This window comes from Aricia agestis, chromosome Z, assembly GCF_905147365.1.
Source record: "Aricia agestis chromosome Z, ilAriAges1.1, whole genome shotgun sequence".
Taxonomy (NCBI): domain Eukaryota; kingdom Metazoa; phylum Arthropoda; class Insecta; order Lepidoptera; family Lycaenidae; genus Aricia; species Aricia agestis.
The window spans coordinates 28,473,509-28,589,549 of record NC_056428.1 but is presented as its reverse complement, the minus strand read 5'-3'; the positions used below and the strand labels follow the sequence as shown (position 1 = coordinate 28,589,549).

Genomic DNA, 116,041 nt, shown 5'->3' with positions numbered 1-116,041 from the left:
TTTTCGAGTTTTTCAGTAGAAAATTATGGCGCCGTTTAGAAGCCTATGTGGTCTACTTAGGCGAAGGTAAAATCCACATGCGCCCTGGGCACTTACGGCCTAATACTTACTATACAAAAAATAATTGTAGACGGGAGTGGATCAAGGGGATAACTAACAATTGTAAATTTGTTTTTAAGGTTCCGTACCCAAAGGGTAAAAACTATTTTTGCTCAATGACGGTACGGAACCCTTCGTGCGCGAGTTCGACTCGCACTTGGCCGATTTTATTTTAGGCTTTAGGGCCGGTAAAATTATTCGAAATCCAAAAATGTGGAGTCTATGTTTAGCTAGATATACATTCAACTAGATGATGAAGTAGGTCAAAGTTACTACATTTGTTCAGTCAAAAAGTCAAATTTTAAGGGGAATTGCTCTTATAATAAACTAGCGACCCGCCCCGGCTTCGCATCGGGTATAAAATATATAGCCACTGAAAAAATGATTAAAATCGATTCAGCAGTTTTGACTTGTATTCATTACTACTCGTGGCCCGCATTACCGGTACCAGTACCGCCACAAAAGCTACTTCCCGCAATTTTTAAATCTGTAATATCTTCGAAAATATTCATTTAAATCATATGCTGTAATTTGTAAAGGGCCACATAGGTCTACATTAAATCAACAATGTATTTAAGTTTCTTAATTGGATAAGGATTAATGCTGTATTTATTAAAATTGCTTCGAAAATTAGCCATTAGTCTTAAAAAGAAAATGACTAAAAATGTTATTGTGGGATATCCATAAGAGATAGACTTTTCTGTAGAGATAGGAGTTTTCTGTAAACCTTTTCAATGTGTACAATACTTGGTAGTTGGTACACTATTTTGATAAATCTCGCCTACGAGATTTATCAAAGTTGTTCAGCCTGCGTTTTGAAATGTAAGCGGAAAAAATGTAATTATATTAGAAACAACAATAACAGTATTTCTCCACTATTTAATGAATGTTATTATAGCTATAACCTTTCTTTTGAATCACTCTATATATTAACGAGAACCGCAAAAAAATCCGTTGCGTAGTTTTAAAGATTAAAGGGAACCTTTGTTCCTTGACATGTTCCGGACATGACGGAAAAAGCGACTTTGTTTTATAATACGTATAGAATAATATAATGTTGTAAAATGTAAGTTACCCGCCTATCCACTCATGTCTTCAATTTAGACAACTCATTATGACAAAATGTACGGTGTCAAGGGAAATGGTACCCAGGAACACAATAATTGTGAGAGCGAGAGTTTATCGGTCACATGCTGCTGGCTACGCGCGTTAAATGGAAAGATTACAGTATATGCCCATTGTCACCTCATAATGGGAGAAATTTAACAACTCTTCCCCTTCCCGTTTCAATATTATAAATAACACCGACGCCATTATTATATTCCAAATTTGAATTTATATCCCACGTAACATGTTGAAATTGTTAATATTCGCCATCTTGTTTTATTTCTCGTTATGTGAGGATAGCGTTAATTTCGTTAAAAGACGGTACTCTAGTCGGGGAGTACTTAATGGAATTTCCTTTCCGAGGAACAGGAGTATCGCCAAAAATGATCAGGAGGTGCAAAAGGCCCGTCGCTTCTGGCCAGCACAAAAGGAAAGCAGAAGTAAGTATTGACATACCTAAAAATAATGTAGAGAAGTTGATTCGCAGTTGGCGGACCAACTTCATTTGGTCGGATTTTGTCAATTCAATATTAAGTCGTGAGCTGTCGGTTCGCCATATAATTCTGCTTCAACTCTCTCTCTCTGATTATTACCATCAATCGAAGAAATTGATTTATAGGCAGCTGACAGACCAACGTCATTTGGTCGAATTATGTCAATTCAATGCTAGCTGCTGTGATCTGTCGGATGGGTTTGACGTAGCGCGACCAAATTACGTAGACCACCATCTTGACTATGAATCAAATTCCCTAATAGTACAATGTACCTACATAATAATAATAATTATTATTTTTATTAAGAGGTGAGAAAAAAAGAAAATATTATTTTATTGTCTGTCAGAAATGCCATTGAGGAAATGCATGCGAGCTTTGCGAAAATTTTTGATTCTTATAATTATTTGGGATGTTGTATTTCATTTCCTTGAATCAATTCAACTTTTCATGGCGTTTTCGAAATTTTTACAAAATGTTAAAGATACCCATTATTACTGCAGCATCATAAACATAATAACTTTTAATTACATATTGTGTCATCTGACCCAACAAGTAGAAATGTTGAGATGATAGTTTTTTAAAGTTTGTATTTTGTTGACTCTTGAAGCGATACTTTATAACAAGCATTAAATTCGTTATCGAAGGCTCAAGGTGCGCCCTTTGCACTAACGATGTAACCTTAATCCTTTTAGCTACGAGGATTATACGGAGATTATCTTGTATAACACTGTTGCTGTTGGATAGCAAATATTTTGGGAACCGTACATTTAGCGGTGATGATAGCATATTTATGCCTGTTTTCACCAACCGCCTCCTAACACTAAGTGGTCCCCTAGCGACCATTAAGGGTACATATCCTTCAAGATTTCACGAATTTTTGTATGTCACGTTCGTCCTTAGGGCGTAAGAACTTTTGCAAAACATTACTTTTTTTTAATGTGTTTATTTTAAGAGATATTTGACCCACAAAGATCGCTAGGGAACACTCAGCGTTAGGAAACCGTTGGTGAAAACTGGCATTAGTCATTCTAAAATATGGAGCTTGTTAAGTACTTGTGTGTTAACCCACATTTTTTTGAGTTATGCAGACTAGTTCTAAATGATCTAGACACGCAGTAGCGTGTCAAGCGTGTGTAAATAATAATAATCCATACTAATATTATAAATGCGAAAGTATCTCTGTCTGTCTGTCTGTCTGTCTGTCTGTCTGTCTTGCTTTCACGCCAAAACTACTGAACCGATTGCAATGAAATTTTGTATACAGTTATTCTAGAGTCTGAGAAAGGACATAGGCTACATTTTGATGTGGGAAAATATCTTATTTCCATAAAAATATCGATGAAAATGAATTCGCATTGCGCGTGGCCAGCGCTCATCCCGGGGGTCCTGGGTTCGAGTCCCGCAGGCGGAACAAAAAGTTTTCAATGTTCCTGGGTCTTGGATGTGTATTAAAATAAAATTTCAAAAATCTTAAACATATTTTGTGTATAATATTATAAAAAATCCAGAAATATATCGATGGAATGAACATTTTAGTTCTAATACGATTCAACAGATGGCGTTTTATTTTTTACTTTATTGTAACATACTCGTAGAACTAATCATACTTATTAGTTAGTATGTTTTTGTTTATAGTTTTTAATACGTTAGAATATTATCCATACTAATATTATAAATGCGAAAGTATCTCTGTCTGTCTGTCTGTCTCGCTTTCACGCCAAAACTACTGAACCGATTGCAATGAAATTTTGTACACAGTTATTCTAGAGCCTGAGAAAGGACATAGGCTACTTTTTAACTGGAAAAGGGGGTTGTAAGGGGGTGAAAATGCGTAAATTTGGTCAAATTAAGTTAGTTCCAAAAACTCAAAATAGATGGCGCCAAGAGTCCCCTAGATCGCGCTATTGCTTGCTCATGCGTATTTCTATAAGAGGTGGTACCATGTTAATCTTGACATTTTAGATTCTTTCGATTGTTATATACGTTTTATGCTAATATTATAAATGCGAAAGTATATCTGTCTGTCTGTCTCGCTTTCACGCCAAAACTACTGAACCGATTGTAATGAAATTTTGTACACAGATAGTCTAAAGCCTGAGAAAGGACATAGGCTACTTCTTACTGGAAAAAGGGGTTGTAAGGGGGTGTTTATGCGTAAATTTGTTCAAATTAAGTTAGTTCCAAAAACTGGAACAGATGGCGCCAAGAGTCATATGTATTTTCATAAGAGGTGGTACCATGTTGAGTTAATATTAGGATTCTTTCGATTGTTATACATGTTATTAAATAACTCACGTACCAACATAGAAATCAGAAACAACAGTCTACCAATAATAAATACTAAATAGTTTATGGCCTATGGGTATTGGCTATTGGGCAAAGCTAAAGTTGTGTAATGCATTATGCAGCTAAGTTGTGTACCTACCGCTAAATAAGCTTTAAAAGGTAGAAAAAAGTTTAATTAAAAAAAAATCATATTATGTGCACACTACACGGCTGTTTTGGGTATTTTGATTTAAGGGGTACCAGGGTTTTAAAAAGCTTTTGACACCAATTTTATTGACACCGCGCGCTATAAACTGAAGTCCACGCGGACGAAGTCGCGGGCAACAGCTAGTAAATAAATAAATGTAAGCCGGAAAAATCAAACAACAAAAAAAATCGGTCAAGTGCGAGTCGGACAAACGAAACTAAGCAAAAATTGTGTTTTTTGTACGGAATTAAAAATTTAAAAATATTTATTTTATTTTACTTTTATTATAAATTATGAAAGTAAAATCATGATTAAAGATTTTGTGAATATTTCCAGTGCCTATCCCTTATTTTTTTTTTTATTAAATAAGGGGGCAAACGAGCAAACGGGTCACCTGATGGTAAGCAACTACCGTCGCCCATGGACACTCGCAACATCAGAAGAGCTGCAGGTGCGTTGCCGGCCTTTTAAGAGGGAATACGCTCTTTCCTTAAAGGTTTGCAGGTCGTAAAGGTCCGGAAATACTGCTGGTGACAGTTCGTTCCAGAGTTTTACAGTGCGCGGCAGAAAGTTACGCGAAAAACGCACTGTGGAAGACTGCCACTCATCAAGGTGATGAGGATGGTATGTTTTTCTTGTGGGACGATACCGAAAAGTTGCAGGTGGTATGATTCCGAACAATTCCTCAGAACACTCCCCGTGATACAACCGATAGAGGATGCAGAGTGAAGCTACATCTCGGCGTAATTCCAAGGGGTCCAAGCTGTTTGAAACACTATGGCAGTCAACAATTCGGCGGTCCTTCGTTGGATACGATCCAGAGGGAGCAGTTAGTATTTTGGCGCCCCTGCCCAGAGATGAGAACAATATTCCATATGAGGCCGAACCTGCGCCTTGTAAAGTTGTAGGCGTTGTTCCGGACTGAAGTACTTTCTCGCTCTGTTAAGAACACCAAGCTTCTTCGAGGCTAATTTGGCTTTACCCTCTAGATGATATCGGAACTGGACTTCGCTCGATATGTTGACGCCAAGAATCTCAATGCTAGGGGAGATGGTTAAAGATGTGCCCTCGAAACGAGGATATACGACCATTGGTGACTTTTTAGTGGTGAACGCGCAGACTTGTGTCTTGGCGGGGTCTCCAATGAATTCTCCACCTTAGACACAAGTTCATTTCGACTCTCAGTGACATTTTGCTGAGACATATTAGGGGAGCCGGTATATACAGCATCACCTGTACTATCATCTGCATAGCAATGAATGCCGTTGGTTTGTAACATGTCATTGATATGCAGTATGAATAGTCCATACAAAAGTAAAAAAAATACTCTATTTTTTTTTTTACTTTTGTATATTATACGTGAGAGAGCCATGCTTCGGCACGAATGGGCCGGCTCGACCGGATAAATACCACGTTCTCACAGAAAACCGGCGTGAAACAGCGCTTGCGCTGTGTTTCGCCGAGTGAGTGAGTTTACCGGAGGCCCAATCCCCTTACCCCTACCCTGTTCCCTTCCCTACCCTCAACTATTCCCTTCCCTTCCCTTCCCTACCCTCCCCTATTACCCTATTCCCTCTTAAAAGGCCGGCAACGCACTTGCAGCTCTTCTAATGCTGCGAGTGTCCATGGGCGACGGAAGTTGCTTTCCATCAGATGACCCGTTTGCTCGTTTGCCCCCTTATTTCATTTAAAAAAAAAATCTAAAAGTAAATTCTAAAAGTGATAACTTTGTTAACCTATTTAGAAATAAATACTTTGATTTTGATTTTCTATACTACTATTCGATACTAATAAACACAACCTAAAGTATTATCACTTAGTTTTGTGACACCCTGTATAATGTAAGTGTGAGTAAAGGTTCACCCTCAGTTCACCTAATAGAATACCTATCTTTATATTGTGTTACTGACTGCCGTGATATTAAAGGCGCTGTGGTTGTTGCAACTACGTAAAATGGGTTTTTTAAAACACGTTTTTAGTAAAGAAAATGTCATTATTTAAGTATAAAATAAGTACCGTTTTAAAATTGAGAAAATTTCCTATACACAAAGGTATATCAGTACACAATTTGAAAAATTCTGCTCGATAGAAAAAAATCTCAAAGATGACTGTTATAACGCTGTTTTTCATAATTAAATCATTTTATGGCTAAATTACACACTTTCTAGAAAAAACAAAAATGTAGTATATGTGTTGTAACCTAACGTAAACGATTTGATATAATATTTGATTTGTGTAATACTAAAAACAAAAGGTTTTTACTCCTATTTTCTATTATCAAGGCAACAGCCACTGTACAAGGCGCGCTGATATTCAGAATGTTATTTTAATGTCCTTAACGTCGATATTCGTACTGACAGACATCGACCTGCTTATTTTAGGGACTACTGGGCCTAAAGGTCTATGTTTTTGGTCGTCAGTGGCCTCAGTACTAAAATAGAGCTGATGTTAAACGCGGCTATTTTCAGTACAATATGCAAATTGATTGCCATGCGTCGAGCTGAAATTGAGTCAGGGCGTGATACTGCCTCCATTATAGATGTAAATCCGTGATACGTGACGTTCAACTCCGTACTAATTGACGTCGATTGTTTGCCTTTACTTTATACACTATTTTGCATGTGCAAAGGTCATGAGGCTTTATAAAATATAGCTGGGGAAGCTTAATATTAAGTAAAAAAACAGTTGAGACGAAATAATTAAATTTTATTTCGCGTTGTCTCTCCGCCATGATTAATAGACTGACCGTTTAGTCAGACTTATGGTAACATCACACATATCAATTATTCGAAAACTAATCTCTATTTGTCGTCGATCAAGCATCAACTCAGCTCCGCATCACAGTAATTTTTAAGGTGGCTTTCTGATCTTTTCCACAAGCGACCGACAAAAATTAAATATAATGCTACTTTGTATTATTCTAGGTTTTCTAGGTTTAGGTCCTAGGCAATAGATAGGTTCCATTTTGATCTACGCCATTACAAACCAGCGGGGGCTTGAATCGCTAGACATATGTCACAGTAGACAATTACACCTATATCCTAGGTCGTAAAATGGTCTGCGGTCGTGTATCACGCGTTTCCCGTAGTCCAACCTTCAGAAGCAGGAACACCGTTTGGGTTTTGGTGCGTAGTCCCGGGTGCGTCTTCCGTCCGCCCCGGGGAGTGCCACATCCCGGTGGTCCTCCCCAGGCCCCGGGGATACATAAACGCATTCCCCCAACACAAAAAAAGGTCATAAAATGTCTTTTTGTTTGAATTTTTGTCGGCGCGATCACTTGCGGCAAAGGTCGGAAAGCCACACTGTTTTATACTCACTCGATATTGGACTATTTCAAAGTTATTTCCTTTATTGTTTTTCTCAGTTCTCTCTCTGTTCACTGTGATAACGTTTCCAAACGGCGGCTGCGCGGGCGCATCGGGAGACAACGGCACTTGTATGACTGCGCGAGAGTGTTCCGCTAGAGGTGGCGCGGCCAACGGATACTGCGCCAACGGATTCGGTATCTGCTGCATTTGTAAGTATAATGATGCACACAGCAGTTATATAACGTTATAAAACATTGTGTAACACGATAACATTTTATAATAGCATGTAACATGTACGCTACAACATGTCAAGAAATAAACGTGTCTTTTTCTTAGAGATGTGCCGACTAGTCGCTAAAGCCGACTATCCGGCCACTTTTGTAGTCGGCGACTAGTCGGCGAATAGTCAGCAAAAAGCGCCGACTAATCGGCTTCTTACATTTTTGATATTACTGAAATTATATTAAAGAAAAATCTTGATTATTATTTAAGTATAATGTGTTCAGATCACACTCAAACAATGTTACACATTTTAAAATTAAATGAAGTGTTTCTGAAATTACTTGCTAGTATCTAAAGAAATTATTTTTATGAATATAATTTTAACAACAAATTGAGTATGTATTATTAAATCGAAATTTCATGTACATGAAATATTTAATGAGAACCATCAATTGTAGGTAAACAAAATAAAGTAACGTACGCGAAGTAAACATACTTATCACGATTCGACACGTTTGCAGGCGGAGTGTGCGACGCGAAACAGCAGTAAAAAAGCGTTACGGAAACTTCCGTAACCATGATCGGCTTGTCGACTAGTCTGTCGATTAGTCGGCTTCTTTGCAGCCGACTAATCGGCTAGTCGTCTAGTCGGCCAAAGTCATGATCGGCACATCTCTAGTTATAAGTTATAACTTATAACTTGTAACACTTGACGGACTGGCGAGAGCGGACAGCCACCGGCTAAATGATATTTACTTATAATTATTTCCTTTGAACAAGGTGCAAAATGCAAGTGCATTATTTTGGGCTCTTACGTTTCGTGTGTTTTCGTGATTACGACCATTAGCGAAGATTTCCATGCGCATTATTAGTTTGGGAGTACCTATGCTGTAGGTCCGTCAACTGCCTATGAATCAATTTCTTATTTTTATGTATCCCCGGGGCCTGGGGAGGACCACCGGGATGTGGCACTCCCCGGGGCGGACGGAAGACGCACCCGGGACTACGCACCAAAACCCAAACGGTGTTCCTGCTTCTGAAGGTTGGACTACGGGAAACGCGTGATACACGACCGCAGACCATTTTACGACCTAGGATATAGGTGTAATTGTCTACTGTGACATATGTCTAGCGATTCAAGCCCCCGCTGGTTTGTAATGGCGTAGATCAAAATGGAACCTATCTATTGCCTAGGACCTAAACCTAGAAAACCTAGAATAATACAAAGTAGCATTATATTTAATTTTTGTCGGTCGCTTGTGGAAAAGATCAGAAAGCCACCTTAAAAATTACTGTGATGCGGAGCTGAGTTGATGCTTGATCGACGACAAATAGAGATTAGTTTTCGAATGTCTAAACGGTTGCTTCTGGAAACATGAAAAAATTCACGGGAGTATAAAATATGCTGAATTTAAAAGGAAAACTATCACGGCTAAAAAGTCTTCATAAGTTATTGAGTAATAGTCGGTCAACTAAAAAAATGTTTCAGCGAAGTATGATGGAACATTTCGTTCAAATTCTTTGAAAGTCTGAGATGATGTTATTAGTAGTGTAAAACACGTTATAAATGTACATTCATTGACCATACAAAAATTAAAAAAAACTAGCGATACCTACTACGAAACGCTATATTGCGCGTGGCCTGACACGCACTTGGACGGGTTTTTTTTTTTAATTAACCAGAAAATATAACACTAAAAATACTAAATATTACAACAGTAGGTATCACCAAGCCCACCCTTATCATCAGATCGCATGGCTGAGTACACCGAACAGGTTTAAAAACTGTAAAAAAAAAACTAAATTAATTAACAAAACAAAAAATTTAACAAACCATTTAGACAGAACTACAATAAAAAAATAAAACATTTCGTACAGTTCATACTACTTCATACACATTTGAAGTAAACTGCAGCACTTCAAAAATATTCTATCTCTTTCTGCTGCACACTGAATTCTTACAGAATATATTTTTCGTCTATGGATCATAGATCTACATGTAGCGTTCTTCCATCGAGTTTCAATTTATGATGATACTATAAAGTTTACTCTTCAACAAATGAATTTTATAATAAAAAGTGGCGGATCATGTAGAAATACGATGGTACTTTAATGTAAAACATATAACGTCCTTTTCTACATGTCCTATTTATTGCTTATAACATGCAATAATTGTATAGCTCAGCCACATAATAAGTAAAATTTGGCTATTGTCAGATAGCTAAATTTATCTTTTTTCACAGCTATGTGTGATAATAGGTCAATTATATTCGCGTGTATATGTATGAAAGAGACAAGTAAATATAGGTCAATAACAATTTTGACATGTTCGGCGACCAGGCTTTGGCCATAGTTCATTATGACGTAATCTACGGAGAACTTATTATAAACCCTAACGGTAACTGTAAGCGTGTTCCCAGATGCATTTAAGTTTAAAATAACTATAATGTTTACAGCTTAAGCCCTTGCAGACTAACAGCTACTTCAAGCTAATACGCTTGTGTATAAGCCTGTGAATTAACCACGGGCGTTTACATAATATTATGTGTATAAAGTTGTGTAAGGGCCTGTTCGTATAGATACGGGATGCGACGCAGTGTGAATAAAATAATAAAAACTGTTTCACAAAATATATTTTTAATAAGAGTTTTAATTTTAGTTACATTTGATTTAATTTAAATGTTTTTTTTTTAATGAATCTTTATGTATTTAAACAGTGCATTATAAATGTAGTAGACACAGTTAAATTTAAGAGGTTGCTAAACTGATGTTGATGAAGAGCATGCAGAGTTGACTAACTACGAGCACCAGCGTTTGTACTTTGTCCTCTCGACATACGCTAGAGACAGACAGACAGACGGATATCGAAGTCTCAGTAATGGGTTTCCGTTTTTACCCTTTGGGAACAGAACCCTAATAATTAACGACAAATTCGCACGAGTGCAGGTTTGAACGGCTTACTGCGTTTAAAACTCCCGCGTCGCCTCGAAACCTTTATATCAGAGCAACAGAATTCCAAAAGCCAAAATGAAGCCCCTAAGCGATATAACTGTTACTTGTTACGTATAGCACTTTATATAAATAAGGCTTTATTTCCGTAATTGAAGACATGAGTGGATGAAACGGGTAAAATGTAACAATTTGAAATTGCTTTTTTTTGCATAAACGGAGGCTTTTGGACCGGGAAAATAATTTGAAATAAAAAAAATTGGTTTCTGTGCATATTAGACGAGCTTTTGCCCGCGGCTTCGCTCGCGTTAAGAAGTATTATTATATACAAACTTTCATCCCTTATTTGAACCCCTTGGGGTTGGAATTTATCAAAATCCTTTCTTAGCTGATGCCTACGTCATAACATCTACCTGCATGCCAAATTTCAGCCCGATCCGTCCAGTGGTTTGGGCTGTGCGTTGATAGATCACTATGTCAATCAGTCAGTCACCTTTGAGTTTTATATATATAAATATTAGCCAGATGAGGAAGTACAAGTTACAAGGTTTGTTCAAATAAAAAGGGGAAATATGTAGTATGTTCGCTATAATTTCTCCTAAATAACATTTTTAGGTAATCGACTTTATGATCAATATCTCTTAATTGGCTTTACAAGAATACGTGATCTTTAAATCGTAATTCAAAAAGTAACATAATGTATTTTTGTAATGATTTCATTAGATATTATAATTACGATTAAGATTTACTATAGAGAATAGGTACTCCCCCTTAAACTTATATTCCTATAATTAAAGGAAAATTATGTGAATAAAGCCTAAAAAATCATTTCTTCTTTCTCCTGTAAAATAAGTACAATACAGTCAGGAGTTATTGGTACTTTAACGCCGTTATAATATTATAATACCAAGTATAGTACAAGCGCTATATACACATACAGATACTAGGAGATCTGGGTAACCGGGTTACAAGTGCACGACGTAAATCCCTTAAGTACAATAAATCGACTATTACTAGAGTAACTACCGCGTTTATACCCTTGGCATTTTAATGGCACGTTCTTGGGTCCAAGTGATTAAGTTGTGATTGTATCTAATTCTCTTGAGCTAATATAAAAAGTACACGGTAATAATATTGTATTCTTTATACGTGGGAAAGCCATGCTTCGGCACGAATGGGAAGGCTCGGCGTGAAACAGCGCTTGCGCTGTGTTTCGCCGAGTGAGTGAGTTTACCGGAGGCCCAATCCCCCTATTCCCTTCCCTACCCTCCCCTATTACCCTATTCCCTCTTAAAAAGCCGGCAACGCACTTGCAGCTCTTCTGATGATGCGAGTGTCCATGGGCGACGGAAGTTGCTTTCCATCAGGTGACCCGTTTGCTCGTTTGCCCCCTTATGTCATAAAAAAATCTGTTTAACTATAAGATTTTTAAGCTATTGCATAGCTAACCTAACCTCTTTGCCGGTCGGTGCGGCGCTGCCAGACTTCGGCACGGTGTTTGTGTGCGTGCAACTAGACGTATGTGAATTGTAATTGCATAGGTTGGTAAAAAATGCTATGCAATAGCTTTACCCCGGCAGGCCCCGAGTGCCACACGTATTTTTTTAAATATAATATTATTAATATTAATATGTCCCAAAGATGGTCCTCTGGGCCAAAGGTACCCACAACATTCAGTGTTTTAATTTTTTCCTACCCTTCAGATTTGCTTCCACGCCCTATAGATAGAGCGTGGAAGCAAATCTGAAATTATTTCTAAATAATTATATTTTGCAGTTATGACGTCATGCGGCAGCACTACGTCTGAGAACGGAACCTACTTCGTGAATGCCGGCTACCCCTCCGCCTATGATGGGTCCGGCTCATGCGATCTCACCGTTATTAAGGCTCATTCGGACGTGTGCCAAATAAGGTACAATATTCTTTTAAATCTGTCCCCTTTTTGATATAGGTATTTTCTGATCTGTGAGGTACCCTCTCCACGTTTGCTATTAATGGTAAAGAAATAATTGCCACCATGATTAAACAACTTTCTATGGAACAACATCGACAACGACTACGATGGACGACCGACGTTGATAAAAGGCTATATATATTGCAATCTCGGAATCAGCTCCAACGATTTTCATGAAATTTAGTATATAGGGGTTTAGGGGGCGATAAATCGATCCAGCTAGGATTTATTTTTAGATTTTCTATTCGTGTTTTATCGATAATCGATAAACTAAAAAATATGACTCTTCCTGACATGTATTGGCGAATAAAAATACTATTTTGTGAGTGAGAGAGATTGCTTTAACGACACAACAACAGCTAAAGTTAATCCAGCAGATGGCGTTGTTAAGTAACACGAAGTCAATGAGTGTTTGCTATACCGAGCAAAGCTCGGTCATCCAGGTACTAAAGTGGTTATATGAGGAAATACATAGCATTCATTAAAATAAAAATTCTTGATGTAAGCACAAAATTACGCAATAAGTACTTCATTAAAATAATGAAGGTTTGTTTTAAATATCAGATTACCAATTTATTGCGCACGTTTAAACTCTAACTTTTATAAAACTATCCTACGTAAATTCATTATAAATGTAGGGTGGGAAATCTAGCTTAGTGACGTAGTTGAGTAACTTACGTAAGCACGACCTACATAATATCTACACGTTGTACAAAACTAAGTTTCACAGCGAACTCGATATAGGGAACCCATACACGCCCTAAAGTATTATCACTTAGTTTTTTACACCTTGTATAAAACTTTACGAGCTGTAGCACTTGGATGACATTTTGGGATGTAAAAGAACCATTATAATTACACCAGCAATAAAATCCTAATTTGGCTACATGTAGAATACTAGGATCAGTTCTTTTACTCTGTTAGGATGACTTTGGCAGGAACGTTACTGTATCTTAAATTACACTTTACAAAATGTCTGTAACGGATTTGTACCATAATATAATATAGTTGGTCAAACATGGTGGCATTCATTTGTTAACCATTAGTAGCAAACCTGTAGCTCTAGCACGGCCGCCAGTAGAAATTCGAAAGTATAGACAAACTGTGGACATAAACTAAAGGTGCCGTTCCGATCGTTTGTCCATACATTCGTATTTCTACTGGTGGCCGTGCTAGGGCTACTGGAAAGGGTACCTCACAGATCAGAAACTAAATTGTTTAGCCACAATGTTTCACAATGTGGATAAATACGCTTAAAATATGCTGTCCGTTCTTTCCGCTTTCAAAATACTTAAAAAGTTTTACATTATTGTTTGCACGTACAAATACTTACTTACTTACTACAATGGCTCAGCGACCCAAAGTGGATCTTGCCCTGCGACACGAGTTTGCGCCACTTGTCGCGGTCTTGCGCAGTTTCTTGCCACTCTGTGACTTGAAGATCGCGCAGGTCCGACTCCACGACATCTAGCCACCGGTACCGTGGACGGCCGACAGGTCGTCGCCCAATCGGACGTCCAAGAAATGCCATTTTAGCGGCGCGATCCTCCCCCATTCTTGCAACGTGACCGAGCCATCGAAGTCGCTGGGCTTTTGTTACGCCAATAATATTGGGCTCGGCCATGAGGTCTTCAACTTCGGCGTTGGTTCGGATTCTAGTTCCTCCATCTTCTGTCTTCACCGGGCCCAAGATCTTGCGGAGGATTTTTCTTTCAGCTACCAGTAATTTATTCTCTTCATCGAGTGTAAGCGTCCAGGTCTCGCATCCGTACATAAGTATTGGCCTTATTACAGACTTGTAAATGGCGATCTTACTTTTTCTACTTAGGAGATTGGACACTAACACTCCATGAAGTGCCGCGCTGCATCGTAAGGTGTTTTGGATGCGGGTGTTTATTTCCTCCTGCCTCGTGTTGGTGTCGGTAATGGTGCAGCCTAAGTATTTAAATTTGTCCGTCCCTTTATAAGAAATCCCTCTCACATTCAGGTCTTTTCGTTTTGTGCGCGTGTTTTTATAGGGTTTAATGTGGAGGTATTCTGTTTTCTTGCGGTTTATACTTAGGCCTACCTTAAGGGCTTCGTTTTCTAAGACTTCGATCGCGCTAGCCACTTCCTCTGGAGTTTCACCCAGTAATGCCAGGTCGTCGGCATACCCTATCAACCTATGTTTCCCATTCAGTTGTAGCCCTACATCTAGTGCAATCATTTCTTTGAGGACATATTCCAGAACTAAATTGAAAAGCACAGGTGACAGCGCATCTCACACATGGCCCCACAAGAAATAGTCCAAAGGCGTTAAATCACACGATCTTGGCGGCCAATTAACGACCTCAAAACGTGAGATAAACTGTTCACCGAAGACGGCTCTCAATTGGGCTCTCAATTGTTAAGGCTCATGTCTACAGGGATAAACCAGCAACGATTGACGCACTGGCAGCCAATATTGAAGCATTTGTTCGTGAAATACGGGTCGATATGTTGGAGAGAGAGTGCCAAAATTGGACCTTGCGCATGGACCATCTAAAGCCGGCTCCGCTTTTGCGTGAAATAATCTTTAAACGTTAAATTATATTGATCGTACTATCTATTCCAATTTCCAATAAAGATTTCATATTTTTTTTTTATTTTTTTGTTTTTTTTTTTTGGAAATCCTATACTTACCTCTTAAAAGTCACCCCTTATAATATTTTTAAACACACATATTTTAAGATTTTTATTATATCGTACACGTCATATTTAATACACATCCATTATTATTATTAATTGATGAATTATTATTAAAATATTTATTTTAGGTTCGCTGTTATCAAAGAAATAGTCATCACGTCTTTTCAGATTAGACTTCGACCGGTTCAGCATCGCTGGTCCCGAGAGGATCAACAACGTGTGCAGCCGGGACCAGTTCATCGTGTCCGGTGGTAACCCGGTACCAGCGATATGTGGTACCAACCAGGGCAGTCATAGTTGAGTAACTTGTTTATAGCATCATACTACGCATCCCTTTGCAGTGACCGTTTGGGGAACAACGGTCACTGCAAAGGGACGCGTACGCGTATTATAATGCTCTACGCTCATATTGAACTTCTTAACCGGCCCCTAGACGATCAATTGTAGTGTGCAATATCACGTTTTAATCACAATAGACATAACTACCAGTAGTTCGACTGCAAAGAAACGGACAGGTTTCAATATCTGTCAAATTCGTCGGGTTTCACTAGGATTATGAACGGAATGTGCCTCGCGCTGGCTGATATAATTTATTTCTAAATATTTAAAATAAAGATTTCAAAATTAAATTCTGACAATTTTAATCGCATGTGCCAAAACACAAACAACAATACGACCAAAGAGGAACACGTCCAGCGAATATGTCTTAGTTTTAAATTCGTAGTGACAAGTTAACAACCCTAGCGACGATTTTCGTCATAATACGTCAAATTTAAAAATTTCAACATCAGTTCTAAGTCTACTCTGCTTTAATTTTATTGAACAGTTTATTTGATAATTAGATTTAAGGCACGCGATGTCCAGCATCAACCCTAGACGGTCAATATATTATTGACCGTCTAGGTCTAACGCAATACGCAATACGGTCTAACGAAACACGTGACATTGCGCAAAAAAATTGCAAGTGAGCCCGCTCAGTAAAGAAATGAAACGAATATAATTCTCTTCTACACGTTTGCATCGCTTGTCCATCATTGGCCAACGTGAAGAGGCCGTATACCCAAACCTATCGCAAAACTCGATTAAATTAGAGTTGTCATTGTCAACTGTCCATCGATTCATTCGTTCCAATCATATATCTCTCGATGAAATGACAAGAATTGACGCTGTACTGTTACGTCCATAGTGTAACACTTTTCAATCTACACTAGATCTAAATTGGAAACTGTATTTTACAGAACTCCAGAACATTTTCAATTAACAAACGTTCTCGTCGGAGAAAATTAAAACGTCAAAAACGCGGTTTTTAAATTTTCGCATCCTGATTTTTAATTTCAAAGACTTATCGGTGTTTTTTAATTTTGTAACATCGAAACAATGACGTTTTATAAAGGGCTTTGTTCTAGTTTAATATTAGAAATGTTATGAACGGTGGCAAATAATTGTTGTAGGCAAGATTAATAGATATTGCTGCAACAAAGTCATGTAACATTAGCAGCTTTGAAGTGATGTTTGTTTTGATTATTTAAAAAAATATAAAAACATTATTTAAGTATATATATTATCTATATATTAATACGCGAGAGAAAAACTTTGTATCCCTTTTGACGAAAAATGGGGAAACGTAGGTGAATGAAATTTTGCATGTTTATAATTGTTTGCAAGCTAATATTATTTTGAAATTATGATTATATCATACATTATTTTAACAAATAAAACATTACACACACTGCAATACACACACTAGGAAAGATGACAGATTTTTGAGTGACAAGCCTATACATACACATTATAATTACTCTTTTATTTATGGTTGAAGTCTGTTGACAAATAGTTGACAACAAGTTGAGAAATTGAACATGGATTATAGTTTTTTTATTGAATCTGAGATACTGTTAGACAAGGCTTGTACACACGACCATCAGATCAGCTGAGCCCCAGAGACAAGAGTTGAAAAAAAATATGATAGTCAATATTTTTTTTGCAAAATATAGGTAGTATAGTAGTAGTCCTAATGTCGTTGAAACTAAGGTCAAATTTCGACCATTGGGCGATCTCTAGTAATGATAAAATTATTAACTGTGATAGTTATGTTAAACTTTATGTCTCTCTATAACATTTGTGCAAATATGATTTAAGTCCATAGTTAAAGTTGTTAAAGGTTCATTTGCAGACTCTTCGTGAAATGCCTGACTTATTCTAGTTACGAAAAAAACTTAAGCCCAAATCCTGAAATAAATTTTAACTTGAGGATTCATACTTTACACTTGCTACAGCCTTTATTATCTATATAAGTAAAAATATATTTATATAGGACTTATAGTAATTAGCAGATTTGGCTAATTTGTATAAGTCCAGGCAAGGTTCGTAAGATGGGAAAATATGGAAAATCTGCGGATAAAATTCTAAATACGAATTCTTTACGGAAGTTTACCGGGTAATCTAACTGTACAGACAATTTACCCCTGAATATAATACTCCCACACCGGTTTCGGTGACGGTGGCCAGTTTCATTGAAACCAGACCAGTTACGCAGGAGTAATTTTATAGTGCCCAAGTGTGTGCGCAGTACACAAGAGCACTCTCTATTCCTTTACTCTCATAACCCAGGGGGACGGACGACCGACACGACTGGCAAGAAATCAGGCGCAGGACCGACTTTTTACACGCCCATCCGATACATGGATCATCTTACTTGTCAGACAATCAGGTGATCAGCCTGCATTGTCCTAACCAAACTTGGAACTAACATGTTTCCAACCTCCGAGTCAAGAGCCACGTTCTTTAGCACTGGACCACGGAAGCGTCACCCCTGAATATACTCCTTATGTGAATTCTAAGAAATCGTACATTTTAGATAAAAAGAGAGTTTCTTGTCCGCTCCGAATATTAGTAATTATATTTTTGACAAAATATCAGTAGGTATCTATATATTAATACGCAAGCGAAAAATTTTGTAACCCTTTTTACGAAAAATGGGGAAACGTACGTGCATGTGCACAGTTAGAGTTAAATGGTGAAGGAGTGCATCGAACTAATATTATTTTGAAATTATGCTTTTATCATATATTTTTTTAACAAATAAAACATTACACAAACTACAACACATACACATGAGAAGTGACAGATTTTTGAGTGACAAGCCTATACATACGAATTATACTCTTTTATTTATGGTTGAAGTCTGTTGACAACAAGTTGACAAATTGAAAATGGATTATAGTTTATTTTTATTGAATCTGAGATACTATAAGACAATGCTTACACGGCCAGTCTGAGATCAGCTAAGTCCCAGAGACAAGTTGAAAAAAAAAATGATAAAGTCAATATTTTTTACAAAATTTAGGTAGTAGTCTGTTGTTGAAACCAAGGTCGAATTTCGACCATTGGGCGATCTCTAGTAAGATTTATTTTGCAGTGTACATCGACGCGGGCATAGGAACCACGAATCCAGTAAAACTGACCTTCGTGACCAGTGGAACTTCTTACGAGAGGATTTGGAAGGTGAAGGTAACCCAAATACCATGCAGCACTATCTACAAAGGTAAGACTACTTAACACCTTGAAAGACGTATTTTAACGACTACTTAACTTTAATTAAAAGACAGACACAAAATGTCAAAATATTCATTAAAGTGAATTAATATCTCCGGGTGAGGCCGAAAGACCAATATACGGGTAAATATTTTTTTAATATATTTCATACAAATCGGCTCAAAGTACGATTTTAATAAAAAATTGTATGTACCATCGAGGATTTTGATTCCTATGCAATTGACAGACCAACGTTATTTGGTCGAATATTATGTCAATTCAATGTTAATTGTGATCTGTCAGCTGGGTTTGACGTAACGCAACCAAACTACTTAGGTCCCCGATTGCATAGGAATCAACTTCTCTGATAGTACATTATTATTATTAAACGACAAATGGGAAAACCACTTTCTCACCTCCGGACGGAAAACGTCAACTTTCTTCCCGCTGCGCTTACCGATGTTGCCGTTTTCCCCCTTCGTCGATGAGAGAAATAGTATACGCACCATAGGCAGTAAATAAGAAAACCTCATGTGATCTGAGACATTTCTTATTTTCTTGCCCTAGGTGCCCAGTACGGCTAGCACGAACAATTGTAAGTTTCGTATCGCAAGCGTATCGAGTTGTCGATACGAAAACGTTAGACAACTTAAGTTGGAAGCACGAAGCACTTTCGAAATAGTATCGAGACCTCGACACGATAACGTTAGTGACGTCACACCAACGTAAATATGAGTGAGCGAAATAGAACGAATGGTCGTAAAATTGAATAAACATTTCATTCATAAAACTAGATACGTATTTAATCAATTAAAAACTTTGTGATTTTAGGGCACTTAAAACATAAACGCTGTTCAAATTATGACGCAATATGACGAAACTGCAGTACAAGTTAATATTATATTCATAAAGATAAATGGTATTTATAAATACAATTTTTCTTTTAATGAAATAAGGGATCAAACGAGCAAACGGGTGACATGATGGAAAGCAACTACCGTCGCCGATGGACACTCGCAGCATCAGAAGAGCTGCAGGTGCGTTGCCGACCTTTTAAGAGGGAATAGGGTAATAGGGGAGAGTAGGGAAGGGAAGGGATGGAAATAGGGGAGGGTAGGGAAGGGAATTGGGCCTCCGGTAATCTCACTCACTCGGCGAAACACAGCGCAAGCGCTGTTTCATGCCGCTTTTCTGTGAGAACGTGGTATTTCTCCGGTCGAGCCAGCCCATTCGTGCCGAAGCATGGTTCTCCCACGTCACAAATTAATTACTAAAACGGTGTTTGGTGAGACTGTATTCCTAAACGAAAGACGCGAAGCATCAAGTGCTTCGCGTCTTTCATTTTTGGTAACTCGAAGCTCATTCAAGGTTAACTTTGTTTTGAAGTGAACTTGTGTTGTGAATGTTGTGTGAAAGTTTTGGAATTATATAATTAACTTCTAAAACATTCTGCTGAAATGAGAACCAGCCACCCGCAATACACCATTATGGTAGAATTTATGGAAAATGATTTACATTTAATTTCATATTTTATTGTTTTAAGAATATTATATTAATTTTAATAATCTTTCAATAGGATATTTCGAACATATTTCTGTAAAGTTTTAAATTTTGGAAAGATAGTGTACCAAAATGCATCACTCACCTTGTTTCTCTTTGTACATTTCCACTTTCAACAATCAATCGCGCCGCAAGATAATAGTACAATGTACTACGTCGTGGGGTGCTCCGTCTTAATCTAAGCATTTTCTCACCAAATAAATCAACACAATCACTTAAATTACTATTTTATTCTCTAAATTTACTCTGACGAAAGTTTTCTCACTGAAATTTTTAAAGTGAATAAACATTCGTGAAACTCGCAAGCCAGCCTTCGACAATTACGATACTATACGTCATTTTATGCCTTCGTGCTAGCTATCTTCATACAAACGGCTCAAGTTACGTTGCGTATTCGATACGAAGACGATACGAAACTTACGTCTAAGTGTTCGTGCTTTGGAAATTAGTTTCATTTACGCACACCAGAGGCGCTGTTCAAGTTTTCATACAAAATGCTTACGTTAACGATACGAATGTTTTTTCGATAGTAGTTCGTGCTTACCCTACTGTACTATTACATCCAACTGTGTCTCAACTCTCCACAACGAATATTATAACTTCAGACACAAAGCCTCGAAACACAAAAACATTGTGGCCTGCAATATTAAAATTATTGATCCCCGATATTATAATAATATTAAATTCCGAATTTTGTCAACAATCATTTTCCCCATCCTACTATCCTACTATCCTACTAATATTATAAAGGCGAAAGTTTGTTTGGATGTATGGATGTGTGGATGTATGGATGTTTGTTACTCTTTCACGCAAAAACTACTGAACGGATTTTAATGAAACTTTACAATAATATAGCTTATACATCAGAATAACACATAGGCTACAATTTTTACCGACTTTCAAAATGGGGGAGGTGTTATGTTCGTTTTCTTATATTCAACGATTACTTCGCCGTTTGTTAACCGATTTTCAAAATTTTTCTTTTGGTATATAGGGTATCATCCCAATTTGGTACTATATTCACAAAAGTGGTGATCTGATGAAGGATCCATAAGTAATCGAGGGAACTCCTCAAAACTTATAGGGAAACATGTGGTGACTTCGGTCTCGTGAGAAGTATTCTAAGCATATGCTACCAACAAGTAAGATTTTGCACCGAGATATACCTGGTATACCGTGGTTCGGAAGGTGCTGAGGGGACTCCTGATTCTTTATAGATACAAGTTTGGGAGTTTCAGCGTTGTTTTAAGAACAGAAAGAATATGCTACTATGCAAATTACATTCATCGTCATCATCATCATCATCATCACTACCATATTATACCATTTCATAGTCTTTTAGATCGAGACTCGAGTTTGTCAAGCGATTATAAAAAAAAATCTATACTCTAATTAATATTATAAACTTGAAGAGTATGTTTGCTTGAACGCGTCAATCTCAGGAACTACAGGTCCGATTTAAAAACTTATCTCAGTGTTAGATAGATCATTTATCGAGTAAGACTATAGGCTATTATTATATTATCAGGCTAAGACTAATGCGACCGAAGAAACTCAGGAAAATGTGGGAAAAACGGGGGAAATATTTTTTATGGGAAAATGTACGGTTTCTGTAAAATTCCTAATTTACGCGGGCGAAGCCGGCGGGACATCTAGTAGTTAATATAAGTTAAGTTAGTTTGTATAAAATGTATTTAAAAAATCCAAAGGCGTGATGGACTTGAGAAATAAATGTAAACTTGGAACGTTAACAAATTATATGAAAAGTGGCAAACAAAGGATATGGGCGAAAAGCCCATAGACGACCCTAATTATTTTAATAAAAAAAAATCATTTTCCAGCCGACGAGGGCTGTCTTCAGTACTACACTGGTGTATCGGGCCAGCTGAAGTCTTTCAACTACGATCCAGCTTCGGGCCTGCAGCTCAGCAACCAGGACTACGGCATCTGCGTGAGGATGGAGAGGAACTTCTGCGGGATACAGTACTCCGCTTGTCCTGATCCAGGTTTAGTGATAAAAAGATTTACACTTTCTATACGATAAAGTTATTAGTTGTTATCAGAAATCCCACTCAAACAATATAATATATTTCCACGATAAAAAATAGCTTGCCATGATCCGTATATTTTTGTACAAACATCAACCCTGAACCGTAGTTTTGGCCAACTACACTAACGGCCGTTCCCAATATTTGATCTATCTCTGGTTTTGCCCTACTAGAGATAGGAATAGCTCTCATTAAACATTAGAGAGTAGAGACATAATATATTTCAAACCATATGTCAAACCAGAGATAGATTGAATATTGGGAACGGCCGTAAATTATATAATCAATCTTTTACCTAGTTAAATCTATTCAAATTGGCTGCAAGCACTGCAAGTCCAAGACAAAAAAGGGCGGCAACGCACCTGCAGCTCTTCTGATGTTGCGAGTGTCCATGGGCGACGGTAGTTGCTTATCATCAGGTGACCCGTTTGCTCGTTTGCCCCCTTATTTAATAAAAAAAAAACTTGTACATTTCCAGTAAACAACCGATCCAGAGCATTCACAATAAGCGGAAACAGCAACACTCCCGTAAATTCCATGATCGGGTCTGGCGCTGGGCCCACTAACTGTGCCAACGACTGGCTCCTCGTGCCGTGTGCCAGTAACGTCGGCAGAATACAGCCTGCGCAGGCCCTATGTACGGACAGAATATGCGGGGGCACCTTCTCAGCAGATTTGTCGATGCAGGCGTCGACGGTCATGAGTAAGTATATTTAGACAGAAATGAGTAAGGTTATGTCAGGTTCTACCATAAAGTTAATATACCTAGCGGAATAGAGAAACAAAGGCCTGAGTAAGCGAGATGTCACTATTAGTAACACTGCGTGGTAAATAGAGACGTGTGATACATGACAGCAGAACCACTTTTTTTTTTCATTTTTGGCACGTTGACAATTTCGTCTCTTAGAAAGATGCTTGTGTAAACAAATTTTTACACACAGACGTAAATCAATTTCGGTATGTAAACAAATTTTTACACATAGACGTAAATCAATTTCGGTATCGTATGACAGCTCGAGATTGTTGCTCTATTCTGCTAGGTATATTAACTTTATGGGTTCTACTCGCCGCTTGCCACAAAGTAGGCAGATATAGCCTACTTCTCGAGTGTCCTACAGTAAAGCCAGCAGAACCCTACCCAAATGACAGATAAAAGATCATGTATTAACATCAAAAAGATAATTGTAATAACAATGGGCATTGTCCAAAAAAATCACATGTACTTTTTATATATTTTTTTGTTAAACGCCACCTGATGGAAAGCAACTTCCGTCGCCCATGGACACTCGCAGCATCAGAAGAGCTGCAGGTGCGTTGCCGGCCTTTTAAGAGGGAATAGGGTAATAGGGGAGGGTAGGGATGGGAAGAGAAGGGAATAGGGGAGAGTAGGGAAGGGAATAGGGTAGGGGATTGGGCCTCCGGTAAACTCACTCACTCGGCGAAACACAGCGCAAGCGCTGTTTCAAATTTTTAAAGTTTCGCTCTGACGTCATCACCAGCAGCCAATTGACCTCTGCAGTATGTTTTAAATTTCCTTTCAATCTTATTTATAATGGCTGGTTTGTCAAATGCAAGTTCTCATTAAGTATGTGAAAGCTGATACGAGAAGCTTACCAAAAGTTCGAAACGAAATGTTGGTCGATATTATTGCTAATTTAACGCCATTGAAGGTCAAACAAAGGTTAAACATATTTGTTCAAAAATATAAGTAACTAATGGATATTTTTTTCGTTTATATAAGTACAGAAAAACGATCACTGACCTTATTCCTCGAAATGTTATTGTAATGAGCAAAATTAAAAAAAAATGGACAATCCCCATTCACGGCAAATTATTATGTAACAGTTTAATTTTATTTTAATATTTACTATTACCAGTTCGCGTGTGTAAGACTTAAGCGAGCCGTCTGGTCCCACGAGAAATATGTTAGTGCGTCTGTGCCATTTATATAATTAGGTTACGTTAATTGAAGCCTAGCCCTACAATGCCAATTAACAATAACTATATGATTATAATACCTATATTATTAATTAAACACACCGAAAACTGGATTAGGTAACATTTAGAAAATATAGCCTCAGTAATGTTATGACAAATCTTGTTTTAATACAGCCTTTCCCAAAGCTTTTACGAATGCATTGTCCATAAAAAAGGTTGGGGACCATTGATTTAAATGAATATCTTACCTAGGATATATCGCAGTTTAAAATGGCATCACAGCAAAATAATGTTCTTAATAGCGGTCATAGAAAAAGTAAAACACACATCAACGCGGACGAATTCGCAAGCAACAGCTAGTATAGAATAAGGCAAACCCTTGCTCTTGGTACCTTTGCAATTTAAGTACTAACTAGACAGTTTTAAAGTTAAGTTTTAATATTTTTACATATACCATAGAATGACAAAATATTTAAAACAGAATAAGACAATGCCTTCGTAAAATAACTGTATTATTTATTTAAAGCATAATATAAACGACGCAAAAGGGAGAGTCTAATTTTCTACAGCAGTGGGTGCGTGGAAATTCCTGCGTACACGTGGACTTTCGTCCGTAAATTCCCGGAGGCGACAAGTCTTAACTGACAAGTCAAACCTTTTCAGTTCTCACTTGAAGCCACGGGCTTTTGCCTTGCAAAGCGCCTGAACCAGACTGGAACATGATTCAGGAGGGCGGGATTCAGCGCAGCTCCGCCATGGCTATCTCCCTGTGTAGAAACGGGCTCTCCCCAGTCTAGCTCCCTACGGCTGTATATATACTCACCGTACGAAAACACTTCGATAGCGCGATTCAGCCGCAGGACCGTTTAAAATATGCCATATTCGTTACTTTTTTTCAAAAATAATATTATTATCATTTAGTTATTCAAATGCATTAAATTAATATCCAAAGTTTCTTTGTGAAAAAAAAATATTCATTGATAATATATTAATCAATGACAATGCAGAGCGGTGACCACTCCAACTCCATATAGCACAATATTAATTAAAGATGTAACTATTAATGTCTATTCTGTCGTGTTTCTGTCCACGAGTCGAGACTGTAATATACTTTATAGTTCAAAAAAATGCATTAAAATTTAAAATTTTATTATTCAACAAAGCAAAACATTATAAAACAATAATTGGAATTACATAAAAAATCTTTAAAAAAATAACCCGCTTGAACCCGCATCATGTAGAGATCGAGCATCTTACCTACTGGGCTAGGTAGCGAAGTGTTATTGCAACAATTTTCCACAGTAATTTCATAACTTCTCTCATAAACATAAATCTAGAATAATATTATTATTATCTATAGTATGGTTTCTCTATTTTGGTTTATAATCAAGGTATTAGTACAACGTGACATTTTAGTTTTTGTTTTCCCGCAGCAGAACGATTTACCTATAGTAGTACTATCAAATCATGCAAGTTATTTTTTTTTATAAAAAATATTTTGTATGACGTACGTGGCAACTATATGCCGATAGGCGCGAGCGGCTATGAGCCGGCGAATTTTATTTATGATATTTTGATTTAAAAAAAAAAACTTCACAAATCTATTGTACATGTATATAGATAGAATCATTTTACTGCGGGAAAACAACCACTAAAATGTCACGTAGTGTAAACGACTGCTGTTAATTTTGTTCTAAAATCAAAAACACTGTGTCAAAAACCGTTGAAATCGAAAATCGAAATCGATATCAGTTTCGGGAGTAAGGCCCCTGAATGCACCTCCTCACACCGTTCGCATGCGCGGTATTGGATTTTGCATTCGACCGTAAATTGATTGTTTGTGTAGGATGTAGCCTGTAGGCAATAATTAATATACAAGGTATTACAAAACTAAGTAATAATAATTTAGGGTGTGCATGTGTCCCTTACATAGAGTTCATTGTGAAAAAAGCAGCGCTGAACGAGCAAATTTTTTGTGATTTGTAATGGCGTTTTCAGCGTCATGAGTTTGCCTGGATACAAAAGTAGAAAAGGTTGTTCTTTCGGTGCTGTTACTTTCACAGTGATTTTATACAAGGTATATGTACACACCCGTAAAGTATCATCATTTCCGGCTCGACCGGAGAAATACCACGTTCTCACAGAAAACCGGCGTGAAACAGCGCTTGCGCTGTGTTTCGCTGAGTGAGTGAGTTTACCGGAAGCCCAATCCCTTATCCTATTTCCTTCCCTACCCTCCCCTATTCCCTTCCCTTCCCTACCCTCCCCTATTACCCTGTTCCCTCTTAAAGGGCCGGCAACACACCTGCAGCTCTTCTGATGCTGCGAGTGTCCATGGGCGACGGAAGTTGCTTTCCATCAGGTGACCTGTTTTCTCGTTTGCCCCCGCCCTTATTTCATTTAAAAAAACTTAGTTTTGTTACACCTTGTTTATGTTTAACTGTTGACTGAGCATCCGACTCAGTGAACAGCTGATATCGGCTTCCGCATCGTGCTAGTAATGACTATAAATATTACTAGCTATTTGACCGAGCTTTGCTCGGTATTCGATAAAACACGAATTAAATGACATTTTCTAAAAATGATTCCTAGCTAGATCGATTTATCGCCCCCGAAACCCCCTGTATACTAAATTGCATGAAAATCGTTGGAGCCGATTCCGAGATTCCAATTATATATTTATATACAAGAATTGCCCGTTTAAAGATATATTATTCAAAATTATTATTATTATTATTCATAATTACTTGACGATGACCGCAACTCTGTTGTGCCAAAATTCATTTATACTTCGGGAACCGTACATTTTCCCGGGATAAAAAGAATCCTATGTCCTTTCTCGGGACTCAAAATATCTCTATACCAAACAGCAAAATCGTTGTCAAATCAAATCGTTCAGCGAGTCAAGCGTGAAAAGGAGCGGCATAGTATGGATAGTATAGATGGTTTAATATAAGCCGTGTCCCGACCTGACTCCATAGTATCATGACTCCTGACACGCTAAATAGAGCTGCAGTTACAGCGAACCGTATATTTATTAGTAGACATCGAATTATAATATCATGCATTTGCATGTATTATATGCATTTGCATAATTGATTGTAATGCATATGTCGTAGGATGATTTGATAAATCCGTGTTTTCGCGAAATCCCTAGAATTTTCGCGAAAATTCGATTTATCAAATCATCCTACGATGTCGTAGGATGATTTGATAAATCGAATTTTCGCGAAAATTCTAGGGATTTCGCGAAAACACGGATTTTTCAAATCATCCTACGACACATATACAAGGTGTAACAAAACTAAGTGTTAATACTTTAGGGTGTGTATGTGTTCCTTGTAGAGGTCACTGTGAAAGTGGCAGCGCTGAAAGATCAAGCGTCCCAGTGTCACGGGTTTCCCCATACGAATGTGGCGCTGCTACTTTCACAGTGAACTCTCTACAAGGAACACATATTACACATCCTAAAGTTTTGTTACACTGTATATAATTCAAATTCAAATTCTTTATTAAGCATACAATAATATAATACAATAGTATAAAAGCTTGGTAGCGTACATTATATTTTTGTCTAATCCCATGCTAAGTAAAAACTTGTGTTACGGCAATCAGACAACGGATGCACGCCGAACAAGTTTATCCCAAAAAAATAAAAATAAAAATAATAAGTGACTTTTGATTGCGCATATTTTATGCATATTTAGGCAATAATATCATTACGTGCATAATGCATAATATACAATCCGATGTCTATTCACCATGGTAAGAGGGAGGAGAGGGATTAGGTTAATAGGTTTATATGATTTTTTTTGGGTTGGGCTACAGCTTTGAAATTTGGCTTAAATATTGTTAATTTAAAGTAATGAAATATGTGCACACCGGTTTTTGGGTATTTTGATTTCGAAGAATAAGAAGATTTCAAAGACATCAATTTTGTGTATTGGATGAATTTTGAGCAAACTTTGCAGTGATGTAGGCTACATTTTATTCCGGCATTTCTACGAAAACGGGAACGAGTAGATGAGAAAATTAAGGAATTCAAACCAAATAATTCTTGTAGTTTTGAAAGTTGGTACAGTTGTTCCTAAAGGTGTCCAGATGAATATACTAAAAGTCCCCGAGGGAGGGACACGAGCCGGCGATGGGGGAGGGGGGAAAGGTCTCTTTTTCAAGGTTTTTGTTTGTGACTCGAAAATTATTTATAATATCAGTTAAGCTCTTTAGTGACTTCTGCATTAATTATTTATTCCTATAAATTACGTCTAAACATTTTAACTGTACGAACATTACTTTCTGTATGATGTGTCTTTCTTTCTGATGGTTTTTTGTTCCCCAAAACCTTGCATACTACATTGCATAAAAATGCATCTTTGCCAAGAAAGAGATCATATCGAAATATGCTATATTGTAAAATTTTTTTCAGGTACAGTGAAACCCTTCCGTTTGTGGTTCCACACGGACGCCGTGGAGGCACCCACCGACGTCGACAACAGAGGGTTCTGCCTAAATTATATACAGCAACCGTGTACTAATAATGTTCTGTAAATTTGGTTTAAATAAACTTTGATATTTCTGACTGTTTTTGATGTGCAAGACTTTAGTGATGTAAGATTTTTTTGAAATGGGTAGAAAATATTATAGTCTGTCAAGAAAGTGAAGAAATTTAAAAGTAGCAACATCGTAGTGTCATTTTCCCTACTCTTTCAAATCAATCTAAGAAAAAGGGATGACACTGCGATGTCGCCACTTTTTAATTTCTTCACTTTCTTCATAGACTATAAATATTACGCACGGTGCTGCGCGCCAGTTCTGTTACACTTTAACTTGGCTTGACACGTTACCGCGTGTGTATGGCTGGTCTCTTAGTAGAAATTGGTAAGTTAAGTTAAGTTGGTTGGAGAGTAAGCCGCCGCATAAGAGTTATCCCCTGATCATAGTTCGATGTAAAAGTAGCAGCGCTAAAGGAGCAACTTTTGTTTTTATTATTGTACAAAAAGTTCATAACACTGGAGCACTTGTCCAAACAAATCACAAAAAATGTTCTTTCAGAGCTTCTACTTTATTTCTTTGCTGAAGAGTTTGACGAGAAAAGTATATTTAATCCTTACTAATATTATAAATGCGAAAGTGTCTATCTGTCAGTCTGTCCGTTACCTCTTCACGCCTAAGCCGCTGAACCGATTTTGCTATTTGGCGGAGAGATACTTTGAGTCCCGGGAAATGACATACGATAATTGATCACTGTTAAGCAATATTAGTGTTTAAATTTTGAATGCAGTCTTGTTTAAAATCATCTAAATAACATAGCTGCATTCATAACTCAATACGTATTTTTTGTGGGTTAGTACACGGATGCTTAACGGCGTCCATTATTTTTATCCCGGAAATATCTACGGTTGCCACGCAATAGACGAATTTTGGCGCAACCGAGTTGCGGTCTTCATCTGCTTAATGTACCTATACAGTATGTTTGTGTGAACACCGTTATCCTTGAAACCATCAAATGAGCCCGTCAAAAATGAACAACTTTTTCTATGAGAACAATGCTGGGAACTCAAAAAAATCCGTCTTCATACCCATACAAATTGCCGATCCGGGCATCCGTATGAAAACGGCATTTTTTTTTGAGTTCCCAGCATTGTTCTAATACAATAAAAATCTACAATATTTTAAATTTCACTGATCGCTAAATCTTTCTGAGTGCGGATTTAAGATTTACTTCAAAACTTATCCGCGACTAGTTAATTCCAAACTTTTAACATTTTGACAGTGAGAGCGGTGGGCGCAAGTGATAATAAAATCGGGCGCTTTCAGTGGACCGAATTTAATTAATAAATTCTGTATGTTGGGCTGGTGACAGCTCGATGTCAACATACTGGTTTGGAATAGGCTGTTGTTGAATAGCACTTATTAATACACTGAGCGGCCAAGCGCTTTTCAAGAGATAACTATATTATTTATAAGTAATTAACCGTTAACGGCGTGCGCGAATAACTTGTCTATTGGCAATTTAATTTGAGATTTTGAATTTTTTTAACGTGGGAGAGCCATGTTTCGGCACGAATGGGCCGGCTCGACCAGATAAATTACCACGTTCTCACAGAAAACCGGCGTGAAACAGCGCTTGCGCTGTGTTTCCCCGAGTGAGTGAGTTTACCGGAGGCCCAATCCCCTAACCCCTACCCTAGTCCCTTCCCTACCCTCAATTATTCCCTTCCCTTCTCTTCCCTACCCTCCCCTATTACCCTATTCCCTCTTAAAAGGCCGGCAACGCACTTGCAGCTCTTGATGCTGCGAGTGTCCATGGGCGACGGAAGTTGCTCTCCATCAGGTGACCCGTTTGCTCGTTTGCCCCTATATTTCATAAAAAATAAAAAAAAGATAAGTTTCATAATTTATGTTATCTGTCGGAGCCATAAAATTAATATACCTAGCGGAATAGAGAAACAAAGGCCTGAGCAAGAGAGATGTCATTATCAGTAACACTGCGTGGTAAAAAGAGACGTGTGATACATGACAGCAGCACTCTTTTTTTGACGTCCAGTCGGCACGTCCTGCACGTTGACAATTTAATCTCATAGAAAACCAATTTTGGTTACGTTTGACAGCTCGAGATTGTTGCTCTATTCCGCTCGACAGTATATATTATGTCTATGATTCCGCTAGGTATATTAACTTTATATTCGGAGCGGCCAGCACCGGATAAGGTTTTGAGTTACGCTGTCTGTCTAACTGACGATGGACATTTTGATAGGTGACAACCACAGATTTTAGATATTTTCCTGTTCTGAGGTGACAACCGTCATCTGAAAAATGCCTATATGAATGTCGGAAGGAACCACTGATCTCCATTATATACAAGATAATGGAGGTCAGTGGAAGGAACGGTATATGCTCCCAAACTCAGAACAGGAAAATACTCCCAAACCACAGTAACTAATATACGCCCACAATCATGGAGGATGAATGCAATATTATTCCATGGCTATTGAATCAGTTTCAACATACCGCTCGACGATCAGAAGTGGGATGTTGAAGCTATATTCGTTACGTATATTTATACATATTTTTGTATATCCATACAAATATTATAAATGCAAAAGTGTGTCTGTTTGCCTGTTACCTCTACAGTATACACGCTCAAGCCGCTGAAACTATTTTGCTGAAATTTGGCAAAGAGAGAGTCCCGGGAAAGGACATAGGATACTTTTTATCCAGGAAAACTTCAGGTTCACTCGCGATAAACTAATTTTGTCCCAATTTTATAACATTTTTATGCAAATTTCTTTTTATGAAATAAGGGAGCAAATGAGCAAACGGGTCACCTGATGGAAAGCAACATCAGTCGCCCATGGACACTCACAGCATCAGAAGAGGGAATAGTACCCTATTATAGGGAAGGGTAGGGAAGGGAAGGAAATAAGGGAAGGTAGGGAAGGGAAGGGAATAGGATTGGGCCTCCGGTAAACTAACTCACTCGGCGAAACACAGCGCAAGCGCTGTTTCTCCGGTCGAGCCGGACCATTCATGCCGAAGCATGGCACTCCCACGCATAAATTATAATTTATAAGGAAACTAGATGTCCCGCGCGGCTTCGCCCGCGTAAATTAGGAATTTTACAGAAACCGTACATTTTCCCATAAAAAATATTTTCCCCGTTTTTCCCGCATTTTCCTGAGTTTCTTCGGTCGTATTAGTCTTAGCGTGATAATATAATATAGCCTATAGTCTTACTCGATAAATGATCAATCTAACACTGAGATAAGTTTTTAAATCGGACCTGTAGTTCCTGAGATTGAGGCGTTCAAGCAAACATACTCTTCAATGTTATTATATTAGGTAGGTATAGATTTTTTTTATCTATGGACGCTTCACACCACGTCAGTCTGGCCCCGTGGTAAGTACCTGATGGACTTGTGTTACAGGTACCAGACAACGGAAATATATTTAATACTTTTATACTATACATATATTTAAGATTTTTATTATATGATACACATATTTAATACACATCCATGACCCAGGAACTTTGAAAACTTTTTGTTCTATCGGCGGGATTTGAACCCGCAACCTCCGGCTTGAGCTACCAACGCGCTCACCACTGAGCCACAGAGGTCGTCAAACTATTTTTAGAAATAATATAAAGATTTTTTTTAAATTATCGCTTGACAAACTCGAGTCTCGATATAAAAGACTATGAAATGGTATAATATGGTAGTGATGATGATGAATGTAATTTGCATAGTAGCATATGGTTCCTGTTCTTAAAACAACGCCGAAACTCCCAAACTTATATCTATAAAGAATCAGGAGTTCTCTCAGCACCTTCCGAACCACGGTATACCAGGTATATCTCGGTGCAAAATCTTACTTGTTGGTAGCATATGCTTAGAATACTTCTCACGAAACCGAAGTCACCACACCTTTCCCTATAAGTTTTGAGGAGTTCCCTCGATTACTTATGGATCCTTCATCAGATCACCACTTTTGTGAATATAAAAATCGGGTAACATACGGCGGAGTAATCGTTGAATATAAGAAAACGAACATAACACCTCCCCCATTTTGAAAGTCGGTTAAAATTGTAGCCTATGTGTTATTCTGATGTATAAGCTATATTATTGTAAAGTTTCATTAAAATCCGTTCAGTAGTTTTTGCGTGAAAGAGTAACAAACATCCATACATCCACACATCCATACATCCAAACAAACTTTCGCCTTTATAATATTAGTAGGATGTAGCCTATAATATATTATCACGCTAAGACCAATAGAAGCGGAGCACCAATGAAGAATGTTTCAAAATCGGGTGATTTTTCCTATTGTGCTGCGTAAACGATAAAAGTTTCGCAAAAATTGGCAGAATTTTCTTTATTTACCCATGAATTAGTTACTCTCTCGGGTCTGTGGCTGTTTGGTTGTTCGTTTTGTTCGGTGTTGCTATGTGTCTGTGCGGATGATTTTCTTGCTCTCTGTATTCGATGCCTATCCCTATCCTGGCTGAGGCGAGCCTCACGCTCTACAGATGATTCTCTTTCTCTCTGTATTCGATTTCTATCACTATTCTGGCTGAGGCGAGCCTCACGCTCTACAGACGATTCTCTTTCTCTCTGTATTCGATTTCTATCACTATTCTGGCTGAGGCGAGCCTCACGCTCTACAGACGATTCTCTTTCTCTCTGTATCCGAATTCTATCATTTTTCCGACTGAGGCGAGCCTCGTGCTCTACAGACGATTCTCTTTCTCTCTGTATCCGAATTCTATCATTTTTCCGACTGAGGCGAGCCTCACGCTCTACAGACGATTCTCTTTCTCTCTGTATCCGATTTCTATCACTATTCTGGCTGAGGCGAGTCTCACGTTCCGTTGACGATTCTTCATCTCTTGCTGAACGTGCTCTTTTGGCATTCACTGTACTACGACCTATGTTCGAACGACGACGTCTTCCAGGCATGATCGTATAGTAACCCACAAAGCAACAAATAACCCAATCGCAAAGCAAAAACAAAAGTCCGTTTTTCTAACCAAGTCAAATATATTTTTATCGACAATTCAGAAACCAAAGAACCAGAAACAATGAATATCTGAAAGAAAGCGCTGTGGTTGCTCCTCTGCGTTACCGTCTGCACAACCACACAATGACGAAATACACTATCTACTACAATAACATAAGCCCGAAGCTTATGAGAGCCCCCGGCCGGTTCTGGCGTAACCGCTATGTCCCTCGGCCGCCGCCGCGCGACATATTTTTTGATTCCGCGTAAGTTTATACGTTTGAAAACTTCTAAAGTATTGATCGAAATTGTATAGTGTAAAAGACAATTATAATCTACATTTAATGTCTTAGCTTCCAAACATGTTTATTTGGATAAGGGTTAATGTTGTAAATTGTTAAAATCGCTTCGTAAATAAGCCATTATTTTTCGTAAAAAGTAAATAACAAAAATGGCTATTGTGAGTTATCCCTAAGAAATAGACATATACCATCGCGGACTTTTTTGTTTACCTTATTAAGGTGTACAATACTGTAGTACATTATTTTGATCTATCTCGTAGGGTTTAGCCAGCGTTTGCAATATAAACGCAAAAAAATGAATTTATTTACGACATAACATTAGAAACCTCTAAAATTATCAGTGTTTCTCTACCATATTATGCATATGTTATACATATAAACCTTCCTCTTGAAACACTCAATCTATTAAAAAAAACCGCATCAAAATCCGTTGAGTAGTTTTAAAGATCTAAGCATACATACACACATACATACAGACAGCGGAAAGCGACTTTGTTTTATACTATTTAGAGATAAATAATTATATTTGGACGTTTTATTATATTTAATCCGCAAAGATTTGGCTTAATAATTATTCAAGTAAAGATTTTTATTCTGAACATACTTTTGAGTTTAACTCTCAAGAAGCCTAATACGTGGCTTTTCTTGTTTTCATAACCACCTAACGATCAACTTCCTTATAAAGCTATGCTAGTACGCTACAGCAAAATAATATGATTACCGATGTCCGTTCACAGGATTAATGGCAAACGGCTGCATGTAAACTAGAGATATATAGATGCGTTCAGCTTTTACTAAAGCTAGAAACCTTATGTGAAAATATTTCAACATACAAAACAAGTACGCTAAAATAAGATTACAAAATTTTTGGCAACTTTTATAAGGCATCCATTATACGATCACACAAACGACAGTAAATTCCGTCAATCATGAATTATGTTTGACTGATGGTGACTGATGGACTTATGAATCGTTATTAAACGGTCACTCAATTCTCTTAAGTTTTATGTCAGTCAAAGCCAAAATTTTCAAAGGTATGTAACGTTACTAAGTTTTTTCCTATTTTGTCAGATGTGACAACACTCATTCAAAATACGTGACTGATGGTTGCATGAAGCAAAAATCAAGATATCCAGATTTTCGTCAGTCAACTTCATGCAACCATCAGTCACTGCATTACACGACAGGTTATGCATCAGTTACAGTCATGACTGTTGTAAAACTGACAGCAAAACCTACCGTGTTATGTCTGCCTAACTATGCTTGTTAAACTGTGGATAGCGGTGTTGGTATCTCAAGATGTGATTCTGTTTGCTGTGCTAAATAAAATATATATTAAACGAAAGTGAAATAAACAGTAAGTCATTCTTACTGTTTATTTCACCTTCATTTATTTTAGACTTTTAGAGAGTTGAACCGATTTTGAAAGTGACAATTAATGTCAACGGCTTTATTTTGTGAGTTGCTATTGCCACAAAAAAAAGTGTACTAAAAGAAACCAAATTCAAAACGGTTGAAGTATGGGAGTTACGTTTCCTTAGTTTTTTATTATTCGTAGATCTAATATATAAAATGTTTGTGTCACAATGTATGTGCGCGAACTCCTCCAAAACGACTCAACCGATTTTAATGAAATTTTGTATGTACATTCGTTAGGCCCGAGAATATATTTTAATATACTTTTTATAATGATATACTAGAAATAATTTATCTGGCAAAACAACGTTTGCCGGATCGGCTAGTAGAAAATAATGGCATGTATTTAACGCGGCAACAAATTGAAACTATTTCGGGTCTTAAAAAAAACTGAAAATGGATAGTAAATAAACTACTTTGGCGACTAATTGGAGGTAGCATCTTAACTACAAAGCGGCGACTTTTTAACGAGTTTTGAGGTTGTATTTAAATTTTATATGGCAGTGATTATCTTTTGTGGCAATTGAATTTCTTCTAAGGTGAAAAATTATTGACGGATAAAAAGTTAAAATAGGCTTTCATAAATTCTAAAATGGGGTTGTCTATAAACTTGACCAAGGCCTAAAATAATCCATCTAAGTCTTTTGATCGCCTTTTTTAACGGCTGCTGCCGGTGGCCGACTTCAACCATTCGCTTGATAATAAATAATAATAAGAGTTAAAGAGTATGAACAAAGTTGACAGTACATTTATGTAAGGATTTAGAAGAGTATATAATATACTTACTACATTATATATTAAAAGGTCTTTTATGCCTATGATATTGCCGTTTTGTTTGAAAAATGTTCTTTTGAGGGTTCCGTACCCAAAAGGGTAAAAACGGGACCCTATTACTAAGACTTCAATGTCTGTCTGTCCGTCTGTCTGTCTCCAGGCTGTATCTCAAGAACGGCTACAGCTAGACTTCTGAAATTTTCACAGAATGTATGTATCTGTTGCCGCTATAACAAAAAATACTAAAAACAAAATAAAATAAATATTTAACGTACAACAAATATGATTTTTTGCTTGATATCATTTATCATAATTGCTATAGCTATAGGCACTTGAAATTTTTACAAAATCCTTAATTTTATTTGTACTTTAATAATGGATAGTAAAATTAATATTTAAGGGGGCTCCCATACAAAAGTTACAATTTTTGGGCTATTTTTAACTCTATAACGGTACGGAACCCTTCGTACGCAAGTCTGACTCACACTTGGCTGATTATTTCGAACTTACTTATTTCTGTTATTCAAAGTAATCACCTTTGCCAACGCAGTGGCAGTGTATGGATGCCCTTCTTGAAAATATCAGCTGCACGGCAGACTACACAAAATCTTTGACATTCCCGAACACGTGATTTTACTAGTATATCGAGATGAAATTTGAGCTGGGTTTTTATCAGCACCAGCATCAGAGACGATTTTAGTGATACCATGGCGGGTAACTCCGCCGTTAGTTGATGGATTTGCAAAATTCTTATGTTATTGTATAAGATGTAGTCCGAATTTCGTATACATGTTAACAAAAGTGGTGATCTGATGGAAACTAGCTGACTCGGAAAACATTGTTTTGCCAATTATTATTTTTTATAGTATCAATATAAAAAGTAAATAAAAACCTGTTGTCAGGCCTAACGAATGTACATAGCATTATAATCGGTTAAACCGTTTTGGATGAGTTCGCGCACAAACACTGTGACCCCAGAAGTTTCTATACATATTTGACTAAATGATCCGGCAAACATCAGTTTGCCACACAAATTATTTCTAGTATCAATAATTTATATTATATCAAAAAGGAGATAAAAATTATCCTCAAGCCTAACGAATGTATGTATGCAAAATTTCATTGAATCGGTTGAGCAGTTCGCTTACGAACATTGTGACATACAATACAATACAATACAATACAAAAATATTCTTTATTGTGCACAAAAGTTACAATTAAACTTAAAGATAATCAACAATATTATTCATAAATCAGACATGTACACAAAGGCGGCCTTATTACTTTGGAGCAATTTCTTCCAGTGTTAAATCCAGGAACACGGTGATGTGCAAAAGTATAATATTAATTATTTTAATTAAGAATCTAACAAAAGCACTAAATTAAACAAACTATGTATACAATACATTTAATTTTAAATAAAGTAATAATATTATATATTAAAATAAATAAATAATATAATATAAATATAGTAATAAATACAATACAATACATACTATAAATACAAACATACTATAAGATATATACGTTACAAAGGACAATAATTATTATCGTTGACAGATAAGTTAAAATAGTAATTAAATAGCAATGACTTAAAATTATTTAAAGTTTTCGCCTGCCTTATATGAGCGGGTAAAGAATCCCAGAGTAAAAAGGACGTAACGGTAAAGGAGGAGTTAAAATATTTCGTATGATGGATAGGGACGTTAAGGACAAGGTTTGAACAGGAACGGAGCTCTTTTTTATCATAATTGTGAAATACAAAACAGTTTTTTAAGTAACTTGGATAATGGGAGTCAAATAGAATCTTATAGAGTAGAGAGAGAATGCGAACATCGTGACGGTGACGGAGAGAGAATGCGAACATCGCGACGGTGACTGAGAGAGAATGCGAACATCGCGACGGTGACGGAGAGAGAATGCGAACATCGCGACGTTGACTGAGAGAGAATGCGAACATCGCGACGGTGACGGAGAGAGAATGCGAACATCGCGACGGTGACGGAGAGAGAATGCGAACATCGCGACGGTGACGGAGAGAGAATGCGAACATCGCGACGGTGACGGATTGGAAGCCACTCAAGCTTCAGACGGTATTCGGTAATATGGTCATATTTACGTAAACCAAAGATGAACATCAACGATAGATTTTGTAGGCGTTCAAGCTTATTTAGTTGTTCTTCAGTAATATTAGTGAAGCATGCGTCAGCGTAATCTAGTAAAGAAAGGAATAGAGATTATGCTGATACTACTTTTGTGCGTGTGGGAAGAACATACCGGAGACGTTTTAAAGAATGCCAAGTTGAGAACACTTTCCTATTAATTTCTTGAAGTTGTGGCTTCCAAGTTAAATTTTCATCGATTAACATGAGAATTTTGTATGTTTTAATCTGATAAATGTTAATATATTTTACGCAAATACACACAAAAACTAACCAAATTCGGACGTGGACGAAGACGTGGCTAGTAGATTATCTTATATATAAAAATGTATTTCCAAATGTGTTAGTCGCGCTGAAACTCGAAAACGACTGAACGGATTGGGCTGAATTTAGTCTTAAAATATTCGTAGAAGTCCAGGAAAGGTTTTAAAGTGACACGAAGTTCACCGAGACAGCTAGTCTTCTTATATATAAAAATGGATTTTCAAATGTGTTAGTCGCGCTAAAACTCGAAAGCGGCTAAACGGATTGAACTGATTTTAGTCTTAAAATATTCGTAGAAGTCCAGGAAAGGTTTTAAAGTGATACGAAGTACACCGGGACAGCTAGTATTAAATAAAGTTATAATATTTTTGTAACAACTACAGCAGAATCGATCCAGTAGTGTCAGAGCCTCTTCGATTTCGATAAATAAACATATCATAAACTATTACTAGTGTTTATGGCAAAATGTATTAATTTGATTCTCAAAGTACAGATAGAAAATGTGACTCGAACTTCTCAAAATTTTATCTGATATATTTAGTTATACTACGTTCGTACAAAAAGTGATAACGAAAATAATTACACAAAATAGCCGCGGTGATATTTTGAAAGCGTTGGGCGAGTGCGGGGCGTATGAAGTGCGCGGGTGAAAACCGATTTTTTTCTGTCATAGGTCGCCCCCTTAATAGAAAGTCACCTTAAAAGGATGTCAGTTGCCGTGTTAAATATTTGCCGAAAATAATAATATAAAGAACATTATCGTAGAAGTCGACGCACATAGCCGTCTACGAGCTACGCGCTACGCCGCGCCGTGCGCCGTAGCAGTTTCGTAGCGCTGCGCTACGCCGCTACGACGATTGCTACGAGAACTTTAGTATTTACAGGTTACAGGATAATGGCGCATATAAATTTTCGTAATTTTTCGGCAACGGTCGTATTTCCCGAGCGTCGGAAGACGTCGCTGCAAGCGCTGTTTTAAACTTAACTTTAAGAAAAGCAGCGCTTTGCAGCGACGTAGAGGCACCTGACGTTGCTTGGACGTTACCATGCTAAAGTCGCAATGGCTTCCTGGTGAGTTATACACTTATTGACGGACCGGTGACAGCGAACAGCCACCGGCTATATGATATTTACTTCTATTTCCTTTGAACAAGGTGCAAAATGCAAGTGCATTGTTTGGGGCTCTTGCGTTTCATAGATTCGGGTGTTTTTGTGATTACGACAATTAGCGAAGAAAGAAATTAAAGAAGAAACACCACGATACGAGAATTTCGTATAAGACTTTGACTCCATGAACTTTTTGTTCTAATCTTTTATTTTTGTTTTATGTTTTATGCAAAATTATAACCTTACATAATATATGAATACTAAGTACATCAACATGTACATTGTACAGTAATAGAATAATAAATTCTCATAAATTATTTGAGTACATTTTTCACTGTCCAATAAATTATTTAATAATTTTATTTCAATGAAATGTATTTATATTATACCTTGCATTACCAGGAAGGTGAAATAAAGTATCCATACTGATATTTTTAATACGAAAGTGTGTCTGTTTGTGTATCTATCTGTAATCTGTCTGTCTGTCTATTACATCTTGACACTTATTACCGATCAACCGATTTTGCTGAAATTTAGTGTGGTGATACTTTGAGTCGGGGGAAAGGATTAAGCATGCAATTTATTTCGAAAATGTACGGTTACGATAAACTGATAAGGACAAACGTAATTGTGGGCATCATCTAGTGTAAAATAAAGTAAAGTAAAAAAAAAACCTTTGTGCTGAAGTACAATTATTGTGAAAGTAGGTCAAAATAATAATTACAAGTGGTTGGGAATAAATTCAGAGTTCTGTTTCACGTCGAGGTGTGAAACTTATGATGCAGTTCGTTAGTATAATGATATTTAAATTTATCACCAAAAAATATGTATAATTATGTAGATAATTATCTTACGATTCGAAAAAATTAAAAGTAGAAAATTGCGGTAAAAGGTAATTTAGTGTATTTTGTAACAGTTTTATAATTTTATTTCAAAACTCCAACCTGCACAACTTTGTGCCCCTAAATATATTAGGTCAATAAAAAAACAATCGGTGCTGGCCAATTATAAAACAATTTTCGAATTCAAAAATGGAATTCGTAACTCCAATGCGCAGGGCAGGCGTATCCTTTATAACAGAAGTTTCAACGTGCCTCCACACAGTCCACTCGCAGCCTCCACTCAGAGCGCTGGCTTTCGACGGAAGCGGACGCAACCAGCAACCCTGGCTCGATACTCGGACTCCACTACAATGGTGGTTGTTGAGCCAACCGGTACGTTCCCACGTGAATTTTTAATGCCACCTCAGTGTGGATTACCCAGTCGGTATTACACGTTCCTTAGTGTTACATCGCGATGACGACGCTCATCGAAATGTCCAGCCGACAAAACTTGTACCCAACTATTGCGACCGGTGATTTACCTTTTCAAATTTGAAAACGGAGCTCAACGTCTTTCCACATTTGAAATTTTGTTTTTTTTTAATCAGACTTTAATTTGAGTAACGGAATATTTTTCTTTTTTACTTTTATTTATTTTGAAGTTTTTTCTTGCAATATTTAACCTTTTATTTTTTTTTAGCCAACAACGATGACGCTGATTCTGAGTCTAAAACATGCGGGAAGATCCTGGTAGTCCTGTCATGGATTCTTGTCATCGTGACCATGCCGTTTTCGCTTTTCATCTGCTTCAAGGTAAGTAAAATAAAAAAGCCATTAATTTAATAACGCTCGGCTCAAAAGTTCTGAAGTTTTGATAACTTTTGGTACGATTTCGGTAAATGCGTTCAGAAGCTTTTGCTTTGAAATTTTAAACTTTGTTATTTTTGTGAAGGTATTTCTGCATTTACTTTACTCATAAATATTAATGAGTGAAATGCTCCTACGTAATATTATTAGATTTAAATGCTACAAATTATACAAATTTCTTGAATTTTTCTCAGATTTTAAAATATTCCATTTTAAATACCTTCTTTTTAATGTTTTAAATGTAATTCAAAATATTGTAACGCCAACAAACGTATAAGGTATTTTACATTCAAGCTGTGCGTTGTAGAACACTATGTTTAATAACTTTTATTGGGTATTCATTTGAAAAGAGACAAAGCTCAAAAGAGGATAAACAGAGTTAATAACAGTTGTTTATTAAGGTTAGGTTGCTTTGGGCGAAATTCGCTATGGCACTAGCTGAAAGAGTTTCATACAATTTCATACAAAGGAAAGGTTCTTTCAAAATTTCACACTGAGCATCAAAGCGATATTTTTTGTCTTTGTTTTTGTATTTGAAAGCACTGTTATTAAGATGAAGAGTTACCAGAAATGAATGCAAGTCGCGGCATTTTTGGAAGAAGAATTTTCATAAGTGAAGAAAGAAGAAAGGATATGAGACCAGCACCATCATGAAGCTTTAACAGTTTAAGGAACTTTGAAAAAATTAAATTATTCTTTATTCTATCATATTACACTCCTTATTTTTATTATGTTCCGTTTTTATTTCTATTTAATTGAGTATTTTAACTTGTATAATGTATTTACTGCAATTTTAATAAAATTTCATCTATCTTATTGTGTGTTATTTACTATCTGTATACATTAAATCAACAACTTACAAGCCTTTGTCTTTTGGCCGCTCTCCAAATACTAAAAGGTAATTAAAGTCCAACTGTTCTAAGAGCAACTTAAGCCGTTATTTAAATGGTGAACCGTATGCAGATCCACGTTTCCTTATTATCCAAATGTAAGACCCATTTACCAAGAATGTGTTAGATAATTTAGACTGCGATTGAAATTAATAATATTGAAATTATACCTGGCATAGCGTTTCTAATTTTTACCGAAATAATTATCTAATGAATACAGAACTTCATAGTTCATACAAAGTTTAGAATGCTAATAACGTCAAAATTTCTCCTTCCTAGATATCTGTAAACCAAAATATAATATTCAAAAATACATAATTTACCATTATATAATCTTATTTTATGCTTATATTGTCTTTTGTAAAGATCTTAAGTAAATAGTAAAAATATTATAGCAATCAAATCAACTCAAATCATTTATTCACACAGTAACACTTATGAACGTCAAATTATTGTTATACAGGATGCAATTAACCATAGACTTAATATGCAATTAACCTACCGGCCAAATTTTTTTCGGGCTTAGGTATTACTAGAGTCCACTTAACCAGAAAAAATAGAGTGTTATTTTTTTACAACAACATAATATTTTATCTTATTTCAAATTGTTGCAATATTTTAAACGCTGCACATGAGTCGGTTATCTCAAATAGCTTTTAAAATGTGTATTTTATATAACAGTGTAAGTGTATTTTACGGGAATTTTCACACTAACAGCACTTTGTGTGAAAATTGAAAAATTTTCAAAGTAAATATATTCATGAACATATCTCGTAAAATTTGCCTTACAATCTTTAAAAAACTGCCGATATCAGTATGTTCGCATAAAATCTAGCTTAAGAGCAAGCTTAGAATGAGGCTGCATTTTGCGGCAAGGCATTTTAGCCTTACAAACCAATATGAGCATATAGCGCAGTGTGCGAAAATCGCAAAATTAATGGCCGTCGCTACAAGTCCGTAACGGCCACATAAAATTATCGCATAGGGTGACGGATATGCATTCGTGTTTAACTGAAACTCTCTACGTCAGAGTTGTAAAATCTTTTTTCAATCTCCCAAGGTAAATGATATTTTTTTTCGGATAAAGAAAATGGAATTTTAATTTTTTTTAATCTCGTAAAACTCGAGAACTATGGCAGATCTTAAAATATAAATAATTTTCCCGGTCCTAAAGCCTCAATTTATGCAAAAAAAGGACTTTTTCAAATTACCTTTTTCATCCACTAACGTCTTTGATTATGTTGTTTTTAAAAATATATAAATATTTACAAACAATGCTTTATGCTCCAAGATGCCGTGCGCCACCGGCTTAGAACTCCTGTTCTAGATAACACGAGACTAGAGCAGGTCGTAGATACAATACGCAAGCAGTCAGAGATAAAGCTAAACGCTGTACAGTCGAGAAATAATTTATAACAATAGAAACTCGAACTGAACTAGCAAAATATAAAAAAGTCGATGACGCCTGCAACTACGTTGCCCCTTAAACCTTTATCGTTGCGCAGAACTTCGTATATTGTGGGAACCGTACGTTTTTCCGAGATGAAAAGTATCGTACCTATGTCCTTTCCAGGGACTTAACTGCATACCAAATTTTATTGAAATCTGTTCAGTGACTTAAGCGTGAAGAGGTAACGGACGGACAGACATACAGACACACTTTCGCATTTCTAATATTAGTATGGATATTTAAGATATTTCGAGTCCCCGGAAAGTATTGGAGATTGTGGGCTCGATTCCCGCGTTGGAATCTTGTTATTTCCAAGTTTGGTTAGGACAATGCAGGCTGATCACCTGAATGTCTGACAAGTAAGATGAGCCATGCGTCGGATGGGCATGAAAAAGTCGGTCCTGCACCTGATCTCTCACCTATCGTGTCGGTTTTCCATCCTACTGGGTTATGAGAGAAAAAGGAATAGAGAGTGCTCATGTGTACTGCGCACACACTTGGGCACTATAAAATTACTCCTGCGTAACTGGCCTGGTTTCAATGAAACCGACCACCGTCACTGAAACCGGTGTGGGAGTTATTACTATTGAAAGCTGCAGGGAATGGGGTAGGGATTGTATTGACAGAACAAGTTACACTCGGTTTTTGCTGAGTAAAAACTGTTTGATTCGCAAATTCATGTTTGCTCCAGTTAAAACGTTTTCCGATGCATACGTTTCATGCATTTATCATGTAGCTATGTGTCTATGTGTTTGTACATAGACACATAGCTACATGATAAATGTTTAAAAATTATGCTTCGTAAGGAAACACTTTACGATAGTAAAAAGCCTACGATTCAATCCAGAGATCAAACAACCATAATATTATCTTTCTTATATAAAACCTTTATATTGTTTATTACATAAAAACGTTATAAACAAGCACGCTAATAATTATAAGTGAGTGCTTACTAAAGCATATAAATGCTCACTAAAGTATTATGTAAACGTAACGACGTTGCTAGAGCAGGACACGGCATTCTCGTTCGTTTTTTTTGAGTCTCAAAACGGTTTTGTAGTAGGCCCCTGTTGCGTAGAACTTCGTATATCGTACGGGAACCGTTAATTTTTTCGAAATAAAAAGTAGCCTTCGTGCTTTCCCGGGGCTTAGAGTATCTCCATACCAAAAATCAAAATCGGTTCAGTGGTTTAGACGTGAAGTGGTAACAGACAAACTTTCGAATTTATAATATAATATTATGTAAGGATAGACAGTATCGTCTCAGTCTTTTTACAAGTCCAACCGAAGTTCGTTGTAACTCGACTAACTAATTTTAAGTCTTATCAAACTGAAGTATTTGATCAAATTACTGAAAACACTAACCGAATCGGCTCTTTGTAGTTAGTCAATTGAAACTTTCCGACGATATCAACTGAATTATCTAAATCATCATTATCATTATCGGTACGTCCTTATAAAAATTTATTCACAGACAGTAATTGAATCAAATCATTAATTGTGTTTTCAAGAAGTTAATTGTTAATAAATTAATTGATTAGGTACTTAATAGTTACTCTAGTACTAAATAAGTAGTTCATAGACATAATAAGGCCTATGTTATTTGATCGACTTCTGTTTACAGAAGAGGCTTTAGCCAATGACCGTGATCAGTCGACTGGGCTTAACATTATGAAAGGAATATAGATTATTATCTCATTCGATTGATTAATCGACTTGCTCTGATAACTATGTCTATTGTCTGATTTCTCCACTAAATACTAACTTTCGGCTTCAGTTACTTTTAAGACAATCCATTTGAATAGCGAGATCGAGATAGTAAGATTTCAGAATTTAGTGAAAATATTGATATTTTCATATTTTGCAACATCCTACTACATATTGGCAAAACGGTATTTAACAATTTCAACTATAATAAAATGAAGAGCTGGCGAACAAAACCGGACAAGTCCACCAGAGTGCAAAAATATATTTTTTTTCGAATCGTCTTCTCTTGACCCATCTGCGTCAATTCCTGTTAATTCTTTCAATCAAAACCGGTAAAAAAAGGCTTTAAAAAGTCCATTTTCAAACAAAACTGGATTAGTTCACCACTGTGTAATTTTTTTCTCGCGGACTAATCCGGTTTTGTTCGTCAGCTCCTCAAATATCGAAAGAACATAAAACAAGCTTAGTTTATTCGCATTCTTCGAATGCCGCTTCGAGCGTAGGCTGAAACGCGCTGAATGATCGCGTGATGAAGCTGACTGCACTGGAAGTGAAATTCGAGGCGTCAGAATAGAGTCCCTGCACTCACTCGGTTTTTTTATTTCACACACATTTTCATACCGGTAATAAATACTGCACGAAGTTTTAACGCAATTCCAGCAGAACAGCTCTTGGTGCGAAGCCAAATTCGAGTCACGGTAGGGTTGATTTGTACCATTGACAATATATTTTTGTGTTTTGACCGCCCTGCCATATAAAATCTATTGATGACAATATGGTGAACCCGACTAAAGATATATATAGTATAAATACAAACAATAAAAAAAGTTACAAAGTAAAAATCTGAATATGAAAAAAGGAAAAAATAGTAATAAGTAATAACAAAAGATACAAAAGTTGAGCAGCAGGAACTTGAGTGAAAAAAAACAAAGCAAAGTATTCTCTCAAGTAATAAAACAAGCTACGATAACTTAACATTTTACTCTTAAATCCTTTTTTGTTCAATTCTAAATTGCCAATAAAATTGTTCGTGTCAAATTTTGTTATCAAAGATTTCTTTTGAAATTGACACGAACGTAACTGCAAAATAACTTTGTATTGGTATGAGAAGTTACAACAGTCTATTGTTACACTAGACACAAAAGATTTTCATAACTTTGCAAAATTATTATAATACGCTTGAAGAAGCATAGTCAAATTATAAACTACATAATATTCACCTCAACTTTGTTCGCACAGTAACCGCGTTTATTGCTCTGGAACTCTATACTCCTTTGCGGTAAAGGCTTTAGATCTTTAGGCATATTAGATCTATCTTTGGATATCTTTTGCTCCTCCCAAACTATCATTATACCACAAACGAGGTTGTGAGATGAAAATAAATCAACAGACTTCTCTAAAATAATGTAATAATGTAACGCAATAGTCAAATATTGATTTTACCGTGAAGATCTTAAACGTGATATATAAAATTAAAAGTTTAAAGTACTTTAAAAAAATAGCACATATAACAGTTTTAACAATAACAAGCAAATTGGAAGCTTTCAAGTTTGAGAGTAGTTTTACACAATTTTTCTATCACATTCGTTGTGTTCCTCATAGGCAGTGACAATTCAACGGGTTATGTAGTTATAATTACTAGAGATCGCCCAATTCACCTACCTTTCGTCAAAAGGTATCCAAAGTTTTTCGCTCGCGTATTACCTAATAATATGATAATATTTTAAATTAACTAATCTAATTCGAAAATAATTTTTCACTTATTGAGTTGCATCCATTTACTATAACGATAAGAAAATGTCAATACAACAGTCAACTAGCGAGTTGACTGTTGCTTTATCTGTCCGTCCACTCCGCATATGTTATTGACTAAACCCTCAGACTAAACCAGTCTTCATCATTCTAGCAAATCAAAACATCATTTTAGCAATGTTTAAAATGATGTCACATTTTTAGCCCCAATTTCACCAACGTCTGTTAGTGTTAACAGCTTGTTAAAATGTCATGTCTTCTCTTTCATTCATAAGAAAAACGAAGTGATACGAGCGTTAACTTTAACGGTCGTTGGTGAAATTGGGGCTTAACATAATAACCGTAACCGGTCAATTTGGGCCGGTTATCGTTAAAATTATTTTATTTAACACATTTCAAAGTTGTAGCCTACTCCAGTATTTCATCATATTTAGGTAAAAGATTTAAAGTTTATTAAAATATATTAATGTTAAATATTTACCCTAACTGTTACAATAGCTCTACCCCTTCGGTGCAATGTGTTAAAATTATGATTTATAAAATTTCAATGTGACAAATATTATGAGTCTGAATTATCCAATTAGTATGAATAAATAAAAACATAAGAAAATTCTATTCAGAAATTTTGATTACATTAAAACTTTCTCCACTTTCCAAATTTTGCCGCCCTAGGCACTAGCCCCGACTGCCCCTAGTAAATCCACCACTACGCAATGCCCATACGGTTATATAATTATATAAAATATACAAACCGTAAAAATATTGAAGATCATGTATCAACGTATATAATGCCAGTAGCTTGTCAATTATTTCAGAGCGTCGATTTTTCACAGCTGGGTTCCTAGGGTGGGTGGGAGGCTAATCACGAAGACAAAGCAGCTCATATAATCTTATATCTTTAAACGAGCAATTCTTGTATATATATATATATATGTCGTAGGATGATTCCGATGATAGAATCCGTGTTTTCGCGAAATCCCTAGAATTTTCGCGAAAATTCTAGGGATTTCGCGAAAACACGGATTTATCAAATCATCCTACGACATATATATAATTGGAATCTCGGAATCGGCTCCAACGATTTTCATGAAATTTAGTGTTTAGGGGGTTTCGGGGGCGATAAATCAATCTAGCTAGGAATTATTTTCAGAAAATGTCTTTTTACTCGTGTTTTATCGATAATCGATAAACTGAAAAATATGGCTCTTCCTGACATCTATTGGCGAATAATAATACTATTTGTGAGCAACTAATTGTTTTAACGACCAGCAGATGGCGTTATTAAGTAACACGAAGTAAAATGAGTGTTTGCTATACCGAGCAAAGCTCGGTCATCCAGGTACTAATAATTATCATGGACCTTCATGTACGGGTAGGTTCGTTTAATCATTGATTATACTCTCTGCTTTGTTGTCGAGATCAGCATTATGTACTTTTTTACACAATATGTAAACATTGAGAGACAACAATATTGTATATCTCTTTGTGTAAAAAAGTACTATCAGAGAAGTTGATTCCTATGCAAACCGGGGACCTAAGTAGTTTGGTTGCGTTACGTCAAACCCAGCTGACAGATCATAATTAACATTGAATTGACATATTCGACCAAATAACGTTGGTCTGTCAATTGCATAGGAATCAACTTCCTCGATGGTACATAATGCTAATCTGGACCACAAAGCAGAGAGTATAATCAATGATTAAACGAACTTACCTGTACGTGAAGGTCTTTTATCTCCTGTGAAAAATATTTTTATTAAACTATAATTACAACATAATGTAATATTAAATACATTTAATGATTATTGAAATGAAAAAGTTTATTTAATCAAGTAACATAACTGTTATCTTTACATTTTACAGTTTGTTATTGTTGGTAAATACATGAAGTAATAAAAAAGAACATTAAGAAGCTCTAATTTATTTATTGTCCCGACATTATTTTATTAGCTAAAACTAACGTGATCAAAATCATTTACAATTTATTTTTATTATTAAATTTATTAAAGGTCTGCTGTCTTACTAGTTAAGTCTAGATTCACACATTCAGAAAAATAAATAAAAATTAGCTTCTAGGCATTTGTCCCAGTGGGACGAAAACTTATGGGACGAAAGACTCAACTACTGATCTATAGAAGCATCCCTTGTAGTCATCATTTATTAATAAAAAATCGTCAAAATAAATGGTAGACATAAAGCCACAGAAACTAGGTAGTTTTATGGTAGTTTTACAAAGAAAATAATGAAACACAATTTCGTAAACACAAACCAAATTGTAACACATTAAATTCAAATTACAGTTTTCTGTTTTTCTTTGCATCTTTTGGCTACGAATTGGAGGAGCCTTCCAGTTTAAATTACTCCTTTGTGTAACGGACTAACGGGCACTTCGGACTTGCTTTGCTTGCAGGTGTTTCAGATGCCGGGGTTATTTTTAAATCCGCGCTTGACTTAGAAATTGTAAGTCATTTTCTAAGCACAACCATTTGTGTCAACGAAAATATATCAAATGGTTCCCTCACTCTTTGTGTTTACGTACTGAGACCAAATAGTAACATATTAAATTCAAACTGCTCTGTTTTTCTTTGGATCTTTTGCCTGCGAACTGGGTGAGGAGCCTTGAAAATTACTCCTTTGTGTTGCGGGCACTTGGGACTTTTTGCTTGCAGGTGTTTTAAAAGCCGGTGTGTGATTTGAAATCCGCGCTTGACCTAGAACTTGTAAGTCAATTTCTAAGAACAACCCTTTGTGTTTACGTACTGAGGCCAAATGGTAACACATTAAATTCAAATTACTGCGCTGTTTTCTTTGTATCTTTTGCCTGCGAACTGGGTGAGGAGCTTTCTAGCTTAAATTACTCCTTTGTAGCGAGCACTTGGTGCTTTTTGCTTGCAGGTGTTTTAGAAGCCGGGGTGTAATTTTTCAATCCGCCGTTGACCTAGAACTTGTAACTCATTTTCTAAGCAAAACCCTTTGTGTTTACGTACTGAAACCAAATGGTAACATTAATGTGTAGCGGGCACTTCGGGCTTGCTTGGTTTGCAGGTGTTTTAGAAGCCGGGATGATTTTTAAATACGCGCTTGACTTAGAAATTATTGTAAGTTACTTTCTAAGCTCCTTTGTGTTTAAGAAAATATACCAATGGGTGCTGATAAAAGATTTTCACAACCTTTGTGTTAACGTACTGAGACCATATGGTAACACATTAAAGTTTACTGTTTTTTTTTTCTTCCGCCGTCTAGTTTAGTACTCCTTTGTGTAGCGGGCACTTAGTGCTTTTTGCTTGCAGGTGTTTTAGAAGCCGGGTGATTTTTCCGAACTTGACTTAGAAATTGACTTAGCAATTTTTAAGATATAATCCAGATCCGACCCAAAGAGACAGTAGTCGATTTTTTTTTATTGCCATATATCATACCATAAAAGGCTCGGCCACTGGTGTCGGACATATTAGGTATTTGTATGTACCATGACATAATTTCAGGAAAAAAATTCATTATGTGCTTCCTACCAAACCTACGGTCATTCGCATCAGACCTACGTATAATAAAAACTATTTATTATTCGTAGCATCAGAAAAAAAATTAAAACTATTTCTTGTGATGTCAGTGGCGCTTCGGATGGCACCGATAATACTTTTTTTTAATGTACAACTAGTCAAAATTGCGATGGCTTTAACAACTCTACATTAAACTGATTACCCATAATATTTCATTTTTAGTATTTGTAGCCGTCAAAAAAACGCTTATTTTTTGTTTATAAGAATTTTATTATCGTGAGAATTTTCTGACTTCTCAATTTCTGATAAAAGATTTTCACACTCAAATGAATAATGTGATAACAAAAGGTACCCGAATGTCAAATGCCCAAAATATATCTATTATTTGCAAAATATAGAAATTTATTTGGCTGATTACATTTCTAACAATAAAATACGATGCTATTATCTCTCTTCTCACTTCATTTAACATTGTTATTCATGTGTTTTAGTTTTAAATAAGTAATATTACGAGTAGGTATAATAAGTTAATTATACTAGCTACAAGTTATATAACTTATTGTAATTTCAAACTCAGGAAAACAGCCCAAAAATTGAAAGACTGTCGTGTTGAAAAAAATCGAAGCTTATTTTTTTTAGTTTTGGCATAGCACAAAGCTATTTATATAGTTTAATTTTTAAACTGTGTTTTTACAAACTTTTTATAGGCCGCAAAAGTTGAGTTATTCATAAAATACACGCTCCTGTTTTTAAATTTAATTCCAAATTTTCTGTTTAAACAAATTATGATGCAAATAAAGCAAATAATTTTAATGACACTCCGCCTAAAACGTTTAAACTGGGTCGATGAAGACTTGCATTTGCGGTTAAAATATAGAGGAAAATAATACACGAGGTTAAAACTTCTCTCATTCAACTTAGTTACGATTTTATGCGTTCCAAAAAATTACGATTCGTTGATTACTTTGACATAATTGCGGGTTTTTTATGAATATGCCACGGCAAACTTATAATAATATTCATCTCTTTTCAACATAACGCATAAGAGCAAAATTTAATTTAAAAAATTCGAATGTTAATAAATTATTTTATTAATAAATACTGGTCTCGCACGTAAGTGTCGTACCAAGTACGTGATGAGTCATCGAGCATGTATAAACCATGCGGCCCACTCCGCAGCGCCCCGTTACAATGTGCGCGAAGCTGTGATGTTACGGTAAATGTCAAAGCAGTTTTCTAATATTACTTATAGCGATTAGTGACAAGCAGATAAACTTTCGAATTTATAATATTAGTATGGTACTGTGGAACGTTCTAGTAGTGTCCAGTGAACAATGAGTCTTAGTGGAAATACCAGACTCAGTTGTTTCTAGTTAGTTTATTGTACCTAAAGTTTGAGATAAGATGAAAACTTGCTTCCCTGAAGCCGTCGGACGCCTCGAGACGTGCTTGAGCTGAATAAACTTATTAATAACATTAAAATGTATAACAAGCTTGCTTTAATTAAAATAATTCATGTTGATATCCATATGCAGATTATTAATTGTCATATTGGTCATTCTATCTCGAACGCCGATTTCGATGGGTGTGAAGAAAATATTTGAAGTTCTGGAAAAGGACGAAGGACAGTTGTTACGGTGAAAAACTCACAAGTTACGGAAAACATATTTTTATTACAGGGTAAATTAAATAACAAGGCAAAGAATAAAACATTTTATTTTTAATTTAATAAATATGTCATGAAGTTTTTCCCTCGATTCACCGTTTGAACTTTAGTTACTAACAGTAAGTAAATTCAAAGTTTTAGTTCTTCATTTACTAACAAAAATTTAAGTCACTCATGAACCATCATATTTTTGCTGGGTTTAAGCTCATGATGAAATCAACCAACAATGTCAGTTTTTAAAGGGACGCGTTTTAGCCCAGATCTCGTCCTAGCTATAGAGTGCCTATCTGGAGGTCAAGTAGTATGTAGCGCAGTATCAGCATGTACGCGTTATCAGTGTTTGAGGCCCGCTCGTTTTTATTAAACCTTTTTTTTCAAACGCTTTTTCAAAGCGCTTAAAAATTAAAAGAAGGTTTTTTCAAGCTGTGATTTTCTACATAAATTTTAATGTTAAGTGTTTAAATATAAAGTAAAAAAGTATGCAAGCAAGCAGATATATTATTTATCTTACTAAAGTTTGTGAGCAGTAATTTTTGTTTCTAATGTAAAAAAATATTGAATATTTCGCATTGTATTTTGCAAATTTTCCATCACGAGTATTGGTACTTAGCAAAGCGATTTGCATAATCCCAATGCTCAAAGGCTTTGCGTCTGCTAGAAGTGATTTTATTAACCTTCTACTTTCCATTGCGGTTTTGTTACCAACTCCTTATTTGAGCTATCTGATAAAAAACGCATTGAGCTGTCGCTATCGTATCGCTGTGCGCTATTAACACTTGTACAAATCTACATCGAAATACCATCTTATACAACACTCATTTGGTTACCATTATTTTGATTAGTACCTAAGTAACCAGAACAATGAATATTGTTTGACCAACTTGAATATAGGTGCTCCCCACACAGCAGTTATATAACTTTACAAAACATTGTTGTTACACAATAACAACACGATGTCAAGAAACTTGCCTTTTGTTATAATTTGTGAAAACAACAAAATGTTATCTAACGCTACTGTGTAGAAGCACCTCATGACAACCAAATATTATATAGTTTTGACTTGACTGACTTTTCACATTCCTTGAAGAAAGAATGCAATTTTGTGGAACCTTTTTTTTTTTACTTGGTTACTTTTCAATAGTATGGTATTTCGATCTTTTTTTTATTTTATTTTTTATGTAAGTAACTATAATATTATAATAAAGTTGTTTTATAGGTGGTGCAGGAGTACGAGAGGGCGGTAATCTTCCGTTTGGGTAGACTCCTCTCTGGGGGAGCTAAAGGACCGGGTAAGTTAATTTTGATCCAGGGTCAAATTAGACCACAACGCGACGCGTAGATGCATTTCTAAATTTGTATGGATTTGACAAATTTCAATTGCATGAGACGTCTTGCAAGTCTGTGAAATCCATACAAATATATAAATGCATCTACGCGTCGTGTTGCGGTCTGCAGACCTAAAATGGTCACATTTTGGAATTTCTCTCAAATCAATTCAGAAAATGAATTGTCAAAAGTGTCAATCTAAAGAATATCAATTATTTAATATTTAATTGTGCGAATTACTAGACATTATAATTATTAATATGGATTGCAAGCAGAGTAACCTGCGTTTTTTTTTAATTAATCATATTATGATTCATAATATAATTCTCCAAGGCACTGAATTGATCCTGATCATTGTATCTATATTTTTAGTATATAGTATATTATGTATATACGATAGTGTTTCAGGTTTAGGCTCGTTTTATATTATGCGTCCGCCGGAACGCGCGGTTTGCACGTGATCTCGCTACACCGGGATCACAAGCAATTATTGTATTTAAGATAGTGCATCCGCGCTGTTATTTCAATAAATCGTTAGACTACATTGGCTTGAGAAGTTCGCGCAGCTACGCCGCCAAACGCCCGTTCAACGCACGCATAGCCTTAGCCAGCAGCTACTGAATAGATTTATATGCCATAATAAGATGGACAATAATTTTATTGCCGAATTCTCTCGTGTCGACAAAATTTTGCTCGACGAATCTACGGCCAACACTTTGTGCCATGAATGATAAATGAAGCTCTTAAGACGATATTAAGATGGACATAAAACAATTTTCATCGCAGAAAAATGTACGAATTCCTCGTTGAAATAAAAAATTGATCAACGGAGTCACGGGCAACATTCACATAAAAAAACTTGCACCATAAAAAGACGCGAGAGTCAAGTTGCTAACAACCTCCAACTTTTATACTTACTAAGTCTTCCAGACTTTCGAGCAATTTACTTAACTCCTGATATTGAAAACTGAACCCTGTAGGAGGTAGGATTTCCCTGGATTCATGTTTATAAGGAACACCAATTTCCTGTAACTTCCTTAGCTGAATTTCCTGCGTACCTGCAGTAGCGGTGTACATGCAATTCTCATTTATAGAGATACTAACTGTTCCGGCAAATGTTGTTTTGCCATATAAAGTATTTCGCCCATACCTATTATTTTATTGAAGTGACTAAATAAGTATGTCTCCATGGCAACGTCCATCGCTATCCCGTCGCACAAACAGTGGTCGCCGTCATGTCTCGAGTTGTAATAATTTTCTATTATTTATTCAACAAATGCACTTATCAATATAAAAACCGGCTAAGTGCGAGTTGGACTCGCCCATGAAGGGTTCCGCAGCAGCAATAATTTTTATTTTTATGAAATCTAAAGGTTTTTGTTTAATTTTTATATTTCAGTTGATATAATGGAAGTTAATTTAAGGTTTACCATATTGTTTTTAGCGTATAAAAAAAAATTACTTGCTAGATTTCGTTCAAACCAATTTTCGTTGGTAGTTTTTATATTAATGTACATCATATATTTTATTTAGACTTATCATGCCCCTACTTTAGAAATTACAGGGGGGGAGACACTAATTTTACCACTTTGGAAGAGTCTCTCTCGCAAACTATTCAGGTTAGAAAAATATTATAGTAGAAACCTCAATATGATTTTTCAAGACCTATCCATAGTTACTCCACACGCATAGCTTAAATGAAAATTTTTATTTTTTGTTTCAGTTATAATACCTATAATACCTGTAAATTTTTAATAATTTTACCATTTTTGTAGCAAAATCTTAATGTGGTTCACAGACTAAATCTACTTACCAAGTTTCAATAGTATAGCTCTTATAGTTTCGGAGAAAAGTGTCTGTGACATACGGACGGACAGACCGACAGACAGACATGACGATTCTATAAGGGTTCCGTTTTTGCCATTTGGCTACGAAACCCTAAAAAGTAGGTATAGTAGTTGTCCGATTCTCAACCCTAGCCGATATGCTCGCTAAGATTCACGAAAATCTTGTCGAGGTATATAGGAAAATTTTAGCATTGTTTTACCTTATCAGTTAGTTCCCAGCGTTTTTAAAATGAGACGATTTTATAGTAAAGAGTGGAGCAAAATGTATAGTATCTTATATCTTTAAACGAGCAATTCTTCTTACATATACTTATATTAGAATTTCGGTATCGGCTCCAACGATTTTCATGACATTTAGTATACATATAAGGGGTTTCGGGGGCGATAAATCGATCTAGCTAGGAATTATTTGTAGAAAATTCATTTATTCGTGTTTTATGGAATACCGAGCAAAGCTCGGTCAAATAGCTAGTAATATTTAATAGTAGATAACGCCCGCAAGTTCGTTGCGCCAAAATGCGACGTGTGAGCAGCATAAAACAATTTTCTTCCTGAAAAAATGTACGGTTTTTTCAGGAAGAAAATTGTTTTATGTCCATCTTAATAATATCATCTTAAAAGCTTCATTTATCATTCATGGCATGAAGTTGGCCGTATCTTCGTCGTGCAAAATTTAGTCGACACGAGAGAATAGTTAGTACATTTTTCGGCAATAATTATTGTCCATCTTAATTAGCCTTTTTCCTGGGAAGATGAAAAAATTCTGCTAGGAGCAGCACCGGTGAGGGGTACATATTTTGTTTTGAATTTTCCATTGACAACAACGTTAAAAAAACCTACATTTAGCGAATTTAGCAAAAGTGCAAGATCATCTCGTCCGCGACTTGAAACGATGGCTTGCATGTCGTGGCTTAACCGTTGTCAGGTAATAAAAATGTCCTAGTTAAGAGGTTAATTTATTAACAAATAAAATTGGAATTGATGGTGGTAAACGTTTAGCGGACATCTCCGCGAAGCACACTTTAAGAATAGCACACGGTGCTCCCACTGGCCAGCAGTGCCCCCGATCTCCGCGGAGCACACTTTGAGGATGACTGCTCTAATAATATAATAAATATGATGTTATGTTTGTAGGTATATTCTTCATCCTGCCCTGCATTGATTCCTACGCCCGTGTCGACCTTCGTACCCGCACCTACGATGTTCCACCGCAAGAGGTAAAGTGCTATTTCTTCACAACTTAGCTTTCAGTTATTAAATATAACGGCTTATAATATAAATAAGTTATTTATTTTTAAATTTGATTTATTGTACTATCAGAGACGTTAATTCCTAGGCAGATGGCGGACCTACGTAGTTTGGTCGCATTACGTCAAACCCAGCCGACAGATCACAATTATTAACATTGAATTGACACGATCCGACCAAACGCATTATATGGTCTGTCAACTGAATAGGAATCAGTTTCCTCGATGGTACATAAAAATAAAGCCAACACATTACACAACAGATAGAAGTATACTACTTTAATCTATGAAATATTGTTTCAGCAGTCCTACAAAATTAAGTAGTTTTCTCGTTAATATTTTTACGTCATTATCTTTGAAATAGATGAAAAAAATAGTTATATACTATTGCTTGTGATCTCGCGATGTAGACGCCAAGCCGCGCGTTCGGTCGGAAGCATAATATAAATGGAGCCTTGCTGCAATTGCACTACTACAAGCATACAGTTATGTCATATCGCTATACTATGATACAGTATCTCTTACAAACTTCCATACTTTATACGTGGGAGAGCCATGCTTCGGCACGAATGGGCCGGCTTGACCGGATAAATGCACGTTCTCACAGAAAACCGGCGTGAAACAGCGCTTGCGCTGTGTTTCGCCGGAGAGTGAGTTTGCCGGAGGCCCAATCCCCTAACCTATTCCATTTCCTACCCTCCCCTATTCCCTTCCCTTCCCTACCATCCCCTATTACCCTATTCCCTCTTAAAAGGCCGGCAACGCACATGCAGCTCTTCTGATGCTGCAAGTGTCCATGGGCGACGGAAGTTGCTTTCCATCAGGTGACCCGTTTGCTCGTTTGCCCCCTTATTTCATAAAAAAAAATACATACAAACTTTCGTCTTTACGTACGTAGGATGACGTACACGAATGTTTACTCTATACCCACTTTCCAGTAATATTATACACGCTACATGATCGAATGAACTGATAAAATATAATTTAAAGTACACAATGTACACAAAGTTCGTCGGTTCCTCTTTACTTCATAAGGTTATGAACTCTTTCTAAAAAAATATTACACAGAGAATTTCCGGACCAATACGACCTGCAAACCTTCAAGAAGAGAGCGTATTCCCTCTTAAAAGTGCGGCAATGCACCTGCAATTCTTCTGATGTTGCGCGTGTCCATGGGCGACGGTAGAACTTGCTCTCCATCTGATGAACCGTTTGCTCGTTTCCCCGCTAATTTTATATAAAAACAGAGAACATTTAAAAAAATGACGAAATACTTTGAGAAAAACTAGGCAGTGCCCTTGCGCTTCGCTTGGTCCGTCTTGGTGGCGGCACTACCATGACACTAGCTACCCTTGTAGCTAGTGTCATGGTAGTGCCCCCACCAAGGCGGCTCTACTTTTGGCACATTATAAAAGTCACATGACAGAAAAAACAGGGTAGTTACGTTATAGCTTATACACCAGATAATATTATATTATGCTGGTTAAGTAAATGAATGAAGTGGGTTACCAACAATTTAAAAATCTTCGATATTTCGCATAAATGGAGGCTTTAGGCTGCGTTTCCACCAGAGATGTGTTGCGAATTGCGAGGAACGTGTTTTTGAGAACCAATAGAATCGCTTCATTGACGTGAGCTTGCCATGACATCGCTCAGCGCGGCGATGCTATTGGATCTTAAAAACACATTCCTCGCAACACAGCTCTGGTGGAAACGCAGCCTTAAGACCGCGAAAATGATTTAAATTCTAAAAAATGTGGACTTTATGTAAAGAAAATTAGCCAGAATTAGCAAGGTTTGCCCAGATTATAAGTAAAAAATAAGTATAACTGTCCTAATGTCATACAACATTATTTACCACTTCATCCACTTGCGTCATCAAATATCTTAAATAAGTAGTATAATATTTCCGCTTAAAGGTGCGCGTCCACAGGATCGGAATCGGAGCGTACGCAGCGGACGGATTTGTTGCTTTGTATTGGTTTCTATAGTACTGTTTGCACTGAAACGTCATTTCTGCGCCTGACAATTTATAAAATATGACGACGCTCCGTCCGCACCGCACGGTCCGATTCCAACCCGGTGGACGCGCAGCTAAGTATATTTCCGCTTAAGATAGTACAAACGTGGAAGCAATTTATTAAGTTGTATCAATAACTGGTAATCAATATCGAGAGGTCGTCGTATCAACGTCCTTAGTGATTATTGTCATTAATAAAATAGCGGTCACACCACGGTCACACGCCGATCGAAACTGTTTACTATCTACTTTATTGTTAAAGTTCTCTCAATATACTTTCTTTTCGTGTGGAATTGTTGTGCGCTTTACAGCTTTACAGGCTGTAACAAAACTACACTGTACTTGGCGGTAGCGGTCATTGACTCCCAGTCAAAAACTTGTCATTTTCTATGCAAAGCCGCGATTGACAACCTCTGACACTTCATTGTCAATCGCGGTTTATATAGAAAATGACAAGTTTTTGACAGGGAGTCAATGACCGCTACCGCCATGTTTCGCCGAGTACAGTATAATTGATAATATTTTAGGGTGTGTATGTGTCCCTTGTAAAGAGTTCACTGTGAAAGTAGAAGCGCTGAAAGAGCAAATTTTTTTGCGATTTGTATACTGTACGGTACTGTGTGTACGGCGCTTGCCTATACAATGTATAGTCATGCGCCCTAGCCTCATGAATATGCCCATACAAAAGTAAAAAAAAAATTACTCTTTCAGCGCCGCTACTTTTACAGTGAACTCAATACAGAGGACACGACCTCTGTAGCTCAGTTGGTGAGCACGTTGGTAGCTCGAGCCGGGGATCGCGGGTTCGAAGCCCGCCGACGGAACAAAAAGTTTTTCAATGTTCATGGGTCATGAATGTGAATTAAATATTGTGTATCATAATATAATAAAAATCTTAAATATATGTTTAGTATAAATGTATTAAATATATTATTTCCGTTGTCTGGTACCTGTAAAACTAGTCCTTCTGATACAATTACCACTGTTCCAAACTGACGTGGTGTGAAGCGTCTATAGATATTATTATTATTATAGACACATCCTAAAGTATGTTATGTTTATAATGGTATATACATTATACAGTATACACCCTGTATATACCAAATGCTATTAAAAGTACCTATAATATTATACACGGCCCCCGCTAGCATATTATGTGCAATGTGTGCAATGCACACGGGCGCCATCCTCTAGGGGCGCCAAATCGCCATCTTTAGGGGCGCTAAAACCAAGAACCCAAAAAATTTGCCTAAAGGGGCGCTAAAATCCTTTTTTTGCACACAGGCGTCAGTAGCCCTTACGGGGGCCCGATGTTTTGCCATATACGAGAATTTAATATAGAAACTGCTAATCAGTTTTTGATGAAATTTTGTGTGCTTATGAATAATCACACTTTTGAAGTCGGTGCCAGCCCCAAAAATCGCTAAAATCCTTGATACAGAATACTCATTTTTATGTTGGCTGGTACCGCCCCCAAAAATCTAAAAATTGAGTAGACAAATCATTGACTTTTAGGTGTAGGTATTCTGAAAAAAATTTAACAATGAACAATTTCGTTTCAAAGAATTCGTTTCGAAGAATTGTTAAGGATAATGAGGAAGATGAGGCATCTGATGGGCAAGAATACCACACCTTGGCCATGGCTGACCAATAGGTTAGCTATCCAGGAAGTTAGCAGCCAATCTAGGAAGGTTATGACTTATGACTACGTACTTTATTTATTTATTTATGAGAGTAAACCGGGTAATGACTTTTGCGTTGCGCACAGACTAAGTGTGGCGCATACACACGTTTTCCACATACGATTTCCGAATTCGTTTTCCGAAGTTTGCTTTTGCGCTTGTGCGGGAATTCCGAATACGGAAAACGAATTCGGAAATCGTATGCGGACCCAGCTTAAAACACTATAAAAATGACTACAGCTACCGAGCTGGGTTGGTCTATAATTCTAAACGAAGCCTAGCCACACACAATAATATCTCTATAGCAATGATCACATACTAAGGCACTATAAAAGTGACAACAGCCCGCAGCTGGACTAAATGAAACCAGCCACCTCTACTGAAATTTGTGGGATAGCTTTATCATAATCATAAAATATAAAAAACATGTTTAAATATTATCAGAATATATTTTAAACATGTTTTTACCTCGTAGAATTCATAAAAACTCTCAACTTCGATTAACTAACTGACTCATTTTGAAGTTTAAAAGTATTTCAGTCGAGTTAAATACTGAAAGTAGTTATTAGTTGGAACTCAGATCATATTATCTTCTACAAAGCTAATTACGTTTATTAAACTTATTTTATATAACATACCTATTAAAACGTAGGTATTGATTATTGAAAAGATAAAAGTTATTTTTTTATACTTTTAATAAATGCTGCAACTAGCAAATAAAATATTATCCTCCTTGCTGAAAAAAATAGTTACAAATGTTACAAGAATGGCTATACAATGATTTGTTATATTTTTCTAGTTTTTTTCAGGCGTCTTAAGAAACGTATTAGCTGGTACTAGGCAAGTGCAAAAACTCTGATACTTTCAAATTAGCCGAACAATGCAGTAGCACGTCGCATTAAAACTTAACTCCAAGTCAGTATAATCTCAAGAAAAAGAGTTAACGGCTCGTTCCTAGACCATCTAAGACATTCATCATAATACAGGTTTCTCGCCCACGTAAATAACGAATTTAGGAACTGTACATTTTCCCACAAAAAATAGTCCTTCCCCGTGTATATTATCTTTGCCATATTTAAACATTAAAACCGGCCCAGTAGTTCTTAATTATTTACTTGAACTAACCGGACTTACCCTGTATCCGAACTTACCTTGATTAACTTAGCTATAGATTACCTTCACGAAGTACTAATGTTCAACAGGTCCTGACCAAGGACTCCGTGACTGTCTCCGTGGACGCCGTGGTCTACTACCGCGTCCACAACGCCACCATATCGATCGCGAACGTGGAGAACGCTCATCACTCCACCCGTCTCCTGGCCCAGACCACCCTAAGGAATACTATGGGCACCCGACCCCTGCACGAGATCCTGAGCGAGCGCGAGACTATCTCCGGCAATATGCAGATCTCTCTAGACGAGGCTACCGAAGCTTGGGGCATCAAGGTGGAACGCGTTGAGATGTGAGTACTCGTAGCTATGTGCGCAGAAAGTCAGAATGCAATCGCTGGTTTCGATAGCGAAGTTAGATGACTGTGAAAATGTGTGGGATTTAACATAAATTCGCTTTGGGGCGATTTCACCATTCACATTTTTCTTTCAAATGGATTTCACAATCTTCTTCTTAATCGCGATTAAGAAATCGAAGCTTAGGTTAATTTTACATACGCGCGATAATTTTACATGTTTTCATAATTTTGGCGCCTTATCACGTTATTTTATCAACAAAATAGCAAGAAACGATACATAATCTAACCAAATCCATCTGCCAAAACTGTCATGTTGACATTTCTTTCGCCTATGTTTTTTGTTCCGCTATGACACTACACTGACAGGACTTAAACGGGTTTTAGGAAGTTAAACCTCGAACACCGGGCGTTTAAAATATAAAACTTGGTTTTGCCTAAAAGGCGTTTAGTTTATGTTGGTAAAATGCAATTCGGTGTTTAAACGCGTTTATACGTTTAAAACCCGTTTAGTGCACTAAGCGCATTCAGTTTCTTTGGTGAAATCATTAGCGTCATGGCGCTTGCGATGCGTTAATGTCAAATCCCATACATTTTTGACATCTAACTTCGCTGTCGAAACTAGCGATTGCATTTTGACTAAATACTCTGGTCTGAATTAGATATTATCACGTTTTATATGTTAAATATGACACACTATGTTGATAAAACAGATATAATCTATATATTAATACGTGAGAGAAAAACTTTGCAACCCTTTTTACGAAAAATGGGGAAACGTAGGTGAATGAAATTTTGCACAGTTATAGTTTATATGGTGAAGGAGTGCATCGAGCTAATATTATTTTAAAATTATGCTTTTATCATATATATTTTTAACAAATAAAACGTTACACTCACTACGACACTACTACTAGGAAAAATGACAGATTTTTGAGTGACAGATTATACTCTTTTATTTATGGTTGGAGTCTGTTGACAACAAGTTGACAAATTGAAAATGGATTATTGTTTTTTTTTTATTTAATTTTAGATACTATTAGACAATGCTTAAACGGCCAGTCTGAGGTCAGCTGAGTCCCAGGGACAAGAATTGAAAAAAACCAATGAGTTTCTAAAATACTAGAGTAGCAATGTCTTACAAAAGATTCTCAGAAATGCGTAACCACTTTTTTGTTCAAAAGACAATGTCAAGTCATATATTCGTTATGTCAATAAGTATGTGAGATATGCCTGCAGGCATCTTCGAAGTGGCAACGCGTTGCTACCGTAAACTTCCAATCTAGTTACGTTAGTAACATAGAATATCATTGAAAAAAACTATGATGAAGTCAATATTTTTTACAAAATATAGGTAGTAGTCCTAATGTCGTTGCAAGTAAGGTCGAATTTTGACCATTGGGCGATCTCTAGTATTATGAGTTAGACCAGAGTTTAGTTTAACCTAGATCCCTGTGCCTAAGTGTATTATTTTTTTACTTAAATTTAAATTTACAATGTTCCTGGCTCATTGATGTGTATTAAATATATGATATTATATATCATATTATATTTAAAATCTTAAATAATATATAAAAATAATATCTAAAATAACAACAGCAGTAACACAAGTCCTTTAGGTACTTAGCACGGTGCCAGACTGACGTGGTGTGAAGCGTCCATAGACATTATTATTATTATAAAACAGACATAAGTTTCATCAATGTACAGTAAACGACAGATCTATTTACTTTTCGGCCTCATTTCTTGGCAATAAGGTGGTAGTGGTAGACCCTTTAGCCAAGATATTTTCTTCATCGCTTCGTTATAGAATCGCCGATCAAAATGTATGAAGTTGACAATAAGCGTTCGTTAATATGACGTTAACGTTCGACTCGTGTAATGTCAATTTGATGCATTTTGATCGGAGATTCTATAAAGAAGCGAGAAAGAAAATATCTTGGTTACAGGCTCTGATCTTCCTTCGATCGGACATTGAATAAATAGATTCATAAGCAGATGAAACTACGTGACATGGTCGTATGTCACGCCAATCCAACACATCACCACGGTCACGAACATTGACATGACCAAATTACGTCCACCCTCTGGCTTCGATACGTCTTTTCCTCTGATGATTCATGTTATATTGTGGTTATATTATTCAGTTTCCTCGAAAACATTACAGTATCGAAGGCGATAAGAAACAACGGATAATGTGATACATAAACGAATAATAATCAATTCGTTTCTTTACATAGTGCTTAACATAACACAAATACAAATCAAGTTTAATTTGAAAATACTATTCAAGGACTTTCATTTGATTTAAGAGCCAATTATAATGCACAGGCACGAACCGAATCAAGAAATGATTCCGCTCTTATATAAAAACTAGCTGTTCCGTCAAATGTTGTTTTGTCATATTATAAAGCATTTCGCCCATATTATTTTATTAAAGTGATTAAATAAGTATGTCACCATGGTAACTTCCATCGCTATTCCGTCGCACAAACCATGGTCGCCGTCATTCTCGAGTTATAATAATTTAAATTTTACTATTATTTATTCAACAAACGCACTTATCAATATAAAAAGTAGATGTTGTCTGATTCTCAATATATGCTAGCTCAAATTCACGAAAATCGGTCGAGCCGTTTCAGAGGAGTTCACCGTGACACGAGAATTTTATATAATATGTAGATAAGTTATATGATTTTATAGTCGGAATACATAGATCTTTACAGAGTGTAACAAAACTTAGTGATAATACTTTAAAGTGTGTATGTGTCCCTTATAGAGTTCACTGTGAAAGTAGCAGCGCTGAAAGAGCAAATTTTTTTTGTGATTTGTATGGCTGTATGGCAAGTGCCAGCGCGTCATGAATTTTTCCATACGGAGATGAAAAAAAATTTACTCTTTCAGCACTGCCACTTTCACAACAGACTCTATATAGAGTCTGTTTTTCTGAACCATACACCCCTAAAGTACCAAGTGGGGACCCATACACTACTTTCTCCGTCATGTGAATCATTTTACAGCGTCATGACATGAATCACAAAAATGTTGCTCCTTCAGCGCTGCTATTTTCACAGTGAACTGAAGGAGTAGGTATAGACTGGGGACTCATACACACTAAAGAATTATCTCTTTGTTTTGTTATATACTTTGTATGAATATAAATAGGTCTTCGTAATATGAAATAGTTTTCTATATTGGAATAGGTCCACAATAGAACCTAGCTCAGTTAATAATTTCCAGGGTTTCATGTTCCTGTATTTGTTTTGTTAGTGGTCACGAACGTAGTGTTTGTTTTGTATAAAAAAAATATATCGTCAACCATTAATAGCAATTCTATAAATAAAGTTTCGATTTTTGTAATAAGTAAGTAAATATTATGTTTTTGTACAATGTAATAACTATTTTCCCCACAATGTTCATTAAAATAATGGTTAGGTGGAAGACCTATTGAAGCATAAAAATAAATATCATAATAATATATTCTTCGAAACTTTCCACAGGCAGGGAAAGTTGACCACTTTTTCTTTATCAGAGAATTACTAAACATTTTCTTTTTAATTACATACATAATTTATATATCATTCGGATACTTCCACTTACTAATGGGCATTTATTACATCACTGTAGTCTGCAAATATATTACGCGCCTTAATATATTATACGGCGCGTTCGAAACTTCGAACGTGCGCGTTTACTACTGCATGGTTTGTGAAAAAACGCGCACGACTGAATGCGCCCTTGACAGTGAGTATATCGTTGTTTATTATCAAAAAACGCCTCCGTGGTCTATTGGTACAGAGCGCGGCTCTTGACTCGGAAATCGTGGGTTCGATTCCCGCGTTGGAAACATGTTATTTCCAAGTTTGGTTAGGACAATGCAGGCTGATCACCTGATTGTCTGACAAGTAAGATGATCCATGCGTCGGATGGGCATGTAAAAAGTCGGTCCTGCGCCTGATCTCTCGCCGGTCGTGTCGGTCTGCCGTCCCACTGGGTTATGAGAGTAAAGGAATAGAGAGTGCCCAAGTGTGTACTGCGCACACACTTGGGGACTATAAAATTACTCCTGCGTAGCTGGCCTGGTTTCAATGAAACCGTCACCGAAACCGGTGTGGGAGCTATTATATATCGTTTATAATATTGCGATTTGCGACAGAAAAACAATTTTCTATAAGTTATTCTCTGTGAATATATTCCTACTAGTGAGGTGGTTAACAATTTGTCTCGTGTATTATGTATTCTTATGGGAACCTGGTAAATCGATTTTCAATATGGCTGGTCGCTTATCGCCTAACAAAACCATCGGCTTTTCACAGCTCACTGGAATCGCTAGCAAAAACTTCTTCACATTTAATAATAAATACACATTATTTTGTTCCTGTATCGCCCGAAGGTTGGCCGGTAGATACAGAAAGTACAAAGGTGGACTTAATGCCTAATGGCAATTAAGTCCACTTTTGTACTTTTTATGTGCATAAAGTTTTTAAAATAAATAAATCATCGTATGCATTTAATTCGTACATAATATTGTGAACGAAATGGAGTGATAAAATAATAATTCGAAATAGCAATTCTGAGCGATCGTCACTTATCTGCTAAAGCCTAGCCAAAGCCCGGAAAGCTCATGTCATTGTCTTGGGACAATTTCGTATCATTATAATCTGAACGACTAAGGGTCAATTCAGACCGCAACGTGACGAGGCGAGGCGCGACGCGACGCGACCTAAATTTGTATGGATTTGACAGATGTCGTCAGCGTGAGACGTCTTGCAAATCTGTCAAATCCATACTAATTTAAAATTAATGTCAAATGCATCTACGCGTCGCGTTGCGGTCTGAATTGACCCTTAGGGCGTTTGTGTACTACACGGAATTTTACCGTCCGGCGTTCATAACTTTCACGTTTGCCATATAAATAAGGTAGGAAATCGAGATGCCGCGCCGCGCCGGATGGTAAAATTCCGTGTAGTGCACAAACGCCCTTAGGTCAATATTTCGTCGGAACTCGGGACTAATATTAAACTAATATTATAAATGCGAATGTGAAGTGTGTCTGTCTTCCTGTTACCTCTTCATGCCCAAACCGCATCTAAGTCCCAAGAAAGAACATATAGGTTTCTTTTAATCTCAGAAAAATGTACGGTTCCCGCGCGACACACGAATTTGGGCACAACGGAATTGCGGGCGTACTATAGTTATGAAAAGTTAGGGAAATTTTTGAAATATTATATTTTATTCATGTTTAGTTTACCTACTACTTTTTAAAAGTATACAACTTACATAAACAATGACCGACAAACAGTCGAAGCCCAGTCATTAGTCAATCAATATTCTTGTGACAGCTTTAAAAGGAAAATTCTTGTCCATGGCCATATTCCAAGTGAAAATGTTCTGTAATTTTTAAATATTTTATTTTAATGAAAAGTCAATAACTGTATACCTAAAAATAGTTTGCTTTACATATTAAATTACAACCTGCAATACCTTTAACACGTTTCGAAAAAGTCAATGTGCAGCTTGTGTAAAATGTTGCTCATAATATCAGCTTATAAAAGTCAATGTGCAGCGTGTGTAAAATGTTGCTTATAATATCAGCTTATAATTTAAGTCAATGTGCAGCTTGTGTAAAATGTTGCTCATAATATCAGCTTATAAAAGTCAATGTGCAGCGTGTGTAAAATGTTGCTTATAATATCAGCTTATAATTTAAGTCAATGTGCAGCTTGTGTAAAATGTTGCTCATAATATCAGCTTATAAAAGTCAATGTGCAGCGTGTGTAAAATGTTGCTTATAATATCAGCTTATAATTTAAGTCAATGTGCAGCTTATGTAAAATGTTGCTTATAATATCAGCTTATAAAAGTCAATGTGCAGCGTGTGTAAAATGTTGCTTATAATATCAGCTTATAATTTAAGTCAATGTGCAGCTTGTGTAAAATGTTGCTCATAATATCAGCTTATAAAAGTCAATGTGCAGCGTGTGTAAAATGTTGCTTATAATATCAGCTTATAATTTAAGTCAATGTGCAGCTTGTGTAAAATGTTGCTTATAATATCAGCTTATAAAAGTCAATGTGCAGCTTGTGTAAAATGTTGCTTATAATATCAGCTTATAAAAGTCAATTTGCAGCTTGTGTAAAATGTTGCTTATAATATCAGCTTATAAAAGTCAATGTGCAGCTTGTGTAAAATGTTGCTTATAATATCAGCTTATAAAAGTCAATGTGCAGCTTGTGTAAAATGTTGCTTATAATATCAGCAAAAGTCAATGTGCAGCTTGTGTAAAATGTTGCTTATAATATCAGCTTATAAAAGTCAATGTGCAGCTTGTGTAAAATGTTGCTTATAATATCAGCTTATAAAAGTCAATGTGCAGCTTGTGTAAAATGTTGCTTATAATATCAACTTATAAAAATCAATGTGCAGCTTGTGTAAAATGTTGCTTAAAAACCTTTTTGTCCCGTATCGTTTCATCTACAATATCACAAATTCTTTACAAACAGAAAGGTTAAATTTTTCATTTTAATTTTACATTCAGTTTTAAGAGAAAAAGTATAAAAATGGTTGATGCTAAATTGTTATCTAAGGGCTTATTACATTTAGCATTAATAATGCATAATTGTCCTATGTCATTTATCACATTATAATGTGTTATTTTAACAAAATGTTATAAAATTACCTCGTCACGCCCACACCGCTGAACCGATTTTTCTGAAATTTGGTATGGAGATACTTTCAGTCCCGGGAAAGGACATAGGATCATTTTTATTCCGAAAATAATTACGTTTCCCAATTCATTCAATAAAATGATTTCTGCTTACCGCTACATGGATTTCGATGATATTTGGTATGCAGATACGTTATGTCTCGGGAAAGGATATAGAATACTTTACATCCGGGAAAAAGCCACGATACCCATGTGATAAACAAAAATCGGCCAAGTTAGAGTCGGACTCGCGCACGAAGGGTTCCGTACCGATGCAGATCAAAAATAGGCTAAAAATTGTATTTTTTGTATTGAGCCCCCCTTAAATTGTCATTTTATTTTAATATTATTATTAATTAAATATTAAAGTACACATATAACAAAAGAATGTGTGAAAAATTCAAGTGCCTACCACTTGACATTATTGACATAGAGCGAAAAAGGCCGAAAAAATCACGTTTGTTGTATGGGGGCCCCCTTAAATATTAATTTTATTTTGTTTTTAGTATTTGTTGTTATAACGGCAACAGATATACACAATATGTAAAAATTTCAGAAGTCTAGCTACAGCTAGGCTGTATCTCAAGAACCGCTACAGCGGTTCTTGAGATACAGCCTGGACAGAGAGACGGACGAACAGACAGACGGACAGACAGATGGATAGACAGACGGACAGACAACGAAGTCTTAGTAATAGGGTCCCGTTTTTACCCTTTGGATACGAAATCCTAAAAATGATTTGCGCCTAAACCGCTGAATCGATTTTGATTAAACTTGGTGCGCACATATTTTGACTCTCATTAGGACATAAAATAATTTTTACCTTGAGACATTGTACGGTCAATGCGTAATAAAGTTTTTTATTTTGCGCTCAAACAGCTGAACCGATTTTGATTAAATTTGGTATGCAGATAATTTTGAGTCTCAGGAAAGCTCACGGGAATGATTTATGCTTTTAACTGATTTCAATGATATTTGGTATGCGGCTACATTGTTTCTCGGGAAAGAACACTGGATACTTTTTATCCTGGAAAAGCCACTAAACCGATTTAGATTATCTTTCGAACGGGCATGAAAGTGTTATTACCTGGTAACTTAAATATATTCTTATGTACTATTAGAGAAGTTGATTCAGAGGCAGGTGGTGGAGGTCTACGTCTTATGGCTACGTATTGGCAAACCGACGTCATATACAGGGTGTAACAAAAACAAGTGATAATACTTTAGGATGTGTACGTGTTCCTTGTAGAGAGTTCACTGTGAAAGTAGCAGCCCTGAAAGACCAACTTTTTTTTTCACTTTTGTATGGGGAAACTCGTGACGCTCGGGCCCCTGCCCATACAAAAGTGAAAAAATTTTTTCGTCTTTCAGCGCTGCTACTTTCACAGTGAAGTCTCTACAAGGAACACGTACACACCCTAAAGTATTATCACTTATTTTTGTTACACCCTGTATATGATGTCAATTCAGACCACAACGCGACGCGTAGATAGATGCATTTGTATGGATTTGACAGATTTCTTCTCACGCAATTGAAATCTTTCAGTACAAGAAATGCATCTACGCGGCGCGTTGCGTTCTAAATCAACTCTTAAGTTGACATTATATCCGACCAAATGACGTAGGTCCGTCAACTGCCTATGGATCAATTTCTCGATGGTACGTCTACATCCACGCACGTTACTAGGACTATAAAAAGACGGGCATTGGCCCACCATATAATCCCCCACTGAAAGTCCTGTTAGCCAGGATGAAGAATATTATATTATTTTACTGTAGTTACTAGTTATGAATGCAGTCTGTATTCATAATTCAACAAAAATATGATGTGGGTTAATAAATATGTTGATAACATTATCAATTACCTACTATATAATACATTTGGTAGCTGATAAGCATTTGTATATTTACTTATAGAAAAAATTGTTGAGTTCTGCGATGCAAATGCTTAACAGCTATCAAATAATATTATCTTTATAATTAAATATATTGATAATTTTATCAAGAACCTATATATTTGGTAGCTGCGGCAACTGCGAGCAGTGCGCTCCAGTAATTTATCGGTTCCGTAGCAATTGCCCGTAAACCCTTCACGCACAATTTATGTGTTGTCACAATTCACAAAATGGCAACGTGCCTTGTTATATACTTAGGGCTTATTTCGAAGAAACTGATTTTCTAAGTCAAGGTTTCTTAAAGTAGGGTTCGCCAACCCCTAGGGGTTCGCCATTCGACGGCAGGGGGTTCGCGGTTACCTGGAAATTGTAACAGGGGTTCGTGGATCCGAAAGTTTGAGAAACTAAATAAAATATGTAACACATTTTTACATACTTTTACCAAAGAGATTTGAAAATAAATGTGCAATTTACTTACGCCGGTTCTTCTCGCCGGGTTAGTTCCGAACCGTGGTTCAAAAGTGTTACTTTTTAAGAGATTTGGAAAAAAACATCTTCATTTTTTATTTTCACTTATCATTATGTTTTATTTTATGTCGAATGCTACTACACGTTCGATAAAATAATGATTGACCATAAGGGTTAATCCGCCTATTTGATTATTGTGGATGGGGAACTGAGACTCAATATTCGGAGCAGTCTTAGGTGAGCAGGAAGCAGCTCAGACCTCGTCTCCAGCTTGTATTCCGTAGTCCAGGAATGTAAGCTTGAGCTTGAGGTCCAGTCTTTGTCCTCTCATAAGTTTTAATTTACAAAAGAAACATAGGGCATGAATAGGTCTAGGGCATGAATAGGTCTTAATTCTTCTCTTTTAGTTTGCGAGGCTAAACGATAACAATAATAGACATAACTATACCAATTAGGGACACTTTGAGTCCTAGTAAAGACAAAAATATCATTTTATGCACAAACGAAGTTTCAAAATCAGGAATCTCTGATAATTGTTTAAATATCTCTTTGTACGGTCGGGGGCGACAAGTTGCATCCGTATTCGAGCATAAAGCGCGTAGCGTACAACAGCTGCGTAGCCATGAAATAATAATAATTAAAAGTTTCTCAATAGAATTAGATCCTGGGGGAGGCCTTTGCCCAGCAGTGGGACACTATAGGCTAATAAAATAAAAAAAAGAATTAAATATTTTTTTCACATAACAAAATAAACACTTAATGCGTGAAAATATGACATGCGATTTAGAAATTTGTTGTGTCTAAACAAACTCGTGTTTGGTTTTCGCAGAATTTCTAGTTTTATAGTATTATTACTTTTAACAAACTTATACAATGTAGAACTTATTTACAATGTCAGGTAAACCGTAAAATAGATAGGAAAATAATTAATACGCTACACGCACGACAATATTACGACAGTTGTTGTCAGTAAAATTTTGTATTGATTGACCCCTTTGACCCAGATATTATAGTTCTTTGACCGCTGCATATACAGTGTGTAACAAAAATAAGTGATGATACTTTAGAGTGTACGTACGTGTTCCTTGTACAGAGTTCACTGTGAAAGTTGCAGCTCTGAAAGACAACATTTTTTTTCACTTTTGTATGGGCAAGGGCTCGAGCGTCGCGAGTTTCCCCATTCCCCAGCAAAAAAAATTGCTCTTTCAGCGCTGCTACTTTCACAGTGAACTCTCTACAAGGAACACGTACACACCCTAAAGTATTCTCACTTGTTATTGTCACACCCTGTATACAACTCAAAGGTGACTGACATGGTGATCTATCAACGCACTGCCCAAACCACTGGACGGATCGGGCTGTTTGGCATACAAGAAGATATTATGACGTAGGCATCCGCTAAGAAAGGATTTTGATTAATTCTACCCCCAAGGGGATGAAAGTTTGTATGAAACTTTGTCAATATGAAACCGATGGGGCTGAGACTTTGCACATGCACAAAGCTACCATGACGTGGGCATCCCCTAAGAAAGGATTTTGATAAATTCCTCCGCTAAGGGGATAAAATAGGGACGAAAGTATAAATCTTCTTAGATTTTCGACTGATTGAACTGAATTAAAGATTAGAGGTACTATGCTAAAGACGTTCTCTTAAATAGGATTTTGATAAATTCAACCCCCATGGCGATAAAATAAGGGGTAATGGAGAATTCTCGGCACGAGTGGGCTGTCTCGACCGGATTAATGCCACGGCCTCACAGCTGACCGCCGTAATGGCACATTTTCATTGGTCGTGGCATGCGCTTCAGAAATCTCCTGCACCCCCGCATGCGGGCCCCTATCGACCAGTGAAAATGCGCCATTACGGCGGTTAGCTGTGAGGCCGTGGCATTAATCCGGTCGAGACAGCCCACTCGTGCCGAGCATGGCACGTGGAAAATTTGCTGTATTTTTAAATATTCATCTCGCAGTCTTATTATTCCAATCATATTAACATTAAATTAGGTATAATAAAATCGAAATCCGCTTAAAGAGGATTAGTAGCCCTGACAACGCTCGCTAGGGGCTTATTGAAATAAACATGTTATAATAATTCTGAGAAAAATAAAGTACTTTGAAATATTTATATTCGTATCAAAGTGAACAGTGAATAAAAAAATATTATAAATGTTTTATGGGTTATTGTACACACTCGTAGTGATTAAAGATGGGAGAGCGAAGCTTATAGGGCCTGATAGGCTCTAGGATAAGCTATCCACAACTTGTCTGACAGATGGAGTATAATCTGTCAGATAAGTTGTGGATAGCCGAATACGGCACTTATCAGTAAGTGGTGATAAACTAATTTTGGCGCAACGGAGTTGTGTAGTACAACTCCGTTGCGCCAAAATTAGTTTATCGCACGGAATCCGTACATTTTCCCGGGAATAAAAAGTGTCCTATGTGTTTTCCCGGGACTACAGGTTTCTATGTATTTGAGATACTTCGAGTATCTCAAATACAGTACCTGTAGTGTCATGACGACATTTCTGCTGCCGCTTCATGTAGCCGGCTTCCAACTTGTCGCTAGCTGTGGAGGGTATTTCATAGAAATACATAGAAACCAGTAGTGTCGCGACGACCCATCGTCTGCTGCCGCTTCATGTAGCTGGCTTCCAACTTGTCGCTAGCTGCGGAGGGTATTTCATAGAAATACATAGAAACCAGTAGTGTCGCGACGACACGCCGTCTGCAGTTGTCGCGTGTCGCTCGGTTCCAACTTGTACCTTAATACAATAATAATTATTGTTATTACTTTAATTTTCTTAATAGTTGATTAATCATCATCTGCCTATGATACGAGTACCATTCACAACACTAAAATACATCAGGTAAAATGGGCAGAGCTGTAAATTTCAGCTTAATTTGCTGCATAGAACGGCTACAATAGAGCAAGGTTAATAATTCATAGCCAAAGTGTGCTTGCATTTAATTAACTCTTGAGTGAACAAAACGGGGAAATTGCTACTTTTTCATCATATTTAATCAGTCTTAACTGGGATAAAGTTAACCCTGGGTTGAATTCGTTACAACGAAAAACCCTAGATATATTTTGTTCGCCACTATAATCATGTTAACTATAATAATTTTCCCACAATTCGCCCGTGCAAAATAAAATCCTGGGATAGCTGTACTTTTCAAAAAGTTTTACGTAGGAAACTTCTTCGTGGTTCATGTCTCAGAATCGGAACCTAACAGTATTTTTTAATTTTTTAATTTTTATTAATACTTAATAAAAATTAAAAAATTAAAAAATACTGTTATGGAACTTATGTGATTTTTATGATGTACTAGCAGAGAAGTTGATTTATATTCAGATGGTGGATGGATGTAATTTGGTCTTTCGACAACTGAATTAACATAAGTAGCCTGCTAGACGCAGGCGGCAGAACCGTTTTTTTGCCTACGAATAAATTTCTCTGATATTTATGAATACTTATGTTTTTTTATGAAATGAGGGGGCAAAACGAGCAAACGGGTCGCCTGATGGAAAGCAACTTCCGTCGCCCATGGACACTCGCAGCATCAGAAGAGCTGCAGGTGCGTCGCCGGACTTTTAAGAGGGAATGGGGTAATAGGGGAGGGTAAAGAAGTGAAGGGAAGGAAATAGGGGAGGGTAGGGAAGGGAATAGGGTAGGGGATTGGGCCTCCGGTAAACTCACTCACTCGGCGAAACACAGCGCAAGCGCTGTTTCACTCCAGTTTTCTATGAGCCCGTGGTATTAAAATGTGAAAATATGATATCCAGCAAGGACGTCCGTCTCCCGGTGCAACTCCAACGCGCCATGGCTGCTGAGGCTGAAGCTGCTCGTGAGGCCAGGGCCAAGGTGATCGCTGCTGAGGGAGAGCAGAAGGCTTCTAGGGCCCTGCGCGAAGCTTCCGAAGTGATCGGTGACAGCCCCGCCGCTTTGCAGCTACGTTACTTGCAAGTAAGTAACTCCTTTAGTACAATGAGGGTGTTTGAAATTATATTTGCCACTAGATGCCGCTATGTAGCCTTAGGGTCTATCGCAGGGGTCACCAATTAGTTTCGCTCGGGGTCCGATTTAAGAAATAAAATGACCTTCGCGGTCCACACATTTAAAAAAAAAACAAATGTAATTACGGAAATTACAAAGGTATTTGTACTTTGTATCAATGAGAAAAGTGACAATTTTTGTTGCTACATGTTCATCAGTATATCGAGACATCGTCGAGACCGAAATTATTTTTTAACGAAGTTCATCTTCGAACATGCTCGGTCCGCACACAATGGGTCGGTCCGGGTGCGAACCGCGGTCCGCCATTTGGTGTCTATCGTGTCAAATAGGCATATTATCGTGACACATGACAGCTATATCGTGACATATGACAGCAGTTTGACACGATAGGCCCTAAGGCTACATAGCGGCTCCTGGTTGCAAATAGAATTTCAAACCAAAGACTTCTATTTAATTGTTTCAAACAGCTTCATTAGGGTGCATTTCCCTTGAACCTCCCAAGCAACGAATGGGTTTTTGTGGATCGCATTTCTATCCGATCCACAATCCGCTTCATTTTCCTGACTGCAGTTCTATTGGATTTAAAACACATACTTACCTCGCAACGCAGCTCTAATGAAAACGCAGCCTTACAGAGAAGAAGCGGTATTGCTTAAGAGTTCACACCGCCCTTTTTTCCATACAAACGCTGTCCCCTGTTTCCTCCCTGGATAATGCTAGTAGAGTTGTAATTTTTTTCCTGAATATCTATGGACACAATGTCCCTATGTTTTCTTTTTTTTCATAATTTAATTATTAAACAAGATATGAACGTTCAAAAACAAAAAAATGGCCAGATTTTCCAGAGTGTTCAAACATCCAGAAAACAGATTTGGCTAGATTTTACAAAAAAAAAATAAACCATAGGAACACAGCTCAAGCTTTTCTTTAATCTTTAATGAAAAAAGTACTTAAATGGGTTAAGTTTTGGAGAAGGAATCAGGGGACAGCGAATCGTTGATTTTCTGCAGTTGTCTCTATCGCGTTCTGCGGTATAGGCTTGAGGTAAGGGGACAGCTATAGATATTACACGTACTTTTTTTCATTTCTCTAGCCCTTGGTGTATCCTCTTAATGTCAGAATTCAATTCACATGTTGCGTTCTAAAGCAATCAAATTTTAATTCTTACACCAATAAATATTACTTAAAGCAGTGAACAATACGAAGCCTAACGAGGAAATATTTCTTCAAGTCTAACCTATATTTATTATTTTTCAGACCCTCAACACCATCTCGGCTGAGAAGAATTCCACCATCGTTTTCCCTCTGCCCATCGATCTGCTTACTTACTTCATGAAAGCTAAAGAAGAATCTTAAGCTAATAGATGTCTACGAATATTATCTTAAATGTCTAAATATTCTTGTATCGTTCGTTGTTGTATAATCGTTGTAAAAATACGCTCTCCAGCGTATTTTTTTAGGAAGGAAATAGGATAGTTATGTAACAAGCTGACTGGATGGCCTATTAAGCTCACCGTAATATTTTAAACTACATACATCTACACAAGTTATATATCATACGTATAGCGCACACACACGAAAAATTTCATCACTAATTATTGTAATAGTACAAAAACCTTTTTATCTCACATTGGCGCTTAGTGCTTACACAACTGAACTCAGCGGGGCTAAAATGCTCACATTTAGCAATTCCTCTCAATCAATTCAGCAAATGAATTGTCAAAACTGTCAATGTCAAATCAGTACAAAAATACAGAAATTAATTGTAAGTAGAGTTGCATTTTGCGATTTTAGAAAAATGAATCATATTATGATTCATATCATGATTCTTCAAAGCGACCATTTCAGCCCCGCAGTAAATCTAAGCTAAAATGCTTTCAACATCATGCTTGTATTAATTATTTACAGCCGCACTATAAAACGTAATTATTCAATAATCGCTTTTATATACTACTGTTACCTATTGTTTTAATTAAATTTTAAAAATTTTACTAAAACAATAGTTATTTCTCATCTGGTGAATTCGAAAATAATTCCAGGTCACCAAATATCAGTAAAGAATATAATATAACCTGTTTTCACTGGCATTAAGGTATTAAATTTTGCACAACACATTTACACGAGTACAACTCACCTATTTTATCAGATGTTTAGGTCAGAATTATTTTCAAAATTTTGTCACACTCATGGATGGCCCAGCGAAAGAAACAAAGACGGATTTGAATGTTTCTTCAAAGATGGATATTATTTAACAATAGTAGTCGTTATGTATGTATCGACGGGTGCAAAGTAAAAAGAGTCATCTACAAAACAGCAACTTTTCAGGAGAGCGCATAATAGGAAAAAATGCTCCCATTTTGTCAATTTCCGATCAAATTTATTGAAATTTTCATCATTGTTTCATTATTTATTAATGAATCCACATGTATATTTAATTTCTTCTAATTATGTTTAATTTACGAGATATTGTAGTTGTCTGCATCTACATTGCGCTTGAAAATATGACAACTGAGTTAACTACCACTTGGTCGTTTCTACGTGGGAATTAAAAATTATATTTATTAAAGTATTTTTACCGATTACTAGTACGATTATCAGTAACTACGTAAAGTGTAACACTTTATATTATTAAAATTATTATTAAAAGTAAGTTATATTATTAAAATAATATGTAGTTAAACGTTTTACATCTTAAACACCCCAAGTTCAGAACATAATTGCGTAGATATCTTTTTCTACGTTGTCGATTCGGTGCAAGGTACACGATTTAGAAGGAAGTTAAAATATGAAATACTAGCTTTTGCTCGCGGCTTCGCTCGCGTGGAATTTGAAAATCGCGTAAATTGCAAATATTCCCGTAAGCTCCCTTAGAAACATGATGTTTTTCCAAGACCAAAAGTAGCCTATGTTACTTTTCATCCTTTCAATTAAGTTTATGCCAAAAAACAATACGATTTGTTTCTTCGTTAGAGCGTGAAGGAAGGACAAACAAACAAATAAATAAATAAACATACTTTCCCATTTATAATATTAGTAAAAATCGTATTTTCTCACAACAAAAATGAAATTCTGTGTCAATACTTTAATTATTTTAAACTAATTTAAAAATTATTCAGTATCATTATCAGTACAGGAACTATGTTGTAAATTATTATAATTTAGGCAGAGGCTTATTAAGTCTTTGTACTTGGCACTTGTAAGCATGATGGGTTCATTATAACATCATAAGCATCGCCGGACGTTTTACACCATCGGAGGGGTGCATACGATTCTTCAGAACACAAAATGAAATTTTATTTCAACGATTTCTCAATTGCTTCTCGTGATCACAGAGATCCCAAAACCGGTCAAAGATAAGTTAATAGAAAAACTTCGCGAGAACTTGCAAATGCCGGGATATGATGTTACGCAGGTTGCAATTTACCATTTCTGGACTGATGTAATTGTTTACCTAAATTTTGTCGTAATTTACGTCTCGTATCAATACACGTGTCTTTATTTCTCAATCGCCTTTTCTTTAGATCAATATTTAACTGACGTCTTTTTCTACCGTTTAACGAGGAAGGCGTAGAACATTCACTTGATGCCTCCACTGCCGAAGAAGCATCAATGGTGTTGTCTATAGAAGATTTAAAGTTTGAGAGGGACAATATACTCGATGGCCTGTTTGAGTTAATAAACTCAAGCAGGTCATAGATTATATGAGATCAAAGTATCTGTTTAATAAAAAAGAATATATAATATTTTGATCTAATACTGATAATGGACGCGGCGGACTTGAAGTGATGAACTGTATTCTGAGGGTGTTGGCGTATTTGTTAATTTGCTGAGATCGACAAATTTTCAAAATCATTTTATATTTCAGACTGAGAGTGAACTGGTGTGACTGGCCTAGAGAATTCAGATCATGGGGACTTATCTTACAAAGTTAACTTATATTCATTTGTCTTCATCGGTGACACATCAAGGTTTTCTATAAGATGTTCAATAATTTCATCGGGCAACACAGTATTTTGCTCGATAAATCTATCACTTATGTTCTGGAAACTTTCAACTTCTTTAAAAAGTCGTTTTGGACTTTCTGAACATGAAAAAACAGTAAAAAATAACAGTAACAAATTAGAAGTCAATTAATATAGCTAACAATAAGAATTAACATAAATAGGTACTCATAAACATAATAAACAATACTAATTTGCAAAAGTAAATTGAGACATCTAAATCACAATCGCAACGTAGAAAAAGCTATATGGCAGATAGCCGCTTATGCCGCATAACATGACCCCCGCGCGTCCCGCGTATAGACGACCAGCGGTAGTTATCCGCATCTACATCGTGCAATTTCACAAAACAAGAGTAGATGTCTTCTTTTACGTGACAAAAGTACCAAAAATAAGGTGATATTTGAATTTTTGTTTTTGGTATGTTGTAGAACATGATATTTTAAGCTAGTTTCTACAAAAAAACGAAAAACTCAAAATTGCAGATGACTTTTTTTACTTTGCACCCGTCGGTATGTTAGTAGTAGTCGCTATAAAGACTTACGGTTTCAGTTTTTTAATTAAAACTGGGTTTAGTTAGTAGTTTAAGAATCAGTGTATCGGTGTTGGTAGATTATAATATAGATACTAATCATATATTATACTCGTAGTACAATAAGTATCTACCTACTGGAAAATTTAAAATGTTTCAAGAAGATAAATTATATATTTTATTAATATACCTATATAGTTTTTAAACAGAGTAAATATAAAATAAGATCCAAAAAATATATTATACTTAAAGACTAGAAAAATATGTGCATTTGGCCAAATATAAAAATTATTGTATTCTAAAGAATAGAACGTATTCGGAATGTATTTTTATATATTTTATTCAATAGAAGAACAAATATTTACATATTAAGACGGTACAACGATTGTACCTCTTATTTAGGAAAAATATTTAACCAAATATACGTATGTAGATAATGTCGGTCTTTAGGATCTATATCTATATTTCACCAATCACCTTGCCTTGCCTTCACCAATGCCAGTTAAAGTTATTTCATTATTGTGAATATCACGTTATCTCTCTTGTTTCTCGTTATAACAAATGAGATGACAAAGAGTAGGCACTAGGCATTTTATTTCGACAAGCGAATAAATAGGCGTTCTTGTAATCGGAGCGGAGGAAAAGTAAGCGTCGAAGCACCTTTTAATTAATATCTATGTAGATCATATTAAGTGTGACCGAATAACGGAATCACATAATTATATTATAATTATTACAATGAGGAATCTCTATATTGGCCCATAATAGCCAAAATATAGTATGTTCACTGTTAAGCAATTGTGCACTAGCCCACATTTTTTTTGTTGGGTTATGAATGCAGTCTTGTTTGTAATGATCTAAAGAACTGCATAATTGCATTCATAACTCGATATGTATTTTTTTTTGTGGGATGGTACACAAATGCTTAATGGCGTCCACATAGGCTATAACAAGCTATCACAAACGTGAGGCTTAGCTCTATAAGCTACGTCGCATATTTGATCGAAGCTCGCGTCGACACCTGCAGCAATCATAGTGGGTCAACTTAGAGATTTAAATATTTAGAGGACATGCCTGAGGCCGGTGTTCATTGCAAATGACGTAAAAAAATACAAAAAAAAGCAAAAAAACAACGTTAGCGCTTCATTCGAGTGTCGAGCCATGAACATTGGCTTTACGAAATCATGTTGACATAATTTAGGTACTTATATTGAATGTTAAACGTATATTAATATACTAATAATAATCATCAGTGTTATAATGTATCCTAGGCTAAAATAATAATAACTGAATGTTTTAGCATAGTTTTTCTCATAATATTTTAACTAAATTGTAGAAGACACAGCTGATCCAACACTTATTTACTTGATCTCTACTTCCGTTGGGGAAATGCGTTTACGCCACCGGTGTTTTGGGACTACCCGAGGCCACAGGGGTATGTGGGACTGCCTACGAGCAAAAAAACCTACCAAAACCCCAACGGCGCTCCTGCTTTTCCACTTAAGAGGGCGCTAAAGCAAAACAACAAACATTGTCCTTCTCTTTTCACACTCAGAGACTTTTATTTATTTAAAACACTTCATGCAAATATTTAAATAGGCGGGCTTCGTTAAACTTGTGGCATTCTCTACCAGCTCTTTTAAATCTTTTATACTTAATAATATTATGCCAGGCTTCAAGAACAACGCGGATGCGCGTTAGTTTTTGTTATAGAATTATTTATTACTTACTCGGTATGTAATAATACATCATCTATTTTGCTTTGGTCGCATCTTCAGGCAGAGCCATCATTGGGATACATTGAACACCGCGACATTTATCTGATCGCTGTTTGAAAGTTATCTTTTACAGGGTGTAACAAAACTAAGTGATAATACTTTAAGTTGCGTATGGCTCCCCTACAGAGAGTTCGCTGTGAAAGCAGCAGCGCTGAAAGAGTAACTATTTTTTTCACCTATAAATCAAAATATCAAATATTGCTCTTTCGGCGCTGCTACTTTCAGAGTGAACTCTATACAAGGGGCATATACTCACCCTTAAGTATTATCACTTAGTTTTGTTACACGTGGTATAATGTATAACGCGTTTGGCGTTTATTAAGATTTTGTATGGGATATGCGCCATCTAGCGGTGCTCACGGGTTTGATTGAGCCCAGCCCAGTGAGTAAGCCCGTACAAATTCTTATTAAAATTGTCAAATTCAACGTTTTTATTACTTATATTATAAAATTGTGAATACAGTTACAGGCTAAAATTATAGCTCTATTATTTTGAGGTATTAATGTTATAGTAGATAAGATATTAATGTTGTCGTAAATAAGTCTAGGTATGATTATGATAAATTTGCTCTCCTCCTCAAAATATACGTGTCTATGTTATAAGTTATAATAATTGTTTGTGGTAGCAAAATTATATTAAATGGTATATGTACTTTTGAATAACTAGGTGACTATAAATGTAAAATATTTTTCGTGCGTAGTTTTAGAATTTGAAAAGAAGGGGTAGAGTGAGATCAAAAAAATCGGCCAAGTGCGAGTCGGACTCGCACACGAAGGGTTCCGTACCAATAAAGACCAAAAATAGGCTAAAAATTCTAAACTCTATAACTATGTAAGTCAATCATAGGAGAATGCTTATTTCACATGATGGCATGAAGGGTGGCAGAGGATAACGAAAAATAGCAGCCCACCGAAAAAGAAAAAAAAAGAAGAAGAATTGTATGCTCTTTTTCATGGTAATTAGCTGGTACACACTACACAGGGTCCGTCCCTGCGACCCAATATTTATTCAATGTTTGTCTTTGATGTGTACCTATCTATTATCTAGTCATCCCGAAACTATATCGTATCTTCTTAGATTGAATGTTTTGTAAATTCTAATAAAATATAGTTATTGATGTCGTAATTTTTTTTTTAAATCTCAAAAATCGATAAACTCACATTAAGAGGATTCCACACCGCCATTTTTTCCATACAAACGCTGTCCCCTGTTTCCTCCCTGGATAATGCTAGTAGAGTTATAATTTTTTTCCTGAATATCTACGGCCACTAATACAATGTCCCTATGTTTTCTTTTTTTTCATAATTTAATTATTAAATAAGATATGAAGGTTCAAAAACCCAAAAAAATGGCCAGATTTTCCACTGTGTTCAAACGTCCAGAAAACAGATTTGGATAGATTATACAAAAAAAGCAAAACATAGGAACACAGCTCAAGCCTTTTTTTAATCTTTAATGAAAAAAGTACTTAAATCGGTTAAGTTTTGGAGAAGGAATCAGGGGACAACGAATCGTTGATTTTCTGGATTTTCTGCGGTTGTCTCTATCGCGTTCTGCGGTATAGGCTTGAGGTAAGGGAGACAGCTATAGATATTACACGTACTTTTTTTTCATTTCTCTAGCCGCTGTGGTATCCTCTTAATACAAATACAAATATCTTTATTGCGGACTACTGTGGTCCATTGGTTAGTATTAAGTTCATAAATAAAAAAAAATTAAGGTTAATTAAAAAGAACAAAACATAAAGTAAATAATTAAAACTAAACTAAATCATGCACCCCAATTAGAACTATGAGCGGATGTATCCTGGAGGTCTGCTCATTAACGCCTATGTAGTAAAGTAGTACTAAGTCTTGTACTTAGGCCGGTATAAATAGTCAGTACTCAAGATGCATCTCGGTCTCAAAACACGGTTCAGGCTCTGTGATTGGTTGGCTGTCAAAATTTGGACCAATCATAGAGCCGAACCGCGTCTTGAGACCGAGATGCATCTTGAGTACTGACTATTTAGACCGGCCTTAGAGAGAGCGCCTTATCTATATTTTGTGTGGCGTCGAATTTGTTGCTAAATTCTAATGTAATGTACCACTAAGGGCGACATTTCAATTATACAGGCTGTAAGAAAACAAAGCGATAAATATTAGGATGTATAATGTCCCTTATATTAAGTTCACCGTGAAAGTAGCAGCGCTGAGACAGTATTTTTTTTGGAATTTGTATGAGCAAGCGCCTAACCCTCAGGAATTTTCCCATACAACAGTCAAAAAGATTACTCTTTTTAGCGCTGCTACTTTCACAGTGAACTCTGTACAGGGGACTAATAAACACCCTAAAGTAATTAAAACTTAGTTTTGTCACAGCTTGTATACTAATAATAATATTAAACATAATTATTATCATTATAGACCAGGGATCACCGAATGGCGAACCGCGGTCCGCAACCGGACTGCCGGCCGACCCATTGTGTGCGGAGTGCGGACCGAGCATTTTCGAAGATGAAATTCGTTAAAAATAAATTTCGGTATCGACATCTCCAGCATCAGAGAGAATAAGCTATGAAAATTGACACTTTTCTCATCTATACATCTATATGCATATAAATAAAATTGGAGTGTCTGTTTGTAATATTGAAAGAACCGTTTTTTTACTAGATGTGCATATGAATGTTTTAAATAGGGTACAGACACCAAAACAACATTTTTTACTAATTTTTCTAATTTTTTTTAGTCTGTATGTCTGTCTGTTTGTTCCGGCTAATCTCTGAAATGGCTGGAGCGATTTTAACGGGACTTTTTTAGGCACATAACTGCAAATGTAGTAACTTAGGCTACTTTTTAACCGACTTCCGAAAAGGAGGAGGATATTAAATGTATATTTTTTATTGTCTTTGTTATCACATTTTACTAACGAGGACGAAGTCGCGGGCAAGAGCTAGTTGGTATTACCTTTGTTCCATAAATATTTTTTTATACATGGTGACAATAAAATAAGTAATAGTGATTTCTCTCAGTAGTATTTCCGTTTCTGACTGAAGACAATAATTATAGATATAATAGATAATAAAATAATGTGATGTGGTTATGAGGACCATAAAGTAAATGGTTTTCGCAAATCGTCATGTACTTACTACAAACATAACGACCATGGCCCATGGAAGGCCACGCTCTTTTGAAGGCCAACTATTAAAAATTCATAGTAATTATTGTCAGGGTAAGACATATTATTTCTGCTACACTCTAAGCCCGGGCGTGCACTAGGTCGGCTATCGAGATTGATACCTTAGTATGAAACCGCCATAGACGACGCGCACCTGGCCGAAACGCGACCTGCGGCCACACCATACTTTCGATGGCCGCCGCGGCCTGGCCGCTAGTGCGACCCGGGCTTAGATCCATCAAACCTAAGGCCACTAACCGGCGTGGCGGCGAGTCGATCGTGTCGAAGTTACCGTGAATTGTCATATTATAAGGATATAATATGTATGGTACCTACTAATAAAAGAAGTTAAAATATTGCTAATATTCCTAGGAAGGCCGACGGTTCCTTATAAGGCCCAACCAAAGATTTGATAGTTGGCCTTGTCATGAACTTTACAAGGAACATCTTAAAATCATAAACGTAATAAACAGTTATTTTTTAGTTATAAATGCATACCGTAATAATAAAAAAAGTTTTTATATAACATCTTTACTTTTTATGATTATTTGAACTTATACACTCATATTGAATATTTTGGCTTTGGACGGAACGGGTCCAAAGGAGACCATTTTAGATTTAAAAAAAAATGATTGCATTCTTAAACGCGTTGGCAATTAGTTATAAGGTGTCAATGTGACACTCATTACTACTTTTTTTTAAGAATTTCCATTAATATATTCTTAGTTATAAGATGATGTTTAAGCAATATTCGTTAAAGTTTTTTTTGGATGATATAAATTGAATATTGAGCATTTCACGTGTTGCTTAATTGAAAGAAATTAATAATATTATTTTTGTAAATGCAGGTAAATAAATACTTGTAACTCTATTTTCGAGTTAAACTACTCTTGAGTCTTGGCCTTGTTTGGACCTGATTCAAAGATTCAAAGACTTTATTAAGACTATATTAAGACTTTTTTTACCTGTGTTCCTTGCAAGGCGATTTGGAAGAGCTTAACAAAACTTAAAACTTGGCTATTCAAGCTAGGTCAGGCCTGTCCCACTCGCGCGTTTAGGTATCGAACTGTAAGTACCCCTTTAAAGGGGCAGATCACAAGGGACTCACAAGCGAGCGTTGACGCGCGCGCAAGATTTTTTCGTCGCATATATCTACGTACTGATTTAACCGCTGTGACAGAATCGTTATTAATCAGATAAATATGAACAGTTGAAAAAGTCAAAGAAATATTTCAATAAAGTAATTTAAGACTTTCAAATACAAAAAAAGATAAAAAATACACAAACATAGCAAATAAACCAATTTGTTACAAACAAACCCCATACTACACATAAATAAACACAAGTTACTAACTTTAAGTTGTAAAAAATTCCTGACCAACTCCTACACTATAATCGAATATAAAACTATTATAATATATATATATATATATATATATATATATATATATATATATATATATATATATATATATATATATATATATATATATATATATATATATATATATATATATATATATATATATATATATATACGTTGGGTTACTAACATTTTATTAATACTATAAAAAAGTTTACTATTAGTAGCTATAGTAATTAAAAGAAGATTATTTTATTTTCTAAAAGGTGACAATCTTAATTTCGTCAGAAAGGGTACCTTTTACGCGATAGAAAGAGAGCGGACATGTAATTTTTCCTTTTTTATTTATTGTGTAATTTTTTTTCTTTTTTTTTTTTGCTCGATATCAATAATGACAATAGGTAGGCACTTCAAATGTTCAGAAAATACTCAGTTGTATTTATGATTTAATAATAATATTTAAATCAAATCTATACTAGTATTATAAAGCTGAAGAGTTTGTTATATGGTTTGTTTGTTTGTTTGTTTGTTTGAACGCGCTAAACGGCACAAATAAGAAGTAGACCACGTGAAGGATCATAGGCTATTTTTTGTGGACTAATTCGTCTGTGAAATATCTAATTTACACGGGCGAAGCTGCGGGGAACGTTATATTTCGCGTGGTCACGACATTACGCGTAAATGGCTGGACCCATTTTGCTGAAATTTGGTATAAAGGTACTTTGAGTCCCGAAAAAGAACATAGGATACATTTTGTCCCGGAAAAATGTACGGTTACTGCACAATATACTTTTATGATTTGCGCGTAAACTATTCAATCTAAGTACATATTTTGATGGAATTTGGTATGGAGATACTTTGAGTCTCGGGAAAGGACAAGAAATACTAATTTTGTCCCGGTAAAATGTGCGGTTCCCACACAATATAAGACTTTTCTGATTTGCGCGTAAACGACTCAATCGATGTACGGGAACAATTATAAACTAAAGTCCACGCGGACGAAGTCGCGGGCAACAGCTAGTACTTACATAAATAAGTAAGGGGCCGCATGCTCAACAGACTCTGTTTACTTTCGCTTTGTTAACGAAAGCGAATAGTGAGGACATAGCTAATATCATTGTCCGCCATCATGGAGTCCGCCTTGGAGGCAACAATCAACCTACCTCTCCCCCCCTCCGGTAATCTTGTGCCATTATGCTAATATGTGAATCTGTTTCAAGTACATAAAATAAACAATTACACACAGGATAGATATTACAGTTTCATTTATGTATAGTCGGTGTTATGAATTACGCATTCGATTATAGTGTAATACTTATACAGCTGTTATTCTACGGTAATACGGCTCGCTATCAAAAGACCGCCGCGCGCCAAATCGTGCGCGCTTTTTGTTTCTGATCTCACTTTTTCATGTCGACTAATTTTTTGCGGCCGTGGCATTATGGATATTAAGATTGTAGTTGAAAAAAAATTGTTTAGTTAGACACCTTATAGGTCAGAGCCAGGGTGGGGCAAGCGCCCCAGCTTGCCCCAGTGTGGCTACGCCCATGTCCGCCATCCTCCTATGAAACCAATTTTTTGATCGTACACTGCCCACAAATATATCACCTTTCGATAGATTTCAGCTTGAATATTTAAAATGTTAATTTAAATATTTATAAAATCTTAAATCAACTACCATGTACTTGTGTTCTCAAGATTGCTGTTAGGACTTAGGTGTTAGGTAAGTATATTACCTATATTGTTATATGCCTGCTGTTTGCACTACTTTCCTGAACAGAGACATGTTTTAATCATATAGTCTTTCCAGAGTTTTACACGAATTTAATCAGCAAACAATCGATAATCTGAGGAATGTATTATGTACCTAATTAAAACAACGAGTGATATTATTATCTTTTTTATTCTATGTACAGATAAAATGAAAAAAATACAAAATAGTTAACTACAATATCTTATCAAGATAATAAGTATGACGAGTATAGATTACTTATAAACAATCATAATTTTATAAGAATCTGGGGGCACGGCAGTGCCCCAGCCAAGCTTTTGAGCAAAGGCACGGCCGCACCATACTTTTCTTGAAGCGGTTCAAAATTCTAAGGTACTTCTGGCAGACTCAGAACCTTGAAATTTGGTACCCGGATAGGTTTTTATTCACAATGAAAGGAAAAATTATGAAACCGGCCAAGTGCGAGTCGGACTGGCGTTCATAGGGTTCCGTACCGTAAATTTGTATGGGTATATTACTAAAAAAGTAAAAAGTAAAAACACTTTACGTTTGCCGTCTGTGTAAGTATGAACTCTTTTATATTTGCTTCTCTTGTGCTCATTGTCGAGTCGCTATAATAATTATAAAATAAAGAAGACTATTGATACCTTCACCGAATGTTGATTTAAATTACAAAATAAGTTGGAGGCTTGGCTTGAATGTGATCTGAAAACTTTTAACGATAGATATGTCGCAGCCGACTGATTTAAATAGCCGTTCAATCAAACAGCTAGCCCTTTGATTGAACAACGTCATTTAATCACACGGCTATACGTCGTTTAGCCGGCTTGCTGACTACAACGTTCAATTCTACAGCTAGACGACCTTAGTCAACTGGTTTGTTTTTGTTTTGGCGGGAGGCTGCGCCCCCCGAGCCCCCCTTTTGCGGGAGGCTGCGTCCATCCATTTCATAATCTCGTAATTTGTCCTCGAATATTTGTTGAAATTTTAATTCACTCGTGTGCCTCCACAATTTTTGTCTCTTTAATAACACTTGTAACTTTTATTAACTACTTTCTTTCCGAAAAACAACCACAAACACCAACAAACACCTGCTAGTTGACGCCATATTATAAATAAAACGCACCTAGCGACGCAGCGGTGCGCGCTGAACTACTTCAATTAGACGGCGGCTTTTGAATCAGCTGTAGTGTAGAACGTTTTGAGCGACTAAAATATTCAATATAAAAGCTAGACGTGTGATTGAATGGCGTTGTTCAGTCAAAGGGCTAGCTGTTTGATTGAACGGCTATTTAAACCAGTCGGCTGCGACAGATATATTGCATAGCTATGCGATATTTTGCTTCGCTCCTTGTTATATTTCATGTTTTTGGTGGGTCTGCGTGACTGGTGAATATGTTCAATATCCGAGAACGTGATATTTGGCTATTATATTACATGATAAAAAATATTTAAAAAAATAATATCAATTGATCACTGAGTAAATGTAATAATTATTTACCCAACGCATGGACACCGCGCGCGGGATGGTAGCGCGAGCGGTATGGTGTTTTTTTAACCGGCCGCATAGTATGTCTACTTGCTTAGCCGCGTAATTTACTTAGTGTCCATGATTCATAATTTATTTTTGGGAAATTCGGAAAAACATTAAGTTCATAATTATAATGCGAACCGAGTACAAAGTACTCTCCTTAAGTATTGAACATGTCTCACCACTCATGTTGTATAACTTGGTAAATGCAATTTTAGTAAAATTATAAAATAACTTAACTTAATTCGTAATTTTTTTAATGTTATCTACTGTTTTATTTCTAAACACTTTTATAACTATGAAACTACAAAATATAATATCTACATGTATATCTACGTAACATCTTAAATCATGGTTAGTTAATATTTTTGAGACACAATACTATTAATATTAACCTTTACAATATTTCCGCCCTATCCAAAATTTTAAACAGTTTAAATTACGAGTAACAATATAAAATTTTCTTCTATAGATACAATTAACAAAGTCTATGCCTCAGGTCTATGCTATATTTTTCATATATAAAATATCGGGAATTTTTCAACAGCTTTCGTTTGTAAGTTGTTTAAAAAGTATTTTTTTTTATGAAATAAGGGGGCAAACGAGCAAACGGCCAACGGGTCACCTGATGGAAAGCAACTTCCGTTGCCCATGGACACTCGCAGCATCAGAAGAGCTGCAGGTGCGTTGCCGGCCTTTTAAGAGGGAATAGGGTAATTGGGGAGGGTAGGGAAGGGCTCTCCCACGTATAAAACAGGTACATATTACGTGGCATGCAGCCCACAGTTAGAAAAATTTTGGGTGTAAGCAATGCGCACATCCAATATAAAAAATTGCAGACTATTAAACTTAGGCCAAACGTACGCGACCAAGCGACTGCGAAGCGGGAGCGTCAAGTTGTCGAATGGTTTAAAAAAAGAAGTCTAGTTACAAAACACACATTTGACAATTGACGCAACTTGACGCTCCCGCTTCGCAGTCGCTTGGTCGCGTAGGTTTGGCCTAAGCTTTATTATTGTTATGTTGCCTCTTTGACGGCCGCAGTAGTGACAGGTAGTGAGTAGAGAAACACCATTTAGTATAGGTATATGAACTCAAAATACGAACTTTTAGTACGAATAAAAGATAGGAATATATTTTTTAAGCTTACATTAATTGAGGTATTCTGTTTACAAAATCACTCTATATAAAGTTGTGGTATAAAAAACTATTTAGGTCGTAATCGTTGCTTGATATAACATTTTTAGTGATCGTGTTGAACTCGTCTGCATATTCCTTATACTTATCCAGAGGTATCATCTGTAACGCGAGCAGACGAAGGTCATACTTCGGTTGTTCCGACAGGTAGCGGCTGACCATCATTATTAAAAGCCCACAATCGTGTGGGAAGGATATATGGGAAGTTACAAACTGTGGCGTTTGTAACTTCCCATATATTTGAAGTCACTATATCGGCAATGATTTTTGAAAGACTGGGTTTTGATTGAAGATTTGTTCCGCTAAGAGATCGATTATTCCTTGAGACATTTGTTTCGCAACAGTTTCACAATCTAAATGCTGGTAACATATTCTGTCCTCGTCTTCGTTATATTTACCATCACGAATAATATTTCTAAATAATATCGCTATCTTGAAATCAACAATAACTGCATAGTTCATAGTTGAACATTCTTCAAATAATTTTACGATGCCTTGTAATATTGTATTCATTAAAGGTTTTTGCTCTGAGCTATGTTTATATTGAAAATTCCTTTTTATTGAATACAAGAAGTTATGCAAGAACTTCCTTACAATGAATTCCTGCTGTTTCAGATCAGTTATTTCTTTAGTTTCATTCCATATATCAAAGCATTTACTGACTATTTCGTGAAGAATCTCCGCGCTACTTTCTAGCTCTTGATCATCGTTAAAATGGGTTATGTATTTAGCGATCAAATTCCATTTCTTCCCATATAAAATGCTGATTTTATAGGTATCGTCGTGTTCCAGTATATGTTTCTCTACAAACATAGTACTTATGTGATCTTTAATTATATTTTTACAAATATTCCTATCAATCTCTCCTATACATGTTTCTAAACAGCCAATTACATCTTCGTTCAATATACGCTCTGCTGTCAAGGGGCAATCTGTTTACTGCGTTCCACGCTTCCTCCAGGAAGTCACAGAAAAGTTTGTCATTTAATCGTGTAGACCATAGCAGCTTATAGATATCCTCTGAGTCATCGACACGCAAACTCGATATAAACATTTTCAATGCCTCATACAGTTTTATCTGATCGCAGTCGCTTGCTTGTTGAATTTTATTTATCAAGGTTTTAAAGATAACCAATCGTAATAACACATTTTGTGTTTTGTCCCATATTTTAGTAATTAGCTCTACCAGATGATCAGTTTCATAGGAGTCAAAAGCCAGGCGTATCCCATGTTTTTGAATTGAGACCGGGGAGTCTAATAACCATTCAATAAATTCTAATGATTCAGATAATGGCAGATGCGCTGCATACGAATTAAAAACTGGTAAGCAAAAAGGCACATAATCGCCTTGTAAATACATCTGTACACTAGAAAGAGGAACGGGTGGTCGAGATGTATGCATGAAATTGCAAATAGCTTCTTGAATTTTTAATAAATTCCTGTCTATCTCGTCATGTACTATTTTAGGTGAAGCTGGGGCATATTCTGACATTAATTTTGTTTTGAAATTAACGTCAAACAACAGTATCAAATTAAATATTATTTTATTGAAACTTGGGTAGCTATCTTTTTCTGCATATAACTGTAACATTTTTTTCTCATAAAAATCTTTCATAACGTTTGCAACATCATTATTAAAATATATTCTAATCCTCTTCAGTACATTAGTGCATTGAATGTCATATTACTTATCTGTAGGAAATTTTTCCAATAACAGTTTTGTATTCTTTTTAAGCAATCGTAATAGATCAGCTACAAAAGGTTTTGTTCTGTCACAATCAAACCAGCCTTCATAGGAAAATTCATCCCAATACAGCTTAACCCCTTTCATTGCAATTGCTGGAAAATCCGATATTGATTTGCCGAAAATAAAATATGAACTTATTGTACTCCTAATCATTAGAACAATTTTCTTTTTTACTTGTTCTTTCTTCAGATTATCTGAATCTGTATCTAACAGCTGCTTAATTTTTTTGGCAAAATATTCTTTGAGGTAGTTGCAAATTCTTTTTGTTCCAAATCCAATCTACCCGTATGAATTACATTGCTATGGATTATGCCAAATATCTCCAAATGCGCAGAATGTTTCTAAATTTTTAGGTATGGTCTTATAATTTACAATATTATACAACACAGCTAAAATTGGATAGGGAGAATTCTTTTTTGGGATAAAAGCCCCTAAGCCATGTAAAAGTTTACTAAATACAGACCAACATTTTTCATTAAACTTATATACATCTTGGTAATAAGAAATATTGTCCATAAATCTTTCTTTATCGAAGTCGATTCACTGACATGTCTTTTATGATAATATTTTAATAAGACTTCGACGTCCTCCTGTGACGCTGATCTAACTAAAACTATAATGAGATCTGATCTTACGTTAGCTGAATCATTAACAGAAATTAATTTCTTGATTTCAAAAAATGCCTTATTGAACTTAACGAACTTGTACCACTTGTAGTCGTCTTTGAGAGGTCCGAAATGTTCTTTCTTTTGTTCAGTGTGTTTCAATGCCCATTCGTGTCTTTCTTCACTTGTCATAAGTTTATGATATCCTAAGCGATAGAATGAGAAATTCATCTCAAATATCTCATTAGGGTATTTGGATGCAAAAATATGTTTCAGAAATGCGTCATCATATTCTTATCAAGAAACCCCAAATATAACCAAGGTTTGTCAAAAACTCTCTGTTTATGTTTTGTCATTATAATTTTCGACATTCGTAGTCCGAATTTGTTATAGCTATCGTAATATGTACATTTTTCTTTTAGGTATTTTTCAGCAGAAGATGAAAACAAGTAACTGAATCTGAATGGATCATTTGTATAATAACAATTATTTAACTTTTTCCTCTCCATGTGTTTGTCTATTAAATCATCACAATTTCCAAAGAAAAACTCAAATTTTATTGACTTATCTAAATAAGTGTGAGATTTCAGATATTCTTCCTTACAAAGCTGTGATGCATTTATGAGAAATTTGTTTGCAATAGCATTTAGTTTATGATTGAAGCAATACTGATAGAAACTGTCTACTCTTTCATGATCCTTGACATGCATGGCAATAGCAGTTAACATTTTTCTTTTAATTTTTTGAGACATGAATGGTATTATATTACTATGTAGATATTCTGGGTTAATTATATCATGATCTTCGAATAAGCTAGTGCATTTTAAAGCTCTTAAAATGTATAACGGATCGCCACACTTTAAAGTGTTTGATAAGTATTCTACAATTTTTATGTAAATTAGCTAAATCTATTTTTATTAATCTATCAACGTCAGATTTTTCTTCGATAGCATTCAGTTTTTCAAAACTCTCTTTTTGTGTGAAAAGTTCATCAACTTTTTCATTTATTTCATAATGTCTTTGTCCTAAGTTTATTCCAGTTAACTGTATCATTGTGATATGCCTGTATCAATATTAGGTAATTAAGACACTTAACCAAGCTATTAACGAAACACAGTGGAGGTAAATAAGTAAACCGTTTCGGAGGTACGTTTAGGTTTTTTTTTAATATAAAATTAGGAGCAAATGAGAATACAGGTCACCTTATGGGAAGCTATGGGAAGTGGGAACTACCGGCGCCCATGGACACTTGCAGCATCAGAAAAGTTACAGGTGCGTTGCCGGCCTTTCTCTTCTTGAAGGAATTCGTTCTCTTCTTGAAGGTTTCGTATTGGTCCAGATATAATATTTACTGTATAAAAAAATCCAAATAAGTCCAGTAATGCAACTTCATAATAACTAATATTATATTCAAAAAAACTTGACTTAAAATTCTTTTTTTTTCGATTTATAAAACAATTGAAAATTTGTTGTTAGCGGCAACAGAGTATATATATACAAAATAATGAACTGTGAAAATTTCAACTCTGTAGCTATTACCGTACTTGATTACAGCCTTGACAACGAAGTTTTAGTAATAGGGTCCCGTTTTTACCCTTTGGGTACGGAACCCTAAAAATTACGTTTATTTTAGGGGAGCCTCCTTTAAAATTCTATGTCATTAATAGCAGCAACAAAAAAACATTTTTTTTTTTAATTTCAAGTGCCTGGCTTGAATTTACAAGAGGATTTCAATTGCCTCAATAGTGAGAGAAACGGGATAACTACTGTTTATTTGTGCTCCTATGTTAAAGAATAAGACCCAAACATGCCACAATATATTAATTGAACGAAGAAACAGTAAGAAAGTGCCTTTTTTTCGGCCAAGTGCGAGACGGACTCGCCCACGCATGGTTCCGTGCCGTTATACATAGAGCGAAAATAGGAAAAAAAATATGTTCGTATGGGAGGCCCACTTAAATTTTATTTTCATTTTTTATAATTAAGAATGTTGTAAATATTTCAAGTGTCTAGCTGTTGGCTGTTACCATTATTGATTACGAGCAAAAAGGCCAAAATAATATATTTACTTGAACTCTTTATGTACAATTTTTTAAAACTAGCTTAATAAACACTATACATTAATAGAGGCTTGGTAGATGTCGCAGTCCACTGGTTAAAATAGCCGTTTAATTAAACAGCTAGCCCTTTGACTGGACAGCGCCATTCAATCACACGGCTATACGTCGTTTAGCCGACTTGTCGACTGCAACGTTCAACACTACAGCTAGACGATGCTTAGCTAACTGGTTAAATGGCAAATTAGCTAAGGTGACCAGTAGTTTAGTGTTATTATTACCAAGCGCCATGATAACAAGTAGAATAAATTATATTCTAACTCATTTTGAACACAATTGCAATAAATACCTTGGTGATGCATTTCATACTTGAATATTTGTTTAAATTTTGATTCAGTCGTATGTGCCCCATAATTTCTGTCCCTTTAATAGCACTTGTAACATATATTTACGAAAAATATCTTAATACAGTCACCTAAAAATACCGACTAGTTGACACCATATTATTGTAAACAAAACGCACCTAGCGCCGCGGTGGTGAGCGCTGAACTAATTCAATCAAACGGCTGCTTTTGAATCAGATGTAGTGGTGAACGTTTTGAGCGACTGAAATATACAATTAAAACGCTAGACGTGTGATTGAATGGCGTTGTTCAGTCATAGGGCTAGCTGTTTGATTGAACGGCTATTTTAACTAGTTGGCTGCGACATAGATATAGTACACAAGAGAATAATAAAAACTTAATAAAACTAAACATGCACTAAAAATTTACTACATACATAACATATTAAACTACATTATACAAATATATTCATAAAAATATTATATCTATTACTTAATATAATAGGTTGAGGAAAAAGGCTTTTCGCATTATAGCAAAAGTAGCTGCAAATGGTTCGTGTTACGTGTATTACACACGGTGCTGAACGCTGATCGCCTTCGCCAGTTCTGTTATGCTGGAACTTGGTATTTTAAGTTTTAACAAATTTCTAAAGAAGGGGATATATTCGTAGAATGTAGATGTATAAAACCGGCCAAGTGCGTGTCGGGCCACGCGCTATAAAGGGTTCCGTTCCGCTAGTTTTTGATAATTTTTGTATGGTCAATGCATGTACATTTATAACGTATTTTACACTTGTAACAACATAAATGAATTTGAACGAAAAGTTTATTTATATACTTCGCCGATTTTTTTTTTTAGTTGATCGACTATTACTCAATAACTTATGAAGTGTTCTTAGCAGCTGTAATAGTTTTCCTTTTAAATTCAGCATATCTCCTACTCCCGATAATTTTTTCACATTTCCAGGAACAACCGTTTAGCTGGTAGAAGAGGGGGACACTGGACACTAATGATTTTTTCTATTTTAAAACTTAATATTTCACAAATGCTTCTCTAAATTAGAAAAATATGATCTATGAATACCCATAATATTTTTAAAAAATCTACCCAACGATATCCCACACGATGGGGTGGGCGCGAAAAAAAATCCATTCCTTATCTGTATAAAATAAAATATATATTTTTTAAGATACCCTATTATGTACCGTTTCGTTATGTGTATTTATGCCAAATTACAGCTTTGTAGGTCCTAGTCTAGAGAGCAAAACTGCGGGCAGACAGACGGACAGACGGACAAACAGACAGACAGACAGACAGACAGACAGACAGACAGACCAGACGGACGGACAGACAGACGGACGGACAGACCGAAACTATAAGGGTTCCTTGTTGACCACGGAACCCTAAAACCGATGTACACCGGGTGTAACCGATTTTGAGATTTACTAACTACTTAATTCTCAAACAATAAATATAATAATTTAAGTAGTAAAATTAAATAGAAACGCTCACCGGAATGTAGGTACTAATCGTATGATTTATGTTTGCGGACGTGTTGTGTATTGTTGAACACAGACTTGAGTACTGTACAGATGGATGTACCGAGGATCATGTTGACGTCCCTATTAAGTATATTATCTAGTACTTTTATCCTTAAAAATAGAAAATTAAGAATACGAATTTTTGCCATTTGTTTGCAATACAATATTTTTACAACTAAAAATTATTAATTTATTTTTTTATTTAACACCTAGCTTATGAAAAAATCTGATTTCCCCCCCCCCCCCCCCCCCCCTGGCCCAGAATCTGGGTAATTTGCCCCCCCCCCTGGCACCAGAACCGGGGTAATTTGCCCCCCTGGACCAGAACCTGGGTACGCCCATGTACAGAATAGTGAAACAATATTGCATTGAAATGAAATTTTTATTGCACAACTTGCGCATAAGATGAAATAATCTACGTAGTCATAGATGACTCACAAAATCGCCAATGTTTACATTTAACCAGTCAGTGTCTTTCAATATTTTTTATGATACGACTGAATAAAAAAAATCACGCGAACCTCTTTGCTTTATCACCAGTATGTGCCTATGTAAATAGTAAATACATAATATTAAATACCTCATATATCCTTTTTAGCCTAGTAAACGAATGATTCTGGTTGGAAAGGTCGAAGGCAGAAATTTTGACTACAGAACTTTGTATGGACTAGTTAGGAGATAAATATACTATAAGTCCTGACCCCTAGGTGAGCCGCAGGGGAGAGAAGGGAAAGAAGGACCAATTTTTGTTTTTTGCCTACATTTCGAAAACGGTGCTTCGTACGAAATTTTATTGTACTACATAGTAAAAGTTAATAAAATTCTCTACAACTTTGCCCTTTACACTTTGTATCTATCTCCAATCGTTACCTACCTATGAGCTTCTAAAAGTGGTCGATTTTCAAATACACACATCAATACGACCTTAGGATATTTGTATATTCTTAAATATATAAGGTTATCACACTGGCGATTAGCGAGCGATTTGAAAGCGACGCGACTGCGCAGCGCATACGCCGCGACTGCGCGGCGTGCACGTCGCGACAGCGCAGCGTCGTCGCGGCGTGGCGTGGACGCCATTTTGTACACTCGTCTACACAGATTATATTATATAGTAGACTCGTCTAAGGAGTGACGTCAGAATCCATTTTGCTGCCGAGTGTCCAAAACGCAAAAGGCAAGCTACGTTCACGCCGCGCAATCGCGGCGTGTGCGCTGCGCAGTCGCGTCGCTTTCAAATCGCTCGCTTATCGACAGTGTGATAAGGCCCTTACCTACAATTTTTGAAGACATTAAATAGATGAATGATAGCTTATTTGGTCTTTTATAAAACATAAAAAACTTTTCCGGATTTTCTTGCCTTACTTTAACTATAACTGTAAGTTTAACTACAATGCAAAATGTCAAATCTTTGGTTAAAGTTAAAAATGGACGCCATCAAGACGCCATATTTAACAATAACCATAGAGCTCGACATGGTTTTAAATGCACGTGGCGAAAAAACTAACGCTGTCATCATACAAAAATGTTTGACAGTTGTCCTTTACCAGCAGCGCCCCCCGCCCACGTTCATTTATAACCTTGTTGGACCAGCTGTCATCTGTCAATTTCTCCGGTCACAGTTAATCTACCACATGCATGCGCAAGCCACATTCTTGCCGAGATCGTCAGCGTATAAACAATGTTTCTCAATGAAGAACTATTTCTTCTGCTTTAATTTGCCAGTGTTTGCTAGTAACAAAATTGATAATGCATAAATAAAATATTTTTTTTCATATGCATTTTTTTATTTCTGTCAGAATAATCTTTCGATTTGATCTTCCACAGAGCGAGCAGAGATTTTTATAATTCAATGAATTCAGTTGCAAACTGACGTTTATATTATAAACGTCAGTTTGCAACTGAAATTCATTGAATTATAAAAATCTGCCATTTTGTAACAGTGTGCGCGCATTTTAACACCATATTTTGACTGAAAAAGAGCGGCTTGAACACTGAACTTCTAATCACACGCGCAGACAAGTCTACACGAAGGCATGCCTGAATTTCAAGCAAGTTTAAAAAGCAACAAGACAAACTATGGGGCTTGCGCGTACTACAGTTTTACCAACTACACGCACAATGTTCAGTGTTCAAGCCGGCATGCGCAAGCAAAATATCTGTAGTCAAGCATGCACGTGTGGTAGGCGCCTAGGGAATAGGGAATAGGAATAGGGAATTAATTCAACTTGACCATTGTGGACGTGTTTTATTCCTCTGCACCTTCCAAATCTTAGCATTAGCATTCACCAGATAAAGTCGCGCGTCTTCAGTGACTGTTCATTAACAAGAAGTTTGACGGTTCGCGTCGTAGTCGCACAGGTGTGCACGGCCAGTTTCGCGTTGCAGACGCTCCCGTATCGCGTACCGCGTCCCCTGTCACTGACGCGTAGGTTTGTAAGCTTCAAAGTTAAATTAAGCCTTAACTATAACCATAACTTTAACTTTAACCACGCCTCTGGTGCAACCCAACCTAAGGAAAAATCTTCAATGACTTTTCAATGACCTCATGGTCATTGAAAGTTGTATGTAATGTATTAAAAAGTTGTATGGCAACAAATCTTTGACTGGATTTCCCAAACCGCTTTTTTTACGCGGCAAGGCTGAAAACTATCTTATTTTTCAGGATATCGTTTTCATTTTTGATTTTAAATGTAAAACATAACGCTTATAATTTGGGCAGTATCCTTATTTTTAAAAAATAATTATCATTTTCCAAGAAAATAAACATAAATAGGCGATTTCCAATTTTGGTGGCTTGTCGCCGAACTATTTTACTCAATATCTAGACCGATTAACAGAAAACTTGATACTGGATTAGATTTTTATATTTATGTAGTCGTTTTATATACTTAGTTGACTCTTCATATTTCATAATATATGAATTTTATTGTAAGTACTAACTTCTGTAGTTGAGTTTTTATGACACAGTTTAGGCACAGTTTAGGTCTGTCACAGAGAATTTCTAAATTTTGGTGGGATTTACGAAACGTTGTTTCTACAAAATACCATTAATCCCTTAAGAGCCCATATGACCCTAACTTGACTACGTACTTTAACCTAGATCTCAAAATCTGTACGGTCTAGAAAACTTATTTTTTGACATAAGTAACTTCAGTTCATAAAGATTAAATGCTCAAGACGAAAACACGATTACTCAAAAAATGCTCGATAGTTTCTTTTTTACAAAAAACCTTGTTTTAGACACATTTTTGCTTGGATCTCCGAAGTTTGCTGTCTTTTCTTTAATATTTTTTAATATCTAAAAAGGTATTGATAAAACCTAAATTTGCTCAAAACACTTTTTTCATAATCTATATAGTTCGTCTTTTATTCAAGTAAAACTAACTCGGCGATGATTCCGCGTCGTCCTTTGTCACCTGGAAAGACGGGCGTGAGTGTGAAGAGAGAAGGACGATGTTTGATTTTTAGAGTCAGGTGAGCTCTTAAGCATAATTATTATTTTTTTACAAAAAATTAAAACCGACTTTCAAGGTAAAAAGTAAAAACAAGAATATTAACTTAAAAGTATTAAATAATTCTTTCTCTAATAGTGCCTTTTCCAGAATTCGTCAAAATCCCAACTATTTATGTACATAATATTATAGTCTTCACTACTTTGAAATCGGTACATAGGCCTAGGGCATCGAGACCGGGTTTTCCCGAAACTCGAAAACTCGGAAAAACCTTGGTTTTTGGGCCCACTTAAAAACCCGGGCTTCAAAAATGGAACCCGGGTTTTTCGAGCTTTTCGGGTTTTTTGTTTTTTTTTATTATTATTAAAGGCTAGACCTGATTTAAGATATAACAAACTAACATACAAATTCTTCATATTTATAACATTAGTATAGATTTAATTATTTATATTATTCATAATTAAACAAAATATAATATTTTAAAGTTGTCACAAAATTGTATCAAAAATATTTATTTTTATTTTGAACGTTCTACTAAAAGTTAAAACTATTCAATGTAGAAAAGCCAAGTCTCTTCAAGCAATCTATCCATCGCAAAAAGTTTTCAAATCTCATAGAAGTACCTATAATACTTTTTAATCAACATTCAGTGACTGACCACAGTTTTCTTCATTTTGTGATCAAAGGCTTACGAAATAAAGAGAACAATGTCAAAAGAAAACAGCTTCCAAGAGTTCTAAGTCTGCTGGAAGTACCACTGAGGAAATTGATTCCTAGGCAGTTGACAGACCAACGTCATTTGGTCGGATCATGTCAATTCAATGTTGATTGTGATCTGTCGGATGGGTTTGACGTAACACGACCAAACTATTATAGAGGTCCTCCATCTGTCTAGGAATCAACTTCTCTGATCCTTAGACTTTTGATAATGGGCAAGTCAGTCGCTAGTTGGTAACAAAACGTTGTAACTTGGATCGACCGTTGCTGATAAAATACACCCATCAAAGTCTCTATGAAAGAATATCTAAAAACCTATCAGGAATTTTGAAGTGAACCCTATTATATCCCACACGAGCATTTTTGTGGTACACTTTACCGAAACCCGATTGATTTGTGTTTTAATATAGTAAAGTTTGTATATATTATGTAGACGTGTTATCATCGGATACTCAAGGTTTGGTTACTATTAAAATATAAAAAAATTTATTACCGCGGCAAAAAACGAAGCGAGCCTCAAAGCTCGGCTTTTAGCTAGTACTAATTGATTTTTACCTAAAAATACATTTTTGTGCCTTGATATGGTATGGGGACCAGTCTTCTTTGCAATTTAAAGTCTATTTTATAGTCGTCATTCGTCTATTTTACTAAAAACCCTCTTAAAGCTTTTTGTCGTTATTTGTTAGGTATATATTCGCAATAGTCATAAATCATAAGAAGCAACCATTTTGTATTCCAATTCAAGAAGAAACTATTTTGTATTCCAACATTACAGTCTGGCAAATGCGGCAGATTGCTTTTCATGAGCTTCGGAGACCGATGATGGTAACACATAATAGGACGAATGATCTTTCTATATCCGGCCGTGGATGGCATACTCACTGCGGAGTTATAAATACAGTGTTTTTAGTGAACGAGTCAGAGGCATGTCAGAAGAGTAGTAGAACACATTTTAACTGTTTTTGAAATTTTTGTTTCTGTCTGTTTGTCTGTATGTTTGTTTGTCTGTTTGTACAGGCTAATCTCTGAATCCGCTGGACCGATTTCAATGAAATTTGGCATTTGATACCTTACAACAACATCTTAGATACTTTTTTAACCGACTTTCAAAAAAGGAGGACTTAATGTTTACTTTGCTGTTTGTGGTCTGATTTTCAAAATTCTTTTTTTGTTGTATAGATTGCCCAAATTTGATACCATGTTTACAATAAAATCGGCCAAGTGCGAGTCGGACTCGCGCACGAAGAGTTCCGTACCGTTATAGAGAAAAAATAGGCCAATAGTTGTGTTTTTTGTATGGGAGCCCCCCTTAAATTTTGATTATATTCTAATTTTATTGTTAATTATTAAATTACACATATAATTAAGAATTCTGTGAAAATTTACTGTCTTCAAAAATTTTAGATACTTATTTAAGAAAATACAAATATCCTAAGGTCGTATTGATGTGTGTATTTGAAAATCGACCACTTTTAGAAGCTCATAGGTAAGTAACGATTGGAGATAGATACAAAGTGTAAAGGACAAAGTTGTAGAGAATTTTATTAGCTTTTACTATGTAGTATATTAAAATTTAGTGCGAAGCACCGTTTTCGAAAATTAGGCAAAAAAAATTTTTTAAAATTGGTCCTTATTTTCCCCTTTCCCCTCCGGCTCACTTCGGAAGGGTCAGGACTTCTAGTATGTTTATCTCCTAACTAGTCCAAACAAATTTCTGCTTTCGACTTTTCCAAGAACACCCCCTTTTGGAGCATTCATCTATCTGTCTCTTGGATGTATCTCAAGAACGATAGAAGCTAGAGAGTTGAAATTTTCATCCATTATGTATTTCTGTTGCCGTAGCAACAAATACCTACCTACTAAAAATTTTTCCTATCTAATAGTGCCTTTTCCGAATTCGGCTAAAAATCAACTATTTCTGTAAAGTTCTCAATCTTCATCATTTTGAAGTCGGTACCTGATATAGCGGAATCTTCAGTCTGCCAGAATACTTATTTGAAACTTTTGGAACTGGCACCGACTTCAAAATTATAAAGATTGAGTAAGTACAGAAACAGTTGATTTTTAGCCGAATTTGGAAAAAGGCACGATTAGATAGGGAAAATTATTTAATACTTTTTAGTCATATTATAAGGATGTTGTTATTGTTTTTACCTTGGAAGTCGGTTTTAATTTTTTGTTAAAAATAATAACTTCACTCTCACTCTTCACTCTTTTCAGTTACTTACCTAGTAAACCATCGCGTACCTACTATACTTACGTAGAATAACACACCTGCATATAATTCTACGTATCTTATTTTATTACAATTTGTTAACAGTCACACATACAAAATATATTAATATTATCAGCTGCAGATAATTTTAAACAATACTTACATTTAAAAAAATCGAAGTGAATACGTGTTAAAAGAAACAAAAGTAAGCTGGCAGATTGAAGCGAGACGGCAGACAGTTATTGTACTGAATTAGCGTTCAGTACAATAACTGTCTGCCGTCTCGCTTCAATCTGCCAGTTTACTTTTGTTTCTTTTAACACGTGTTCACTTCGATTGACGCAATGCAAAAGGTTGAAATTAGGTTGTTTTTCAGAATAGTAGGTATATAGTAGGTATATCGGCGATTTCGCACCGTTTGTATGGAAGTGAGACAGGCGATATTATGTTACTTATATTAATATCGAAGCAACTTACTTCTCAGAAGTAACGTCAAATGTGTGCCTGACGCTCTGTAGTTAAGGTTGAATTTGTGTGTTCAATTTTTGTGACCTGTCGTGGTAATGATGATGATGATGATGACTGTAATTTGCATAGTAGCATATGCTTTCAGTATTTAAAACAGCGCCTAAAGCCCCAAACTTGTATCTATAATGAATCCGGAGTAGATACTCTTAGTATCTTCGGAACCATAGGTGCAAAACCTTGCGTTTTAGTAGCATATGATTAGGATGCTTTTCATAAAACCAAAATCACCATAATATGTTTCCATATAAATTTCGAGGAGTTCCCTCAATTACTCATGGTTCCCATCATCAGGTGATCACTTTTGTGAAAATGGGACCAAATTGGAGTGAAACCTCATACTCTACCGTTCGTGAACCGATTTTCGAAATTTTTGTTTTGTTGTATGAGGTTTCACTCCAATATATAATATATATATATATATAACTTGAAAAGGATTGAAAAAAGAAACCAGGACTGATATTATTGATATTTTATTAATATTTACATAAGTTACATAATAACAATTTAGTATAAAACACCACATCTATTCTTAAAATCGTAAAAGCTACGAATAATAAAAACTATATTTTTCGTAGCGTAAAAGTTACTTTTTTGTTAAATACTTAGTTATTATTTTAAAACTATGAAACAACAAAATTAATAATACTTATTATGTACTTAACACCTTTAATCATTGCAAAATATACTTTTGAGGCAAACATTACGCATAATTATTATAAACCTTAAAAATATTATGTTTGCTGTTCCCAAAAACACTGTTTTGAATTACGAGTCTCTATAATAACGATGCAATTTTTATATGAGCCGGCTACCTTATCACGTAAAAACCTTGGTCCAGTCAAATTAGCCTTTAATTAGGTAGGAACCTCGGAATTCGAGATATCCAGCTGTAAGTCTGTAAATATTTTTAATGAAATTGAGAACATACCCAAAAAATTTTTTTAGTTACTTTAGAATGAGTGTCGAAAGTACTCTAGTATTTACTCTAGTATTTTAGAAACTCATTGCTGCAAGTACACACAAACTCACGCAGCGGCTGTCGAGTGGCAACTGGCCGGTCGGAAACTTTTTTGTTGCCCGTGCGCGCACTTGCATAGAAACCAATAGGGAAAGACAGTTGCGTCGCGGGCTCAGAGCAATGAAAAAGTTGCCCAGAGTTGCATCGCTACATGCGCGCACTTTCATACTAGCTCCTAGACTTCATCAAGAGACAAATAAATCGCCGAGCAACTAAGTTGCCCGTGCGCGCATACCCTTATTTATTAATTATTTGTAGTCTGTGGGCCTACTACGAAACCGTTTTAAGACTCAAACAATCGGACGAGAATACCGCGTCCTGCTCTAACGATGTCATTTTCTTATAGGCACGGGCGACAAAATACCAACTATTCCCTCTGGATAGTAATCAACGAAAGATAGCTTGGATTGAAGACAGCCATAGTGTTTCAAACAAGCTAGACCCCTTGGAGGGTAATTACCCTCAAATGTAACTTCGCTCTACATCTTCTAGCAGCTGCTGTATCAATAGGAGGTGCTCCGAGGAATTATTATTCGTAATCGCACCTCCTGCAACATTTCGCCATCGAAATATACCATCCTCATCACCTTGATGATTCTTTCACAGTAAAACTGAAACAAACTGCCACCAGCAGTATTTCCAGACCAATACGACCTGAAAACATATTTGCAACTCTTCTGGTGTTGCGAGTGTCCATGGGTGACGGTAGTTGCTTTCCATCAGGTGACCCGTTTGCTCGTTTGCCCCTAATTTCATAAATAATAGTTGTGGTAAAATATCGTATGTTAATGAATAGTACGACGTAGAACGTAGTAAGATATAGATACAATAAATAAAAAATTATAGTTTCCGTAGTAGAATATTGTATAATTATCATACGATATTTATCATTACTAAAATCCCAACAAAAAAAAAAGGAAGTTACACTTGCTATATATTTTTCGAAAGAAGTTCCAATGTAAACTATTGTAAGTGCTACAAACTATAGTTTACGTTAGAGTTCATCCGGCGTAGACAATCGCAACTGATACATACTATGTATAAATTCGAGTATCTGCTCCCGTATTACTCCGCGTAGACTATCTTTGAGGGACTAACGATAAATAACGTCGGAGACGTTTGAAACATACTACTGTTTACGTTTAGAAAAAGGCAGTTGTAGATCGAATTTAATTTTTTTTTTTTGAATATCCTAAAAGATCTAACTTAATTCTATGCATATTCACAATAAAACGAATTTTGCCATTTTGTGGCTTACGATAGTCTACCTAGGAGCAGTCGATTTAAAGCTTACATTTAATTGAGGTATTCTGTTTACAAAGTCACTCCATATAAAGTTGTGGTATAAAAAGCTATTTAGGTCGTAATCGTTGCTTGATATAACATTTTTAGTGATCGTGTTGAACTCGTCTGCATATTCCATAAACTTATCCAGAGGTATCATCTGTAACGCGAGCAGACGAAGGTCATACTTCGGTTGTTCCGACAGGTAGCGGCTGACTATCATTGTTAAAAGCCCACAATCGAGATCTGTGGCATTTGTAACTTCCCATATATTTGAAGTCACTATATCGGCAATGATTTTTGAAAGACTTGGATAATATTGTTCCGCTAAAAGATCGATTATTCCTTGAGACATTTGTTTCGCAACAGTTTCACCATCCAAATGATTGTAACATATTATGTCCACGTCTTTGTTATATTTACCATCACCAATAATATTTCTAAATAATATAGCTAGCTTAAAATTAACAATAAATGCATAGTTAATAGGTGAATATTCCTCAAATAATTTTACAATGCTTTGGTATATTGGATTGATCCGAGATTTTTGCTCTCGGTCATGTTTATATTGAACATTCCGTTTTATTGAAATCAAGAAGTTATGCAAGAACTTCCTTACAATGAATTCCTGCTGTTTCAGATCAGTTATTTCTTTAGTTTCATTCCATATATCAAAGCATTTACTGACTATTTCTTGAAGAATCTCTGCGCTATTTTCTAGCTCTTGATCATCGTTAAAGTGGGTTATGTATTTAGCGATCAAATTCCATTTTTTCCCATATAAAGTGCTGATGTTATAGGTGTCGTCATGTTCCAGTATATGTTTCTCTACAAACATAGTACTAATGTGATCGTTGATTATATTTTTACAAATATTCTTATCAATCTCTCCTATACGTTTTTCTATACAGCCAATTACTTCACATCTTCGTTCAATATACGCTCTGCTGTCAAGGGGCAATCTGTTTACTGCGTTCCACGCTTCCTCCAGGAAGTCACTGAAAAGTTTGTCATTTAATCGTGTAGACCATAGCAGCTTATAGATGTCTTCTGAGTCATCGATATGCAAACTCGATATAAACATTTTCAATGCCTCATACAGTTTTATCTGATCGCAGTCGCTTACTTGTTGAATTTTATTTATCAAGGTTTTAAAGATTACCGATCGTAATGATACATTTTGTGTTTTGTTCCATATTTTAGTAATTAGCTCCACCAGATTATCAGTTTCATAGGAGTCAAAAGACAAGCGTATCCCATGTTTTTGTATTGAGACGGGGGAGTCTAATAACGATTCAATAAATTCTAAGTACGCGGGATATGGCAGATGCGCTGCATACGAATTAAAAACTGGTAAGCAAAAACGCACATAATCGCCTTTTAAATACATATGTACACAAGAGAGAGGTACAGGTGGTCGAGATGTATGCATGAAATTGCAAATGGCTTCTTGAATTTTTAATAAATTCCTGTCTATCTCGTCATGTACTATTTTAGGTGATGCTGGAGCATATTCTGACAATAATTTTGTATTGAAATTTACGTCAGACAGCTGTATCAAATTAAATATTATTTGACCGAAACTTGGGTAACTATCTTTTTCTACATATAGCTGTAACATTTTTTTCTCGTAAAAATCTTTCATAACATTTGCAACATCATCATTAAAATATATTTTAATCTTCTTCAGTACATTAGTGCATCGAATATCATATTCTTTATCTGTAGGAAATTTTTCCAATAACAATTTTTTATCCTTTTTAAGCAATCGTAATAAGTCTCTTTCGGCTAAAGGTTTTTTACTGTCAGACTGAAACCAGCCTTCATAGGAAAATTCATCCCAATATAGCTTTACTCCTTTCATTGCAATTTCTGGAAAATCTGATTTTGATTTGTTAAAAGTATGAATCAAAGTTTTTGTACTCCAAATTAGCAAAACAATCTCTTTTTTTACTTCTTCTTTCTTCAGATTTTCCGAATCTGTATCCATCAGCTGCTTGATTTTATTGGCAAAATGCTCTCTGAGGTAGTTGAAAACTAATTCTTTTTCTTCCGAATCTAATTTATCGATAACATTGATCCATCCAGGAAAAGATCTTCCAAATGTGCAGAATGTTTCTAAGTTTTCAGGTATGGTCTTATATTTTATAATATTATACAACACTGCTATAATTGTATAGGCAGAATTATTGTTTAGGGTAAAAGCCTCTAAGCTATGTAAAAGTTTCATAAATAAGGTCCAACATTTTTCATCAAATTTGTATACATTGTGGGTTTCAATTATTTTGTTCAAGAAATTTTCTTTTAGTAAAGTCGATTCATTGACATGTCTTTCATAATAATATTTCAATAAGTCTTCGACATCCTCCTGTGACGCTGATTCAACTAAAACATTTATGAGATCTGACCTAACTTCAGCTGATTTATTAACATAAATTAATTTCTTGATTTCAAAAAAGGCCTTATTGAACTTAACGAACTTGTACCACTTGTAGTCTTTAAGAGGTCCGAAATGTTCTTTCTTTTGTTCAATGTGTTTCAATGCCCATTCGTGCCTTTCTTCACTTGTCATAAGTTTATGATATCCTAAGCGATAGAATGAGAAATTCATCTCAAATATCTCATTAGGGTATTTAGATGCAAAAATTTGTTTTAAAAATGCGTAAATCTCATTATTTGGAATCTTTTTCAGGAAAAAGGCGTAGTTTTCATAAGAATAATCAGACCAAAAGCAAGCCAAATTTTTACATCTGTCGGGCAGTAATGCAACAGCAAATTTTTTTGCATCATCTGATGAAGTATACCTGGTAATCATACTTTTATTAAGAGCTCCCAAATATAACCAAGGTTTGTCAAAAACTCTTTGTTTATGTTTTTTCATTATAATTTTCGACATTCGTAGTCCAAATTTCGTATAGCTATTGTAATATGTACATTTTTCATTTTCTAAGTATTCTTCCAGCAAGTTTAGATATTTTTCACTAGAAGATGAAAACAAGTAACTGAATCTGAATAAATCACTTCTACAATAATAATTATTCAACTTTTTCCTCTTCATGTGTCTGTCTATTAAATCATAACAATTGCCAAAGAATAACTCAAATTTTATTGAGTCATCTATATCAATATGAGATTTTAAATATTCTTCCTTACAAAGCTGTGATGCATTTATGACAAACTTGTTTGCAATAGCATTTAGTTTATGATTGATGCAATACTGATAGAAACTGTCCACTCTTTCCTGATCCTTGACATGCATGGCAATAGCGGTTAACATTTTTCTTTTCATTTTTTGAGACATAAATGGTATTATATTGCTATGTAGATATTCTGGGTTAATTATAACATGATCTTCAAATAGGGCAGTGCATTTTAAAGCTCTTGAAATGTACAATGGATCACCACATTTTAAAGTGTTAGCGAGGTATTCTAAATTTTTATGTAAATTTGCTAAATCTATTTTTAATAATCTTTCAACATCTGACTTTTCTTCACTGGCACTTACTTTTTCAAAGTTTTCTTTTTTTGTAAATAATTCATCAACTTTTTTATTTAGTTCATAATGCCTTTGTCCTAAGTTTATTCCATTTAATTGTATCATTGTGATATCCCTGTAAGAATAATAACATTATGTTAATAATAACATTATAATATGATAAAACAAGGAAGCTCAACAGAGAAGGAAAATCTAATAAAGGGAAAAATTGTTGTTTAAAAGGGTGGATAAATGATTGGTCTTATTTCTCAATTATTATACTATGCTTTATTGAAATGGAATCCTTGTGTGTGATTGGTAACTACTTACTACTTTACATTATGCTATCTATTATAATAATATTATATTACCTCGATCGTGAGAAATCCAGGCACATTATAGCTATTAGGGTTCCGTAGCCAAATGGCAAAAAACGGAACCCTTGTAGATTTGTCATGTTTATCTGTCTGACAGACGTCTGTCTGACAGATGTCTGTCTGTCTGTCTGTCTGTCCGTCCATATGTCATAGACACTTTTTCAATTGTTATCGTGGCCTGATCAGGCCGCTTGGGAGTTCAAGCTATATTTATAAATATAATATTATTAAATACATCTGATAACATCTAATAGAATAAGTCTCTGAATAAATTACTTTAAATTATTTATTGTTATACTTATTTGGTAATATTCTTATTTAATTATAGATATTTCAGGTTTTCTAAAAGAACCTAGTCCATCCCGAAATGAGTGTTGCTTCCAGTGCTAAGATAAGTCATTCGTTTAAAATAATAAATTGCCCTAACTTTATAGTTGGGGAGGGGAAGAGGAGTTTTCGGGAGTAGCTCGAGCGTGTCAGATTAAGCTTGTACTTATAGGCCTTCCGACATGTGTCTAGTCATTATGGTATAGAAATCAGATTTGTCACGTGGTGGGTTATTTTTTTTTTGTAATATTGAAATGTCATCTGATTTGTCAGATTAAAATAGGGGATGTTAAGTATACCCCGAAGAAGCTTCCTTAAAAAGCACTGACGACTCAAAGGTTAGGTAAGCCTATAGGGACATTTTAAAATATAAAAAATAAAGCTTCATATTTTCCTAACTGAGCTTCGCAGATATTATTTCGCACTAAACTAAATGATTTAGTCCTTGTTGTCTAAAATATAATAATAACTGACCGAAAAAGGCAATTTTCTGAATATATTTTCTTTTTCAAAACTTTAAAATGGCTGCAGTTTCTGAACCCACAGCTGAAATAAAAAACACTGTTATAATTTTTTTATCAGTTTTACCTAATGTAAAAAACCTACTAGGTCTCCATGACGCTTGAGCGACTACAAAATTAGCACATACCCCTCCCCTACAACTACTTACAAAGTGAGTAAAAAGTACGCTCATTTTGGGTAACTTTGAATTGCGGTTTAACTTTGAACATTACATTATTGTATTGTTCAAAGTTAAATTGCAATTCAAAGTTACCAAAATGACTGTAGTGATTATAATATTCTCTTTGTTCTGGATGAACGAATATAAGTGCGGACTGCTGTATAATATGCACCTATTCATAGGTACATTGAATATATATATTACATTGAATACAAATACTCAAAGCTACTTTTTTTAAATACCTATTGAACTAAATTATTTCTACCTAGAAATAATTTGGTACTACTAATTACATAGAATACTTAGTGCATCTGTTTATTATTAAAATAAAAAAGAAGATCTTACCGAATTGTAGTAAACCTACGGCTTGTGTTAGTAGACGTGTTGTGTTACTTGAAGACTAACTGAACTGCTCTAAACAAATTATTGTTGCACAACTTTTTCAAAAATGAGGTAATCTGAGTCATACACGCACAGATTACTATCACAGATTACTAGTATTATGATTACTTTAAACTAGTATTATTTATTGTAGACATACCGACGTCCGACACGGAACCATAGCCGTTTTTTTTTTTTTTTTGTTAATTCGTCCCGGTCGGGACAGGCAAGGGGAGCGTTGCCCATACAGCCATTTCTATGTTTTCTCTATTTAATGAATGATAGTGAAGGCCGAAGCCAATTCTTTTATATTAACCATCTGAAATAGAGTTTTCATCAGGCCGAAGCCAATTCTTTGATATAAATAATATGAATAATAAGTTTTTCATCAGGCCGAAGCCATTTCTCATGTTTTGATAGTAGGTCTAACAATTTAAACATTTTGTAAGATAAACAATCTAGACCACAAGCAGAATCTTTACGAGATTTTATGGCTGCTTTCAGCTCTTCAAATGTAAAACTATCTACTAAAAAAGAATTTGGAGATGTTGTCACATTGGAATTACTGTTCTTATAATTATTTGGTACTGTATCTGGAGTATATTTATTTAAAAACTGTAATATCCATTCACTATTAATGAAACTACTTCTAGGTGTATAACTTCGGTTGAATTTTTTTATTTTCATCCAAATTTGGCTCATAGGAGTTAATCTACTAACAGATTTACAAAAGTTTTCCCAAGAAAGTCTTCGCTCTTGTTTCAATACGCGTTTTTTATGCGCCTGAAGACGCTTAAATTCGACAAAAGTTTCAATACAAGAATTCGCTTTAAGCCGCGCATAAGCTTGACGACAATCATGTACAGCCTTGGAACATTTTTCATTCCACCATACTAATGGAATTTTAACTTTTTTTTTAACGTTACTACAGGCAGAACTTTGAGAAACAGAATTAGCAGTTGGGGTGCAGAACTTAGGCTTATTCAAACCGTTGATAAATGTGCCACATTTATCAACAGTTTGAATTATAAGCGCACAGAATCTATTATAACTGTCGATTAAATCGCATGTTTCAATTTGATTTTTTTTTAATTTCTGATTAACAGTTTTTTCATACAAATCCCAATTTACTGTTTTCAGATTCGTGTGAAGAGGAAAACTTTCAAATGTCTGTGACAAGTTACTATGGGGAGAGAATGATGGAGAAAGATTCAATGTTGTCAGAGTTGGTAAATGATAACTACCTAACGAGTCTGAAGAAACTTGCCATTCACAAAATAATGCTAACGACGCCGAAACAAAAGTCAAATCTAGTGCATTTGGCTTCCATCTATGCGACCCTACAGTGGTTGGACGTCCATCATTCAAGAGAACCAAATCATTCTCATCAGCGACATCAACAATATCTCTCCCTCGCGCGTCAACTTTGCCGCAACCCCATAAAGTATGATGCGCGTTAAAGTCTCCAGCCAAAATTATCGGTTTCGGAATAGTGTGTATTAAATCATTAAATTTTTTCTTATTAAATTCAGGAGTACAGCTTCCTGGGCTGTAAAAACTTACAATCGAAATTTGTTTCTGAAAAATTTGAATCTGAACAACAATATTTTGTAAAGAATCATCATAAAATGTATTAATTTTGTTATAGACTATAGTGTTATGAATTAATATGGCTACTCCATTGTGATTATTACCACAGTCGTTTCTCACAATAGAGTATCCTGTCATGTTAAATGTGATATGTGGTTTGAGCCACGTTTCACTAATTATACAAATGTGGATGGAATTATCTAATAGAAATTTTTGTAGTTCATATTTATTACTTGGCAAGCTTTGACTGTTCCATTGCATAATATTTACTTGGGCAGAGAATGTGAAAGATTGTTATTTTTTTCTTTTATAGTTTCTTTTATTGTTTCTGAAAGAAGCTGTGAGTTTATGCTTGCATTTTGAGTCTTGTTCAGAGTAATAGCTTTTAATTACTCTGAACAAGACTCAAAATAAACATTCTGTGAGTAACGTAAGTGCGTTTTTATTTGAGAGAAGTACATTTAATAAGTCTTTACTATTTGTGTTTTCATTCAATGAAGGGAAATTTTGTAATTTATTATTAAAAAGGTCTGCATATGATGTAGTTGTATACTTTTTTTTATTTTCTTCTATTTTCATTTTTTTAACTCTACATTCTCCAGATATAGATAAATGGCTACCTTTGCAATGTACGCAAACAGCTTTATCTGGGCTTTGAGTACAGTTTTTATAATTGTGAGCCTCGGCACATATCGAGCAACGCTCTGCATTCTTACAAAACTTTGCTAAATGTCCGTATCTTAAACATTTATAACACTGTTTCACTGGTGGAATATAATATGTCGTAACAGGAAATCGCCACATATTTATTAAAACATATTCAGGCAATGATGTAGAGCACGAAAATGTAATTGCCACTGATTGCGTTGGTTGCAGCTCAAAGCAGTTGTTAACCTTAGCTTTTCTCATTATTCTACGTACACATATTACCCTTTTTGTACTACTCGAAATTGCTTTATAAATTTTTTGATTGGACATTTCGGTCGGTACGGAGTTGATGACACCAGTCAACTCCGTGCTACCAGCTGGAATGCTTGCTTTTAAATTTTGGTCTCGTAAAAAAGTAGTATTTTCAAGAAATGCGTTAGCTAAGTTCGGCCGATTAAAATAGACTCCAACTTTGAATTTATTAATTTTTCTCAAGAAAGATATTCCCTTAATCGATTGTTGGAAAATACGACTTAAACCCATGAGGTCGCGAGTACCTATAGGAGTTTCACCTGTGCTTTCCACGAAGACTACAAATTCAAATCCAGCTGCGCTGTCCTCTGGATAGCGACGGCTGTAATCATTTACTCTATAAGGAGCATATTTGCTAAATTCCTCTGTGGGCTCAGACTGTTCAGAGCTACTCGACTCAGCCTGATCATCCACCGAACTAGACGATATTGGTCTCTTCTTCTTCCGTTTGGACGGCCGCTGAGACATCGCGGCGCGCCTGGTCCCGTGAAGGGACTTTTATATAATTAAAAAACTTACCAACAATACGAAGAAATAATTATATACAATTAAAAAATATATACAATACGACAAATATCCTACAATTATGCAACTTTTTACAATAAAAATCAAATTAAATTTTCAGTGCTGAAAAATTTTCTACTTTTCCCGCCACTCCCGAAAATCGAATCCCGGAACCATAGCCGTGTTCGTTATTATTATTATTTTTTTTGCGCCCAAGGCACAGGCTATAGTCTTTCGACCATACCGCCTAGTCTTTCGTAGAATTTTCCTTAAGTTTAAATTAAGTTCTGTAATATGTCTTTCGTAAATTGTTCGTAAAACATTAAATCGTTTCTTTGAAACGATTTAATGTTTTACGAACAATTTACGAAAGACATATTACAGAACTTATATGTCTATGGGTGGGTGAATTGTGAAACAGTGAAAGTTTCGAACAAAAAAAATTGGGTTCCAAATTCAAACGTAGCACCTAAACTAAGTTGGATAATCTGTACAATTTTAAGCAAGATTGATTGTGTGGTTGATAAAAAAGAAGAATAAGAAGTTTAAAGGAAATGTAGTAAGTAAATGAAAAACTTTTCATTAATTTCATATTTTTAGGTCCCTGTACTAGTTTGCAACATTTTAGTCTGCAGGCAATGGTTGTTAATACGTGGGAGAGCCATGCTTCGGCACGGATGGGCCGGCTTGACCGGAGAAATACCACGTTCCCACAGAAAACCGGCGTGAAACAGCGCTTGCGCTGTGTTTCGCCGAGTGAGTGAGTTTACCGGAGGCCCAATCCCCTACCCTATTCCCTGCCCTACCCTCCCCTATTCCCTTCCCTTCCCAACCCTACCCTTCCCTATTACCCTATTCCCTCTTAAAAGGTCGGCAACGCACCTGCAGCTCTTCTGATGCTGCGAGTGTCCATGGGTGACGGAAGTTGCTTTCCATCAGGTGAACCGTTTGCTCGTTTGCCCCCTTATTTCTAAAAAAAAAGATTTAAGGAGAAGGAAGGTATGGGATTATGAGAGGTGCGGAAACTAAGGGAAAATCCTCTGATCAAGTGAGGTGGTCCGACCTCTTGTTACTGCCGATCCACTCGCGCGCGACAGCGCGCCGAATCGCAGCGCGCGTCGCGCTGCGGATCGCGCATTCTGTCAAATTTACAGATCCACACTCGCAAAGTTCGCGACATGTTTGCAATGTTGTCACTTTTTAATTTCTTCAGTTTCTTGACGCACTATAGTTTGCGCTCTTGAGCCGTATTTATCTTACTTTATATTATAAACTAGATGTCCCGCGCGGCTTCGCTCGCGTAAATTATTAGGAATTGTACGGAAATTTAAACGTTGCGAAAAACATTTTTTCGCAACAAAATAGCTTATCTCTCTTCACGTAGTCTACTCTATATCTGTGCCAAATAACATACAAAATTGCTTTAGTAGTTCGTGAGATAAACCCTTGCTAATAATTTTCCTTTTTAACCACATTTCCTCTGTTTCTTCGGTCCTATTAGTTTGCGTGATAAAATAGCCTATAGCCTTCTTTGATAAATGAGCTATCTAACACTAAAATATTTTTTTATCGGACCAATAGTTCCTATGATTAACGTGTTCAATCAAACAAATAAATATTTTTTAAATCGCTTGACAAAATCGAATCTTGATCTAAATGACTATGAAAAGTACCAATAGGCTCATAATCATGGGATACATATAACTTTATAAGGTATAGCTGTTGCCCGCGACTTCGTCTG

At 35.8% G+C, this 116,041-nt stretch overlaps 2 protein-coding genes across 2 annotated transcripts; one reads left to right on the top strand and one right to left on the bottom strand.

Moving 5' to 3' along the window:
• The first annotated feature begins 7,564 nt into the window (after positions 1–7,564).
• LOC121738458 lies at positions 7,565–76,888 on the top strand. The gene is made up of 14 exons (XM_042130516.1): positions 7,565–7,690; positions 12,429–12,564; positions 15,442–15,569; positions 18,692–18,817; positions 22,209–22,373; positions 22,894–23,118; positions 28,780–28,897; positions 40,981–41,090; positions 41,398–41,510; positions 53,743–53,815; positions 56,834–56,916; positions 61,851–62,110; positions 74,971–75,151; positions 76,460–76,888. The coding sequence occupies exons 1-14, from the start codon at positions 7,612–7,614 to the stop codon at positions 76,556–76,558; spliced, it is 1,896 nt and encodes a 631-aa protein (XP_041986450.1). The 5' UTR covers positions 7,565–7,611; the 3' UTR covers positions 76,559–76,888.
• Positions 76,889–87,528: 10,640 nt separating this feature from the next.
• On the bottom strand, positions 87,529–111,322 carry LOC121738457. Its single transcript, XM_042130515.1, has 4 exons — positions 111,211–111,322; positions 107,862–109,615; positions 92,278–92,317; positions 87,529–87,595 (listed from the first exon to the last, which is right to left on the bottom strand). Exons 2-4 carry the CDS (start codon positions 109,603–109,605, stop codon positions 87,529–87,531), a joined length of 1,851 nt encoding a protein of 616 aa, XP_041986449.1. The 5' UTR covers positions 109,606–109,615; positions 111,211–111,322.
• Between the last annotated feature and the right edge of the window lie 4,719 nt (positions 111,323–116,041).

Bases quoted from the DNA above. Each gene is read 5' to 3' on its own strand.
- LOC121738458 (XM_042130516.1), top strand. From the start codon at position 7,612: ATGACTGCGCGAGAGTGTTCCGCTAGAGGTGGCGCGGCCAACGGATAC. The intron at 53,816-56,833 runs GTAAGTTAATTT...TTATGTTTGTAG, and splicing joins TGGGGGAGCTAAAGGACCGG to GTATATTCTTCATCCTGCCC. The intron at 62,111-74,970 runs GTGAGTACTCGT...TATGATATCCAG, and splicing joins AAGGTGGAACGCGTTGAGAT to CAAGGACGTCCGTCTCCCGG.
- LOC121738457 (XM_042130515.1), bottom strand. From the start codon at position 109,605: ATGATACAATTAAATGGAATAAACTTAGGACAAAGGCATTATGAACTA. The intron at 92,318-107,861 runs GAGTAAAGCTAT...TTGCAATGAAAG, and splicing joins TCCAGAAATTGCAATGAAAG to GGGTTAAGCTGTATTGGGAT. The intron at 87,596-92,277 runs GTTTGATTGTGA...TTGGTTTCATAG, and splicing joins GAATTTTCCTATGAAGGCTG to GAGGATGGCGGACATGGGCG.